This window comes from Coregonus lavaretus (assembly GCF_964263955.1).
Source record: "Coregonus lavaretus genome assembly, chromosome: 28".
NCBI lineage: Eukaryota > Metazoa > Chordata > Actinopteri > Salmoniformes > Salmonidae > Coregonus > Coregonus lavaretus.
Genome location: NC_140015.1, coordinates 38657354 through 38777353, shown reverse-complemented (window position 1 = coordinate 38777353; position 120000 = coordinate 38657354). Strand labels below are relative to the sequence as shown.

The following is a 120000-nucleotide window of genomic DNA, read 5'->3' as shown; positions in this document are numbered from 1 at the left end:
CAGTAAAGGTGAGGGGTTAGGGTGTAGAGTTCTGGTAACTCTACAGGTTGCTGTCTCTCTGTAGGTTTACAGTAAAGGTGAGGGGTTAGGGTGTAGAGTTCTGGTAACTCTACAGGTTGCTGTCTCTCTGTAGGTTTACAGTAAAGGTGAGGGGTTAGGGTGAAGAGTTCTGGTAACTCTACAGGATGCTGTCTCTCTGTAGGTTTACAGTAAAGGTGAGGGGTTAGGGTGAAGAGTTCTGGTAACTCTACAGGATGCTGTCTCTCTGTAGGTTTACAGTAAAGGTGAGGGGTTAGGGTGTAGAGTTCTGGTAACTCTACAGGTTGCTGTCTCTCTGTAGGTTTACAGTAAAGGTGAGGGGTTAGGGTGTAGAGTTCTGGTAACTCTACAGGATGCTGTCTCTCTGTAGGTTTACAGTAAAGGTGAGGGGTTAGGGTGTAGAGTTCTGGTAACTCTACAGGTTGCTGTCTCTCTGTAGGTTTACAGTAAAGGTGAGGGGTTAGGGTGTAGAGTTCTGGTAACTCTACAGGATGCTGTCTCTCTGTAGGCTTACAGTAAAGGTGAGGGGTTAGGGTGTAGAGTTCTGGTAACTCTACAGGATGCTGTCTCTCTGTAGGTTTACAGTAAAGGTGAGGGGTTAGGGTGTAGAGTTCTGGTAACTCTACATGATGCTGTCTCTCTGTAGGTTTACAGTAAAGGTGAGGGGTTAGGGTGTAGAGTTCTGGTAACTCTACATGATGCTGTCTCTCTGTAGGTTTACAGTAAAGGTGAGGGGTTAGGGTGTAGAGTTCTGGTAACTCTACATGATGCTGTCTCTCTGTAGGTTTACAGTAAAGGTGAGGGGTTAGGGTGTAGAGTTCTGGTAACTCTACAGGATGCTGTCTCTCTGTAGGTTTACAGTAAAGGTGAGGGGTTAGGGTGTAGAGTTCTGGTAACTCTACAGGTTGCTGTCTCTCTGTAGGTTTACAGTAAAGGTGAGGGGTTAGGGTGTAGAGTTCTGGTAACTCTACAGGTTGCTGTCTCTCTGTAGGTTTACAGTAAAGGTGAGGGGTTAGGGTGAAGAGTTCTGGTAACTCTACAGGTTGCTGTCTCTCTGTAGGTTTACAGTAAAGGTGAGGGGTTAGGGTGAAGAGTTCTGGTAACGCTGTGTTTGTCTCTTTCCGTGACCCAGCGACTGTGAGAACGGCCCAGGTTCAGATGTACCACACACACACACACACACACACACACACTGGACACAAACATGCATACACACACAAACACACACACACACACACACACACACTGGACACACACACACACACACTGGACACACACACCCTGGACACCCTGGACACACGGAGGGAGTAAGGGTGTTTCCTTGCAGGCTGTGTGTTTACAGTAAGGGTGAGAGGTTAGGTGAAGAGTTCTGGTAACACTGCGGATGCTGTCTCTGTTCAGGCCCTGTGTGTGTGTGTGTGTGTGTGTGTGTGTGTGCGCATACCCCCTGCAGGTGTGTGTGTCTGTGTGTGAGAGAGAGAACGGCCCAGGTTCAGACGCAGCTCGGTATGTGTGTGTTTGCGTGTGTGTGACTCAGCCTCTGTTTGTTATTACAGGGTGGTAGCTCAGGGCCAGACGGGACAGACAGGACCAGTAGTCCATTGTTCTGGTGGCCCAGTGTTTATTTATCCATCTTTCACCCTGACCCTCCCTCTCTCCCATTCCTCCTCTTTATATCACCCTGACCCTCCCTCTCTCCCATTCCTCCTCTTTATATCACCCTCCCTCTCTCTCTCCCATTCCTCCTCTTTATTTCACCCTGACCCTCCCTCTCTCCCATTCCTCCTCTTTATATCACCCTCCCTCTCTCTCTCCCATTCCTCCTCTTTATATCACCCTCCCTCCCTCTCTCCCATTCCTCCTCTTTATATCACCCTGACCCTCCCTCTCTCCCATTCCTCCTCTTTATATCACCCTCCCTCCCTCTCTCCCATTCCTCCTCTTTATATCACCCTCCCTCCCTCTCTCCCATTCCTCCTCTTTATATCACCCTGACCCTCCCTCTCTCCCATTCCTCCTCTTTATATCACCCTGACCCTCCCTCTCTCCCATTCCTCCCCTTTATATCACCCTCCCTCCCTCTCTCCCATTCCTCCTCTTTATATCACCCTCCCCCCCTCTCTCCCATTCCTCCTCTTTATATCACCCTGACCCTCCCTCTCTCCCATTCCTCCTCTTTATATCACCCTCCCTCCCTCTCTCCCATTCCTCCTCTTTATATCACCCTGACCCTCCCTCTCTCCCATTCCTCCTCTTTATATCACCCTCCCTCCCTCCCTCTCTCCCATTCCTCCTCTTTATATCACCCTGACCCTCCCTCTCTCCCATTCCTCCTCTTTATATCACCCTCCCTCCCTCTCTCCCATTCCTCCTCTTTATATCACCCTCCCTCCCTCTCTCCCATTCCTCCTCTTTATATCACCCTCCCTCCCTCTCTCCCATTCCTCCTCTTTATATCACCCTCCCTCCCTCTCTCCCATTCCTCCTCTTTATATCACCCTGACCCTCCCTCTCTCCCATTCCTCCTCTTTATATCACCCTCCCTCCCTCCCTCTCTCCCATTCCTCCTCTTTATATCACCCTGACCCTCCCTCTCTCCCATTCCTCCTCTTTATATCACCCTGACCCTCCCTCTCTCCCATTCCTCCCCTTTATATCACCCTCCCTCCCTCTCTCCCATTCCTCCCCTTTATATCACCCTCCCTCCCTCTCTCCCATTCCTCCTCTTTATATCACCCTGACCCTCCCTCTCTCCCATTCCTCCTCTTTATATCACCCTCCCTCCCTCCCTCTCTCCCATTCCTCCTCTTTATATCACCCTCCCTCCCTCTCTCCCATTCCTCCTCTTTATATCACCCTGACCCTCCCTCTCTCCCATTCCTCCTCTTTATATCACCCTGACCCTCCCTCTCTCCCATTCCTCCTCTTTATATCACCCTCCCTCCCTCTCTCCCATTCCTCCTCTTTATATCACCCTCCCTCCCTCCCTCTCTCCCATTCCTCCTCTTTATATCACCCTGACCCTCCCTCTCTCCCATTCCTCCTCTTTATATCACCCTCCCTCCCTCCCTCTCTCCCATTCCTCCTCTTTATATCACCCTGACCCTCCCTCTCTCCCATTCCTCCTCTTTATATCACCCTCCCTCCCTCTCTCCCATTCCTCCTCTTTATATCACCCTGACCCTCCCTCTCTCCCATTCCTCCTCTTTATATCACCCTGACCCTCCCTCTCTCCCATTCCTCCTCTTTATATCACCCTCCCTCCCTCTCTCCCATTCCTCCTCTTTATATCACCCTCCCTCCCTCCCTCTCTCCCATTCCTCCTCTTTATATCACCCTGACCCTCCCTCTCTCCCATTCCTCCTCTTTATATCACCCTGACCCTCCCTCTCTCCCATTCCTCCTCTTTATATCACCCTCCCTCCCTCTCTCCCATTCCTCCTCTTTATATCACCCTCCCTCCCTCCCTCTCTCCCATTCCTCCTCTTTATATCACCCTGACCCTCCCTCTCTCCCATTCCTCCTCTTTATATCACCCTCCCTCCCTCTCTCCCATTCCTCCTCTTTATATCACCCTGACCCTCCCTCTCTCCCATTCCTCCTCTTTATATCACCCTCCCTCCCTCCCTCTCTCCCATTCCTCCTCTTTAAATCACCCTGACCCTCCCTCTCTCCCATTCCTCCTCTTTATATCACCCTGACCCTCCCTCTCTCCCATTCCTCCTCTTTATATCACCCTCCCTCCCTCTCTCCCATTCCTCCTCTTTATATCACCCTCCCTCTCTCCCATTCCTCCTCTTTATATCACCCTGACCCTCCCTCTCTCCCATTCCTCCTCTTTATATCACCCTGACCCTCCCTCTCTCCCATTCCTCCTCTTTATATCACCCTCCCTCCCTCCCTCTCTCCCATTCCTCCTCTTTATATCACCCTGACCCTCCCTCTCTCCCATTCCTCCTCTTGATATCTCCCTCCCTCCCCCCCTCCCTCTCTCTTTCTCTTTCTACTGAGGAGAACTAAAGCCAAGAGGAACATTAACTGGTGATTCGCTGAAGTGGAATGATAGTGTGAACCACAGCATCCTTCCTTATTTACAGTAAGCCTTTTACTCCTTCTGGACCGTAGACCATCGGTATTAGATCTCCAGTTGATCCATCGATATTAGATCTCCAGTTGATCCATCGGTATTAGATCTCCAGTTGATCCATCGATATTAGATCTCCAGTTGATCCATCGATATTAGATCTCCAGTTGATCCATCGATATTAGATCTCCAGTTGATCCATCGATATTAGATCTCCAGTTGATCCATCGATATTAGATCTCCAGTTGATCCATCGGTATTAGATCTCCAGTTGATCCATCTATATTAGAGTTGATCCAGTGTCATCACTGTAAATTATGAATTCATGTAATTATTGTTGCGTGACGTCAGTGTTCTTCATTTCTAGATGTCAAAGGTCAAACATGTGTGGCTCAGTTGGTAGAGCATGGTGCTTGCAACGCCAGCGTTGTGGGTTTGATTCCCACGGGAGACAAGTAGAAAACGTATGCACTCACTACTGTAAGTTGCTCTGGATAAGAGAGTCTGCTAAATGACTCAAATGTAAGTATGTGTTCTAGCAGTGCTTTTAGTTATCAACTGATGGGAACAAGCATCATGTATCATATTGGGTTAATGACTGCAGTGCCTGTGTGTCAGACTGGTGCTTTTTTCAATGGACCGAGATATTGGGATATTCAAAGCTGCAAGGATTTTACAGTGGACAGGGTTGGTTTTAACCAGATGAATCTGGAGGAGACAGAGGGAGAGATGGAGGGAGGGACGGGACGGGGGGGGAGGGACAGGGGGGGAGGGGGGGAGGGAGGGAGGGAGGGACAGTGGGAAGGAGGGAGGGACAGGGTGATGGAGGGATGGTTGTAGGGACAGATGAAGAGATGGAGGAAGAGATGGAGAGATGGAGGGTGGATGGAGGTAGGGATGGAGGACATTACCGTTACAGAGATCTGACTACACCATATGACTTAAGCAGACATTATCATGACAGAGATCTGACTAGACCACATGACTGGAGCAGACATTATCATGACACAGAGCACAGATGAGACCACATGACTGGAGCAGACATTATCATGACACAGAGCACAGATGAGACAGCTCAAAGAATGGACTCATTATTCCCACATCAAAGACAGTACCAAGAGTTCTCAGTACTCTGAATTTCATGTTCATTTCAATCAATTAGCCTGATAGGTACTCCTGTAAGCTTAGGCCTGTCTTGGATAGTTGGATTTAAGAGCTGGAAGATGATCAGTCAGATAATTTGTATCTGAGCACATTATTGTAAGAGCCTGCAGACATAGCCACCCGTCACAGTGTGGGTAACCTCGTGACCTTTTCCCAGGCTAATTGCGCTTAGCGTTTATACATAAGCCTAGAACACCAACTAACAAGTCTGGCCGACGGGGGAGTGAACTGATTTTTATTTTAAAGCTTTGGTCCACCAGACGTTCCCAGCATTGGGAGGAAGTGTCTGCTGAATGACTTTACAGAGTGGGTTTCAGCAGCTGTGTTTTAGTGGAAATGAACGGCTTCCTGTCCTCTTTTTGCAGACTATTGTTCCATGTTCAGTGATAATGCATTGATGATGCTAGTTAGGGTGATCTGATATGCTAATCAGTACATTGTATGTTTTTGGTGAGTGTGTGGTGCGTGAGTGTGTGTGTGTGTGTGAGTGTGTGTGTGTGTGTGTGTGAGTGTGAGTGTGTGTGTGAGTTTGTGTGTGTATGTGTGTGTGAGTGTGTGTGAGTGTGAGTGTGAGTGTGTGAGTGAGTGTGAGTGAGTGTGAGTGTGAGTGTGTGAGTGTGTGTGTGTGTGTGTGAGTGTGAGTGTGTGTGATTGATTGTGTGTGTGTGAGTGTGTGAGTGTGAGTGTGTGTGAGTGTGAGTGTGTGTGTGTGTGTGAGTGTGTGTGAGTGTGTGTGAGTGTGTGTGTGTGTGTGAGTGTGTGAGTGTGTGTGAGTGTGTGTGTGTGTGTGTGTGTGTGTGTGAGTGTGTGTGTGTGTGTGTGTGTGTGTGTGAGTGTGTGTGTGCGGCCCCTGTCTGTGTGTTGTTGTATTATGATTGAACATTGTTCTCCTCTCTCCAGGTCCACTATGCAGCGTGCTCGTGGAACGCTTTGGTTGCCGGGTAACGGTGATGGTGGGAGGGGTTCTGAGTGGACTAGGCATGGTGGTCAGCGCGCTGGCCAGAACCATCACAGAACTCTACATCACCAGCATCATCGCAGGTCAGAGGGAAAACACACACACACGGTCTTGTACAACTAACCTTGTGGGGACACACAATTCAGTCCCATTCAAAATCCTATTTTCCCTAACCTAACCTAACCTTCCCTAACCTAACCTCCTAGCTCCTAACCCTAAACCTAATTCTAACCCTAACACTAATTCTAACCTTAACCCTAAACCCCCTAGAAATAGCATTTGGCCTTGTGGGGACTAACAAAATGTCTCCAGTTGGTAACATTTTTGTTCGTTTACTATTCTTGTGGGGACTTCTGGTCCCCCTACTGGACTTCTGGTCCCCACAAGTATAGTTAAAGACACTCACACACACACACACACACACACACACACACACACTATAAACCCCCCAATATAAGACTTATCTTTCTATGAGGCATTATGAATCATCCTCATCAGTACCTCTGTCCTCTTCTCTCCTCCACATACAGGGTTGGGGTTCTGCCTGTCCTTCCAGCCCTCTGTGACCATGATGGGGCACTACTTTTTGAGGCGGCGGGCGTTCGCCAATGCCCTGTCGTCCACTGGCACGGCCCTGGGCCTCAGCACCTTACCCCTGCTGGCCAACTTCCTGCTGGGCCAGTTTGGCTGGAGAGGCAGCTTCCTGGTCCTGGGAGGGCTGCTGTTGAACTGCTGCGTGTGTGGGGCCGTCATGAGGCCCCTGGGGGACAAACACAGAGGGGCCCCGAGGACACTCACTAACAAGGCTGCCCAGGGGCTCAGCAAGCAACCAATCAAAGGTCCTCTCCAACAGGAGAAGGAGGGGCTTAAGGCAAGACTTAGGACAGCACTCAGTGACCTTGTGGTGTTCCTACGGAGACACATGGCCTTTGACCTGTTGGTCAGTAACCCTCGTTACCGTGCCTATGCCCTGGGGGTGACGTGGATGATGTTGGGGTTTGTAGTTCCCCTGGTCTACCTGGTGCCCTATGCTACAGCCCATGGTATGGAACCGGACCGAGCCGCGCTGCTGATGGCCACACTGGGCCTGGTCAACATTGCTGTGAGACCCGTGGCGGCTGTCTTCTTCGGCCTGCCGCGCTTCAGGTACTGTAGCCTGGATGTTAGAGGTTAGGCGTGGGTCAGCAACCGGACCAGAGGGTTGCTGGTTCGAATCCCAAGCAAGAAAACATTTAATAAAAATTAGGTGATCTAAAAAAAAATAAGGATAATAAATTGGTCTCCTCTTACTCTTCCTCATCTTCCTCCTCTTCCTCATCCTCCTCCTCCTCTTCCTCATCCTCCTCCTCCTCTGCCTCATCCTCCTCCTCTTCCTCCTCCTCTTCCTCCTCCTCTTCCTCTTCCTCCTCTTCCTCCTCCTCTTCCTCCTCCTCCTCCTCTTCCTCCTCCTCCTCTTCCTCTTCCTCCTCCTCCTCTTCCTCCTCCTCTTCCTCCTCCTCCTCTCAGGGGCAGTGGCTGTTTTGTGTATGTGTTTGCAGTAGCCCTCCTGGTCAACGGGCTGAGTAACAGTATCTGTGGTGCGGCCGCCACCTTCCCCGTGCTCCTGACCTACGTGGTGATCTTTGGTCTGTCCATGTCTGTGATTGGCTCTCTGCTCTTCACGGTACTGATGGAAACGGTGGAGATGAGCCGCTTCTCCTCTGCCCTGGGTCTCATCAGTATGTTAGAGAGTGGAACACTGCTGATTGGACCGCCGCTCGCAGGTACTGTGTATTGTGCGTGTCAGTGGTGTACTTCTACACATTTTGCAATGAGCCAAAGATAAACATTTGCAGTTTTACAGCGAATTTCCTTTAATTCAAAACATTTTTGCCATGGCTTTTATGACATGTTCATATGCTATCTGGGGAGTGGGGAGGGGGGCAATCCCAATTTGTATTTTTGGGGGGTTTGGGGCCCCCAGAGCGGGGTTCCGCGGGCTCTGCCACACTGCGGGAGCTGTGGGGATGTGTGGTACACCAGTGGTGAGTGTGTGTGTGCACGTATCTTTGTCCTTTTCACTGTATCTCAGTGTGAGAATTTCCCCATACAATATGTTTGGTACAGTATGGTCTTCTAGTCTATGGCATCTAATGTTCAAATCCTATGTGTGTATTCTTTGTCTGTTGTACAGAATCAATGACTTCCCCTACCGCATGTCAAGTTATTTACAGTCTAATTGTATCATTGTTGGTCAGTAGGTGGCCAGCATAACAACAGGTGGTGGTGTTGGACACAGTGACTCATATAGACATAGATGTTAAGGTTCTTGTCAAGTTATGGCCAGTATAAACGTGTTATGTTATGTGAGGACTGAGGAGGGTATGAGTTTTGTCACACGGGGAAATGGAATGTTCCGTCCGCTGGATTCCCATGTCATAGCTGGGGATGTGACTGGGTCATGTGCTCTGTTTTCCACTGTGTGTGTGTTTGTGTCTGTGTGTGTGCGCGTGCTTGTGTCAGGCGGGTAGCAATATCTGGGTCGACAGGGAATGGCTCTGTCCTGTTCCAGGAGTCACTGCCCAAAGACATAACCCTAGGCAGGAGAGAGAGAGAGAGAGTATGTATGCATGCAAGAATGTACTTGCGTGTGTGTTGGCATGTGTGTTCAGGGCAGAGGGCGGGGCAGGCTGACTGGAGGAGGGAGTGGCCTAGTGTACCCATGGTCTCTGGTTTCCAGCGCCATGGCAACTCAAATGTCAACGCCTGGTGGTAGCCTACTAGCCCAGTGGCAGAGCTGTGCTGAACTAGGATCCAGTTCAGATGAACGTGCTGTGAGGACACACACTGCCACGCTTAAATATAGCTGTTCTCTGGCTGTTATAGCATCACATGTGGTTGTTGATACAAGCCTTCTAGGAAATGCTTATGTACTGCTTATGAACTGTTTTGTGTGGGTTATGAACGTGTTATGACATCGTAACGTAGGTACCCTTCGAATAAAGTGTTACCCAAGTCTTTCCTAACGCTGTGCGTGTCTTCATGTGCCTCTCTTCCAGGCATGTTGGTGGACAACACAGGCCAGTACTCTTATGTGTTCTACGCCTGCAGTGTGACCGTCTCCTCCTCTGGCCTCTTCCTCATCGGAGCCTTCTACTATCTGGACAGACAGAAGGACAGAGAAGAGAAGAAGAAATCAGGTCCTCCTGCTGCTATCACCCTAGCCCCTGACTGCCAGTACCGCCATGTTCCTTCTACACAGGGAGGGAAAGCAGCAGACACTGTTTATGTCACCAACGTGTGACGTACTAATACGCACGTGTAACCCAGTGAGACAAACTGTGTACCTGCCTGCCATAGAATTACGTCTAGAATCAGAATGAAGTAAGGAGGTAGCCTTCCACGAGCCTTGGTCTGTAGGAGCCGCAACAAATCACAGGAACTGCTCACTATGATGAATCAATGAATGATAGGATCTCTGTGGTGCCTGCTGTCTGCTGTCTTCATAGGGAAGAACTGGGAGGTTACACACGCACTACTGTTATCATCAATGTGATGCCTATGTACGTACATACGTATCCAGGCATGCACAACACAACAGAGTTTGCACACAGATTTAGTCTGGATTTGGAAGTCACACTCTGTCACATGCTAGCTCTCCCTCCCCTCTCTCCCTCCCCCGCCTCTCTCTCTCTCCCCACTCTCCCTCCCCTCTCTCTCCCTCCCCACTCTCCATCCCCTCTCGCTCTCTCCCCTCTCTCCCTCCCTCCCCTCTCTCTCTCCCCACTCTCCATCCCCTCTCTCTCTCCCTCACCTCGCTCTCTCCCTCCCTCCCCTCCCCTCGCTCTCCCTCCCCACTCTCCATCCCCTCTCTCTCCCTCCCCTCTCTCTCTCCCTCCCTCCCCTCTCTCCCTCCCTCCTCTCCCTCCCCTCTCTCCCTCCCTCCTCTCCCTCCCCTCTCTCCCTCCTTCCTCTCCCTCCCCTCTCTCCCCTGTCTAACATACGGCCCACTGGTAGACGCTATAGTATCTCTGTCTAACATACGGCCCACTGGTAGACGCTACAGTATCTCTGTCTAACATACGGCCCACTGGTAGACGCTACAGTATCTCTGTCTAACATACGGCCCACTGGTAGACGCTACAGTATCTCTGTCTAACATACGGCCCACTGGTAGACGCTACAGTATCTCTGTCTAACGTACGGCCCACTGGTAGACGCTACAGTATCTCTGTCTAACATACGGCCCACTGGTAGACGCTACAGTATCTCTGTCTAACATACGGCCCACTGGTAGACGCTACAGTATCTCTGTCTAACGTACGGCCCACTGGTAGACGCTACAGTATCTCTGTCTAACGTACGGCCCACTGGTAGACGCTACAGTATCTCTGTCTAACGTACGGCCCACTGGTAGACGCTACAGTATCTCTGTCTAACGTACGGCCCACTGGTAGACGCTACAGTATCTCTGTCTAACGTACGGCCCACTGGTAGACGCTACAGTATCTCTGTCTAACGTACGGCCCACTGGTAGACGCTACAGTATCTCTGTCTAACGTACGGCCCACTGGTAGACGCTACAGTATCTCTGTCTAACAAACGGCCCACTGGTAGACGCTACATTATCTCTGTCTAACATACAGCCCACTGGTAGACGCTACAGTATCTCTGTCTAACATACGGCCCACTGGTAGACGCTACAGTATCTCTGTCTAACGTACGGCCCACTGGTAGACGCTACAGTATCTCTGTCTAACATACGGCCCACTGGTAGACGCTACAGTATCTCTGTCTAACGTACGGCCCACTGGTAGACGCAAATAAATATTTTTAAAAATGTTGGCCTAACAACGAACTCAATCGACATTTAAATGATTAAAACCAAATCATAACTATTTAGAAATTATAATGGACCTACATTTAGTCTCTTCACTCTGTCCAGCGTGCTAACAGTCATCAAAATGAAAGCTAGACAGTCAGGGAGCATAGAAATGTCAAAAACCGATGGATAGAGGACATTTTGCACCTTTTGACGGCAAGAAAATATATACCAATTTTAAGGGCGGCCCTCCGGACCTTGGTGAAGACTGAATGCGGCCAGCGGGGCAAAATGAGTTTGACACCCCGTGCTAGAGCGGCGTTGTACTGCCAATAAAATGGCCAACCTAACTTTTTAGTGCTTTAACTGTTTCACTGTAGGAGGAGATTATGGTTGGTTGTACACTGTCACCATGACAACACTGAGTATGGCTATGAATGTATTCCTGCACCTTTTTGAATATCCTCTGTGACTTCTCAGATGCCTTGATATAACTGAAGATGAAACAATGTCAAGGATATACATATATTTTGTATTTTATTCAACTTAATTCTGAAGATTTAATATTGAATGTTTACAGAATATTAAACCTTTTCTATGAAAGTAAGTTGATTTGTGTTCATGTGTCAAATTTGTTTGATGTTTTATTATCACTGTATAATAATAATCTGAATTTGAGGACAGACCGGATCGAATAGGCCTTCAATTTTAATGCAACAGCTCTGATGTCATTCACTTCCTGCTACTTTCTCTTTTCCTTCCACTCACCTTTACACTCAACTTTATCGCCACCTTGTGGAATGTGTGATGTGACATTGTTTTAATATTCTTCATGAAAAATTGCCTATAATGCCTATTTGTCAAATTTGGTGTACTATTAAAGATATTGTCCAGACTGTGCCACATATAAGACGTGCCTCCATTAGCGTGTCCAGTCAGTCACAACTCAGATTCTTATCATGTCTTATCTGAGTCTTTTTTAACCTGACCAGTTTTTCCCCCCAAACAATATTCTGGTAAACACATAATACTGAAGACTGTGTCCAGTAAAAGCCCTGATCAGTCAAATATCTGATCAATTAGTTGATAAATTATCTGATAAATTACCTAATCAATTATCTTATCAATTATCTGACCAATTACTTGATCAATTATCTGATCAATTATCGTCTTTGGCCTTTCAGTGACAGGCTCCTATGATGGATGGGGAAGTATGTTGGTAGCTTGAGGGTTGAAAGTAAATGGACTAATTCAACTTCATTTTTCACAGTTTCCTTCCCCCAACCTGGGCCAACCAGTGAAAGCCCTGACCAATCAATCATGTTGTCAATTATCTTTTTCAGTCTTTGGTGACAGTCTACCATGGAGGCCCTGTTCAGTCTGGTGACAGGTTACCATGGAGGCCCGTTCTCTTCCTTCTGTCAGTGTTGACAACAGTTAGTGTATGTGAAGCACTTTGGAAGCTTGATGGTTAAAAGTAAATGAACTTATTATTTTCGGTTTTTCACAGCTTGCTTCCTCCAACATGGCCCAACCTACATTTCCAAACACCCCACAATACAAGCCAGAAAAAATGAGAAAAATATCATATAAAAAAAATATATATTTTAAATCGCAAAATGAACATTTTGTGTGCTGACCACCCTCTTTTTTTCACCAAACAACCCACCCTGACATACCAAGCTAAAACCGTTGCCTTTACAGTGGGGGAAAAAAGTATTTAGTCAGCCACCAATTGTGCAAGTTCTCCCACTTAAAAAGATGAGAGAGGCCTGTCATTTTCAACATAGGTACATGTCAACTATGACAGACAAATTGAGAAAAAAAATCCAGAAAATCACATTGTAGGATTTTTTATGAATTTATTTGCAAATTATGGTGGAAAATTATTTGGTCACCTACAAACAAGCAAGATTTCTGGCTCTCACAGACCTGTAACTTCTTCTTTAAGAGGCTCCTCTGTCCTCCACTCGTTACCTGTATTAATGGCACCTGTTTGAACTTGTTATCAGTATAAAAGACACCTGTCCACAACCTCAAACAGTCACACTCCAAACTCCACTATGGCCAAGACCAAAGAGCTGTCAAAGGACACCAGAAACAAAATTGTAGACCTGCACCAGGCTGGGAAGACTGAATCTGCAATAGGTAAGCAGCTTGGTTTGAAGAAATCAACTGTGGGAGCAATTATTAGGAAATGGAAGACATACAAGACCACTGATAATCTCCCTCGATCTGGCAAGATCTCACCCCGTGGGGTCAAAATGATCACAAGAACGGTGAGCAAAAATCCCAGAACCACGCGGTGGGACCAAAGTAACAAAGCCTACCATCAGTAACACACTACGCCGCCAGGGACTCAAATCCTGCAGTGCCAGACGTGTCCCCCTGCTTAAGCCAGTACATGTCCAGGCCCGTCTGAAGTTTGCTAGAGTGCATTTGGATGATCCAGAAGAGGATTGGGAGAATGTCATATGGTCAGATGAAACCAAAATAGAACTTTTTGGTAAAAACTCAACTCGTCGTGTTTGGAGGACAAAGAATGCTGAGTTGCATCCAAAGAACACCATACCTACTGTGAAGCATGGGGTGGAAACATCATGCTTTGGGGCTGTTTTTCTGCAAAGGGACCAGGACGACTGATCCATGTAAAGGAAAGAATGAATGGGGCCATGTATCGTGAGATTTTGAGTGAAAACCTCCTTCCATCAGCAAGGGCATTGAAGATGAAACGTGGCTGGGTCTTTCAGCATGACAATGATCCCAAACACACCGCCCGGGCAACGAAGGAGTGGCTTCGTAAGAAGCATTTCAAGGTCCTGGAGTAGCCTAGCCAGTCTCCAGATCTCAACCCCATAGAAAATCTTTGGAGGGAGTTGAAAGTCCGTGTTGCCCAGCGACAGCCCCAAAACATCATTGCTCTAGAGGAGATCTGCATGGAGGAATGGGCCAAAATACCAGCAACAGTGTGTGAAAACCTTGTGAAGACTTACACAAAACGTTTGACCTGTGTCATTGCCAACAAAGGGTATATAACAAAGTATTGAGAAACTTTTGTTATTGACCAAATACTTATTTTCCACCATAATTTGCAAATAAATTCATTAAAAATCCTACAATGTGATTTTCTGGATTTTTTTCCCTAAATTTGTCTGTCATAGTTGACGTGTACCTATGATGAAAATTACAGGCCTCTCTCATCTTTTTAAGTGGGAGAACTTGCACAATTGGTGGCTGACTAAATACTTTTTTCCCCCCACTATACATGACTGTGCGCTATATAGCCTACGACCCATGTCATTACCTGTGACCTGTAAATACCCAATCAGACCAGTTTAGATAAGAGTTAAACATTTCACTACACGTTGTGATTCTCTCTCCTGAAGCCTTTGGTCAAAGGTCCCTCCAGTCGCCTCCTCTCTCCTGCTCTGTCCTTCTGGGACCTCAGACCAGGGCTCCTCACCTCCTCGGACAGCTCAGTGTGTTCTCTAGAAGGGCTTTGTTACAACCTCTACAGGTGGTCTCCTCTCTCCTGCTCTGTCCTTCTGGGACCTCAGACCAGGGCTCCTCACCTCCTCGGACAGCTCAGTGTGTTCTCTAGAAGGGCTTTGTTACAACCTCTACAGGTGGTCTCCTCTCTACAGAAGACATGGACACCTGGGAACCCAACCAGGCTCTGGTGTGGTAGGTAGGTTTACTCTCCCTTGTCATTGTCATACACACTACTCTCTTATCACAGCCTAGCTAATTTGGTGTTGGGTGCAAAGATTATCCACTGACAGTTAGACTAGTTGGATTATTTCTCTGGTGCTTGTAGTTTCTTCTCTTTATTAACCACATGTTTCATCTTTTTTCTTTACCAACTGTAGAGTACAAGCTTAATGACCTGTATGTAACTGGACCTATTTAGACTGAGGGTATGTCAATGCTTCCTTGTGAGATTTCCTTTTCAGAAACATGTTTTTAAATAATAAAATACGTTTTTACTTGGATTGTCCAGCACAGCTTCTGCTTTGTCTTGGCTGTAAGGAACGGGGTTCAGCGTGGTTGTCTTGGCACTGAACATGTTTTTTCACATATCCATTAAGTCCAGTTTCCCCTCTGAAAGACTTCACATGTCCTGTGACCTGATGGGAATAATATTGAGTGAGTGAGGTGGGGCATATTTGTTCTAACAGTGGTCTGCTGTTCATGTAGTCTCCCAACAGAACAGCCGAGAGAGGTCGAAAAACCACAGCCCACAGAACTGCACAGGAGGTCGGGTTAGGATCAGGGATGCAGGGGGTTCCACAGGAGGTCGGGTTAGGATCAGGGATGCAGGGGGTTCCACAGGAGGTCGGGTTAGGATCAGGGATGCAGGGGGTTCCACAGGAGGTCGGGTTAGGATCAGGGATGCAGGGGGTTCCACAGGAGGTCGGGTTAGGATCAGGGATGCAGGGGGTTCCACAGGAGGTCGGGTTAGGATCAGGGATGCAGGGGGTTCCACAGGAGGTCGGGTTAGGATCAGGGATGCAGGGGGTTCCTTTCTGTCGTTTGACTAACTCCAGTATTATATTGACATGTCATGGATACTGTTCACCAACCCATCCCAGTCGGTTTCCCCTGTGTGTCTCCCTCTGTATACACTGCCTTGCTAAAGTATTCACACCCCTTGGATTTCTTCACATTTTATTGTGTTACAAAGTGGGATTAAAATTGATTTAATTGTAATCTTTTGTCAACAATATACTCAGAATTCTCTGTAATGTCATAGTGGAACAATTATTATGACAAAAAATTAGATGACTAAAACATAGTAATTGCATAAGTGTTCAGCCCCTTTGTTCAGGCAAGCCTAAATTAGTTCAGGAGTAAACTTTCGTAAACAAATAACATAAGTTACATGAACTCACTCTGTGTGAAATAATAGGTGTTGACATGATTTTTAAATGACTAACCCTTCCTCTGTCCTCCATACATACAACATATGTAAGGTCCCTCAGCCAAGTATTGAATTTCAAGCACAGATTCAACTACAAAGACCAGGGAGCTTTTCGAAAGCCTCATAAAGAAGGGCAGTGATTGGTAGATGGGTAACAATAACAAATCAGACTTTGGATATCTCTTTTAGCATGGTTAAGTTAATAATTATTCTGTGGATTATGTATTAAACCACCCAGACACATCAAAGCTACTGAACTGAGCTGCAGGACAGGAATGAAATCCTTTCCACATTCATAACACATTTATAACCCAGGCATATCACATTTATAAGCAGTACACGTATGTGAGCTGTAGCTACGTCCACGGGACCTCCTCAGTGACCCTGCTGGGCCTTTATAACGTCTTCATCATAATGTCTTATAAAGGCTTATAATAAGTCATATCTCTCCCTCAGCAGGTCGCTCCATGTGGACAGTCCCCCCCTGGTCCCGGGGCAGAGCTTCAGCTACGTCCATGGTACCTCCTCAGTGTCCCTGCTGGGCCAGACGGTTGGTCAGAGTCTGCAGGCTGCAGCCGACCGCTGGCCCCACAGAGAGGCCCTGGTGTTCCTGCAGGATGGGGTCCGTAAGACCTTCTCCCAGTTTCAGGAGGATGTGAGTCTCCAGCGAACAGCTAGTCTCTTTCCACAGTGTGGGTGACACTAGGGAACTCCCATCCTATATATTCACATCTAATCTGTTACATCACATTTGGATGCCATGAGTCCATTCCCTCCTTACACCCTTCTCACCCAAGGAACATACATGTATGATCTGTCAGTGCATTTCTAATGGTCTTTTTAACTACACTGCTCAAAAAAATTAAGGGAACACTAAAATAACACATTTTCTAGATCTGAATGAATGAAATAATCTTATTAAATACTTTTTTCTTTACATAGTTGAATGTGCTGACAACAAAATCACACAAAAATTATCAATGGAAATCAAATTTATCAACCCATGGAGGTCTGGATTTGGAGTCACCCTCAAAATTAAAGTGGAAAACCACACTACAGGCTGATCCAACTTTGATGTAATGTCCTTAAAACAAGTCAAAATGAGGCTCAGTAGTGTATGTGGCCTCCACGTGCCTGTATGTCCTCCCTACAATGCCTGGGCATGCTCCTGATGAGGTGGCGGATGGTCTCCTGAAGGATCTCCTCCCAGACCTGGACTAAAGCATCCGCCAACTCCTGGACAGTCTGTGGTGCAACGTGGCGTTGGTGGATGGAGCGAGACATGATGTCCCAGATGTGCTCAATTGGATTCAGGTCTGGGGAACGGGCGGGCCAGTCCATAGCATCAATGCCTTCCTCTTGCAGGAACTGCTGACACACTCCAGCCACATGAGGTCTAGCATTGTCTTGCATTAGGAGGAACCCAGGGCCAACCGCACCAGCATATGGTCTGAGGATCTCATCTCGGTACCTAATGGCAGTCAGGCTACCTCTGGCGAGCACATGGAGGGCTGTGCAGCCCCCCAAAGAAATGCCACCCCACACCATGACTGACCCACCACCAAACCGGTCATGCTGGAGGATGTTGCAGGCAGCAGAACTTTCTCCACGGCATCTCCAGACTCTGTCACGTCTGTCACGTGCTCAGTGTGAACCTGTTTTCATCTGTGAAGAGCACAGGGCGCCAGTGGCGAATTTGCCAATCTTGGTGTTCTCTGGCAAATGCCAAACGTCCTGCCCGGTGTTGGGCTGTAAGCACAACCCCCACCTGTGGACGTCGGGCCCTCATACCACCCTCATGGAGTCTGTTTCTGACCGTTTGAGGAGACACATGCACATTTGTGGCCTGCAGGAGGTCATTTTGCAGGGCTCTGGCAGTGCTCCTCCTGCTCCTCCTTGCACAAAGGCGGAGGTAGCAGTCCTGCTGCTGGGTTGTTGCCCTCCTACGGCCTCCTCCACATCTCCTGATGTACTGGCCTGTCTCCTGGTAGCGCCTCCATGCTCTGGACACTACGCTGACAGACACAGCAAACCTTCTTGCCACAGCTCGCATTGATGTGCCATCCTGGATGAGCTGCACTACCTGAGCCACGTGTGGGTTGTAGACTCTGTCTCATGCTACCACTAGAGCGAAAGCACCGCCAGCATTCAAAAGTGACAAAAACATCAGCCAGGAAGCATAGGAACTGAGAAGTGGTCTGTGGTCACCACCTGCAAAACCAGTCCTTTATTGGGAGTGTCTTGCTAATTGCCTATAATTTCCACCTGTTGTCTATTCCATTTGCACAACAGCATGTGAAATTTATTGTCAATCAGTGTTGCTTCCTAAGTGGACAGTTTGATTTCACAGAAGTGTGATTGACTTGGAGTTACATTGTGTTGTTTAAGTGTTCCCTTAATTTTTTTGAGCAGTGTACATAGTGAAGTGTGGGACTGTAGAGGTTTAGGAGGGGTAACATAACAGGACTGTAGAGGTTTAGGAGGGGTAACATAACAGGACTGTAGAGGTTTAGGAGGGGTAACATAACAGGACTGTAGAGGTTTAGGAGGGGTAACATAACAGGACTGTAGAGGTTTAGGAGGGGTAACATAACAGGACTGTAGAGGTTTAGGAGGGGTAACATAACAGGACTGTAGAGGTTTAGCAGGGATAACATAACAACAGGCATTATGTTTTGTGTCTCGCTGGACTTTGAAACCTACAGTAATTCCAGTCAAAGTGTTGTCGTTGTCACGATTGTTTAAAGATTGGTCGAACCAAGGCGCAGCGTGATAAGCGTACATGTTTATTACAACTGTGCAAACACGACAAAACAACAAACAAACGATACGTGAAGTCTTAAGGTACACACAACAAACCTATACGGAACAAGATCCCACAACTAACAGGTGCCAAAAGGCTGCCTAAGTATGGTCCCCAATCAGAGACAACGAGCGACAGCTGCCTCTGATTGGGAACCACCCCGGCCAACATAGAAATAGACATACCAGATACTACACCATAGAAACAACACAACACGGAATATACACACCCTGACTCAACAAATAAACGTCCGTTGAGTCAGGGCGTGACAGTACCCCCCCCCCCCCCCAAAGGTGCGGACTCTGACCGCGCCACATAAACATAACAGGGTAGGGGCCGGGTGGGCATTCCGCCTCGGAGGCGGATCCGGCTCCGGGCGTGACCACCACTTTCTCTCCACCTCCCTGTTGCGCCCCTGGTTTGGTCTGGACCTCGGCACGCTGCTTCCCCTCTCCCCCCTCCCACGAATTACCAAGCCCTGTCTGGATCCTGGTGTGGGAGACCCCGAACCTGGAGAGGGGCTGACGTCTGGGTCTGGACTGGAACCGCTGACTGGAGCTGGACCCGACGACGGTGGATCGAACTGCACAGGCTCCGGACTGGAGCCGCTGACCGGAGCTGGACTAGGCACCGGTGGAGCGGATTGCTCTGGCTCCGGAGTGGAGCAGCTAACCAGAGCTGGATCAGGCACCGGTGGAGTGGACTGCTCTGGCTCCGGAGTGGAGCAGCTGACCAGGCTCCGGTGGGACAGGCACGGGCCGTGCCGGACTGGACACACGCACCACTGGCTTGGTGCGAGGAGCAGGAACAGGCCGGACCGGGCTGGCGACGCACACCACTGGCTTGGTGCGAGGGGCAGGAACAGGCCGGGCCGGGCTGGCGACGCGCACCACTGGCTTGGTGCGAGGGGCAGGAACAGGCCGGACCGGGCTGGCGACGCGCACCACTGGCTTGGTGCGAGGGACAGGAACAGGCCGGACCGGGCTGGAGACGCGCACCACTGGCTTGGTGCGGGGAGCAGGAACGGGCCGGGCCGGACTGGGAACATGCACCACTGGCTTGGTGCGGGGAGCAGGAACGGGCCGTACCGGACTGTGGAGGCGGACTGGAGGTCTGGAGCGGAGAGCTGACGCAACCCGTCCTGGCTGGATGCCTACTTCCACACAATATGTGTGAGGCATTAGCACAGGACGTGCGGGAGACCGGCGCAGGATATATGGGACCGAGGAGGCATACTGGAGACCACGAGCGTTGAGCCGGCACACCCCATCCTGGCTGAATGCCTATTTTCGCACGACACGTGCGTGGTGCCAGCACAGGACGTACAGGACTGTGCCGGAACACTCGCGGCACAGTACGTAGTTCCGCATAACACGGAGCCTGCCCAGTCACATGCTTCCTTGCATGAGTACGGGGAGTTGGCTCTGCTCTAACACTAGGCTCCGCCAACCACCCTTTTAGCCCCCCAAAAAATGTATCTTGGGGCTGTCTCTCGGGCTTCCTCCTCGGCCGGCACCTTCTGCGTTGCCGCTGCTCTGCTCTATAGCGCGCCTCCACTGTCTCCTCCCAAGGACGGCGATCCATTCCGGCCTGAATCTCTTCCCAAGTCCAGGATCCCTTCTCGTCCAGGATCTCCTCCCAGGTCCAGGCTGTCTGCTCCTGGACACGCTGCTTGGTCCTCATTTGGTGGGATCTTCTGTCAGGGTCGTTTACGGACGAGACGGACCAAGGCACAGCGTGATAAGCGTACATGTTTATTACAACTGTGCAAACACGACAAAACAACAAACAAACGATATGTGAAGTCTTAAGGTACACACAACAAACCTATACGGAACAAGGTCCCACAACTAACAGGTGCCAAAAGGCTGCCTAAGTATGGTACCCAATCAGAGACAACGAGCGACAGCTGCCTCTGATTGGGAACCACCCCAGCCAACATAGAAATAGACATACCAGATACTACACCATAGAAACAACAAAACACGGAATATACACACCCTGACTCAACAAATAAACGTCCCCTGAGTCAGGGCGTGACAGTTGTTGTTGGTGGTGGTTAAACATTGATATTGAAACATAAAAGGGTGGGGTAACCTGCCAACTAGAACATCCATTATGGAACACTAAATAAATCCAGAACAACGTTGATGTATTATCATCACAGTTCTAAGCATTTGATGACTGATGCTATGGCAAAGTCATATACGCAAACATCTGTCTTTGTGCATCTCTGGGCTTCTTTGAAAATAGGGATATCCTATATACTACCTGTGTCATGGTCTCCTTCCTCCCCCAGGTTGACCAGGCCGCTGCAGGTCTCCTGGCCCTGGGTCTGAAGAGAGGGGACAGACTAGAAGTCTGGGAGCCCAACACATACCACTGGATCCTGTTTCAGTTCGCCACAGCCAAGGCTGGCATCATACTGGTGAAGATGATCTATTAAATTAGATTCTAAAATGAAAATGTATTATCTGTTAGGATCTATTGTTCCTAATATTAAAGCATTGTTATTATCTCTACAGGTGTCAATAAACCCAGCCTATCAGCTGAAGGAGCTGGAGTACACCCTGAGGAAGGTATACCTTATCCAGTGTCATGTTGTTGTATATTTCCAGATTTGAATTTCAATACACTTCCTGGATTGACCGAATGAATAACTGAACAGATCCCGACCCTGGTGCTGTCTGTGTCCTTCCCAGTTTAAGACCCAGAGGTTCTGTTCTGTCTGTCTCTGTAGGTGCAGTGTAAAGCCGTGGTGTGTCCCACCCAGTTTAAGACCCAGAGGTTCTGTGACATGCTGAGACAGATCTGCCCAGAGATGGACACAGCAGAGTCAGGGGTCTTTAGGAGCTCCAGGTCTGTTAATATTGTACTATTGCACCATGAGTGAATCAACAGACCGGTATGTTAATGTTGTACTACTGCACCATGAGTGAATCAACAGACATATTGTATTACTGCACCATGAAGTAAACAAGTAACTAGCAGGATACTAATAATCATAGATACAGAACCCTGAACGTACAGTGCCTTCGGAAATTATTCAGACCCCTTGACTTTTTCCACATTTTGTTACATTACAGCCTTATTCTAAAATGGATTAAATAAATAAAAATCCTCATCAATCTACACACAATACCCCGTAATGACAAAGTGAAAACAGGTTTTTAGAAATGTATGCAAATGTTTTACAAATAAAAATCAGAAATACCTTATTTACATAAGTATTCAGACCCTTTGCTATAAGACTGAGGTCGAAGGAATTGTCCGTAGAGCTCCGAGACAGGATTGTGTCAAAGGGTACAGATCTGGGGAAGGGTACCAAAAAATTTCTGCAGCATTGAAGGTCCCCAAGAACACAGTGGCCTCTATCATTCTTACATTTACATTTTAGTCATTTAGCAGACGCTCTTATCCAGAGCGTCTTACAGGAGCAATTAGGGTTAAGTGCCTTGCTCAAGGGCACATCGACAGATTTTTCACCTAGTCGGCTTGGGGATTAGAACCAGCGACCTTTCAATTACTGGCACAACGCTCTTAACCATTAAGCTACCACATAGACTCTTCCCAGAGCTGGCCTCCCGGCCAAATTGAGGAATTGGTTGAGAAGGGCCTTGGTCAGGGAGGTGACCAAGAACCCGATCGTCACTCTGACAGAGCTCTAGAGTTCCTCTGTGGAGATGGGAGAACCTTCCAGAAGGACAACCATCTCTGCAGCACTCCAACAATCAGGCCATTATTGTAGACTGGCCAGTAAAAGGCACATGACAGCCCGCTTGGAGTTTGCCAAAATGCACCTAAAGACTCTCAGACCATGAGAAACAAGATTTTCTGGTCTGTTGAAACCAAGATTGAACTCTTTGGCCTGAATGCCAAGCGTCACATACAGAGAGATCCTTGATGAAAACCTGCTCCAGAGCGCTCAGGACCTCTGGGATGAAGGTTCACCTTCCAACAGGACAATGACCCTAAGCACAAAGCCAAGACAATGCAGGAGTGGCTTCAGGACAAGTCTCTGGATGTCCTTAAGTGGCCCAACCAGAGCCCGGACTTGAACCTGATCGAACATCTCTGATGACCTGAAAATAGCTGTGAAGCAACGCTCCCCATCTAACCTGACAGCGCTTGAGAGGATCTGCAGAGAAGAATGGGAAAAACTCCCCAAATACAGGTGTGCCAAGCTTATAGCGTCATGCCCAAGAAGACTCGAGGCTGTAATCGCTGCCAATGGCGTTTCAACAAAGTACTGAATAAAGGGTCTGAATACTTATGCACTGTATATGTGGTCTGTGGCTAACATACTTATAGCCATAGTAGAGATCCTATTAAATTACTGGAAGGGGTATGTCATGAACCCTCAAAGTTCCAGAATGGTATGATAATGGCAGCCATTTTGGTCAGGGATAAATCCAAGCCAGTCTAATTGGAACGAATGGCAGTAGAGGCATAGGGGATGCACTTCCTGCTTTTACTGATGCAGGGACATAAAAATAAGTCATGTGATACTGTATATCACAAATGGTGTAATATAATTATTGGCTCATGTAAAACAGAGTAAAAAGGGATACACTGGAATTATACTGAATTGACTCTGAATAAGAAATGTTACCACTGGTGGATGTCTATGTACCTGTAACTGTAAATGGAACCAACCTCATTGCCTGTGTATGGTGATGATGACAGACAGCAGACAGACAGGGACAGTAGAGGCCCTAATGAAGGTTGTTCCTGTAATATTACTGTAATGTAACTGTCATTGTGTTCCTGTAATATTAGCCTACTGTGTTCCTCCTGCCAGATTACCAGACCTGTGTATGGTGATAGTGTCAGACAGCAGACAGACAGGGACTGTACATGTAGAGGACGTGATGCAGGCTGGAAGCAGACAGCACCACCAGGAGCTGCAGGACCTGCAGACCAAACTGTCCTTCGACGATCCCATCAACATACAGTTCACGTCCGTAGGTATCCTGTTGAAAAGAAGAAGAATACTTTGGGCCTTGTTTCCTGGACACAGATTAAGACTAGTCTTGGACTAGGAAGCACTTTCCATAGTGATCTCCATTGAACATGATTGTTAGTCTAGGACTAGGCTTACTCTGTGTCTGGGAAACCAGCCCTTACACACCTCCACACACCCTGAGGGAATGGAAGAACAGGATAAGCTGCAGTGCAGCGCACCTGGAGCAGTAATACTGTACTACACAGTGCACACATCATATCAATACATGACTATCAACACAATATGTCATTACCCTAACCTAAACACAAAAACCATCAACAGGTATTCATTGTTTATGTCTGAGTATTAGCCTGTCTGATATCTACTGGTCTGTAGGGAACAACAGTATTAGTCTGTCTGATATCTACTGCTCTGTAGGGAACAACAGTATTAGTCTCTCTTATGTCTACTGGTCTGTAGGGAACAACAGTATTAGTCTGTCTCTCTGATGTCTACTGGTTTGTAGGGAACAACAGTATTAGTATATCTGATGTCTACTGGTCTGTAGGGAACAACAGTATTAGTCTGTCTGATGTCTACTGGTCTGTAGGGAACAACAGTATTAGTATATCTGATGTCTACTGGTCTGTAGGGAACAACAGTATTAGTCTCTCTGATATCTACTGGTCTGTAGGGAACAACAGTATTAGTCTGTCTGATATCTACTGGTCTGTAGGGAACAACAGTATTAGTCTGTCTGATATCTACTGGTCTGTAGGGAACAACAGTATTATTCTGTCTGATATCTACTGGTCTGTAGGGAACAACAGTATTAGTCTGTCTGATATCTACTGGTCTGTAGGGAACAACAGTATTATTCTGTCTGATATCTACTGGTCTGTAGGGAACAACAGTATTAGTCTGTCTGATATCTACTGGTCTGTAGGGAACAACAGTATTAGTCTGTGTGATATCTACTGGTCTGTAGGGAACGACAGTATTATTCTGTCTGATATCTACTGGTCTGTAGGGAACAACAGTATTAGTCTGTCTGATATCTACTGGTCTGTAGGGAACAACAGTATTAGTCTGTCTGATGTCTACTGGTCTGTAGGGAACAACAGTATTAGTCTGTCTGATGTCTACTGGTCTGTAGGGAACAACAGTATTAGTCTGTCTCTCTGATGTCTACTGGTCTGTAGGGAACAACAGTATTAGTATGTCTGATATCTACTGGTCTGTAGGGAACAACAGTATTAGTCTATCTGATGTCTACTGGTCCATAGGGAACAAAAGTATTAGCCTCTCTCTCTGATGTCTACTGTTGTTTAGGGAACAACAGGAAGTCCTAAAGGTGCCACCCTCTCCCACCATAACATCGTCAACAATGCCTATTTCGTAAGTCTACGGATGGGATTCAACTGGAGGGTCAGTGGATCCATGTAGTCTCTCTCTCTCTCTCTCTCTCTCTCTGTCAGTCTCTCTCTCCCTCTCTCTCTCTCTCACCATCTTTCTCTCTATCTCTCTCTCTCTCTCTCTGTCAGTCTCTCTCTCCCTCTCTCTCTCTCTCACCATCTTTCTCTCTATCTCTCTCTCTCTCTCTCTGTCAGTCTCTCTCTCCCTCTCTCTCTCTCACCATCTTTCTCTCTCTCTCTCGCTCTCTCTCTCGCTCTCTCTCTCGTTCTCTCTCTCTCTCTCTCTCTGTCTGTCGCTCTCGCGCTCTCTCTCTCTCTCTCTCTCTCTCTCTCTGTCTCTCTCTCTCTCTCGCTCATTTGCGCGCACACACACAGACATCTCTCTCTGTTAACCTCCGTATTACCTGCATCCCAATCAGACTATAAAAATGTGTGTTCCTGTACCTCTGTACCACTGCTTTGGCTCAGTGATAGGAGGGATGTGTATGGCACTGCATGGCATCACCCTGGTCTTCCCCTCTGCTGGGTACGACAGCCGTGCCAACCTGGAGGCCATCCAGAATGAAAGGTAGGTATTATGCCCTGAGACCAACCTAGAGGCTATTCAGAATGAAAGGTATGGTATATAGTAATGTCCACTAGGGGGCCCCATGACTCTTGACCAGGGGAGAACAATTGCCCCTCTCACTAAAGCCATGAAGTTCAAGGCTGACCGCGGTACTACAGGCATTGTTATAGTGAATAGGAAAATGTCAATCTTCGTGGTCAATCTTCGTGTAAATAGAAATCATGGTACCAATAATTGTTTCTATTAAACCATATTTATGTCCTTGAACCAATTATTTTAAAATCGTGCACACAGAAGTTATAAGGATTTAGTTGCTAATGGCAGCCTGTAGTACCCCGGTCGGCCTTCAACTTGAGAGACTCAATGAGAGGTGGCAGCACTGAGCTGGCCAGCAACGTCACCTCCTGGAGTAGCTCAAACTGTGCATGTTATGTATCCACGAGACACCATCTTAACCAACTTTATTTGGCTTCAGATGCGTTATTGAGTCTTCAAATAGGAATTAATGGTGTCACGTGATCGATGGCTTTGTCCATTCATATACAGTCATTGATCTTGATTCATACCAAAGGAACTCAGCATCAATAGTATGGGGATACCACTAAAGGAACTCAGCATCAATAGTATGGGGATACCACTAAAGAAACTCAGCATAAATGGTATGGAGATAGCACTAAAGAATCTCAGCATTAATGGTATGGAGATACCACTAAAGAAACTCAGCATTAATAGTATGGGGATACCACTAAAGAAACTCAACATTAATAGTATGTAGATACGACTAAAGGAACCAATGATGTGCAGTGCATTCGGAAGGTATTCAGACCCCTTGACTTTTTCCACATTTTGTTAAGTTACAGCTTTATTCTAAAATCGATTAAATAGTTAGTTTTTCTCATCAATCTACACATATTACCCCATAATGACAAAGCAAAAATAGGTTTTTAAAAATGTTTGCAAATGTATTAAAAATATCACATTCACATAAGTATTCAGACCCTTTACTCAGTACTTTGTTGAAGCACCTTTGGCAGCGATTACAGCCTCAAGTCTTCTTGGGAATGACGCGACAAGCTTGGCACTGTCACGGTTTCGGCCGAGGCTGCTCCTCCTCCTGGTTCGGGCAGGCTTCGGCGGTCGTCGTCCCCGGAGTACTAGCTGCCACCGATCTATGTTTCATGTTCGTTTGGTTTTGTCTTGATGTTGTACACCTGTGTCTTGTTAGTCCTCGTTAGTGTCCTATTTAGTTCTCGTTGTGTGTGTTTGTCTTTGTGTGTGATTGCTCTTCTGTTTTGTGTTGGAGCTACGTACTTCCCTCCAGTGTTTTGGAGAGGTTTTTCGCACATGTTAGTGCGCCGTTTGTTTGACGCCTGTGTGCGCCGTTATTTCGCCTTCGGGCTAATTGTGCTTATTTTCTACGTGAATATTGCACTAAAGTCTTTTGGACTGAGCTTCTGCGTCCTGCGCTTGATTCATGCACCACACCCACCTTCAGCACCCCTTGACAGGCACATTCAGAGACTTGTCCCAAAGCCACTCCTGCGTTGCCTTGGCTGTGTGCTTAGGGTCGTTGTCCGGTTGGATGGTGAACCTTTGCCCCAGTCTGAGGTCCTGAGCGCTCTGGAGCAGGTTTTCATCAAGGATCTCTCTGTACTTTGCTCCGTTCATCTTTCCCTCGATCCTGACTAGTCTCCCAGTCCCTGCCGCTGAAAAACATCCCCACAGCATGATGCTGCCACCCCCATGCTTCAACGAAGGGATGGTGCCAGGTTTCCTCCAGATGTGACACATGGCATTCAGGCCAATGAGTACAATCTTGGTTTCAACAGACCAGAGAATCTTGTTTCTCATGGTCTGAGAGTCCTTCAGGTGCCTTTTGGCAAACTCCAAGTGGGCTGTCATGTGCCTTTTACTGAGGAGTGGCTTCTGTCTGGCCACTCTACCATAAATGTCTTATTGGTGGAGTGCTGCAGAGATGGTTGTCCTTCTGGAAGATTCTCCCATCTCCACAGAGGAACTCTGAAGCTCTGTCAGAGTGACCATCGGGTTCTTGGTCACCTCCTTGACGAAGGCCCTTCTCCCCCGATTGCTCAGTTTTGCCGGGCAGCCAGCTCTGGGAAGAGTCTTGGTGGTTCCAAACTTCTTCCATTTAAGAATGGGGACCTTCAATGCTGCAGACATGTTTTGGTACCCTTCCCCAGATCTGTGCCTCGACACAATCCTGTCTCGGAGCTCTATGGACAATTCCTTCGACCTCATGGCTTGGATTTTGCTCTGACATGCACTGTCAACTGGGACCTTATACAGACAGGTGTGTGCCTTTCCAAATAATGTCCAATCAATTGAATTTACCACAGGTGGACTCCAATCAAGTTGTAGAAACATCTCAAGGATGATCAATGGAAACAGGATGCACCTGAGCTCAATTTCGAGTCTCATAGCAAAGGGTCTGAATATTTATGTAAATAAGGTATTTCTGTTTTTTATTTTTGAAAAAATTTCTAAAAACCTGTTTTCACTTTGTCATTACGGGGTATTGTGTGTAGATTGATGAGGAAAATAATTTATTTTATCAATTTTAGAATAAGGCTGTAACGTGATAAAATGTGGAAAAAGGGAAGGGGTCTGAATAATTTCCAAATGCACTGGACTGCTGATGCTATGTATTGGCCATTGAGAGGCATTGAAGCTACCGGTCGGCCATATTGGCACTCCACAGTAGGAGCAGTCCTCCATAGGAATTAATGGAATTCTACAGTATTTCAACTAAATGTTCCAAGGACAAAATTAAATGTATTTTTGTTGTAGTGGTGACAGTAACATTAGTATTAAAAAAGATGTATACTTCAAGGAAAATGTTTTTATATGTTAAAATAAAATGTTTAGCTCACATAATATCATTTTTTATTATCCTTTAAGGTGCCTGTAATAAAATAAATGTGGCTAAAAACCAATGTAGACATTAATCAATGCATTTCTTTAGTTTCCAATATATTTGTTTTCACTATGGTGAAAGACATTTCCAAGATGGAGGCATGGTGGCTTCAACACAGCGCCCCCTATTAGTAATCTAGTGTATATTTAAATAATTGAAAGGAACTCAGCATCAATAGTAAGTGGATACCACTAAAGGAACTCAGCATCAATAGTATGGGGATTCCACTAAAGGAACTCAGCATCAATAGTGTGGGGATACCACTAAAGGAACTCAGCATCAATAGGATGGTGATACCACTAAAGGAACAGCATCAATAGTATGGGGATACCACTAAAGGAACTCAGCATCAATAGTATGGGGATACCACTAAAGGAACTCAGCATCAATAGGATGGTGATACCACTAAAGGAACAGCATCAATAGTATGGGGATACCACTAAAGGAACTCAGCATCAATAGTATGGGGATACCACTAAAGGAACTCAGCATCAATAGTATGGGGATACCACTAAAGGAACTCAGCATCAATAGGATGTGGATACCACTAAAGGAACTCAGCATCAATAGTATGGGGATACCACTAAAGGAACTCAGCATCAATAGTATGGGGATACCACTAAAGGAACTCAGCATCAATAGTGTGGGGATACCACTAAAGGAACTCAGCATCAATAGGATGGTGATACCACTAAAGGAACAGCATCAATAGTATGGGGATACCACTAAAGGAACTCAGCATCAATAGTGTGGGGATACCACTAAAGGAACTCAGCATCAATAGTATGGTGATACCACTAAAGGAATTCAGCATTAATAGTATGGGGATACCACTAAAGGAACTCATTATCAATAGTATGGGGATACCACTAAAGGAACTCAGCATCAATAGTATGGGGATACCACTAAAGGAACTCAGCATCAATAGTATGGGGATACCACTAAAGGAACTCAGCATCAATAGTATGGGGATACCACTAAAGGAACTCAGCATCAATAGGATGGTGATACCACTAAAGGAACTCAGCATTAATAGTATGGGGATACCACTAAAGGAACTCAGCATCAATAGGATGGTGATACCACTAAAGGAACTCAGCATAAAAAATATGGAGATACCACTAAAGGAACTCTGTCTCCATGGTATGGGGATACCACTAAAGGAACTCTGTCTCCATGGTATTTATTATGACAACGATGTCTGTTTCAGGTGCAATTTCCTCTACAGCACTCCTACCATGTACATTGACATGCTTGGACAGCCTGACCTTCACAAGTACGACCTGTCATCAGTTGAAACTGGTGAGAGATTTGAAGATGAAGCAATGTTTATGTTTGTTTAAAATGTTGTTGGTTGTGAATTGGTATACTGAAGTTTAAGCCATTAGGGGCTGTAACTGTAAACACAACATGCAACAATTTCAAAGATTTTACAGTTCATATAAGGAAATCAGTCAATTGAAATAAATTCATTAGGCCCTAATCTATGGATTTCACATGACTGGGAAGGGCATAGCCATGGGTGGGCCTGGGAGGGCATAGGCCCCCCCCACTTGGGAGCCAGGCGCACCCACTGGGGAGCCAGGCCCAGCCAATCAGAATGAGTTTTCTCCACAAAAGGGCTTTATTACAGACAGAAATACTCCTCAGCCCAAAACTTGAGACTTCTGTGGCATTGTGTTGTGTGACAAAACTGCACATTTTAGAGTGGCCTTTTATTGTCCCCAGCACAAGGTGCACCTGTGTAATGATCATGCTGTTTAATCAGAAAATCACATTGTATGATTTTTAAGTAATTCATTTGCATTTTATTGCATGACATAAGTATTTGATCACCTACCAACCAGTAAGAATTCCGGCTCTCACAGACCTGTTAGTTTTTCTTTAAGAAGCCCTCATGTTCTCCACTCATTACCTGTATTAACTGAACCTGTTTGAACTCGTTACCTGTATAAAAGACACCTGTTCACACACTCAATCAAACAGACTCCAACCTCTCCACAATGGCCAAGACCAGAGAGCTGTGTAAGGACATCAGGAATAAAATTGTAGACCTGCACAAGGCTGGGATGGGCTACAGGACAATAGGCAAGCAGCTTGGTGAGAAGGCAACAAATGTTGGCGCAATTATTAGAAAATGGAAGAAGTTCAAGATGACGGTCAATCACCCTCGGTCTGGGGCTCCATGCAAGATCTCACCTCGTGGGGCATCAATGATCATGAGGAAGGTGAGGGATCAGCCCAGAACTACACGGCAGGACCTGGTCAATGACCTGAAGAGAGCTGGGAGCACAGTCTCAAAGAAAACCATTAGTAACACACTGCGCCGTCATGGATTAAAATCCTGCAGCACACGCAAGATCCCCCTGCTCAAGCCAGCGCATGTCCAGGCCCGTCTGAAGTTTGCCAATGACCATCTGGATGATCCAGAGGAGGAATGGGAGAAGGTAATGTGGTGATGAGACAAAAATAGAGCTTTTTGGTCTAAACTCCACTCGCCGTGTTTGGAGGAAGGAGAAGGATGAGTACAACCCCAAGAACACCATCTCAACCGTGAAGCATGGAGGTGAAAACATCATTCTTTGGGGATGCTTTTCTGCAAAGGGGACAGGACGACTGCACCGTATTGAGGGGAGGATGGATGGGGCCATGTATCGCGAGATCTTGGCCAACAACCTCCTTCCCTCAGTAAGAGCATTGAAGATGGGTCGTGGCTGGGTCTTCCAGTATGACAATGACCCGAAACACACAGCCAGGGCAACTAAGGAGTGGCTCCGTAAGAAGCATCTCAAGGTCCTGGAGTGGCCTAGCCAGTCTCCAGACCTGAACCCAATAGAAAATCTTTGGAGGGAGCTGAAAGTCTGTATTACCCAGCGACAGCCCCGAAACCTGAAGGATCTGGAGAAGGTCTGTATGGAGGAGTAGGCCAAAATCCCTGCTGCAGTGTGTGCAAACCTGGTCAAGACCTACAGGAAACGTATGATCTCTGTAATTGCAAACAAAGGTTTCTGTACGAAATATTAAGTTCTGCTTTTCTGATATATCAAATACTTATGTCATGCAATAAAATGCAAATGAATTACTTAAAAATCATACAATGTGATTTTCTGGATTTTTGTTCACTTCACAGTTGAAGTGTACCTTTGATAAAAATTACAGACCTCTACATGCTTTGTAAGTAGGAAAACCTGCAAAATCGGCAGTGTATCAAATACTCCCCACTGTATAGCTCATCTCTTGGCAGTAGTACCGTAGACTACTTTATCATTGACCTCAACCCAGAGTCTCTCAGAGCGTTCACAGTCAGCCCACTGACACCCCTGTCAGACCACAGCAAAATCACAGTCTACTTGAACAGAGCAATACTCAATCATGAGGCATCAAAGCCAAATGAACTGAATAATATTAAGAAATGCTATAGATGGAAGGAAAGTAGTGTCGAAACCTACCAAAAAACAATTAGGCAACAACAAATTCAATCCCTTTTAGACAACTTCCTGGACAAAACGTTCCACTGTAATAGTGAAGGTGTAAACTTGCCAGTAGAAAACCTAAACAGTATATTTGACCTCTCAGCTTCCCTATCAAATCTAGAAATCTCTAACAGAAAACCAAAGAAAAGTAACAACAATGACAAATGGTTTGATGAACAATGCAAAAACCTAAGAAGAAATTGAGAAACCGATCCAACCAAAAACATAGAGACCCAGAAAACCTGAGCCTACGCCTTCACTATGGTGAATTACTAAAATAATACAGAAATACACTATGGAAAAAGAAGGAACAGCATGAAATCAGCTCAATGTAAATAAAGAATCCATAGACTCTATCCACTTCTGGGAAAATTGGAAAACACTAAACAAACAAAAACACGAAGAGCTATCCATTCAAAACTGAGATGTTTGGGTAAACCACTTCTCCAATCTTTTTGCTCATATAACAAAGAACAAACAGCAAAAAAATATACATGATCAAATGCAAATCTTAGAATCAACTATTAAAGACTACCAGAACCCACTGGATTCTCCAATTACATTGAATGAACTACAGGACAAAATACAAACCCTCCAACCCAAAAAGGCCTGTGGTGTTGATGGTTAAATTATTTAAATTATATTTAATTATCAATTAAATTATCAAATATACAGACCACAAATTCCAGTTGGCTATACTTAAACTATTTAACATCATCCTTAGCTCTGGCATCTTCCCCAATATTTGGAACCAAGGACTGATCACCCCAATCCACAAAAGTGGAGACAAATTTGACCCCAATAACTACCGTGGGGTATGCATCAACAGCAACCTTGAGAAAAACCTCTGCATTATCATTAACAGCAGACTAGTTCATTTCCTCAGTGAAAACAATGTGCTGAGCAAATGTCAAATTGGCTTTTTACCAAATTACCGTTCAACAAACCACATATTCTCCCTGCACACCCTAATTGACAAACAAACAAAACAAAACAAAGGCAAAGTCTTCTCATGCTTTGTTGATTTCAAAAAAGCTTTTGACTCAATTTTGCATGAGGGTCTGCTATACAAATTGATGGAAAGTGGTGTTAGGGGAAAAACATACGACATCATAAAATCCATGTACACAAACAACAAGTGTGCGGTTAAAATTAGCAAAAAAAACACATTTCTTTCCACAGGGCCGTGGGGTGAGACAGGGATGCAGTTTAAGCCCCACTCTCTTCAACATATATATAAACGAATTGGCGAGGGCACTAGAACAGTCTGCAGCACCCGGCCTCACCCTACTTGCTGATGATCTGGTGCTTCTGTCACCAACCAAGGAGGGTTGGTGTATGTATTTCAAGGCCTACCTTCAAACTCAGTGCCTCTTTGCTTGACATCATGGGAAAATCAAAAGAAATCAGCCAATATCTCAGAAAAGAAATTGTAAACAATTCTGGTTCATCCTTGGGAGCAATTTCCAAATGCCTGAAGGTACCACGTTCATCTGTACAAACAATAGTACGCAAGTATAAACACCATGGGAACACGCAGCCGTCATACCACTCAGGAAGGAGACGCGTTCTGTCTCCTAGAGGTGAACGTACTTTGGTGCGAAAAGTGAAAATCAATCCTAGAACAACAGCAAAGGACCTTGTGAAGATGCTGGAGGAAACAGGTACAAAAGTATCTATATCCACAGTAAAACGAGTCCCATATCGACATAACCTGAAAGGCCGCTCAGCAAGGAAGAAGCCACTGCTCCAAAACCGCCATAAAAAAGCCAGACTACGGTTTGCAACTGCACATGGGGACAAAGATTGGACTTTTTGGAGAAATGTCCTCTGGTCTGATGAAACAAAAATAGAACTGTTTGGCCATAATGATCATTGTTACGTTTGGAGGAAAAAGGGGAACGCTTGCAAGCCGAAGAACACCATCCCAACCGTGAAGCACGGGGGTGGCAGCATCATGCTGAGGGGGTGCTTTGCTGCAGGAGGGACTGGTGCGCTTCACAAAATAGATGGCATCATGAGGAAGGAAAATGATGTGGATATATTGAAGCAACATCTCAAGACATCAGTCAGGAAGTTAAAGCTTGGTCGCAAATGGGTCTTCCAAATGGACAATGACCCCAAGCATACTTCCAAAGTTGTGGCAAAATGGCTTAAGGACAACACAGTCAAGGTATTGGAGTGGCCATCACAAAGCCCTGACCTCAATCCTATAGAAAATGTGTGGGCAGAACTGAAAAAGTGTGTGCGAGCAAGGAGGCCTACAAACCTGACTCAGTTACACCAGCTCTGTCAGGAGGAATGTGCCAAAATTCACCCAACTTATTGTGGGAAGCTTGTGGAAGGCTACCCGAAACGTTTGACCCAAGTTAAACAATTTAAAGGCAATGCTACCAAATACTAATTGAGTGTATGTAAACTTCTGACCCACTGGGAATGTAGTGAAAGAAATAAAAGCTGAAATAAATAATTCTCTCTACTATTATTCTGACATTTCACATTCTTAAAATAAAGTGGTGATCCTAACTGACCTAAGACAGGGAATTTTGACTAGGATTAAAAGTCAGGAATTGTGAAAAACTGAGTTTAAATGTGTTTGGCTAAGGTGTATGTAAACTTCCGACTTCAACTGTAGATCTTCTGCACAGATTCTGTCAGACCTGGGCCCTGACAGTAAATCTCAGTAAGACAAAAATAATAGTGTTCCAAAAAAGGTCCAGTTGCCAGGACCACAAATACAAATTCCATCTAGACACCGTTGGCCTAGAGCACACAAAAAACTATCCTTACCTTGGCTTAAACATAAGCGCCACAGGTAACTTCCACAAAGCTGTGAACGATCTGAGAGAAAAGGCATCAAATGCCATCAAAAGGAGCGCCACAGGTAACTTCCACAAAGCTGTGAACGATCTGAGAGACAAGGCAAGAAGGGCCTTCTATGCCATCAAAAGGAACATCAAATTCAACATACCAATTAGGATCTGGCAAAAAATACTTGAATCAGTTATAGAACCCATTGCCCTTTATGGTTGTGAGGTCTGGGGTCCGCTCACCAACCAAGAATTCACAAAATGGGACAAACACCAAATTGAGACTCTGCATGCAGAATTCTGCAAAAAATATCCTCTGTGTACAAAGAAAAATACAAAAAAATGCATGCAGAGCAGAATTAGGCAGATACCCGCTAATTACCCAAATCCAAAAAAAAAGAGCAGTTAAATTCTATAACCACTTAAAAGGAAGCGATTTCCAAACCTTCCATAACAAAGCCATCACCTACAGAGAGATGAACTTGGAGAAGAGTCCCCTAAGCAAGCTGGTCCTGGGGCTCTGTTCACAAACACAAACAGACCCCACAGAGCCCCAGGATAACAACACAATTAGACCCAACCAAATCATGAGAAAACAAAAAGAGAATGACTTGACACATTGGAAATAATTAACAAAAAAACAGAGCAAACTTGAATGCTATTTGGCCCTAAACAGGGAGTACACAGAGGCAGAATACCTGACCACTGTGACTGACCCAAACTTAAGGAAAGCTTTGACTATGTACAGACTCAGTGAGCATAGCCTTGCTATGGAGAAAGGCTGCCATAGGCAGACCTGGCTCTCAAGAGAATACAGGCTATATGCACACTGACCACAAAATGAGGTGGAAACTGAGCTGCACTTCCTAACCTCCTGCCAAATGTATGACCATGTTAGAGACACATATTTCCTTCAGATTACACAGATCCACAAAGAAAACAAACCCAATTTTGATAAACTCCCTTATCTACTGGGTGAAATACCACAGTGTGCCATCACAGCAGCAATATTTGTGACCTGTTGCCACAAGAAAAGGGCAACCAGTGAAGAACAAACACCATTGTAACTACAACCCACATTTATGTTTATTTATTTTCCCTTTTGTACTTTAACTATTTGCACATTGTTAAAACACTGTATATATACATAATATGACATTTGAAATGTCTTTATTATTTTTGCAACTTCTGAGTGTAATGTTTACTGTTAATATTTATTGTTTACTTCACTTTTATTGAATTGAGAGAGAGAGAGAGAGAGAGAGAGAGAGAGAGAGAGAGAGAGAGAGAGAGAGAGAGAGAGAGAGAGAGAGAGAGAGAGAGAGAGAGAGAGAGAGAGAGAGAGAGAGAGAGAGAGAGAGAGAGAGAGAGACAGAGAGAGAGACACAGAGAGAGAGACACAGAGAGAGAGAGACACAGAGAGAGACACAGAGAGAGACCTAGACAGCAACAGATAAAAAGTGAGACCGAACGTCAACTGTGAATGTCTCTCCACAGTGATATAGCCAGTCTGGACAGGTTTGGGTACTGCCGTATAGTGGGACGTATAAAGGACATGATCATACGTGGAGGAGAGAACATCTACCCTGCTGAGATAGAGCAGTTCCTTCACACCCATTCCAAAGTACAGGAGGCCCAGGTGAGAACCACACCCATCCCAAAGTACAGGAGGCCCAGGTGAGAACCACACCCATCCCAATGTACAGGAGGCCCAGGACTCAGCACCACTAGAGGGCAGCAGAGAAAATCTATCTAGGAAATGTTAGTACCAAACCCTTAGTTCTAGAACCTTTCATTTCCTGTCTTCATTTCTCAATACTCCTATCACCATATGATAGCCAACAGTAGGTATGATTGGAACAGTTTTCTGATTGTAGTATATCCAAATCCATACACAAAAAAAAACTGTATGCACGTATGACTGTAAGTCGCTTTGGATAAAAGCGTCTGCTAAATGGCATATTATTATTATTATTATTATTATTATTATTATTATTATTATTATTATTATTATTATATCCAAGTGTTTATTTTCTCTCCCTGTCCCGTCCACCTCTCTTTCTCCCCAGGTGATAGGTGTGAGAGATGAGAGGATGGGGGAACAGGTGTGTGCCTGTATCAGACTGAAGGAGGGGCAGGACTGTAGCAGAGAGGAGATCAGAGACTTCTGCAAGGGACAGGTGACACAGAGACAGGAAGTGACATGACCTGTGAATCGATCATTGTCAGGCTTAGAACTTCTCCTATGTCAACTGTTATATACTATGTTATATTGAGTTTATAGCTACATGCATCTGCTTCTACTGTTCCAGATTTCTCACTTCAAGATCCCACACTATGTGGTGTTTGTGGACAGCTATCCACTGACTGCCTCTGGAAAGGTAGGATAGCTTTATGACAGCGTGTTTTCTCTGTCTTAATTCAGATCATCAGTTGACCAATGTTCTGTATCATGATCACCTCTCTGCTTTCCCTTTCCTAGATCCAGGAGATCAAACTGAGGGAGGAGATGGAGAAGACCTGGGTCTTTGATGGACAGGGCTAATTGCAACCAACATGTCAACACGAGGTGATCTCTTGTTAAACCATCAATGTGCCTTAAAGATCACCCGCACAGTGAATCTGAACTGCAACCACTATTGGTCACCGTATTCCCGCTCCCTAAAGCTGATGTGGTGTTAACGTTTAGTCGTGGTTGCTGACAACATTTGTTTTAAACTATTTTGTCCTCTGGTAGGTATTATCTTCTGTATAAATTAAACCTACTATTTCAGCAGACTAAGCACACATTTAACTATTTGACAATCATTTTGTGCAACTGAAATGAGGTATTTCCTTGTTAAGGAAGGTCCCATGTAGCTCAGTTGGTAGAGCATGGTGCTAGCAACGCCAGGGTTGTGGGTTCGTTTCCCACGGGGGGCCAGTATAAAATAAAAATATATATATATTACGCACTCACTAACTAACTGTAAGTCACTCTGTATAAGAGTGTCTGCAAAATGACTAAAATGTAACACAGATAATCTACTGTGGCAATTTACACTACACATGTTATGAATGGAAAGGTCATGTTGGTGTACTTCCTTGTATGTCCAATGTACTGTATGTAATCCATTAATAACAACTTGTCTTTATACAGTGTGGTCCTTTCTTAATGAAATATCCCTGAACTGTCCACATCTAACATTGTTAACTAAATCAAGCCAATCATGATTGAGTTAATATAATCTATGTTTTCCTTAAGGCCTATGTAAAATGGCCGACTATGTGTCTTCTTTACATTTACATTTACATTTACGTCATTTAGCAGACGCTCTTATCCAGAGCGACTTACAAATAGGTGCATTCACCTTATAGCCAGTGGGATAACCACTTTACATTTTTTTTTTTTGGGGGGTGGAGGTAGAAGGATTACTTTATCCTATCCCAGGTATTCCTTAAAGAGGTGGGGTTTCAAATTTCTCCAGAAGGTGGTGAGTGACTCCGCTGTCCTGGCGTCGTGAGGGAGCTTGTTCCACCATTGGGGTGCCAGAGCTGCAAACAGTTTTGACTGGGCTGAGCGGGAACTATGCTTCCGCAGAGGTAGGGGAGCCAGCAGGCCAGAGGTGGATGAACGCAGTGCCCTCGTTTGGGTGTAGGGACTGATCAGAGCCTGAAGGTACGGAGGTGCCGTTCCCCTCACAGCTCCGTAGGCAAGCACCATGGACTTGTAGCAGATGCGAGCTTCAACTGGAAGCCAGTGGAGTGTGCGGAGGAGCGGGGTGACGTGAGAGAACTTGGGAAGGTTGAACACCAGACGGGCTGCGGCATTCTGGATGAGTTGTAGGGGTTTAATGGCACAGGCAGGGAGCCCAGCCAACAGCGAGTTGCAGTAATCCAGACGGGAGATGACAAGTGCCTGGATTAGGACCTGTGCCGCTTCCTGTGTAAGGCAGGGTCGTACTCTCCGAATGTTGTAGAGCATGAACCTACAGGATCGGGTCACCGCCTTGATGTTAGCGGAGAACGACAGGGTGTTGTCCAGGGTCACGCCAAGGCTCTTCGCACTCTGGGAGGAGGACACAACGGAGTTGTCAACCGTGATGGCGAGATCATGGAACGGGCAGTCCTTCCCCGGGAGGAAGAGCAGCTCCGTCTTGCCGAGGTTCAGCTTGAGGTGGTGATCCGTCATCCATACTGATATGTCTGCCAGACATGCATAGATGCGATTCGCCACCTGGTTATCAGAAGGGGGAAAGGAGAAGATTAGTTGTGTGTCGTCAGCGTAGCAATGATAGGAGAGGCCATGTGAGGATATGACAGAGCCAAGTGACTTGGTGTATAGCGAAAATAGGAGAGGGCCTAGAACTGAGCCCTGGGGGACACCAGTGGTGAGAGCACGTGGTGCGGAGACAGCTTCTCGTTACGTCACTTGGTAGGAGCGACCGGTCAGGTAGGACGCAATCCAAGAGTGAGCCGCGCCGGAGATGCCCAGCTCGGAGAGGGTGGAGAGGAGGATCTGATGGTTCACAGTATCAAAGGCAGCAGACAGGTCTAGAAGGACAAGAGCAGAGGATAGAGAGTTAGCTTTAGCAGTGCGGAGAGCCTCCGTGACACAGAGAAGAGCAGTCTCAGTTGAATGACCAGTCTTGAAACCTGACTGGTTTGGATCAAGAAGGTCATTCTGAGAGAGATAGCAAGAGAGTTGGCTAAAGACGGCACGCTCAATAGTTTTGGAGAGAAAAGAAAGAAGGGATACTGGTCTGTAGTTGTTGACATCAGAGGGATCGAGTGTTGGTTTTTTGAGAAGGGGTGCAACTCTCGCTCTCTTGAAGACGGAAGGGACATAGCCAGCGGTCAAGGATGAGTTGATCAGCGAGGTGAGGTAAGGGAGAAGGTCACCGGAGATGGTCTGGAGAAGAGAGGAGGGGATAGGGTCAAGCGGGCAGGTTGTTGGGCGGCCTGCCGTCACAAGTCGCAAGATTTTATCTGGAGAGAGAGGGGAGAAAGAAGTCAAAGCATAGGGTAGGGCAGTGTGAGCAGGACCAGCAGTGTCATTTGACTTAACAAACGAGGATCGGATGTCGTCAACCTTCTCTTCAAAATGGTTGACAAAGTCATCCACAGAGAGGGAGGAGGGGGGGGATTCAGCAGGGAGGAGAATGTGGCAAAGAGCTTCCTAGGGTTAGAGGCGGATGCTTGGAATGTAGAGTGGTAGAAAGTGGCCTTAGCAGCAGAAACAGATGAAGAAAATGTAGAGAGGAGGGAGTGAAAAGATGCCAGGTCTGCAGGGAGTCTAGTTTTCTTCCATTTCCGCTCAGCTGCCCGGAGCTCTGTTCTGTGAGCTCGCAATGAGTCATCAAGCCACGGAGCTGGAGGGGAGGACCGAGCCGGCCGGGAGGATAGGGGACATAGAGAGTCAAAGGATGCAGAAAGGGAGGAGAGGAGGGTTGAGGAGACAGAATCAGGAGATTGGAGGGAGAAGGTTTGAGCAGAGGGAAGAGATGATAGGATGGAAGAGGAGAGAGTAGCGGGAGAGAGAGAGCAAAGGTTGCGACGGCGCATTACCATCTGTGTAGGGGCAGAGTGAGTAGTGTTGGAGGAGAGGGAGAGAGAAAAGGATACAAAGTAGTGGTCGGAGACTTGGAGGGGAGTTGCAGTGAGATTAGTAGAAGAACAGCATCTAGTAAAGATGAGGTCAAGCGTATTGCCTGCCTTGTGAGTAGGGGGGGACGGTGAGAGGGTGAGGTCAAAAGAGGAGAGGAGTGGAAAGAAGGAGGTAGAGAGAAATGAGTCAAATGTAGACGTAGGGAGGTTGAAATCCACCAGAACTGTGAGGGGTGAGCCATCCTCAGGAAAGGAACTTTAAGGATGATTTAATATAATCTATGTTTTCAATAAGGCCTATGTAAAATGGCAGACTGTTTCTTCTTTAAGGATTACTTAATATAATCTAGGTTTTCATTAAGGCCTAAGTAAAATGGCAGACTGTGTCTTTAAGGTTTGAGTTCATATAATCTATGTTTTCATTAAGGCCTATGTAAAATGGCAGACTGTCTTCTTTAAGGTTTGAGTTAATACAATCTATGTTTTCATTAAGGCCTATGTAAAATGGCCGACTATGTGTCTTCTTTAAGGTTTGAGTTAATATAATCTATGTTTTCATTAAGTTCTATGTAAAATGGCAGACTGTGTGTCTTCCTTAAGGTTTAAGTTAATAATAATCTGTTTTCATTAAGGCCTATGTAAAATGGCAGACTGTCTTCTTTAAGGTTTGAGTTAATATAATCTATGTTTTCATTAAGTTCTATGTAAAATGGCAGACTGTGTCTTTAAGGTTTGAGTTAATACAATCTATGTTTTCATTAAGGCCTATGTAAATAGCAGACTGTGTGTCTTCTATAGTATCTGAAGATTATGCCTTTGTTAAATGTTTTTCATGAAGAAATGGAATGTTGGTTGTGTTAGTATCCAGAGGGAATGTTTTAGGTGTAACGCCACATCCAGCAGACCGGAAGTGTCTTGGAGACTGGGGATTGGCCAGAAGAGGTCAGCTTCGTTGTTTATAAATAGGGGGGTTAAACGAAGAAGACGTCAGAACGGCCATGGCAATCGGGGGAGCCGTTCTCCGGGTGTCATGTCACCTGTCATTTGTGCTGTAACCTCGTGATTTTATTAAAAGCCTCTAACACGATGCAGCATAAAACGGACTCTTTGTTGACAGCAATAATGACCACCATTCATCCGATACGACATAATGGCGCCCAACGTGGGGCTGGGTTTGCGTCTCTTCCTTGTTTCAGTCAACCGCCGGGCTAACCTGCTCTGAAGCATGGCCAAAAGGGTGAGTGTGTTCTTACCGCTTCGGAGTTTGTTAGATTGGATATGACTTGTGTACACTGGAGAGATGTTCCATATGACCTGGCCTCGGTGGCGTTATTGCGGTCGACTGGAGTCTGCTAAAATGTTATTTCATTGGTAACGGGTGACAATGAAGATTTAGAGCATTAAGATAGATTTCATTGGTAACGGGTGACAATGAGGATTTAGAGAAGGCCGATATGCGCATTCTTTAGGGCACCGTGAATCTGGTAAAGACCTCGAAGCGAGGCGATTCTTTATGAATGGGCCATAAAATCCTTGCAACGCGTTCGGTGTGGTGAGGTTAATTCTGGGAATTATAAGCTGGACGGATTATATGCATGTTATATACTCATCGTATGGTTGACGAACTATAATGCATGGGGTAACCTCTCTATGATTATCCAGAACTTACGGCAGCATAAAGTTAGGCAGAGATATTGATAATAATGGACAATGATTTGGCCACGGTGCAGGATATTTATTTGCGTAGTAGGCCGCAGTTAGCTAGAGGCTAAGGCTAATGTCAAGGCTAAATGGGAGTGTGTTTCATGCTACATGGTACATCGTGGCTAGAGGCTAATGCTAATTGTGTTGTGTGCTACATGCTAACGTATCCTTAGAGATTCCATTGCGATGGATTAAAGTCTCTTAAATTTGTCTCTGTGTGTAAGTCAGGTTATATGTTTTGTGAGCGCTGTTAAATGTTGTTTGACTATAAGGGGGAAACGGGAGTTACAGCTGGAGTGTTATTCTGTCTGTTTGGGGAGAGAGAGTAGAGAATCTTCATTCCACGGTGAAAAGGGATTTTTGAATGGCTGTGCGCATGCGTTTAATTTTGCGATACTACACTACAGAAAGGGGGAGTTTATGACACGAGATTAGGACACGTGTTGATTTTACGGGGCTAAAAACTACGACATGAGGTTGGGCTAAGCCTACAAAACAAAATGGTGGGTTAAGGTCATAGGTCCCATTTGGCGTTACCCTGCAAGGGGGAAATGGACACAGACAAAAGAGGATAGATTTTAGCACGATGATTCTAGTTTAAACTGCGATTGGTTAAAGATGAAACTTGTTTTGTAACCTATTGAATTTATAAATTAGATATATGGTAGCGGATTATAATAAATTGAATTAAATAATTAAAAGACGATTAAAATTAAATAAAAATGTTTTTGAGCGATCTATTTAGTTCTGAGTTTAGTCTTAGAGTGAATAATGTAGAACGAATGAATATTGAATGGTTGGAAATACTCAGTGATGGCATTAACTACCAAAAGCTGTTTCTGTGTCTTTGTCCCTTGTCATGAGAGACAGGAGAGAGGGGGAGCGAGGAGATACAGGAAGTGATCACGTGACGCGGCAGAGGATCAAGTAAAAAAATAAGGTTTTGAGACTGTTACAAGATATGTGATGTTATGACAATTTTACATAGGCTTGGCAAATACTATTTCATTAAAAATTGCATTTTGGAAGCTCTGTATCACTGGGGTTTGATTACAGATGTGTTGGGAATCAAGGATGGATTGAGGATTGTTCTGTAAATTTAAGATAATCAGAGCTGATAGAGCAAGGGGTTTATGGGAATTGGAGTAATGATAGGGTTAGAGGCTTTGTTTTTGGGGGATTGCTTTGAAGTTGACTAACTACATTTACTTGCATTTGATGGGTTGTGGTAAGATAGCTAACACTAATTGATAAATTGGTGACATAGGAATAAAAATTGGTTTTAATTATTCATGATTTTTAATTGATTTATTTGGAGTTTATTTGGATTTATTTGGAGTTGTTTAGGGTTATATTAATAATTTAAGGGGGGAAGCCTTAGGCTATACAGTCTAAAATAAGATAGTTCACAATAAAGGAATATAAAAGGCTTGATATAGGGGAAAATTGAGTAAAATAGTAATCCTTTAATTAAAGTAGGGTTAGAAAGTAGGGTTAGAAAAACTAATGGCAGAAGTTAGTACACCTTTCTCACATACGGATTCAGCAAAAAGACACCCACCTTACGAGAAGAAAAAGTACAGCTTAGGGATGTTTATCCTCAGCTTTCAGTGATCATCCAGCAGGGTGATTGTTGATTCAGAGATGAAGACGAATAATAGATAGAGGACAAGCAGAAACGACGATGAAGATGAATCCAAAACTCCAGAAGGAAGAAAATTAGATGTCTGGAAGAGAAGAGTGAACTTAAAGAAGACGAGGAGGATGAAAATGAGAGTGATGATGAAGAGGTCATGCATGTATGGATATGACTCTGTGATCAGAAGGAAGTTGGCAAGAGGAAAAAGAAGGATACACGAGATTTGATCTCTGATGGAAGTTGAAGATGAAGAAATCGATGAAGATTTTGAGATTAAAGGTGCTTTATGTTCGAGGATTTTATCCTACAATGACTGGCAAAGAAGAAATAGGAGATATAGACCGAGGCGTATCAGGCCTGGAGGAAGCGACGACTTTGGGAGAGGTAAGAGAGCTAGAGGAACAGCTCGAGACGCTGAAGTTACAGAAGAGGAGAAACTGCTGAGAGGATCCCAAGAATTGGAGAAGAACAAAGAAGAAATAGGAGGAAGATTTCAGCTACACTTCCAGCAACTTTCAGAAGACTGTTATAATTGTGGACAGATTGGTTACTTTACCTGGGATGGAAATGCATCAGGAGAAAACAACAGAGGAAGATGAAGGAGCAAGTGAAGATCACCTGTTAGTGCCTAGGAGATCCGGAAGGGGGGTGCATTGCTGAGAGCATCGATTAGAGAAGAAGACAAAATAGCTAACAGTTGAAACAACCGACCATTAGAAGGGATAGTGAATAGGGGAAAACTTATCTGGGTTCAGCCTAAAGAGGTTAAACATCTCACTAATTGCTAACTAATTAGGATAGGGATTTGAGGTAGTAAAACAGTTAATCAAAATAGACATACTAATATTAGAAGATACTGTTATGGCAGTGTTGGGAAGAGATGCATTGTTTAAATTGAATTGTACAATAAGATGTACACTAGACGACTGGGTTTTTGGGAATCATGTGCTTAAAAAAGATAATATCATAGGAAGGATGATAATCTATTGTTCTGTCTATTAGACAATCTGTCTACAAAGTTAAAAGGGGTGACTGTTTATTCTGGGTTACATTCTTACACTAAGAGATTTCAGGCTAGGCTAAAATGTGTTTAGTCGTTTGCCAAGTGTGTGTAAAAAGTCAAAGGCAGTTGGGAACTTTCCCAATCACATATTCTAACATTTGGTGGTAAAGGGATTTTGTAAATATATCAGTGGAAAAAGGTTTAAAAGTTATGAGAGAAAAGATTGGATTAAAATAAATTAGGAGTAGATTAGGGTTGAAGGAACTCTAAGACAGTAAGCTAAATTTCAAAGTTAGTAGTAAGAGAGAGAGAGAACAGTGATGAAGGACATTTTAAAGTTTAGTGGGAAGATATGGTAGGAGTTTAGATCTGTTAGGAGCCGATGCATTGATAAGAGAAGCTTGAGGGTGATTGAGTATCTATAGTTACAGTTCCCAGCAGGAAGATCAAGGTAATTATAGGTGTATTTTGTGTAATCAAAAGTTTGAAAGTCAGGGATTTAGAGAAAGGACTGAGATTTGGGGAAAAAGTGACACTAGTGGTGATAGAGGGAAGTACAAGTAAAGAGTTCAAAGTCTTAGGGGAAAACTGGGGAAATTAGGAGTAACTAAGGACATTAACACTTCAGTCTATTATAACAACAGTGAGAAGCAATTTAACTCTTTCAACATTGATAGTTATTAAAGCCATAAATATATCGCATTTGATTATAAGGGAACCAATACAGCACCAGTGTTAGGGAAAAATACTTATTAGGGTTAGGATGGGGACGTTCCTCCCATATGGAGAGATAATTATGGAGAATAAGTATTGTTATCAGGACCAGGAGTAGAAGCTGTTGCACCTAGTCAAAGGAGGGATAGGTTGTACAACGATATGAAGTGGAAGAGGTTAGGAGTGACTGTTCACTTATGTTGCGTAATGTTACAGAGAAAGGTCAGAGAGAATATATGTGTACTTATCTAGGGCAAGCATTAGAAGTTGTTCCGGTTAAGAATTATGGGTTAAAGGGCTATGTAATTCGTAAAGTGATGCCTATAATGGAAGATTTGAAATCTGTTGAAGCTTCCGCAGTCACCGAAGGAGTTCAGGAAGAGTAGATTACAGTAGTCACTCCAACAGTAGATAATACACAGAGGATAATGGGAACTGTTGCACTAGAAGTAATTAGGGTTGATACAGCAATTAAGTCCACTACTTTAATGGTAACTTTGGAAGGGATTAGTGATATGATGGCAATAGCAAATGTAGGGAGACATCGACAACAACTTTTCTTAAATTAAATGGGGAATTTTAGACTCATGGGTTATGTTACGGATGGAGAGTGCTGTCAAGGATAGTACGAATAGGGTTAAAATAGGAGAGCAGATAATAGTAGAGAGAATATAGATTCATCATGGAGATACAGGATGAGGTCTTTGATTTTAATGACAGACAGGGAGAGGTATCTGATCAGTACCGCTCGTTCTTCTGTTGTGGAAATTAGAGATAGATTAACTCATTCTGTAAGATCAGTGAGGAATCTTGAGGGTCCATGTCTGTTGAGAATTCCAGCACCAAACATGTTAGACGGTCGCGCGGCCTCTATGAGGTATGGGTCAGTCTTATGCTTTGTCATGACTGTGGTATCAGCAACAGTCATTGACAGATAAAATAATGTCGTTGTCAGAACAGTGGTTTAAGCCTAGGGGTAGGTGGAATTGGGTTAAGTGAATTAATTTGGGTGCATTTGTTAGATGGAAAGGAAATCAGGTAACAACGGAATCCTGAAGTATTCAGGTGAAACATTGAGGGCTAAAGGTTGTTTTTGTTCTAATGAAACATGTGAGGTAGGGGGTGTGTTTATGGGAAGATCAGATTGGGATGTTATATGATAACTTTGGATAAGCATGACCTTAAGGGTAGTAATGAGAAATATGTTACTTTTTAGGTACCAGGTAGTAAGAAGAGCAGGACGTTGATGGTTAAACGATTAGCTTTTGACTGACAATGTGACTATGGAGAATTTTAGAGATATTTGGTGGGTTTGTGATGATAAAATATATATTCTTACATTATGAATGGACAGGATTTGGTTACATGTCAACGTTGAAGCTTCCATATGAGGCTTTTACTATTAAAAGAGGAGTAGCACCGAACACAGATCAATTTGAAACTAGAGTTCAAAATAGGATGAAAAGGGACATGTCATAGGCTTCAAGCCTATCATTGAAGGATAAGTCTAAGGGAGAAGGGGGGACTTTATTCATGGTATGGTGTAACATTTGGGAAGATCATAGTGATAAATATTAGTTATACTTTCAGATAATATCACTGGGGTTAAATAAGGGATGCATTTGGAAGACTTGGTTGCAAGATCAGTTAGGCCAGTAGGGGCAGTGATGGGTCAGATTTTAGTTTCAGCTTTGATAACACTGTGTGATGTTTGTAATTTGTTACTGACCTTTGAGAAAGCTATGATATTGAGATAGGTTGGAGAGTGATTCCTGGAGACAACACTCAGATGCCGGTGTTGACTGTTCCTGATCTGGAGGAAGATGGATGGACTACTGATGGATAAATATCATTTTTTATGAGTTGATTATTTTTCAAAAAAAAAATTCAATATTGGGGTGATGTTGGTATGATTTATGAATCAAAGGGGGGAATAGGTTTATGTGATTCATGCATCATTTATATATCAGTTTATATTCTTAGTGGATATTGATGTTTAATTTGAAAGGGTTGTTTTGCAAAAGATACTGTTTGGTCGTTTCTTTTCTTTTCATTCCAGAAGCATTTGGGAGAACATGTGGAGATTGAAATACTCAAACAAAGACAATATGAAGGGACAATATGACTGGAGGAGATGAAACAAGGAGGGTGTGGCTGATTTCATCATCAACAATCCATTCATCCAAGTCAAGACTACAGGGAGATGAAGTGTAGTGGACTACATTCCAGTGTCTGCAATGAAATATAGACATGTGTAATACATAATTGTGTAATAGTCTCAGGTATTAATTTTTGTAGAATGATGTTTGATGTTATTGAATACATGTGAGGATCTTAGATGTTTGTGTTTATTTCGTGAATGTTTAGGGACAGAGAGGCTAGGAAGGGAGAGATTCATTGTACGATCCGATGGGTTGACCAGCCGTACAGTGGATGTTTTTGGATAGGATTTTGTTTGCAGGGGCTTACATGTGTATTTAATTGCATCATAGTTTCAAAATGCATTTACATGGTTTATGAGGTTATCTGGAGTACCGACGGTGGTTGCCTGGGGCAGAGGGACCGTGAGAGAATTTTACTGTCTTGATTGATGGATGGATATCTGAAAAGATGGCTGCCGGACAGTTTTTCGCTCTTACACTCCATAGAGATTTCTTCATATTTCATAGTAATGTATTCACACTTCATAAACGGTTATTGCATAGAAAGGTATTTACACTCTAGAGAAGAATGTTTTTGGTTTAATGTTAAAGATACTCAATAAGATAAATTGTTACTAGTCATAATCCTATTCTGTTTGTTTTCGAGACGTTTAGTTCGTCTCGAAGGGGGGAATATAGTATCTGAAGATTATGCCTTTGTTAAATGTTTTTCATGAAGAAATGGAATGTTGGTTGTGTTAGTATCCAGAGGGAATGTTTTAGGTGTAACGCCACATCCAGCAGACCGGAAGTGTCTTGGAGACTGGGGATTGGCCAGAAGAGGTCAGCTTCGTTGTTTATAAATAGGGGGGTTAAACGAAGAAGACGTCAGAACGGCCATGGCAATCGGGGGAGCCGTTCTCCGGGTGTCATGTCACCTGTCATTTGTGCTGTAACCTCGTGATTTTATTAAAAGCCTCTAACACGATGCAGCATAAAACGGACTCTTTGTTGACAGCAATAATGACCACCATTCATCCGATACGACACTTCCTTAAGGTTTAAATTAATATAATCTGTTTTCATTAAGGCCTATGTAAAATGGCAGACTGTGTCTTCTTTAAGGTTTGAGTTAATATAATCTTTGTTTTCATTAAGGCCTATGTAAAATGGCAGACTGTGTGTCTTCCTTAAGGTTTAAGTTAATATAATCTGTTTTCATTAAGGCCTATGTAAAATGGCAGACAGTGTCTTCTTTAAGGTTTGAGTTAATATAATCTATGTTTTCATTAAGGCCTATGTAAATAGCAGACTGTGTGTCTTCCTTAAGGTTTAAATTAATATAATCTGTTTTCATTAAGGCCTATGTAAAATGGCAGACTGTGTCTTCCTTAAGGTTTAAGTTAATATAATCTGTTTTCATTAAGTTCTATGTAAAATGGCAGACTGTGTGTCTTCCTTAAGGATGACAATATAATTCCCACGGGGGGCCAGTATGAAAAATGTATGCACTCACTAACTGTAAATCGCTCTGGATAAGAGTGTCTACTAAATGACTAAAATGTAAATGTAAATATAATCTGTTTTCATGAAGGCCTAAGTAAAATGGCAGACTGTGTTTTTAAGGTTTGAGTTCATATAATCTATGTTTTCATGAAGGCCTATGTAAAATGGCCGACTATGTTTCTTCTATAGAACCACTTTGTGTAATGTTTTCTGCTTATTGCTTTTAGTCCAGCCCTTCCCCAACACACATGATTCAAAATAATCAATTGATGACTATACTTTTCAGTCTCAGCCATGTTTAGCTGAATCAGGTTAAAGAGGCTAGCCTGGATCTTAAAAACTGCCTGTATTTTTCAACGTTCTGTTTTGAACTAAGACATGGATAATAAACCATCTGTGATGTTGTTCTGACGGAGAAAGCCACGGAATCCTGACATTCACTGCTTGACCTAGGCTTAATCTGAGTCCGGGAAACTGGCCCTAAAACTATCCCACCTCTTCCAGCTTCTAGAACTATCATTTGGAGCTCTTTCTCACTCCCATCGTCTATGATGTCACCCACCTTTACCACATCATGAGCTCTATATAGACCTGTTGCTATGTCCCCATGTATACAGGTTTGTAACTAAGCATTGTAACTTTGCCTAACAACACATTTGTACATAGCAACGTTTAGTTTTATTTATTTCAGATTTCTTTATGGCATGTGTTTAAATTAATAACTTTTTTTTTTACTATTGTACATCAGTCCAAGATCATATATCATGATGATGTTCAATTGGTTGTCCAATCTGGTCGATTAAATAAAATGAAATAAAGATATTGAAAAATAAGTACTGAAATAGTTTATTTGTGTTGCACATCACTCATGAACCGTAACATAAAAGAGCTTAGATGTTATTTTTTGGTCTTAGTTTTATTGAAATACAAAATCTATTGCTGTAACAGACACAGACCCTTTGCAACCAATCTCTCTCCAGTTGGACATCAACACAGTCTGTCTAGGTCCCTCTGTCCATCACAGGCCACAGTCTGTCTAGGTCCCTCTGTCCATCACAGGCCCAGCTTCTTCTCCATCACCTCCCTCAGTTTGATCTTCTGGATCTAGGAAAGGAAAAGCACAGAGGTGATCACCACAGTAGTCTGTGCTGGTGTTAATATCAATAACCTGGATAACCTGATTTTTTATGCTGTCATAAAGCCATCCTACCTTTCCAGAGGCAGTCAGTGGATAGCTGTCCACAAACACAACATAGTGTGGGATCTTGAAGTGAGAAATCTGGAAAAAGTATAAACAGTTACTCTTCTCGTTCACATAAGACATATTGCCGATGCTTGGCAATGATGGACTGACCTAAAGTCTAGTTAAAACAACTTCAACTCAGTGGGATAACCATCTAGTTAAAACAACTTCAACTCAGTGGGATAACCATCTTCTGGCTTGCAGGAGATCCGTGTTCAATCCCCAGGTGATCTGTTTCTTTCTGTGTCACCTGTCCCTTGCAGAAGTCTCTGATCTCCTCTCTGCTACAGTCCTGCCCCTCCTTCAGTCTGATACAGGCACACACCTGTTCCCCCATCCTCTCATCTCTCACACCTATCACCTGGGCAGAAAGAGAGGTGGACGGGACAGGGAGAGAAAATAAACACTTGGATATAATAATAATAATAATAATAATAATAATAATAATAATAATATGCCATTTAGCAGACGCTTTTATCCAAAGCGACATACAGTCATGCGTGCATAATTATTATTTTTTGTGTATGGGTGGTCCCGGGGATCGAACCCACTACCTTGGCGTTACAAGCGCCGTGCTCTACCAGCTGAGCTACAGAGGACCACATATGCCATTTAGCAGATGCTTTTATCCAAAGCGACTTACAGTCATGCGTGCATACAGTTTTTTTTTTTTGTGTATGGATTTGGATATACTACAATCAGAAAACTGTTCCAATCATACCTACTGTTGGCTATCATATGGTGATAGGAGTATTGAGAAATGAAGACATGAAATGAAAGGTTCTAGAACTAAGGGTTTGGTACTAACATTTCCTAGATAGATTTGTGTAACTTGGTTGTATGGTGTTACTGTGGTGTTGTCCTATTCTCTGCTGCCCTCTAGTGGTGCTGAGTCCTGGGCCTCCTGTACTTTGAGATGGGTGTGGATCTCACCTGGGCCTCCTGTACTTTGGGATGGGTGTGAAGGAACTGCTCTATCTCAGCAGGGTAGATGTTCTCTCCTCCACGTATGATCATGTCCTTTATACGTCCCACTATACGGCAGTACCCAAACCTGTCCAGACTGGCTATATCACTGTGGAGAGACATTCACAGTTGACGTTCGGTCTCACTTTTTATCTTGTGGCCATCTCTGTCCGGGGTCTGGGTCTCTGTCTGGGGTCTGGGTCTCTGTCTGGGGTTCCCTGTCAGGTGTCTCTGTCTTCCCTGTCAGGTGTCTCTGTCTGGGTCTCTGTCTGGGGTTCCCTGTCAGGTGTCTCTGTCTGGGTCTCTGTCTGGGGTTCCCTGTCAGGTGTCTCTGTCTGGGTCTCTGTCCGGGGTCTGGGTCTCTGTCTGGGGTTCCCTGTCAGGTGTCTCTGTCTGGGGTCCCTGTCAGGTGTCTCTGTCTGGGTCTCTGTCTGGGGTTCCCTGTCAGGTGTCTCTGTCTGGGTCTCTGTCTGGGGTTCCCTGTCAGGTGTCTCTGTCTGGGTCTCTGTCTGGGGTTCCCTGTCAGGTGTCTCTGTCTGGGTCTCTGTCCGGGGTCTGGGTCTCTGTCTGGGGTTCCCTGTCAGGTGTCTCTGTCTGGGGTCCCTGTCAGGTGTCTCTGTCTGGGGTTCCATGTCAGGTGTCTCTGTCTGGGTCTCTGTCTGGGGTTCCCTGTCAGGTGTCTCTGTCTGGGTCTCTGTCTGGGGTTCCCTGTCAGGTGTCTCTGTCTGGGTCTCTGTCTGGGGTTCCGTCAGGTGTCTCTGTCTGGGTCTCTGTCTGGGGTTCCCTGTCTGGGTCTCTGTCTGGGGTTCCGTCAGGTGTCTCTGTCTGGGTCTCTGTCTGGGGTTCCCTGTCAGGTGTCTCTGTCTGGGTCTATGCCTGGGGTTCCCTGTCAGGTGTCTCTGTCTGGGTCTCTCTCTAGGTCCCTGAATCTCTCATCTCTTACCCGGTCCTGTACCAGCGGTCCTTGGTGATCGCCTCCCTGGTCTTGTCTGGGTCGTCCCAGTACTCCAGCATGACAGAGTAAGCTCTGATCAGCAGCTCTCCTGTCTCCCCCAGAGGAACCAGCTCTCCAGAGGACACATCCACCACCTTCGCCTGGCCAGCAGAAGACACAGGTAGGGTTTCATATATGTTTGAAATCATAATAAATATAAACGTTATTCATATGTTGATAAATTAGGTCCCTGACATTAGACACATGACTCTCTCTGTCTCTCTCTCTCTCACTTGTTCTCACACACACACATTAGGTACATGTCTGGTGTCAGTGAAAGGGTTGACACCTCAGTGTGGTTCAGGATACATCCTACTGTCTCTGTCTTCAGTTCCTCGTTGTCTCGCGGGAAACCAAGGAACGCCGCAGGGCTGTTCTCTGTGGTCCCATAGCCTATCTGATGTTAACAAGGGAACAGTGTGTTACCCCATACAGATTATAAAGTATATTGTGTACACACACACACACACACACAGAGAAAGAGATGGGAAGAACTTACTATCATATCCTTGACATTCATATCAGTTTTTAGCTTCCTCATGACTTCAGGAGGACAAAGAGACCCACCCGTAAACCCTGGAACAGAAATCACCATCATCCTTCCTGGGAACAAATACTATTTCTTTACTACTATACTAATACTTTATACTACTATTAAAGGGGCAATCTGCAGTTGAAAAATAACATAATGGACACCCCGCCACTGTTTTGGTAAAAAGCTGAGGGATGGGGGCGGAGACATGTAACCACTCTCAAATTCATAGAAAGAGCTCTGGATGCAAGGATGACAATCCATTATATCAAAATGATTGTTTTAACAGGGCTTTTGCAACCCTTTGATTTGGCTGTGCAAAAACGGTTGCATCAGTGCCAGCTGCAAATTCTAGCTGGTCAGCTCACTCAAAATGTCTTATTCTTTGGGGCAGCTAAAACCATGATTTGGTCAAGCAGTACACCTAAAGTAAAGTGCATTGATTCCTGCCATGAAAATGCCCGCCAATGACAGTGCCTGTTTTGCCAGGAACAACTGCTGTGATGAGCCAGCCACTCTCTCTCCTTCCAACTGTGCGCTCTATTTAGAGGGAGAGAAAAATTGCGGGAAAAACACAGTTTTTAAAACATGCTGTTGTTAGTTGAAGACGGGAAGGGTCTCAGCTTTCTGGGGGTATGAAAACTATTTCTAAATTCTCAATATTGAGCGATAGGCACTGTTTAAAAAAACAATGTTTCTGATATGTCTTTGAGATGCAGAGCGCGCGAGGTGCACGTTGGCGCTGAGTCCTAGTAGACTACCACTGGAATGTTTTAGGGCATTCAATTTACTTCGATTAATCAATTACGCGGCTAACCATCAGCAATATTTACAGTTAGCGATCTAGCTAATGTGTTTTGAGTTTTCATTTTGTCAGGTGGTGAATTAGCCCCAAATGAATTAGCCTATTGGCTAGTGCACACAAACATGTAGGACAATGGCTCTCTATTGAGCAAAACAAATAGGAACATTCCAGAGCCCTATTTTGACAGTAGAAAACTATATATCAACAATAAGCTAATTGACCCTTCGTTAAGCCTCGCCCAAGAATTGACCCTTCGTTAAGCCTCGCCCAAGGGGGACGAGGCTTGTTATCCCAAATTTCATGACAATCACTGGTTTAGGTTGCAGATCAAAATTACTTGAATCATGCATTTCTGCTTGGACATGTTTGATGAAAAAAATATGTTTCTTTAATCATACCAACACCGTAAAGCACTGAATGACTTTATAAGATGATTATAAAATTGTTCTATTGCGTGACAAAATGTTGGTGCAACCAAATCATGGACTGGTGCCACCAACTGAAAATGTTAGTCTGGAGCCCCTCAAAAGGCTATACATTATAGCCTCAAAACATGGTTAAAACAGGGCCCCAGACTAACATTTTCCCCTGGTGCTACTAACTTTTTCAGTGTCTACATGTACATTGTTTACAAACATTGTAGTAAAACAAGCTTGTATTTGGGTTCTGATGGGGTACAACAGTTGAACTAAGCTCAAGAGGCATTTATAAGTTATATTCTTCAAGAATCAATGGCTTCATTTCATTAATTTATAAGTCCAAAAATGGATGTAGCAACTGCTTTAAGCTTTAACTTTACCAGAGCAATGAAGTTCATTTCCAGCCAGCCAACTAACAACATTCTACACAAACATAAACTTTCAAATCTCTCACCAGATTCAACTGATGACAGGTCGTACTTGTGAAGGTCAGGCTGTCCAAGCATGTCAATGTACATGGTAGGAGTGCCGTAGAGGAAATTGCACCTGAAACAGAGAACATAGAATGAGGTATTTAGTGTACTATAGAGGTTCATTCTCAATGTGCTCAGTGGCAGCTATTTCAATTCTTCTTATTACAACAGACTGACATGAAGTATCTCTATTGTAAGTCTCCAAGATGTGTACGTCACCTAAGGAAGGGGTTCATAAACTGTTTCACTCTTGCCCCCCTTCCAGCATTGATGACTATGTCATCAGTGTGTGATGACATAGTGCACACAACATTTACTTTGTCATGTTCCAAATCTAAATCTATAGTTCAATGCCTTTCCATCGCATTTTCAACTCTACCGATAGTGGGAGGCACACCACTGGTGGGAAAATACGCATAATTTCTTTATGCAGATTTGTGAATATTTGCATGAAAATCTACGGCCAATTGGATGGAAACTAATGACTGTCATGATAAGAGGATAACTGATGATGCATTACCCAATTTAGAAATGTCACCTTGTGCATTCTATTATTACAACTTTCAGGAGTAAGTTGAAAGCTGCTGACCACTCGCGCCCCCCCCAGTTTGGGAACCACTGACCTAAGGGTTGGGCCTTAGGGTATAAGACCTACCTTTCATTCTAAATAGCCTCTAGGCTGGTCTCAGGGTATAAGACCTACCTTTCATTCTAAATAGCCTCGAGGCTGGTCTCAGGGTATAAGACCTACCTTTCATTCTAAATAGCCTCGAGGCTGGTCTCAGGGTATAAGACCTACCTTTCATTCTAAATAGCCTCTAGGCTGGTCTCAGGGTATAAGACCTACCTTTCATTCTAAATAGCCTCTAGGCTGGTCTCAGGGTATAAGACCTACCTTTCATTCTAAATAGCCTCTAGGCTGGTCTCAGGGTATAAGACCTACCTTTCATTCTAAATAGCCTCTAGGCTGGTCTCAGGGTATAAGACCTACTTTTCATTCTGAATAGCCTCTAGGCTGGTCTCAGGGTATAAGACCTACCTTTCATTCTGAATGGCCTCCAGGTTGGCACGGCTGTCGTACCCAGCAGAGGGGAAGATCAGGGTGATGCCATGCAGTGCCATACACATCCCTCCTATCACTGAGCCTATGCAGTGGTACAGAGGTACAGGAACACATGCTCTTATAGGCTGGGGGGGGAGCAGACAGAGCAGAAGTTAAACAAGGAACAGAGAGAAAGAGTGAGAGAGAGAGAGAGAGAGAGAGAGAGAGAGAGAGAGAAAGAGAGAGAGAGAGAGAGAGAGAGAGAGAGAGAGAGAGAGAGAGAGAGAGAGAGAGAGAGAGAGAGAGAGAGAGAGAAAGACAGAGACACAGAGAGAGAGATAAAGACAGAGAGAGAGAGAGACACACACAGAGAGAGAGAGAGAGAGAGAGAGAGACAGAGAGAGAGAGAGAGAGAGAGAGCCAGAGAGAGAGAGACAGAGAGACAGAGACAGAGAGAGCCAGAGAGAGAGAGATAGAGACAGAGAGAGCCAGAGAGAGAAAGATAGAGACAGAGAGAGACAGAGAGAGAAAGACAGAGACAGAGAGAGCCAGAGAGAGAGAGATAGAGACAGAGAGAGCCAGAGAGAAAGATAGAGACAGAGAGAGCCAGAGAGAATAATATTATTATGTCTCCACTGACCCTCCAGTTATATCCCAGACGTAGACCCACAAAATAGGCGTTGTTGACGATGTTGTGGTGGGAAAGGGTGGCACCTTTAGGACTTCCTGTTGTTCCCTAGGGACAAACATACAGACATCAGTGAGACCAGGAAGAAACAATGAATACCTGTTGATGGTTTCTGTGTGTAGGTATATAGGGTAATTCCAGTCTGTGGTCTGTGTCTATGTAGATGGTTGAAACAATGTTTGCAGTATTACTGCTCCAGGGGCGTTGCACTGCAACCAACCTCTTGGTGTGTGTGTGCGTGTGTCTCTCTGAGTTTTGGGTTCAAAGACAAAAGACACATTTCCATTCTCTGCAAATAAATTGACAATATTCTTCTTCTTTTCAACAGGATACCTACGGACGTGAACTGTATGTTGATGGGATCGTCGAAGGACAGTTTGGTCTGCAGGTCCTGCAGCTCCTGGTGGTGCTGTCTGCTTCCAGCCTGCATCACGTCCTCTACATGTACAGTCCCTGTCTGTCTGCTGTCTGACACTATCACCATACACAGGTCTGGTAGCCTGGCAGGAGGATCACAGTAGGCTAACATTACAGGAACACAATGACAGTTACATTACAGTAATATTACAGGAACAACCTTCATTAGGGCCTCTACTGTCCCTGTCTGTCTGCTGTCTGTCATCATCACCATACACAGGCAATGAGGTTGGTTCCATTTACAGTTACAGGTACATAGACATCCACCAGTGGTAACATTTCTTATTCAGAGTCAATTCAGTATAATTCCAGTGTATACCTTTTACTGTGTTTTACATGAGCCAATAATTATATTACACCATTTGTGATATACAGTATCACATGACTTATTTTTATGTCCCTGCATCAGTAAAAGCAGGAAGTGCATCCCCTATGCCTCTACTGCCATTCATTCCAATTAGACTGGCTTGGATTTATCCCTGACCAAAATGGCTGCCATTATCATACCATTCTGGAACTTTGAGGGTTCATGACATACCCCTTCCAGTAATTTAATAGGATCTCTACTATGGCTATAAGTATGTTAGCCACAGACCACATATACGTTCAGGGTTCTGTATCTATGATTATTAGTATCCTGCTAGTTACTTGTTTACTTCATGGTGCAGTAATACAATATGTCTGTTGATTCACTCATGGTGCAGTAGTACAACATTAACATACCGGTCTGTTGATTCACTCATGGTGCAGTAGTACAACATTAACATACCGGTCTGTTGATTCACTCATGGTGCAATAGTACAATATTAACAGACCTGGAGCTCCTAAAGACCCCTGACTCTGCTGTGTCCATCTCTGGGCAGATCTGTCTCAGCATGTCACAGAACCTCTGGGTCTTAAACTGGGTGGGACACACCACGGCTTTACACTGCACCTACAGAGACAGACAGAACAGAACCTCTGGGTCTTAAACTGGGTGGGACACACCACGGCTTTACACTGCACCTACAGAGACAGACAGAACAGAACCTCTGGGTCTTAAACTGGGTGAGACACACCACGGCTTTACACTGCACCTACAGAGACAGACAGAACAGAACCTCTGGGTCTTAAACTGGGAAGGACACAGACAGCACCAGGGTCGGGATCTGTTCAGTTATTCATTCGGTCAATCCAGGAAGTGTATTGAAATTCAAATCTGAAAATGTAAAACAACACGGTACTGGATAAGAACAAACTGGAAACCACATATCCTGAGGCTGCATTTATTGTAGCCGGGGATTTTAACAAAGCAAATTTGAGTACTAGGCTGCCGAAGTTCTATCAACATATCGACTGCTGTACTCGTGCTGCCAAAATCCTTGACCATTGCTATTCGAACTTCCGGGATGGTTATAAGGCCCTCCCCCGCCCTCCTTTCAGGCAAATCTGACCACAACTCAATTTTGCTCCTCCCTTCCTATAGGCAGAACTCAAACAGGAAATACCCGTGCTAAAGACTATTCAACGCTGGTCTGACCAATCGGAATCCATGCTTCAAGATTGTTCTGATCACGCGGACTGGGATATGTTCTGGGTAGCTTCCGAAAATAATTTAGACGAATACACTGAAACGGTGACTGAGTTTATCAGGAAATGTATAGGTGATGTTGTGCCCACTGTGACTATTAAAACCTACACTAACCAGAAACTGTGGATAGATTGAAGCATTCGCGCCAATCTGAAAGCGCGAACCACCGCATTCAACCATGGCAAGGTGACTGGGAATATGGCAGAATACAAACAGTGTAGCTACTCACTCCGCAAGGCAATTAAACTGGCAAAACATCAGTATAGAGACAAAGTGGAGTCGCAATTCAACGGCTCAGACACGAGACGTATGTGGCAGGGTCTACAGACAATCACGGACTACAAAAAGAAAACCAGCCACGTCGCCGACACCGACGTCTCGCTTCCAGACAAGCTAAACACCTTCTTCGCCCGCTTTGAGGATAACACAGTGCCACTGACGAGGCCCACTACCAAGGACTGTGGCCTCTCCTTCTCCGTGGCCGACGTGATTTAGACATTTAAGCATGTTAACCCCCGCAAGGCTGCCGGCCCAGACGGCATCCATAGCTGCGTCCTCATAGCATGCGCAGACCAGCTGGCTGGTGTGTTTATGGACATATTCACTCTCTCCCTTTCTCAGTCTGCTGTTCCCACATGCTTCAAGATGGCCACCATTGTTCCTGTACCCAAGAAAGCAAAGGTAACTGAACTAAATGACTATCGCCCTGTAGCACTCATCTCTGTCATTATGAAGTGCTTTGAGAGACTAATCAAGGATCATATCACCTCTTCCTTACCTGTCACCCTAGACCCACTTCAATTTGCTTACCGCCCCAATAGATCCACAGACGATGCAATCGCCATCACACTGCCCTATCCCATCTGGACAAGAGGAATACCTATGTAAGAATGCTGTTAATTGACTATAGCTCAGCATTCAACACCATAGTACCCTCCAAGCTCATCATTAAGCTCGGGGCCCTGGGTCTGAACCCCGCCCTGTGCAACTGGGTCCTGGACTTCCTGACGGGCCGCCCCCAGGTGGTGAAGGTAGGAAACAACATCTCCACTTCGCTGATCCTCAACACTGGGGCCCCACAAGGGTGCGTGTTCAGCCCCCTCCTGTACTCCCTGTTCACACATGACTGCGTGGCCAAGCATGCCTCCAACTCAATCATCAAGTTTGCAGACGACACAACAGTAGTAGGCTTGATTCCCAAACAATGACGAGACCGCCTACAGGGAGGAGGTGAGGGCTCTGGGAGTGTGGTGCCAGGAAAATAACCTCACACTCAACGTCAACAAAACAAAGGAGATGATCGTGGACTTCAGGAAACAGTAGAGGGTGCACCCCCCTATCCACATCGACGGGATCGCAGTGGAGAAGGTGGAAACCTTAAAGTTCCTTGGCGTACACATCACCGACAAACTGAAATGGTCCACCCACGCAGACAGTGTTGTGAAGAAGGCACAACAGAGCCTCTTCAACCTCAGGAGGCTGAAGAAATTTGGCTTGGCACCTAAAACCCTCACAAACTTTTACAGATGCACAGTTGAGAGCATCCTGTCGGGCTGTATCACCACCTGGTATGGCAACTGCACCGCCCGCAACCGCAGGGTTCTCCAGAGGGTGGTGTGGTCTGCCGAACGCATTATCGTGGGCAAACTACCCGCCCTCCAAGACACATACAGTACCCGATGTCACAGGAAGGCCAAAAAGATCATAAAGGACATCAACCACCTGAGCCACTGCCTGTTCACCCCACTATCATCTAGAAGGCGAGGTCAGTACAGGTGCATCAAAGCTGGGACCGAGAGAATGAAAAACAGCTTCTATCTCAAGGCCATCAGAATGTTAAATAGCCATCACTAGCACATTAGAGGCTGCTGCTGCTGCCTATTGAAATCACTGGCCACTTTAAGAAATGGAACACTAGTCACTTTAATAATGTTTACAGTCACTTTAATAATGTTTAGATATCTTGCACTACTCATCTCATATGTATATACTGCATTCTATTCTATAATATTCTACTGTATCTTAGTCCATGCCGCTCGGTCATTGCTTGTCCATTTATGTATATTTTTTACAATTCCATTCCTTACTAGTTTTGTGTGTATTGGGTATATGTTGTGAAATTGTTAGATATTACTTGTTAGATATTACTGCACTGTCGGAGCTAGAAGCACAAGCATTTCGCTACACCCGCAATAACATCTGCTAAACACGTGTATGTGACAAATACAATTTGATTTGAACATACCTTCCTCAGGGTGTACTCCAGCTCCTTCAGCTGATAGGCTGGGTTTATTGACACCTGTAGAGATAATAACAATGCTTTAATATTAGGAACAATAGATCCTAACAGATAATACATATTCATTTTAGAATCTAATTTAATAGATCATCTTCACCAGTATGATGCCAGCCTTGGCTGTGGCGAACTGAAACAGGATCCAGTGGTATGTGTTGGGCCCCCAGACTCCTAGTCTGTCCCCTCTCTTCAGACCCAGGGCCAGGAGACCTGCAGCGGCCTGGTCAACCTGGGGGAGGAGGGAGACCATGACCCAGGTAGTAATATATAGGATGATATCCCTATATGCAAAGGCATTCTGTAGTTTGTGTTTATGAGTATGTGTATAAATGTAATGTAATACATTGTTACAAAGCTGTTTATGTTTGCGTTGTTTCATCATGGATGACCTAGTTAGCAGGCCTCAGGGTGTTGCAGCAGCATGGATGACCTAGTTGGCAGGCCTCAGGACAGATTCACCCGGTTTCCTCCCTGTTACTGTACATCTGCTTAGATGTTTAACCAGTGGTAATCAATAGTTTCCCAACAATATACTGACTTAAGACGTTTCACCAGTGATAATCAATAGTTTCCTAAAAATATACTGACACATAATACTTGCTACGTAATTCCACAATGTCAGGTTTTACTATTTGGTAAAACACCAAACAAATGCACTGACAGATAGGCCTACTGTGTGTGCTTTGAGTGGGAACAAGAGGTAATGGCCTAACAGTAATGGCCTCTAGATATGATGCAACAGATTAGAAGAGAGGGTGGATGAAAGACCTACGTCCTCCTGAAACTGGGAGAAGGTCTTACGGACTCCATCCTGCAGGAACACCAGGGCCTCTCTGTGGGGCCAGCGGTCGGCTGCAGCCTGCAGACTCTGACCAACCGTCTGGCCCAGCAGGGACACTGAGGACGCCCCATGGACGTAGCTGCAGCTCTGCCCCGGGACCAGGGGGGGACTGTCCACATGGAGGAATCTGTTGAGGGACAGAGATAAACAATATACAGAGCAACTACAGTACATTTACGTCATTTAGCAGACGCTCTTATCCAGAGCGACTTACAGTTAGTGCATACATTATTATTATTATTTTTTTTATACTGGCACCCCATGGGAATCAAACCCACAACCCTGGCGTTGCAAACGCCATGCTCTACCAACTGAGCTACCTCCCTACCGGCCATTCCCTCCCCTACCCTAGACGACACTGGGCCAATTGTGTGCCGCCCCATTGGTCTCCCGGTTGCGGCCGGCTACGACAATCAACACCAGGATCTCTAGTGGCACAGCTAGCACTGCGATGCAGTGCCTTAGACCACTGCGCCACTCGGGAGACATAGAATCAAACACCAAATCAATTAGAATCAGCTCAAGTATTTTACATATGTACAGTGAGGGAAATAAGTATTTGATCCCCTGCTGATTTTGTACGTTTGCCCACTGACAAAGACATGATCAGTCTATAATTTTAATGGTAGGTTTATTTGAACAGTGAGAGACAGAATAACAACAACAAAATCCAGAAAAACGCATGTCAAAAATGTTATAAATTGATTTGCATTTTAATGAGGGAAATAAGTATTTGACCCCTCTGCAAAACATGACTTAGTACTTGGTGGCAAAACCCTTGTTGGCAATTACAGAGGTCAGACATTTCTTGTAGTTGGCCACCAGGTTTGCACACATCTCAGGAGGGATTTTGTCCCACTCCTCTTTGCAGATCTTCTCCAAGTCAATAAGGTTTCGAGGCTGACATTTGGCAACTCGAACCTTCAGCTCCCTCCACAGATTTTCTATGGGATTAAGGTCTGGAGACTGGCTAGGCCACTCCAGGACCTTAATGTGCTTCTTCTTGAGCCACTCCTTTGTTGCCTTGGCTGTGTGTTTTGGGTCATTGTCATGCTGGAATACCCATCCACGACCCATTTTCAATGCCCTGGCTGAGGGAAGGAGGTTCTCACCCAAGATTTGACAGTACATGGCCCCGTCCATCATCCCTTTGATGCGGTGAAGTTGTCCTGTCCCCTTAGCAGAAAAACACCCCCAAAGCATAATGTTTCCACCTCCATGTTTGACGGTGGGGATGGTGTTCTTGGGGTCATAGGCAGCATTCCTCCTCCTCCAAACACGGCGAGTTGAGTTGATGCCAAAGAGCTCGATTTTGGTCTCATCTGACCACAACACTTTCACCCAGTTCTCCTCTGAATCATTCAGATGTTCATTGGCAAACTTCAGACGGGCCTGTATATGTGCTTTCTTGAGCAGGGGGACCTTGCAGGCACTGCAGGATTTCAGTCCTTCACGGCGTAGTGTGTTACCAATTGTTTTCTTGGTGACTATGGTCCCAGCTGCCTTGAGATCAATGACAAGATCCTCCCTTGTAGTTCTGGGCTGATTCCTCACCGTTCTCATGATCATTGCAACTCCACGAGGTGAGAACTTGCATGGAGCCCCAGGCCGAGGGAGATTGACAGTTCTTTTGTGTTTCTTCCATTTGCGAATAATCGCACCAACTGTTGTCACCTTCTCACCAAGCTGCTTGGCGATGGTCTTGTAGCCCATTCCAGCCTTGTACAATCTTGTCCCTGACATCCTTGGAGAGCTCTTTGGTCTTGGCCATGGTGGAGAGTTTGGAATCTGATTGATTGATTGCTTCTGTGGACAGGTGTCTTTTATACAGGTAACAAGCTGAGATTAGGAGCACTCCCTTTAAGAGTGTGGTCCTAATCTCAGCTCGTTACCTGTATAAAAGACACCTGGGAGCCATAAATCTTTCTGATAGAGATCGGGTCAAATACTTATTTCCCTCATTAAAATGCAAATCAATTTATAACATTTTTGACATGCGTTTTTTCTGGATTTTTTTGTTGTTATTCTGTCTCTCACTGTTCAAATAAACATTCCATTAAAATTATAGACTGATCATTTCTTTGTCAGTGGGCAAACGTACAAAATCAGCAAGGGATCAAATACTTTTTTCAGAGAGAGATACACAGAGGGATGGGTTGGTACAGAGAGAGGGAGTAGAAACAGAGGGATGGGTTGGTACAGAGAGAGGGAGTAGAAACAGAGGGATGGGTTGGTACAGAGAGAGGGAGTAGAAACAGAGGGATGGGTTGGTACAGAGAGAGGGAGTAGAAACAGAGGGATGGGTTGGTACAGAGAGAGGGAGTAGAAACAGAGGGATGGGTTTGGTTTACAGACAGTAGAGTTGACTGTGACGGTGTTCTTTATCAATGACAGCGGTCTCTTTTGAAACACAGGAAGGTTCTGATTGGAATCCCCCTTCATCTTAGACCCAACCTATTGTAGTGTTCTCTGACTGTGGTTTCATAGTGGACTCCTCTTCACTGTTCTCTTGGGAGCCGTTGGGAAACGGCACAAATATGTTTCCCCTCACTCACTCCCTATTCTCCTATCAGGTCACAGGTCACGGGACGTCTTTCAGAGGGGAAACCAGAGATAATGGATATGTGAAAAACAACCACGCTGAGCCCCGTTCCTTACAGCCAAGACAAAGCAGAAACTTAGTTGGACAATCCAAGTAAAAACATATTTTAAAAACATGTTTCTGAAAAGGAAATCTCACAAGCATTGTTTCTATAGTATGCAGTGACTTGAGCAGGGCTCAGCAGGCATTGAAAGACATTACCCTCAGTCTGAATACTAGTCAAGTCACATACAGGCCATCAAGACCATACTCTACAGTTGACAGATCATAGCGATCATTGCAACTATAATTGACTAAATTGAAATGGAATTGACCTCAACTAGTGGTGTGCTCCATAGGTCTGAATGACTAAATGTAATCTACAATCTATGTCAAAGGTCAGAGGTAGTCTTTAGAAAGGAAACAACTTGCAAAGGTCAGACAGAGAAATAATCGAACTAGTCTGTTTATGTATGACAATGACAAGAGAGTAAACCTACCGACAGCACCAGAGCCTGGTTGGGTTCCCAGGTGTCCATGTCTTCTGTAGAGAGGAGACCACCTGTAGAGGTTGTAACAAAGCCCTTCTAGAGAACACACTGAGCTGTCCGAGGTGAGGAGCCCTGGACCTCAGTAGCGAGGAGCTGATCCGCACCGCTGACATGGTCTCAGTCAGCTCTGAAAATATTTATTATGTTCTGAATCAATTTAGACCCTTGTTAAAAATGTTGGCTTAAAATCTTCCTAGAAGTCAGAAAAACATGAGAAGGGACATGTAAAAAATGCAGATTTTTGGCACTTTAGAAAGTCTTTATTCATATTATAAATCAGATTTGTTGAATTTTTCCATGTTGTCTCTATTAAAAGAGGCACTTTTTTTAAAATAACAGTTGTTTTTTTATTCAATATTGGTGCACAATTTCTATGTAAAATATCAAAGGAACGCAAAAGGCACTATTAGTGAAATGACCCATCAATCATTTTTGATTTCTTACCATTATATATCGATGGCAATTGAAGTGCATTGGATTTTATGCTAATATTGTTGCAGTACAAAAGTATGAATAGTATCAAACAGGAACATGAAGGTCTGTCTGCATATTCTAAAGTTGGATAACTTTTGATAACGTAAGTGCTTTCAGCAAGCACATTAATAAGAAGTCGGATTTCTAAAGTTGTTCTAAAGTTGTTCTGTTCTTCACATCTATCGAACATCATTTTGCGGCTCAATCGCATACTCAGTGTAACACATTTACTTCAGAATAACATGTAATTACAAGAGAGATTACTCGCACTTTTTCTTATTTTGGCTTGGTAGTGGGTAGGCTATAGCTAGGTCGTTACACAGAACTTCCATGCTGGTTTGAAAACTCTGTTAGACTGCAGAATAGACAACAAACAAATACTTTTCACTAGTCAAAATTAAGGTGTCACTGGGGAATACTCATCAGGTAATCATAATTGAGTGTTTGTTATTTTAGCCATCTGGCTGCAGGCCTGACCGTTGGCTCGACATCTTACTGTAACATTAAGAGTTAATATACAGTACTTGCACTGGTTTATATTATTATTCGATTAACGCTCTCAAATAGATTATGTTACATCAAATCTCTGTTAGGGTACATCATCATGTCCCATCACGAAGGATTAAAAAACCGAAACAAAGGATTGATCGTCTGACCGACCTGAATATAGGCCTCAATAAATCAATCACTCTTGGAAATCTAGATATTGGAATAATACCGGTCTGCGCCCTATAATCTCTGCATGATAAACCATTGTAACTTTTCTGAACATATCCTTACAGTAAATGACAAAAGAATGTGCACTAACTTCAGAAATATTTTCTCCGATCTTTTCAGGTATAGCATACGCCCAGTAAATTTCCCTACCAGAAAACAGTCGATATCGTAAAGTGTTGTGTATTGGCGCAACCCAATTCAGGAGGAAACTGAAGAACAGTTGGCTTGACAGTGTTTTGCGAGTGTCGGCTCACTTGCTTTCCTGGTACAACCTGTTGCGAAACACGTCATGCGCAATCTACTTGGGCATGTCCTGATTGCGCATGTCCAACAACGAAGCCCAGCTGTCATGGCGGCGGGTAAGTTAAAATGTCTTTATTTTCTGGCTAGGTAGCAAGCTTTTTTCTTCTTTGTAATACGTTTTTGGAAGCTATTGTCCAAATCACTGTTATTAAGAGTTTGCTACAACTCTAACGTTGTAGTCTGATGCTATCTACCGAAATCGATTATGCAAAGTTATTTTACAAGCTTTTTTTAAAGTTAGCTAGCTCGATTCTTCTGTATGGAGCCATAGCTAGCTAGCATAATCATTAGAAAATGAATCATTCACCTGCTAAGACCTAGCAACTGACATAAATCCAATGATTTATTGATCACCCAGTTAGATCTTGTATTTTAGTAGAAGCACGACTGAAGGTAGAACATAATTTATTTAGCTTTTACATTGGCTGCATTCTGTGAATCTGTACTGCAATTTGATTAAAGTAAAGCCCTGTCTAAACCATTTACAATTATTGTCTAGCCCCACTCTCCAGGCTGCCATCCACTCCGTTAGACGGGGTACCTACGAGCGTCATTCAGCTCCACAATGCCCTGGGGGACGTAAAGTAGTGACGTTACGTTTGATACCGGAGCTAACAGTGGTTATGATATTAATGTATTGTTTCCATTGGGGGTTTAGAAGTTTACTGGTAACTATGGCATAATAAGACCTAGTACAAAGCGATAGTCCTTGTGATACTGGAGTCCTGATTTGAGTGGACTGGGTCAGGGTCAGAGGTGACACATTCCCAGTGTCCACTCACACTTCTCTGTCCATGATGCTGTAACACACATATACACACACTCACTTTGTTTGCCACTTTTTACTTTTGTATGAATTGGTTTTAATAAAATATTTTTATGTAGTTCATTATCATGTATTCATTATCTTTAACTGGTTAAATGTTTGAAGTTTGCATGTTTCAGTAATGATTAACATGGTTAAATAGTCGTAAATCTCAGCTTGATTTTGCTTTCGGTATATTTGCCATTTTTATACATATTCTGTTTTTCCACGGAAGAAAGCAATAATTAATCAACACACAATTACTGTAAATAAATGGACACTACCTGTTGTAAAACGGAAATTGCTCTCCGTAAATATAAATGGTGAGAAGTGCTCAGTCTGATATAACTTCTGAGTGATAGGAAGCATGCGCACCACCACCAATCAGGCTACACCACTACACACACACACACACACACACACCCGTTGTTACTATGGCAACTAGATTGGCCACATCAACTAATGACTGCTGTCTGAACACAGATAAATCCGATTTGGTCACTTGTAACATGCTGTTTGGACAGTCAATATTCCAAAACGGATTTGAAAAACAAAACTGATTTGAGCATTAAGGCCTGCAGTGTGAACATCCTTTAGTTTTGCATTTTGTTGTTTAAAGGTACACTATGCTGAAATCTACACCATTTCCTGGTTGCTAAAATTCTAAATAGTTTGCCTAATTTCAGTTTATGTGACAAAACAAGCAAGTATAGTGTAGAGAATCATTGTACCACCATTGGGGCGGCGCACAATTGGCCAAGCGTCGTCCAGGGTAGGGGAGGGAATGGCCGGCAGGGATGTAGCTCAGTTGGTAGAGCATGGCGTTTGCAACGCCAGGGTTGTGGGTTCGTTTCCCACGGGGGGCCAGTATGAAAAAAATAATGTATGCACTCACTAACTGTAAGTCGCTCTGGATAAGCGCGTCTGCTAAATGACTAAAATGTAAATGTAAACTGCTGTGAAATGTATTTTCCATACACTCACTAACTGTAAGTCGCTCTGGATAAGAGCATCTGCTAAATGACTAAAATGTAAATGTAAACTGCTGTGAAATGTATTTTCCATAACCAAAAAGGTTGAATTTTCAGCTGTTTGAAGCTTGTGTACAAAACCGAAAGTAAAAGACGCAAAACCGAAAGTTTAAAACGGGAAGCATAGAAATAGCGCACATAGAACAGATCTACCGGTTCTTAGACTTGTTTTCAATGGGAATGACAGATCTATAACTCACATTTCTATGTGAATTTGGTCAGGTCTCCCAAAAAGTTACATATTGCAGCTTTAAAGAAATTCAACCTGATGCGACAGGATACTGTATCGCTATGATACCTATAAGACTATGGCTGGGACGGTGGTCTAGATGTACCCATCTTGATCAGCCTCTGGCTCCGTATCTTTCTGCCCGTCCTTATCCGTCTGCAAAGCCTCACACAGCCAGTCTGTAATGTTGGAGTGCGGAAGGGTGAGAAAGTGTAAACTGGTCTATCTGCACAACTCAACCTGGTTTGTCTTTAAAGAGTTTCTCCTGTACTTTTGTATACTTTTTACCCAGTAATTCTGAAAGTAGCACCCACAAGCCAAAAGTGGTCCCCGAAAATGTAGTACTACTTCACGTATGCGCAGATATGTGCACCACATCATTGCTCTCACCCTCGCTCCGCTGTGTGTGCATCTTGCTAGCTGTCACTCAAATGGTGAGGGGCTAAAGCTCATTGGCTAGATCTCCAATTGCTAGGGGGCTGGCCCCACGTGGGGGAAAATGGTGCAGCACAGCTTCCAGAAAAACAGTCGCTTTCAAACTAGGGATTTTGTGGATAATTGAGGTAAGACAGTAATTCTGCATGTATGAACAACCCATTGACACATCCAGCCCAAAGCGGGAGGTAAAAAAAGTAATACTTAGTGGTCGCCAAAGACATGTCTTTAATAACTATAATAATAATAGCTCTGGGTGACCCATCACCTCCACACTGGAACACATGATCTCAGTGGTATATATATACACATGAGAGAACCACATATGTGCTGTAGTGTACCGTGGACATTCACACATACAGCAATGCACACAGACAAACAACAATCCCTGAATCCAAATTTTACACACAAACACCCATACTCTCACAAACAGTTTCAAGCTCAGACACATGCGTTCAATAGGTGATGTCAGCCGCTCTGAAACCTAGAAGTAGTTGTTTCCCTAGCTCTGAAAGGGCCAGCACTTTTGTGGAGCATTAGATAACGATGCTTAGTGGGTAATTGTTCTGAATGTGTTCAGAGTGTCTCTGGTTCCAGCGCAAGTTGGGGGAAGGAGACGGACAGAAGCAATACAGAAACACACCCATTCACAGAAAATCTGAGATAATATCTATCATTTATCAGTGGGTCCCAATGCAGGCAGAACAAACAAGATATTTCTGAGCTGGCACTTACGACAGCGACCATATTTACTTTCCAACCTATGATGATAGAAAGGTAGCTATGATTGGACGGGTGCCCAGACATCACTGATGCTACATGAGTCACAGAGAGGGCAGTACAGGCTTACTTTTGCAAGTATTAATTGAGGACCAAGGTGAGGAGGATCACAATCTTGTTGGCCGTCAGGTCCTCTGCAGCACCCTCACGGACACAGTGTTGTGGTAGAGCTTGAAGAACCTGTCAAGGTGTTGTGGTAGAGCTTGAAGAACCTGTCAAGGTGTTGTAATGTGGGGAGTGGAAGCACTGCACCAGCGTCACCAGCCACATCTTGCCAGACTTGCGTGTCACCGACTGGGTGCACTCGATCGCATGCTCACTGTGGCGTCCAGCCTTGCCGATGGCGCACTGCAGCACTATCCACAGCTGCTTGGCTAGGTTGTCCTACAGGCCCTGCACCTTGCCAAAGTAGTTTGGAATGAGGATCATGTTGTGTGTGTTCTTGCTGCCCATGTGGTGGCCCTCCAGCAGCTCGGCTTGCTCCATCATTAACTGAGTGTATGCCACTATATCAGGCACTGCACAGGAAGGGAGGAGGAATATCAATACACAAATACATTGGAACTGTACAGTGTCACATCAAATGCAATGCAAGCTAACAATAATAGTTCCCAAACAAGCGGCATCTTATGGTGCAGGTGAGCATGCCTGAAGAGATACTCTTCAGGTTCTCCATGGCTCAAGCAAGCTGACTGTGTGGTATCCCAGCATATTTGACATCAGGTTCTCAATGGTGTTGATCAATCAATAAATCTAATTTGATTTATAAAGCCCTTTTTACATCAGCAGATGTCACAAAGTGCTATACAGAAACCCAGCCTAAAACCCCAAACAGCAAGCAATGCAGATGTAGAAGCACGGTGGCTAGGAAAAACTCCCTAGAAAGGCAGGAACCTAGGAAGAAACCTAGAGAGGAACCAGGCTCTGAGGGGTGGCCAGTCCCCTTCTGGCTGTGCCGGGTGGAGATTATAACAGTACATGGCCATTAAGGCCAGATTTTTCTCCAAGATGTTCAAACGTTCATAGATGACCAGCAGGGTCAAATAATAATCACAGTGGTTGTAGAGGTTGCAACAGGTCAGTACATCAGGAGTAAATGTCACATGGCCTTTCATAGCAGGGCATTTAGAGGTTGAAATCGATCAAATAAATCTCACGTAGCAAATAAACCATTCCATTTTATGTTGACCAAATTCGACAGTCTCATTTACCTCCATACAAAATCTCATCGCTTGGTGAGAGAAAGAAACGTAACAACGCCACCTGCTGGAGAAGACAGATGTTTGGCCCAGTTATCCCTCTTGCTTCCCCTCTTCGGTTATGTCTCAATCTTTTAACTGCGTCGCTCCTCTGCTTGTAAAAATGTTTTACATAATTTCACCAGAGTACAAATTTCAACATGACAGCAAGAGGAGCCTACAGCAACCTGAGAGAGAGCGAGACAATAACGTTTTATTTGATAACTGTGCCGACAGTATTCTCGACATTTCAATTTATATATATTTTTGACAATTGTCCCACTGTGTTTAGCTGATCTGTACAGTATGTGTGTTGGGGGTGTGTCCATCTGGAAAGAGAGCAGCCCAATGGTCTGGGTCAGACAGCAAGTGTGTCTGTAGCCAATAACAGTGAGGCTAAAGCCAATAATATGGGCCTTTCTGTCCTCTATGAATGAACTCCTCAATGTTACTGTATCTTAACCAAGAAGTCAGAAAAACATTCCCGTTCCACCAATAGCTTTAGGTTTTAACTTTTTCATAAGACTTAAGCTGCATCATGAGATGTGCAACACAAATAAAGTTGATATTTCAATAGTTATTTTTCAATATCTTTATTTTGATTTTATTTAATCGAATAGATTGGACAACCGATTGAACATCATAATCCGATTGAACATCATCATGATATATGATCTTGGACTGATGTACAATAGTAAAACTCAGGTTCTTCATTTTAAACACATGCCATAAAGAAATCTGAAATAAATACAACTAATAATGCCAAACGTTGCTATGTACAAATGTGTTGTTAGGCAAAGTTACAATGCTTAGTTACAAACCTGTATACATGGGGACATAGCAACAGGTCTATATAGAGCTCATGATGTGGTAAAGGTGAGTGACATCATAGACGATGGGAGTAAGCAAGTGCTCCAAATGATAGTTCTAGAATCTGGAAGAGGTGGGATAGTTTTAGGGCCAGTTTCCCGGACACAGATTAGGCCTAGTCCTGGATTCAAAATCATTCTCAATGGAGAATCTCCATTGAAAGTGTTTTTTTTAGTCCAGGACTAGGCTTAAGATGCACTATGCAGAAATCGCTCCGCCATTTCCTGGTTGCTAAAATTAAAATAGTTAGCCTAATTTCAGTTTATATGACAAAACAAGCAAGTATAGTGTAGAGAATCATTGTAGCATCTAAACCGCTGTGAAATATATTTTCCATAACCCAAACTATTGTATTTTCAGGTGTTTGAAGCTGGTGAACAAAACCAGTAGTAAAAGACCCAAAAACAAAACTATAAAAACGGGAAGCATAGAAAAATAACCTTCTTAGACTTTCAATGGAAATAACAGATCTATAACATTTCTATGTGAATTTGGTCAAATCACCCAAAAAGCTACATATTGCAGCTTTAATCTGTGTCTGGGAAACTGGCCTTAAGGCTTTTCATTTAAGGCTGTGATAGGAGGGAGCACTATTAACCCCAGATGAAGACAGGCAGACACAGACAGACAGACAGAATGGGGATGTAAAATAAATCAAAACAGTGAATATCAACAACAGAACCAGGAAGAGGCATGTCATTCTGAGATGAGGAGGTTCACACACTATTACAAACGTTTCATTGACAGGTCAGGAGCCAACGTGACAAAATGGTCACAATTAGTGCACCAATAGCAATTTATATAATCAGTCAAAAAATGAGCATTTATAGCCTGGTTAACACTAGACTGAGCGCTCCCCCCATGGTGAACACAGCATTCAGTCTGGTTTAACCAGGCTAGTATCTAGTCTAGAAAAAGGGATGAGCGTGACCCACTGTTAGATAGCTCCAGGGTGAGGTTTCCCCTAGGTACAGATCTAAGTTCAGCTTCCCCTCCCCAATCCTAACCTTAACCATTAGTGGGGTAAATGAAAAACTGACCCAGAGTCAGCATCTAAGGCAGTTAGATGCTTGGACTGCTGGGTTACTGTTGCTGGATATTCTGTTCTGCAGGTTATGGTAGACAGGATGTTAGCTGGATAAGACTCGACCACAGTACAGTTTATATATCAATGTGAATAAGTAACGCTTTTGTCTGACGCACTGCTGTGCTCAGGGTTGACTTCTTTGTTTCTATAAGCAACAGTTGTCTGATTCTAGTTATGCATCAGAATAGGGGAAGGGGATGCATGTAATATAACATGGTACCAACCACATGTAAATATAGCTCAGCTGGTAGAGCATGGCGCTTGTAACGCCAGGGTAGTGGGTTCGATCCCCGGGACCAGCCCAAACCCAGGACAATAGGGACGTGGGGGTGCATCTCAATACTATAAAGTCATTGTCTCTCCTTTCTCTCATCTGCACTGATGGGAAGGAAATTGAACAGGTGAAAGCTAATTTCTGGTAGAGATAGAGATCATCCATATTGCTTTCACCGGTCCTGTTCTCTCATTCTCTCCTATTCTAACTGGACTATTGAGATGAGGAGAGGATGCTACTAACTGGACTATTGAGATGCAGCCCGATAAGAGAACATGGTTCTGATCACAGCCTGAACACAGTAAACATTAATTCAGTCATTCTTCTGGATATGGGGGTTAAGGGTCATCAACTCCATCTGACCCCATAACATAAACACAAACAAACAGGAAATATAGCATCTTAAAGCACACATACAGTAATTATGAAATAATTTAACTTTGCAAAAAGTCCCTTTTCATTTTTAAATACAACATTCTAAATATAAATTATTTGTAATTGTGCAATTCATTCAGACAAGAAAATAAAGGTTAAGAGGAATGAAGCTGCGGTCCGTTGGGGACCTTGTCAGGTACAGTTGCTGTTATATAGCTGTTATAGAGTGAAACTGAGAAACTGATGGAGCCACTCCAGAGCATAGAGGTCACCAACACATGAGCAAAGACCAGCTCAGGCAGAGGCATGTGACTGTGTGTGTTAAATACAGACACACTCAGCATCCAACCCTACCCATAGGTGAGTGGGGCCTTTTCAATCATTCAGTCAAGTGTCTCTCCTACACACACTCAGAAATCAACTCTTAAAACACATACGCACTTTCGAACACACACACACACACACACACACACACACACAAACGGTTCTTCAAGTGTTCTCTCCTCTCATTGTTCTGTGGGGCGCACAGGAGCTTGGGCAGAGATTGGGGTGAGGGATGAGGGGTACCCTTGTTCTGTGGTGAGCTTGTCCAGAGGTTGGGGTGAGGTTGGGGGTGGTGCCACGCTAAACGGTGAGAGGCAGCATGCCAGGAGGGGAGACAGTCCGGGGCGACGCCAGGGCAGTCAGGGTGCTGTGGTCCAGTCCATTCACAGCCCTGTGGGCGACAACACCAACACCAGACATATGAACACCACAGACATGGAACACAGACACAGAGAAACCAAGAGGACAGAGGTTAGTTCATTCACAATATCAAATAGAAAGCTATTTGGGTATTCTCTACATACTCTGTTTAGACCAACTCTGGTTAAAAATGATATAGAGCTAGAGTCTATTCAGCCTCTCACTTCTTATACTGTCTCTGAGTGAGTCACACTAACACTGCAGACAGGAAGTCAAGCAGAGAGATCGATGGAACAGTGGGAATACTCCTGAGAGAGAGAACAACTCCGAGATAGATGGAACAGTGGGAATACTCCTGAGAGAGAGAGAGAGCAACTCCGAGAGATCGATGGAACAGTGGGAATACTCCTGAGAGAGAGAGAGCAACTCCGAGAGATCGATGGAACAGTGGGAATACTCCTGAGAGAGAGAGCAACTCCGAGAGATCGATGGAACAGTGGGAATACTCCTACGAGAGAGAACAACTCCGAGATAGATGGAACAGTGGGAATACTCCTGAGAGAGCAACTCCGAGAGATCGATGGAACAGTGGGAATACTCCTACGAGAGAGAACAACTCAGAGATAGACGGAACAGTGGGAATACTCCTGAGAGAGAGAGCAACTCCGAGAGATAGATGGAACAGTCGGAATACTCCTGAGAGAGAGCAACTCCGAGAGAGATGGAACAGTGGGAATACTCCTGAGAGAGAGAGCAACTCCGAGAGATAGATGGAACAGTGGGAATACTCCTGAGAGAGGGAACTCACGTTTTGTCGTAGTAGGTGGTGTGTAGTGAGTGGGAGAACTTGGTGGCGTTGCTGTTGATGAGGTTTCCTTTCCCAGTGATCATGTTGGTGGATGACGTGGAGTAGGTTTTCCTCACTGCCTGGTCCTTGGCAAAGTTCCTACATGCAGCTAGCTTGGACTCCAGCGCCTAACGACAGACAAACATGGCCTACATTAGACTAATCACAAGCTGAGGATTCTGTTGTAACCTTTAACCTTTAATTCAGGATATATTTCAAATATACTCTGCTGTCAAGTCAAGAGAAGAGATGGAAGCCAAACTGTCGGGTTCACTCAAGAAGAGTGTTAATGTTTTGTTGCCAACATTAGCTTCATAGAGGATGGATGCATAACAATGGCATTGGAAAACATTGCTACAAGAAACAAAGGTCTGATATTTACCCCCACTTTTCTAAGTAGGTCCCCAACGATATTAAGAGCAGAGATTCTTGCTGATGGGGTCAGAGGTGAGCTACCATGCCCACAGCCATTTGTTAACACTGTAGAGAGATAGAGAGAGAGAGAGGGGGGGGGAGAGACAGTATTTAGCATATGACAGAGACATAGAAACTGTTTCACATGGAGGTAAAGACCTGGGTTCAAAGAGACAGTATTTAGCATGACAGAGACATAGAAACTGTTTCACATGGAGGTAAAGACCTGGGTTCAAAGAGACAGTATTTAGCATGACAGAGACATAGAAACTGTTTCACATGGAGGTACAGCTCCAAAAGTTAAGGAACTAAAAAACAGACCTGGGTTCAAATAGTATTTATATACTTTCAAAACACTTTGAGCATTTAATTGAGACTGCCTGGAGTGACTTTTGAGACTCTTCCATTGGTTCCATTGCACCCGGCAAGCTCAATAAAGCTTGCCGGGTGCAGGTAGCTTAGTGGTTAAGAGCGTTGTGCCAGTAACCGAAAAGTTGCTGGTTCTAATTCCCGAGCCGACTAGGTGAAAAATCTGTCGATGTGCCCTTGAGCAAGGCACTTAACCCTAATTGCTCCTGTAAGTCGCTCTGGATAAGAGCGTCTGCTAAATGCCTAACATGTAAATGTAAAGCACATGTAAAGTATTTGAAAGAAAACTAATACTATTTCCACCCAGGTCTGTTAGAAGACATGGCTGTTGACCTACCTGATGATTTAGGGTTGAGGAAGGGGTGTTCCATTCCCTTCCCTACAGGGGTGGCAGGCAGGGACAGGGAGGCCTGGACAGCAGAGTCCAACTTGTCGATGTCCAGGGTAGGAGAGCTGGGGGCTGACAACCTGTCTGTAGTCCTCTCCCTCACTGCCATCTCCTGTCTCAGGTCTGGGGGGGGACAGATAGACAGAAATGAGATACAAGCACCAATACTGACATGATTACAGACATGACATTCTGTCTGGAGTCCTCTGTCTCAGGGCTGGGGCATCAGACACACCAATACAGACAGGATTCAACCAAATGGATAGGGCAGTGTTTCCCAACCCTCTCCTCAAGTACCAGCCAGCAGTTCCACTTATTTCATATATATCAGTACATCGGATTCAACTAATCATCAAGCCCTTGATTAGTAGGGGACAGGGAGTTAGGGGAAGGTAGGGTACAGTTAGGGGTTGTCCCCGTCCGTACCTCTGGCTTCATCCTTCAGTCTCTGAACTGACTCCAGTAGGTTCTCCTTCTCGTCCAGTTCACCCTCCAGGAAGGCATTCCTCTCTATGGCCTGGTTCAGACGACCCTCAAAGTCCTCCAGAGATACAATGGTCGCCCTGAGGGAGGGAGGAGAGGGGGAGGGAGGAGAGGAGAGGAGGAGGAGAGGAGAGGAGGAGAGGGGTTGGGGTGGACAACTGTTAGTAGCAGAAGCAGCTAAAAAAGTACAGTATCTGTGTGGGTTGGATAACTGGGTTAACACTAAGTGGAGACACTCTCTGAATACTGAGACACAGCTACCAGTCAACATGCTTTCATTTAGTTAACAACACAAAGTTAAATCCACTTAGCCTACAACCTAGGCTTGAAGTCAAGTAAAACATTTGAATGGCTGCGTTAGTAAGGTTAGTTTAGTTCTACTATGGTATATAGTGACCTCTTGGCTCTCTCCAGGTCATCGTTGGCCTGCTCCAGTTCTCTGACGTATTTATGAAGGTGCTCCTTGATTCCTCTGGTCTGTCCCAGGTCATCCTCTAACATGGAGACCTGCTTATAACTCTGAGCATACTGCTGCTCCAATTTCTCCTACGGGGGGAGAGAGAGGGGGAGAGAGAATGAGTGCGTGTGGAGATGGTTGCATTAAAGACTGAGGTGACAGGAAGGGAGAGCGTTGACATGCCAACTTTCTTAATGCTAACACAAACAGACTGCTAGTTAACATTCTTTCTCATAGTGTTCATAGATTCTAGAACTCCAACTCCTTTGTTCTCTGGCGAGGGGTGAAGTATGGCTCATAGGTGTCAGAATCAGGCCAGCCTGAGGTCTGGGTCAAGGGTCAACAGCACAGCTGGCCTAGCTACATGCCTCAGCTCAAGACAGGCCCATCATTCAGGAGAACAAGCTACAGCCCCCTCACATGAATCCCACAGTCCTCCCAGGCCCATTCATAGAACTTTAGCTCTAGGACATTAGCTTCTCTACAGTCGTGGTCAAAAGTTTTGAGAATGACACAAGTATTAGTCTTCGCAAAGTTCGCTGCTTCAGTGTTATGCGATATTTTTTGTCAGATGTTACTATGGTATATACTGAAGTATAATTACAAGCATTCCATAAGTGTCAAAGGCTTTTATTGACAATTACATTAAGTTTATGCAAAGAGTAAATATTTGCAGTGTTGACCCTTCTTTTTCAAGACCTCTGCAATCCGCCCTGGCATGCTGTCAATTAACTTCTGGGCCACATCCATCAAAACTGAGGCAGCAGACTGTGAAAATTAGTATTTGTGTCATTCTCAAAACTTTTGCCCATGACTGTAGTCTACAGCCCCCTCGCATGAATCCCAGTCCTCCCAGGCCCATTCATAGAACTTTAGCTCTAGGACATTAGCTTCTCTAGTCTACTGCACATTCACATGTTGCTGCCATATGTAGTCTAACACAACGGCTGTCTGTCTACCACACATGAATATGGTTATCCCACGGACAGAAGAAAATGGTCATGAAAGACAGCACCTCGTCATAAAGAAGCATGTGTTCTATTATCTCAGTGATATACATCCTGGTTAGCATCATGTTCCATTATCTCAGTGATATACATCCTGGTTAGCATCATGTTCCATTATCTCAGTGATATACATCCTGGTTAGCATCATGTTCCATTATCTCAGTGATATACATCCTGGTTAGCATCATGTTCTATTAACTCAGTGATATACATCCTGGTTAGCATCATGTTAACCATAGCTCTGTGTTCTTTTATCTCAGCGATATACATCCTGGTCAGTGATATACCTGGCTAGCACTAGTGATATAAGCAGTGATATACCTGGCTAGCACTAGTGATATAAGCAGTGATATACCTGGCTAGCATTAGTGATATAAGCAGTGATATACCTGGCTAGCACTAGTGATATAAGCAGTGATATATACCTGGCTAGCACTAGTGATATAAGCAGTAATATACCTGGCTAGCACTAGTGATATAAGCAGTGATATACCTGGCTAGCACTAGTGATATAAGCAGTAATATACCTGGCTAGCACTAGTGATATAAGCAGTGATATACCTGGCTAGCACTAGTGATATAAGCAGCGATATACCTGGCTAGCACTAGTGATATAAGCAGTGATATACCTGGCTAGCACTAGTGATATAAGCAGTGATATACCTGGCTAGCACTAGTGATATAAGCAGTGATATACCTGGCTAGCACTAGTGATATAAGCAGTGATATACCTGGCTAGCACTAGTGATATAAGCAGTAATATACCTGGCTAGCACTAGTGATATAAGCAGTAATATACCTGGCTAGCACTAGTGATATAAGCAGTGATATACCTGGCTAGCACTAGTGATATAAGCAGTAATATACCTGGCTAGCACTAGTGATATAAGCAGTAATATACCTGGCTAGCACTAGTGATATAAGCAGTGATATACCTGGCTAGCACTAGTGATATAAGCAGTAATATACCTGGCTAGCACTAGTGATATAAGCAGTAATATACCTGGCTAGCACTAGTGATATAAGCAGTAATATACCTGGCTAGCACTAGTGATATAAGCAGTGATATACCTGGCTAGCACTAGTGATATAAGCAGTAATATACCTGGCTAGCACTAGTGATATAAGCAGTAATATACCTGGCTAGCACTAGTGATATAAGCAGTAATATACCTGGCTAGCACTAGTGATATAAGCAGTGATATACCTGGCTAGCACTAGTGATATAAGCAGTAATATACCTGGCTAGCACTAGTGATATAAGTAGTAATATACCTGGCTAGCACTAGTGATATAAGCAGTAATATACCTGGCTAGCACTAGTGATATAAGCAGTAATATACCTGGCTAGCACTAGTGATATAAGCAGTGATATACCTGGCTAGCACTAGTGATATAAGCAGTAATATACCTGGCTAGCACTAGTGATATAAGCAGTAATATACCTGGCTAGCACTAGTGATATAAGCAGTGATATACCTGGCTAGCACTAGTGATATAAGTAGTAATATACCTGGCTAGCACTAGTGATATAAGCAGTAATATACCTGGCTAGCACTAGTGATATAAGCAGTAATATACCTGGCTAGCACTAGTGATATAAGCAGTGATATACCTGGCTAGCACTAGTGATATAAGCAGTAATATACCTGGCTAGCACTAGTGATATAAGCAGTGATATACCTGGCTAGCACTAGTGATATAAGTAGTAATATACCTGGCTAGCACTAGTGATATAAGCAGTAATATACCTGGCTAGCACTAGTGATATAAGCAGTAATATACCTGGCTAGCACTAGTGATATAAGCAGTGATATACCTGGCTAGCACTAGTGATATAAGCAGTGATATACCTGGCTAGCACTAGTGATATAAGCAGTAATATACCTGGCTAGCACTAGTGATATAAGCAGTAATATACCTGGCTAGCACTAGTGATATAAGCAGTAATATACCTGGCTAGCACTAGTGATATAAGCAGTAATATACCTGGCTAGCACTAGTGATATAAGCAGTAATATACCTGGCTAGCACTAGTGATATAAGCAGTGATATACCTGGCTAGCACTAGTGATATAAGCAGTAATATACCTGGCTAGCACTAGTGATATAAGCAGTGATATACCTGGCTAGCACTAGTGATATAAGCAGTAATATACCTGGCTAGCACTAGTGATATAAGCAGTGATATACCTGGCTAGCACTAGTGATATAAGCAGTGATATACCTGGCTAGCACTAGTGATATAAGCAGTAATATACCTGGCTAGCACTAGTGATATAAGCAGTAATATACCTGGCTAGCACTAGTGATATAAGCAGTAATATACCTGGCTAGCACTAGTGATATAAGCAGTAATATACCTGGCTAGCACTAGTGATATAAGCAGTAATATACCTGGCTAGCACTAGTGATATAAGCAGTGATATACCTGGCTAGCACTAGTGATATAAGCAGTAATATACCTGGCTAGCACTAGTGATATAAGCAGTGATATACCTGGCTAGCACTAGTGATATAAGCAGTAATATACCTGGCTAGCACTAGTGATATAAGCAGTGATATACCTGGCTAGCACTAGTGATATAAGCAGTGATATACCTGGCTAGCACTAGTGATATAAGCAGTAATATACCTGGCTAGCACTAGTGATATAAGCAGTAATATACCTGGCTAGCACTAGTGATATAAGCAGTGATATACCTGGCTAGCACTAGTGATATAAGCAGTAATATACCTGGCTAGCACTAGTGATATAAGCAGTAATATACCTGGCTAGCACTAGTGATATAAGCAGTAATATACCTGGCTAGCACTAGTGATATAAGCAGTGATATACCTGGCTAGCACTAGTGATATAAGCAGTAATATACCTGGCTAGCACTAGTGATATAAGCAGTGATATACCTGGCTAGCACTAGTGATATAAGCAGTGATATACCTGGCTAGCATTAGCAGTGTGGGTTAAACATCCCTCTAGTTGTCATCCTATTACAGTGTACTGCTGAACGGCCTGGGGATTAGGCCAAGGCATGGAACTGCTGGACAGCCAACTATATATATATACAGTGGTGTGAAAAAGTGTTTGCCCCCTTCCTGATTTGTTATTTGTTTGCATGTTTGTCACACTTCAATGTTTCAGATCAAACAAATGTAAATATTAGTCAAAGATAACACAAGTAAACACAAAATGCAGTTTTGAAATGAAGGTTGTTATTATTAAGGGAAAACAAAATCCAAACCTACATGGCCCTGTGTGAAAAAGTGTTTGCCCCCCTGTTATAACACAACTCAACTGTGGTTTATCACACCTGAGTTCAATTCCTCTAGCCACACCCAGGCCTGATTACTGCCACACCTGTTCTCAATCAAGGAATCACTTAAATAGGACCTGCCTGACAAAGTGAAGTAGACCAAAAGATCCTCAAAAGCTAGACATCATGCCGAGATCCAAAGAAATTCAGGAACAAATGAGAAAGAAAGTAATTGAGATCCATCAGTCTGGAAAAGGTTATAAAGCCATTTCTAAAGCTTTGGGACTCCAGCGAACCACAGTGAGAGCCATTATCCACAAATGGCAAAAACATGGAACAGTGGTGAACCTTCCCAGGAGTGGCCGGCCGACCAAAATTACCCCAAGAGCGCAGCGACGACTCATCCAAGAGGTCACAAAAGACCCCACAACAACATCCAAAGAGCTGCAGCCCTCACTTGCCTCAGTTAAGGTCAGTGTTCATGACTCCACCATAAGAAAGAGACTGGGCAAAAATGGCCTGCATGGCAGAGTTCCAAGACGAAAACCACTGCTGAGCAAAAATAACATTAAGGCTCGTCTCATTTTTGCCAGAAAACATCTTGATGATCCCCAAGACCTTTGGGGAAAATACTCTGTGGACTGACGAGACAAAAGTTGAACTTTTTGGAAGGTGTGTGTCCCATTACATCTGGCGTAAAAGTAACACTGCATTTCAGAAAAACAACATCATACCAACAGTAAAACATGGTGGTGGTAGTGTGATGGTCTGGGCCTGTTTTGCTGCTTCAGGACCTGGAAGACTTGCTGTGATAAATGGAACCATGAATTCTGCTGTACCAAAAAATCCTGAAGGAGAATGTCCGGCTATCTGTTCGTGACCTCAAGCTGAAGAGAACTTGGGTTCTGCAGCAGGACAATGATCCAAAACACACCAGCAAGTCCACCTCTGAATGGCTGAAGAAAAACTAAATGAAGACTTTGGAGTGGCCTAGTCAAAGTCCTGACCTGAATCCTATTGAGATGCTGTGGCATGACCTTAAAAAGGCAGTTCATGCTCGAAAACCCTCCAATGTGGCTGAATTACAACAATTCTGCAAAGATGAGTGGGCCAAAATTCCTCCACAGCGCTGTAAAAGACTCATTGCAAGTTATCGCAAACGCTTGATTGCAGTTGTTGCTGCTAAGGGTGGCCCAACCAGTTATTAGGTTGTAGGGGGCAATCACTTTTTCACACAGGGCCATGTGGGTTTGGATTTTGTTTTCCCTTAATAATAATAACAACCTTAATTTCAAAACTGCATTTTGTGTTTACTTGTGTTATCTTTGACTAATATTTAAATTTGTTTGATGATCTGAAACATTTAAGTGTGACAAACATGCAAATAAATAAGAAATCAGGCAAACACTTTTTCACACCACTGTGTGTGTGTGTGTGTGTGTGTGTGTGTGTGTGTGTGTGTATGTATGTATGTACAGTGGGGAAAAAAAGTATTTAGTCAGCCACCAATTGTGCAAGTTCTCCCACTTAAAAAGATGAGAGAGGCCTGTAATTTTCATCATAGGTACATGTCAACTATGACAGACAAATTGAGGAAAAAAAATCCAGAAAATCACATTGTAGGATTTTTAATGAATTTATTTGCAAATGATGGTGGAAAATAAGTATTTTGTCACCTACAAACAAGCAAGATTTCTGGCTCTCACAGACCTGTAACTTCTTTTTTAAGAGGCTTCTCTGTCCTCCAATCGTTACCTGTATTAATGGCACCTGTTTGAACTTGTTATCAGTATAAAAGACACATGTCCACAACCTCAAACAGTCACACTCCAAACTCCACTATGGCCAAGACGAAAGAGCTGTCAAAGGACACCAGAAACTAAATTGTAGACCTGCACCAGGCTGGGAAGACTGAATCTGCAATAGGTAAGCAGCTTGGTTTGAAGAAATCAACTGTGGGAGCAATTATTAGGAAATGGAAGACATACAAGACCACTGATAATCTCCCTCGATCTGGGGCTCCACGCAAGATCTCACCCCGTGGGGTCAAAATGATCACAAGAACGGTGAGCAAAAATCCCAGAACCACACGGGGGGACCTAGTGAATGACCTGCAGAAAGCTGGGACCAAAGTAACAAAGCCTACCATCAGTAACACACTACGCCGCCAGGGACTCAAATCATGCAGTGCCAGACGTGTTCCCCTGCTTAAGCCAGTACATGTCCAAGCCCGTCTGAAGTTTGCTAGAGTGCATTTGGATGATCCAAAAGAGGATTGGGAGAATGTCATATGGTCAGATGAAACCAAAATATAACTTTTTGGTAAAAACCCAACTCGTCGTGTTTGGAGGGCAAAGAATGCTGAGTTGCATCCAAAGAACACCATACCTACTGTGAAGCATGGGGGTGGAAACATCATGCTTTGGGACTGTTTTTCTGCAAAGGGACCAGGACGACTGATCCGTGTAAAGGAAAGAATGAATGGGGCCATGTATCGTGAGATTTTGAGTGAAAACCTCCTTCCATCAGCAAGGGCATTGAAGATGAAATGTGGCTGGGTCTTTCAGCATGACAATGATCCCAAACACACCGCTCGGGCAACGAAGGAGTGGCTTCGTAAGAAGCATTTCAAGGTCCTGGAGTGGCCTAGCCAGTCTCCAGATCTCAACCCCATAGAAAATCATTGGAGGGAGTTGAAAGTCCATGTTGCCCAGCGACAAACCCAAAACATCACTGCTCTAGAGGAGATCTGCATGGAGGAATGGGCCATAATACCAGCAACAGTGTGTGAAAACCTTGTGAAGACTTACAGAAAACGTTTGACCTGTGTCATTGCCAACAAAGGGTATATAACAAAGTATTGAGAAACTTTCGTTATTGACCAAATACTTATTTTCCACCATAATTTGCAAATAAATTCATAAAAAATCCTACAATGTGATTTTCTGGATTTTTTTTCCTCATTTTGTCTGTCATAGTTGACGTGTACCTATGATGAAAATTACAGGCCTCTCTCATCTTTTTAAGTGGGAGAACTTGCAGAATTGATGGCTGACTAAATACATTTTTTCCCCACTGTATGTATGTATGTATGTATGTATGTGTGTATATATATATATATATATATATATATATATATATATATATATATATATATATATATATATATATATATATATATATATATATCTATATATATCTATATATATATATATATCACTCACTCATCCAGATGTGGTTGTTGAGCCCTGTTTCCAGTCCCTGGTGAATGGGTGACATTAACTGATATTCCGTTCCTGTAATCCAGTGTTTGCCAAACCAAATCCTCAGGAACAGTGTTTACCAAACCAAATCCACAGGAACAGTGTTTACCAAACCGAATCCACAGGAACAGTGTTTACCAAACCGAATCCACAGGAACAGTGTTTGCTGAACTGAATCCCCAACCGTTTCACATATTTGTTCAATTCCAACACCAAGAGGTACAACATTTACCTTGAGGTTGTCCAGCTCGCACTTCAGTGTTTGGTTCTAACCCCTCTGTGTGTGTGTGTGTGTGTGTGTGTGTGTCCGTTCTTGCGTATGTTACCTTGAGGTTGTCCAACTCGCTCTTCAGTCTTTGGTTCTCTGTGTGCAGGTCTCTGAGGCGGTGTTCAGCCTGTCCTAGCTGAGCCTCTAACTCTGCCTCCAGCTCTCTGCTCCCTTCCTGGAACTCCAGCAACTCCTCCTGGGCCTCATGGTAACTGGGAAACACATGGGAGAGAGAGGACTGTTACACACAGCCACACGGTCTCTCCTGCAACTCCACCAGCTCCTCATGGTAGCTGGAGGACACACGGGAGAGACTGTTGTTTTATGATCAATTGTGGTACTAATGTCTGGGAGTAACATCACCTGGACATTCAGACCTAGGCCTATCCTGTGTGGTCAGTGGAACATGTCTGAACCCACCTAGTCTCTTAACTCATAATATCCTGTCACCAGACCCCTTGACCTCTCACCCGTCTCAGAACACATGGAACAGCAGCAGGCCTTTAGGAGCCTTCTGTATCCTCTAATGACAAACATCTGCTGAGGTCATAAAACTATCAGACCTGCTGAGGTCATAAAGCTTTATCAGACATGAGGTACTGTCTCTGTCAAAAAGCTCTATCAGACCTGCTGAGGTCATAAAGCTTTATCAGACATGAGGTACTGTCTCTGTCTTAAAACTATATCAGACCTCAGTCCAGTCTGTATTCAGTCTATATTCAGACTCACTGGACTGTGTCCAGACTTGCTGACCCACACTATGTGCTAGATACAACCTAGTAATACAGTCCAGTAATATCTACAGATAGGCCTAGCTGAAAGGTCTGGACTCCTGGATTGTAGCATAGCACTTTCTCTTGTCCCATGTGGCTGTTTATCAGTCTATTAACTGTTTGGCCATAGACGTAAAGCAACTAGAACTTACTGTCTGACCATAGACATAAAACAGAACTTACTGTCTGTCTGGTCATAGCTGTAATGGAACTAGAATGGTCCTGCATGGCCCCTGACTCATCCGTCATGACAAAGGCCAATGCCATGCTAGAGCTGAATGAATGCAGACTTTCCATGCCATTCATTCAGTCAGGTGGCTCCATTGAATTGAATTAGAAGGGTTGGTTCATGTGCATGAGCATAGGGCATGGTATACTAATTTGACAGCCAGATATGTTAGCCTGGTCCAAGATCTGTTAGTGCTATAAAATAATTTAATAACATACTCCATTTAGCAGACCCTGAGTGCATATACAGCGCCTTGCAAAAGTATTCATCCCCCTTGGCGCTTTTCCTATTTTGTTGCATTACAACCTGTAATTTAAATGGATTTTAAATTTGGATTTCATGTAATGGACATACACAAAATAGTCAAAATTGGTGAAGTGAAATTAAAAAGATTCCTTGTTAAAAAAAATACACAATGTCTTTTTACAGAAAAGTGGTGCATGGATATGTATTCACCCCCTTTGCTATGAAGACCCTAAATAAGATCTGGTGCAACCAATTACCTTCAGAAGTCACATCATTAGTTAGATTGCACACAGGTGACTTTATTTAAGTGTCACATGATCTGTCACATGATCTCAGTATATATACACCTGTTCTGAAAGGCCCCAGAGTCTGCAACACCACTAAGCAAGGGGCACCACCAAGCAAGCGGCACCATGAAGACCAAGGTGCTCTCCAAACAGGTCAGGGACAAAGTTCTGGAGAAGTACAGATCAGGGTTGGGTTATAAAAAAATATCCGAAACTTTGAACATCCGACGGAGCACCATTAAATCCATTATTAAAAAATGGAAAGAATATGGCACCACAACAAACCTGCCAAGAGAGGGCCGCCCACCAAAACTCACGGACCAGGCAAGGAGGGCATTAATCAGAGAGGCAACAAAGAGACCAAAGATAACCCTGAAGGAGCTGCAAAGCTCCACAGCGGAGATTGGAGTATCTGTCCATAGGACCACTTTAAGCCATACACTCCACAGAGCTGGGCTTTACGGAAGGGTGGCCAGAAAAAATCCACTTCTTAAAGAAAAAAATAAGCAAAACGTTTGGTGTTCGCCAAAAGGCATGTGGGAGACTCCCCAAACATATGGAAGAAGGTACTCTGGTCAGATGACACTCAAATTGAGCTTTTTGACCATCAAGGTAAACGCTATGTCTGGCGCAAACCCAACACCTCTCATCACACCCAGAACTCCATCCCCACAGTGAAGCATGGTGGTGGCAGCATCATGCTGTGGGGATGTTTTTCATCGGCAGGGACTGGGAAACTGGTCAGAATTGAAGGAATGATGGATGGCGCTAAATACGGGGAAATTCTTGAGGGAAACCTGTTTCAGTCTTCCAGAGATTTGAGACTGGGACGGAGGTTCACCTTCCAGCAGGACAATAACCCTAAGCATACTGCTAAAGCAACACTTGAGTGGTTTAAGGGGAAACATTTAAATGTCTTGGAATGGCCTGGTCAAAGCCCAGACCTCAATCCAATTGAGAATCTGTGGTATGACTTAAAGATTGCTGTACACCAGCGGAACCAATCCAACTTGAAGGAGCAGTTTTGCCTTGAAGAATGGGCAAAAATCCCAGTGGCTAGATGTGCCAAGCTTATAGAGAAATACCCGAGACTTGCAGTTGTAATTGCTGCAAATGGTGGCTCTACAAAGTATTGACTTTGGGGGGGGGTAAATAGTTATGCACGCTCAAGTTCTGTTTTTTTTGTCTTATTTCTTGTTTGTTTCACAATAAAAAATATTTTGCAAGCCACTGTATTTTACATATGGGTGGTCCCAGGAATCGAACCCACTACCCTGGCATTGCCATGCTCTATCAACTGAGCTACAAAGGACCACTGTTTGGTATGTCTGATCAAAAGTAGTGCACTATATAGGGAATAGGGTGTCATTTGGGACTTACTCATAAACAAACACTAGGCCTATACTCAAGAATGTGGTGTCAACACTGACAGGGTCAGGCTGTACAGAGCCTGGGAAAACGTAACCACCTAAACATGTGGGGTATTTTATCCATCCATGAGTTGTTTTTTCCCCCTCTCCTCTCCTGGGCAAATTCTTAAAAAACCTCCTGGTTTGAACCCCCTCAGTACAGTACAGTGTCCTAGCTACCACAGCTCTGAGACTGAAACCCCATCCAAAACACAAACCTCTAGGCTTTACCCAGGGTACTGGTGAGGATCTGTGAGGACAAGAATGCTATAGTTAAACCTTAGCAATATGGCTAACATTCCATCTAACCTATCAGAGGAAAAAGTGGAGTTACTGCCATATTGCGTCCATATAGCTTACTTTTCTAACTAATTCAGATCTGGGGGATAGGGGCTGTTTCTGGACAGGGCCTGAGACTGAGCAGAGACTGCAGGCTGTAGTTCCATGGGTATGGGAGAGATACCACCTGTACCAACAGACACAGGGATGACTGCATGTTAGCAGTATTAATACCAACAGACAGGGAGACTCAGCATGTTAGCAGTATTAATACCAACAGACAGGGAGACTCAGCATGTTAGCAGTATTAATACCAACAGGCAGGGAGACTCAGCATGTTAGCAGTATTAATACCAACAGACAGGGTGCTCAGCATGTTAGCAGTATTAATACCAACAGACAGGGAGACTCAGCATGTTAGCAGTATTAATACCAACAGACAGGGAGACTCAGCATGTTAGCAGTATTAATACCAACAGACAGGGAGACTCAGCATGTTAGCAGTATTAATACCAACAGACAGGGAGACTCAGCATGTTAGCAGTATTAATACCAACAGACAGGGAGACTCAGCATGTTAGCAGTATTAATACCAACAGACAGGGTGCTCAGCATGTTAGCAGTATTAATACCAACAGACAGGGTGCTCAGCATGTTAGCAGTATTAATACCAACAGACAGGGAGACTCAGCATGTTAGCAGTATTAATACCAACAGACAGGGAGACTCAGCATGTTAGCAGTATTAATACCAACAGACAGGGTGCTCAGCATGTTAGCAGTATTAATACCAACAGACAGGGAGACTCAGCATGTTAGCAGTATTAATACCAACAGACAGGGTGCTCAGCATGTTAGCAGTATTAATACCAACAGACAGGGAGACTCAGCATGTTAGCAGTATTAATACCAACAGACAGGGTGCTCAGCATGTTAGCAGTATTAATACCAACAGACAGGGTGCTCAGCATGTTAGCAGTATTAATACCAACAGGCAGGGAGACTCAGCATGTTAGCAGTATTAATACCAACAGGCAGGGAGACTCAGCATGTTAGCAGTATTAATACCAACAGACAGGGAGACTCAGCATGTTAGCAGTATTAATACCAACAGGCAGGGAGACTCAGCATGTTAGCAGTATTAATACCAACAGACAGGGAGACTCAGCATGTTAGCAGTATTAATACCAACAGACCGGGAGACTCAGCATGTTAGCAGTATTAATACCAACAGACAGGGAGACTCAGCATGTTAGCAGTATTAATACCAACAGACAGGGAGACTCAGCATGTTAGCAGTATTAATACCAACAGACAGGGAGACTCAGCATGTTAGCAGTATTAATACCAACAGGCAGGGAGACTCAGAATGTTAGCAGTATTAATACCAACAGACAGGGAGACTCAGCATGTTAGCAGTATTAATACCAACAGGCAGGGAGACTCAGCATGTTAGCAGTATTAATACCAACAGACAGGGAGACTCAGCATGTTAGCAGTATTAATACCAACAGGCAGGGAGACTCAGCATGTTAGCAGTATTAATACCAACAGGCAGGGAGACTCAGCATGTTAGCAGTATTAATACCAACAGACAGGGAGACTCAGCATGTTAGCAGTATTAATACCAACAGACAGGGAGACTCAGCATGTTAGCAGTATTAATACCAACAGACAGGGAGACTCAGCATGTTAGCAGTATTAATACCAACAGACAGGGTGCTCAGCATGTTAGCAGTATTAATACCAACAGACAGGGTGCTCAGCATGTTAGCAGTATTAATACCAACAGACAGGGAGACTCAGCATGTTAGCAGTATTAATACCAACAGACAGGGAGACTCAGCATGTTAGCAGTATTAATACCAACAGACAGGGAGACTCAGCATGTTAGCAGTATTAATACCAACAGACAGGGTGCTCAGCATGTTAGCAGTATTAATACCAACAGACAGGGAGACTCAGCATGTTAGCAGTATTAATACCAACAGACAGGGTGCTCAGTATGTTAGCAGTATTAATACCAACAGACAGGGAGACTCAGCATGTTAGCAGTATTAATACCAACAGACAGGGTGCTCAGCATGTTAGCAGTATTAATACCATATGGTCAAGTGTACCTAAACAGAAGCCTAATAAGACAGATGGCTATTTCTGAATAGACTAGGTCTAAGTCTTGGAGGTTTACACATAGCCTGAACCTGTTTTGCTGTAAAATGGCTATGATATACTCAAATAATTACTGCAATCTTGATTAAATTATTTCATCTACTATTACTTTTCTTTTGGGGATCCAAGTATTCTACAATGTCATTGAAAATGTAATAATTAATTAACATGATTAACTAGGCAAACTCAGGAGAGGAAATGTAGTCTAATCTACACTAATGAAATCATGATTCTATATTGCTGTTGTCAAGTTGTTTACACTGTAGTCCTATATCATGCTGAACTAGTAACAGAGTTTACACTGTAGTCCTATATATCATGCTGAACTAGTAGCAGAGTTTACACTGTAGTCCTATATATCATGCTGAACTAGTAACATAATTTACACTATAGTCCTATATCATGCTGAACTAGTAACAGAATTTACACTGTAGTCCTATATCGTGCTGAACTAGTAGCAGAGTTTACACTGTAGTCCTCTATATCGTGCTGAACTAGTAGCAGAGTTTACACTGTAGTCCTATATATTGTGCTGAACTAGTAGCAGAGTTTACACCGTAGTCCTCTATATTGTGCTGAACTAGTAGCAGAGTTTACACTGTAGTCCTATATCATGCTGAACTAGTAACAGAGTTTACACTGTAGTCCTATATCATGCTGAACTAGTAGCAGAGTTTACACTGTAGTCCTCTATATCGTGCTGAACTAGTAGCAGAGTTTACACTGTAGTCCTCTATATCGTGCTGAACTAGTAGCAGAGTTTACACCGTAGTCCTCTATATTGTGCTGAACTAGTAGCAGAGTTTACACCGTAGTCCTCTATATTGTGCTGAACTAGTAGCAGAGTTTACACTGTAGTCCTATATATTGTGCTGAACTAGTAACAGAGTTTACACTGTAGTCCTATATATCGTGCTGAACTAGTAGCAGAGTTTACACCGTAGTCCTCTATATTGTGCTGAACTAGTAGCAGAGTTTACACTGTAGTGTTATATCATGCTGAACTAGTAGCAGAGTTTACACCGTAGTCCTCTATATTGTGCTGAACTAGTAGCAGAGTTTACACTGTAGTGTTATATCATGCTGAACTAGTAGCAGAGTGTAATGATGAAATGTCATAGTATTGTGAGGACAGAGGTAGACTTGCTAGATAATTAGTTTGGGGCCATGAAGTCTACATTCCTTGTGTTGAAGTAGATTAGTGATGGTTAGGGTAGTGTGAGTGATGGACAGGATGTAGTGACCTGGGGGCAAAGGTTCATAATAACAGAGTCAGGGAGGCCTATGATGGTTTCCAGATGTATGTGAAAGGAAGATGACCAAGGGTGTATAAGGTAGAGTGTTTCCTTTGTTAGTGAGTTGGAAACGTCAAAAGGCAAAGCTCTCCCCTTTGGTGTCTCTAACCCGGTACAGATCATTAAACATTTGCATTAACTGTCTACAAAGTGTCTAAGTATATCCTTACATTCGTAATCACTTGATACCTAGAAACTCATCATAACACAGAGTTTACACTGTTGTCCTCTATATTGTGCTGAACTAGTAGCAGAGTTTACACTGTAGTCCTCTATATCGTGCTGAACTAGTAGCAGAGTTTACACTGTAGTCCTATATATCGTGCTGAACTAGTAGCAGTTTACACTGTAGTCCTATATCATGCTGAACTAGTAGCAGAGTTTACACTGTAGTCCTATATCATGCTGAACTAGTAGCAGAGTTTACACCGTAGTCCTCTATATTGTGCTGAACTAGTAGCAGAGTTTACACTGTAGTCCTATATATCATGCTGAACTAGTAGCAGAGTTTACACTGTAGTCCTATATATCGTGCTGAACTAGTAGCAGAGTTTACACTGTAGTCCTATATATCGTGCTGAACTAGTAGCAGAGTTTACACTGTAGTCCTATATATCATGCTGAACTAGTAGCAGAGTTTACACTGTAGTCCTATATATCGTGCTGAACTAGTAGCAGAGTTTACACTGTAGTCCTATATATCGTGCTGAACTAGTAGCAGAGTTTACACTGTAGTCCTATATATCGTGCTGAACTAGTAGCAGAGTTTACACTGTAGTGTTATATCGTGCTGAACTAGTAACAGAGTTTACACTGTAGTCCTATATATCATGCTGAACTAGTAGCAGAGTTTACACTGTAGTCCTATATATCATGCTGAACTAGTAGCAGAGTTTACACTGTAGTCCTATATATCATGCTGAACTAGTAACAGAGTTTACACTGTTTTATTTATTTATTTTTATTTTATTTAACCTTTATTTAACCAGGTAAGCCAGTTGAGAACAAGTTCTCATTTACAACTGCGACCTGGCCAAGATAAAGCAAAGCAGTGCGATAAAAACAACAACACAGAGTTACATATGGGGTAAAAAAACAAAGTAAAAAAAAATACAACAGAAAATATATATACAGTGTGTGCAAATGTAGCAAGTTATGGAGGTAAGGCAATAAAAAGGCTATAGTGCAAAATAATTACAATTAGTATTAACACTGGAATGCTAGATGTGCAAGAGATTATGTGCAAATAGAGATACTGGGGTGCAACAGAGCAAAATAAATAACAATATAGGGATGAGGTAGTTGGGTGGGCTAATTTCAGATGGGCTGTGTACAGGTGCAGTGATCGGTAAGGTGCTCTGACAACTGATGCTTAAAGTTAGTGAGGGAGATAAGAGTCTCCAGCTTCAGAGATTTTTGCAATTCGTTCCAGTCATTGCCAGCAGAGAACTGGAAGGAATGGCGGCCAAAGGTGGTGTTGTCTTTGGGGATGACCAGTGAGATATACCTGCTGGAGCGCAGACTACGGGTGGGTGCTGCTATGGTGACCAATGAGCTAAGATAAGGTGGGGATTTGCCTATCAGTGATTTATAGATGGCCTGGAGCCAGTGGGTTTGACGACGAACATGTAGTGAGGACCAGCCAACAAGAGCGTACAGGTCACAGTGGTGGGTAGCGTTTGGGGCTTTGGAGACAAAACGGATGGCACCGTGATAGACTACATCCAATTTGCTGAGTAGAGTGTTGGAGGCTATTTTGTAAATGACATCGCCGAAGTCAAGGATCGGTAGGATAGTCAGTTTTACGAGGGCATGTTTGGCAGCATGAGTGAAGGAGGCTTTGTTGCGAAATAGGAAGCCGATTCTACATTTAACTTTGGATTGGAGATTCTTAATGTGAGTCTGGAAGGAGAGTTTACAGTCTAACCAGACACCTAGGTATTTGTAGTTGTCCACATACTCTAGGTCAGACCCGTCGAGAGTAGTGATTCTAGTCGGGTGGGCGGGTGCCAGCAGCGTTCGATTGAAGAGCATGCATTTAGTTTTACTAGTGTTTAAGAGCAGTTGGAGGCTACTGAAGGAGTTTTGTATGGCATTGAAGCTCGTTTGGAGGTTTGTTAACACAGTGTCCAATGAAGGGCCAGATGTATACAAAATGGTGTCGTCTGCGTAGAGGTGGATCTGAGAGTCACCAGCAGCAAGAGCGACATCATTGATATACACTGAGAAAAGAGTCGGCCCAAGAATTGAACCCTGTGGCACCCCCATAGAGACTGCCATAGGTCCAGACAACAGGCCCTCCGATTTGACACATTGAACTCTATCTGAGAAGTAGTTGGTGAACCAGGCGAGGCAGTCATTTGAGAAACCAAGGCTAGATATAGAGATGTAGTCCTATATCATGCTGAACTAGTAGCAGAGTTTACACTGTAGGTCTATATCATGCTGAACTAGTAACAGAGTTTACACTGTAGTTCTATATCATGCTGAACTAGTAGCAGAGTTTACACTGTAGTCCTATATCGTGCTGAACTAGTAGCAGAGTTTACACTGTAGTCCTATATCATGCTGAACTAGTAGCAGAGTTTACACTGTAGTTCTATATCATGCTGAACTAGTAGCAGAGTTTACACTGTAGTCCTATATCGTGCTGAACTAGTAACAGAGTTTACACTGTAGTCCTATATCATGCTGAACTAGTAGCAGAGTTTACACTGTAGTCCTATATCATGCTGAACTAGTAGCAGAGTTTACACTGTAGTCCTATATCATGCTGAACTAGTAGCAGAGTTTACAATGTAGTCCTATATCATGCTGAACTAGTAGCAGAGTTTACACTGTGGTCCTATATCATGCTGAACTAGTAGCAGAGTTTACACTGTAGTCCTATATCATGCTGAACTAGTAGCAGAGTTTACACTGTGGTCCTATATCATGCTGAACTAGTAGCAGAGTTTACACTGTGGTCCTATATCATGCTGAACTAGTAGCAGAGTTTACACTGTAGTCCTATATCGTGTGAGTAACAGAGTTTGAGCAACTTGGCAGTGTGTGTCTTGCCATTATGTAACAGAGGATCTAAACTTGTTTGATGCAAAGCTGAGTGATTGCAGTCAGTACAATGCTGTTTGTAAGTAGTGTGTGTGTCCATTCCACTGATCTTAGCGGTCTCATCTATGACAAAGATTTTACTCTAGTCTGTTCAATGCCTATGGGAAGGAAGGAAGGGTAGTAGTCTATAGGTCTGACTGTGACAAAAAGAAAGGTTCATTCTTCTAGAACACCCTGCTGGATATAGGATATCTGTAAAAGTGACACCAGAGACGTATTCAGTAGTAACCAAACAGAAGAAAGCGCACTGAAACGAGGAGGTAGGCTACTATCTGAACCAGTACAATAAGAAACGCAAATCTTCCTTGCAAAATGTTTTCCATTACAACACGTTTTACTATGTGTAAATGTAAGACTACGGTGTGCACTAATGATTACTACCCAGCACTAAGAACAACTAGGCCTAAACAAACTAGGCCTGATCTAGGCCAATGAATCCACTGCTTTCTGTGTCGATGGTAACGTTAACCACCAAGGCCTATAGAGGAACAGGTCATGTGTCAGATGATCACATGACCGTTATGACATAACCTTGTTATTAATCTTCCAGCGTTAAGAGCAAACATAAAAGCTTTGCTTTATGTAAGAGCCGAGAGCAAGCCATGTGGTTTTCTGTGCATGGATAATGATATTACTGAGAGGACGCATCAAAGTGAGAGTGAAACTCAAGCTAGGCACAATCTGGAAAATGTATGTGGAGGAGAGTAGTTCAACAGATACAATGACAAACCGTTGAATATGATCTTCTGAAATTCAATGTTTGACCACATATAATAAATAATTTGTTAATCAAGGATTTTGTTAAATGAGCTATGATTAGCCTAGCCCAGTTGACATGAACATACCTTTTCTTATACGTGAGGGATAAGGCCTTCCAGTAGTCAATCTCCTCGTCTTTTGAAGTAAATTTTGGTATCATCTCTGTGTCCATGGTAGAACAACCTGAATAGGAGGTAGAGGACAACAACATGATCATCTGGTATCATCTCTGTGTCCATGGTAGAACAACCTGAAGAGGAGGTAGAGGACAACAACATGATCATCTGGTATCATCTCTGTGTCCATGGTAGAACAACCTGAAGAGGAGGTAGAGGACAACAACATGATCATCTGGTATCATCTCTGTGTCCATGGTAGAACAACCTGAAGAGGAGGTAGAGGACAACAACATGATCATCTGGTATCATCTCTGTGTCCATGGTAGAACAACCTGAAGAGGAGGTAGAGGACAACAACATGATCATCTGGTATCATCTCTGTGTCCATGGTAGAACAACCTGAAGAGGAGGTAGAGGACAACAACATGATCATCTGGTATCATCTCTGTGTCCATGGTAGAACAACCTGAAGAGGAGAACAACATGATCCTCTGAAGCTAGTTAATGACAGACATATCCTGAAATGGATCTAACTAATATTCTGGAATGGATCTAACCAAGACACCGACTGTCTGCAACCAAAGTATTCTTGGCAATTTAACTACTGAAATTTGAATGGATCATAAAGTGCGCAGAGGCTTCTTTCTTCAACAGCCAATCATTTCCCTTGGCAATGCCCTGAGGCTCCACCCCACCCACCCCCCCCCCCACCAACCCTGTGTCCCCCTGGGCAAGGTAACAGGGTTGCCATGTTCGCAGTTTCCCTGTAAATTTGGCTACTTTGAAAATTATGTTGCGGGTGAAAATGTATTGGTTGAGGGTTGCAGGTTTCTAGGCTACTTTTAAATTGCACCGCGGCAATTTCTTAAAAATATACACTACCGTTTAAAAGTTTGGGGTCACTTAGAAATGTCTTTGCTTATGAAAGAAAAGCAATTTTTTTGTCCATTAAAATAACATCAAATTGATCAGAAATACAGTGTAGACATTGTTAATGTTGTAAATGGCTATTGTAGCTGGAAACGGCTGATTTTTTATGGAATATCTACATAGGCGTACAGAGGTCCATTATCAGCAACCATCAGTCCTGTGTTCCAATGGAACGTTGTGTTTGCTAATCCAAGTTTATCGTTTTAAAAAGGCTAATTGACCATTTGAAAACCCTTTTGCAATTATGTTAGCACAGCTGAAAACTGTTGTGCTGATTAAAGAAGCAATAAAACTGGCCTTCTTGAGACTAGTTGAGTATCTGGAGTATCAGCAATTGTGGGTTTGATTACAGGCTCAAAATGGCCAGAAACAAATAACTTTCTTCTGAAACTCATCAGTCTATTCTTGTTCTGAGAAATTATGGCTATTCCATGCGAGAAATTGCCAAGAAACTGAAGATCTTGTACAACGCTGTGTACTACTCCCTTCACAGAACAGCGCAAACTGTCTCTAACCAGAATAGAAAGAGGAGTGGGAGGCCCCGGTGCACAACTGAGCAAGAGGACAAATACATTAGTGTCTAGTTTGAGAAACAGGTCCTCAACTGGCAGCTTCATTAAATAGTACCCGCAAAACACCAGTCTCAACGTCAACAGTGAAGAGGCGACTCCAGGATGCTGACCGTCTAGGCAGAGTTGCAAAGAAAAAGTCATATCTCAGACTGACCAATAAAAATAAAAGATTAAGATGGGCAAAAGAACACAGACACTGGACAGAGGAAGATTGGAAAAAAGTGTTATGGACAGACGAATCGAAGTTTGAGGTGTTCAGATCACAATGAAGAACATTTGTGAGACGTAGACCAAATGAAAAGATGCTGGAGGAGTGCTTGATGCCATCTGTCAAGCATGGTGGAGGCAATGTGATGGTCTGGGGGTGCTTTGGTGGTGGTAAAGTGGGAGATTTGTACAGGGTAAAAGGGATCTTGAAGAAAGAAGGCTATCACTCCATTTTGCAACGCCATGCCATACCCTGTGGACAGAGCTTGATTGGAGCCAATTTCCCCTACAACAGGACAATGACCCAAAGCACAGCTCCAAACTATGCAATAACTATTTAGGGAAGAAGCAGTCAGCTGGTATTCTGTCTATAATGGAGTGGCCAGCACAGTCACCGGATCTCAACCCTATTGAGCTGTTGTGGGAGCAGCTTGACCGTATGGTACGTAAGAAGTGCCCATCAAGCCAATTCAACTTGTGGGAGGTGCTTCAGGAAGCATGGGGTGAAATCTCTTCAGATTACCTCAACAAATTGACAACTAGAATGCCAAAGGTCTGCAAGGCTGTAATTGCTGCAAATGGAGGATTCTTTGACGAAAGCAAAGTTTGAAGGACACAATTATTATTTCTATTAAAAATCATTATTTCTAACCTTGTCAATGACTACATTTCCTATGCATTTTGCTATATTTCCTATTCAAACTCATGTCAAGGACATATCTAAGTGACCCCAAACTTTTGAACGTTAGGGTATATTGTGACCTGCTGCTGCTGACTATCAGGCAGTGAGGCAGCCTGTTTCTGAGTGAGTGCGTGAGTAACTAAGTGAGAGAGTGAGTGTCCAATAGGGAGGGGGGGGTGTGTTGAGACTGAGCGCTGCAGCAGGCAGCTGAGTCAGGTGATTGGTGGGGAGGGGGAGGGGTGTGTGTTGAGACTGAGCGCTGCAGCAGGCAGCAGAGTCAGGTGATTGGTGGGGAGGGGGAGGGGTGTGTGTTGAGACTGAGCGCTGCAGCAGGCAGCAGAGTCAGGTGATTGGTGGGGAGGGGGAGGGGTGTGTGTTGAGACTGAGCGCTGCAGCAGGCGAGTGAAAGGAGCAGCGTGTGTACGTCTGACAACTTGACACCAGTTGTAGGTAGGCTATCTAGATTGTCATTATGGAGACACCTATTTTCCATAAAACATATTAACACTGTAGAACTGATGCGGATCAAGAAATAAGGCGACAAAGCACAGGAAAACTACTTGAGGCGCTCTAGAGCGCGTTAGATAAATTCACTCGGAGGTGGTTTAAACTGCATTCTAATGTCGACTTTGCTTATGGAAAACCATATCATGCGAAGGTTTTTACGCATGCTCAGTTCTTGGGTCTCGAGCGCTGTGCGAGTGGACATTTTAAATGGAAGTTATGGAACTCCCTCGCGTGCTTCTGTTCTGGGGGAAACTCCACAATGAAACTGACATTAAATGTGGAGAATGATACATTTGCATCTGTTTGCCATCAAGTAGCCTATTAATGTATATGCCTATGTAGGCTACTGTAGCCAATAAATATGTTGAAATGACCATATCACTGGAGTCATTGCAAATCAATTTGTGAAACTTGTGTAGCCAACCTGGAGCTGGTAAATTGATTTAATAAAACAGCCTATAACTTCAGTTTGTTGTTGTACCCTTGTGTTATTATGCAATTATTAATGGCCATGTTTAGTTAATTCAATTGGAAGTTATCAATTGTGATCATGGTCACAGCTCTATCGCAATTGCTGATCAGATGTTGTTAGAATGCATTAGATTGAAGGTAAAACACTGGCTGTTGTTGACAAGCATAGGCCTATTCAGTTCACATCCATATTATTAATATTCAGTGATTGAAATTACGACACCATCCTCAGTAGCCTATTCCAGCAGGCTAGAATTGGGTCACGGAAGCACTTCTCACCTCGCTATTCATGTTGAATAAATTAGTCTGTCAATTTGAACTAAGCAAGCTGCTAAAATCGTTCATCTTACATCTTGGCTAGGCTACTTAAGGCTATCTACAATTAGATGTAGGCCTATCAGGGGCAATAGGCTACCTGCATCTAGTTAACCAAACCTTGGTAAAGTTGAATTACAGTCATAAAGCCAGATTTTAGTCAGTAGACCTAGCCTATTGAAATGACAAGTCAATCTCCCAAATAGGCCATTTATAACGCTTTGCATTCTTCATTATCATCTGGCACAATTGCCAGAAAAAAAGTTTAATAAGGGTGAATTATCTTGTGACATATTCAAATTCCTTTATTAGTCACGTTAGCTCGCAAGAATTATCCTATTATTTTGATGGAAAACTGAATTTTGCTTCTAAGATCGTTAGAAGTTAAACCAATATTCCTTCTTAATTCGCTTGATAACGTTATGGGAAAATTGTTTATTGGCTAAAATGTGGCAACTCCTCTCTTGCTGCGGACAAAAACTATGTGCCTACTTTTCAGGCCTTGTGGGTGGGTTTTGAGTAGTCATTGGGCTATAAATGTTTGCTAGACCTGGCAACACAGAGGGGACACAAAGCCAGAATAGATCTGACCAGTAATGAGAGGGTTAACTAACTGCCCAACTGTGGTCATCCTGTCATCACAGTTACTCAAGACCCACTGACTTCAGTTCAGCCTCCCTCCACCTCCACCTCTTCTCTAACAACAAGGGCCTGATCCACTGACCCAGCAGCAACACAGTAAGGAGATGTAGGATGCCCCTAGTCGGCCCCACAGAGCCCCTTCATACAGACCACTGCCTCCTCATTAAAACGTCTAACCCTTTTTGTTTGGCCACAGCGGACGGGACATGTTTTCAAAAAGCTTAATTAACTTCTATTCATGGCCATTTTGTGTGTTGAATGCCAATCATAATCACATGGAACAGAAGTAGTGTGGAAATCCTGAGCGGAAGTGTTGTGGTTGGGCCAAAGCCACTTCAGAGGGTGGATGTCTAACCTGTGATTAAACCCACACACATCTGTTTGGTCCAATGTGTGTGTGTGCTGTGTGAGGTTGAACAGCAGGGAGTCCCCATCCCTCCCAGTGGCTCCAGGAATAGGCAAGGCTACTATTGATCATCTCTGGTTTAGAGGGATTTCCAGCATGCATGGGTCAGTCACCTCAACCCGTCCCAACAGCAGCACTTTAAAGCTGCACTACGCAGAAATCGCTGCACCATTTCCTGGTTGCCAAAATTCTAATTGTTCGCCTAATTTCAGTTTGTGACACAAAACAAGCAGTCATTGTGTAGAGAATCATTGTAGCATCTAAACCACTGAAATATATTTTCCATAACCCAATCTATTCTATTTTTAGCTGACTGAAGCTGGTGTACAAAACTGAAAGCAAAAGACGCAGAAAGAAAAATTCAGAACGGTAAGCGTAGAAATAGCGCACACAGAACAGACTTACCGCTTCTTAGACTTGCTTTCAACGGGAATGACGTCTATAACTCACATTTCTATGTGAATTTGGTCAGGTCGCCCAAAAAGTGTTGTAGCTTGGGTGGGTTAGCGGTCCAGTCAGCCACCCCAACACCAGCACCGTCCTCTACACTGCACTCTGGTTAACACCAGGACGGACAATCAGGTTGCGTCCCAAATGGCACCATATTCCCTTATAGTGCACTACTTTTGACCAGGGCCTATACAGTCTATAGCCTACCAGTCAGAATATAGCCTAGTAAATAAGCAGTTCCAATGTAGGCCCTACATGCAGAACTATGTGCTACCAAAAACAATTAAAGTATTCAACAAGACAGAAAGTCAAATGGCTTTTAATTCAGTTTGACTAGGTGAAAAATCTGTCGATGTGCCCTTGAGCAAGGCACTTAACCCTAATTGCTCCTGTAAGTCGCTCTGGATAAGAGCGTCTGCTAAATGACTAAAATGTAAATGTAAACAAGGGAGAGTCATCTGTCAGTTAGACAGGTCCCAGGGGTCATGTGGTCAAAGGGAGAACAGCTGTTCTCTCTCACATTCCTCTAGGTGTATGGTATGGTGTGGTATGGTGTGGTATGGTGTGGTGTGGTATGGTGTGGAGTGGAGTGGAGTGGAGTGGAGTGGAGTGGAGTGGAGTGGAGTGGTGTGGTGTGGTGTGGTGTGGTGTGGGGTGGTGTGGGGTGGTGTGGTATGGTATGGTATGCAGAGCGTGAGTGTGTGTGTGAGTTATGCAGCTCAGGAAACTGTGGCATTACACCCCTATCTTACTGCTGGGACTGAGGGGGTCTGAGGAGAGAGTCAACAACACCAGGGTGGAGATTGATGCCTGGTGATGTAATTTAGTGGCAAATAACTGGATTGTTTATTGAAGAGTGGTTTTGATACTGTCAACATAGCCTAGTCTTAGCTGAACTAGGCTAATGATAGTATAGCCAACATAATGATCTTAGCTGAACTAGGCTAATGATAGTATAGCCAACATAATGATCTTAGCTGAACTAGGCTAATGATAGTATAGCCAACATAATGATCTTAGCTGAACTAGGCTAATGATAGTATAGCCAACATAATGATCTTAGCTGAACTAGGCTAATGATAGCATAGCCAACATAATGATATTAGCTGAACTAGGCTAATGATAGTATAGCCAACATAATGATCTTAGCTGAACTAGGCTAATGATAGCATAGCCAACATAATGATCTTAGCTGAACTAGGCTAATGATAGTATAGCCAACATAATGATCTTAGCTGAACTAGGCTAATGATAGTATAGCCAACATAATGATCTTAGCTGAACTAGGCTAATGATAGCATAGCCAACATAATGATCTTAGCTGAACTAGGCTAATGATAGTATAGCCAACATAATGATCTTAGCTGAACTAGGCTAATGATAGCATAGCCAACATAATGATCTTAGCTGAACTAGGCTAATGATAGCATAGCCAACATAATGATCTTAGCTGAACTAGGCTAATGATAGCATAGCCAACATGGTGATCTTAGCTGAACTAGGCTAATGATAGTATAGCCAACATGGTGATCTTAGCTGAACTAGGCTAATGATAGTATAGCCAACATGGTGATCTTAGCTGAACTAGGCTAATGATAGTATAGCTAACATGATTTAATGTTATTAGGCTACCATGTGAACTACACATCCATTGAGGTGAAATAGCAGTCAGAGCGATGAGAGCTGTGAGAGAGGAAGGTTTGAAAACTTAAGTCCATCTATTCATCACAGAGAAGCAAAAGACATGAATGTGAGTCTCAATAACAGACTAGCTGTTGTTGCCATGGTGATAAATAAGACTAATCTTTAGGCTACACTCAGCTGGCAGTAGTGTGTTGTGTTCATTTACAAACAGCTAGCTAGGATATGAAAGACAAAACCAGGTTCACTCACTGTCAGTGATTTTCAGCACAGAAGTCTCAGCTTCAGGAAAAGGTAGACAGATTTTTTTATCTGTTTTTGAACCCATTCCAGTGCAGGCATGTTGGGTGGCATCCTGGTGTGCAGAACACATGGGCTTGTGTCCCAAATGGCACCCTATTCACTATTAAATGCATTACTTTTGACCAGAGCAGTGGGCCCTGGTCAAAAGAAGTGCACTATATTGGGAATAGGGTACCATTTGGGCTGCAGTATGGAGACTCTACTACCAAGCCAACAGCAGAGGAACCATCTGGTTATATTTACCCATGGTTTAGAGCAGGGTATGTTAACTAGCGAACAGAGGAAGCTAGTGGAGTCTGTTTTTTTTCTGTCTGTCTCCACTCTCCTTTTGGCTTCATCTTTTCCTCTGATGTGGATGACATCTCTCTGTCTGGCTGCTTACTCTAAGTGAGAGTGGGTGAAGCACTACATGGGCTCACACCAAATTCTCTGTGAGTTACGTTATTTCCAGGAAACTAAAATCCTCCCACTTCCACCAGAGGTCTGGGCTGGGATAGGCTAGTTGAGGGTTCAGGGCTGGGATGTGTGTAAGTGTGTAGGCAGGTTGTGCAGCAGACCACCAGACATACTGGGGAATGCCCTATTTGGTAGAGATCTTAGACCGTTTTTACACTAGGTAGCTACATGTGGCTACCGGTTAGCACCATTACATTGGCTTTCACAGGAGCAGGTTAGGCTCCACAGAACAAAGCTGTAGCTACAGTTGAGGTGAAATTCTTACTGTATGAAGAATTAAGACACATCCACCCCTAGCGTTATGATGATAATTACAACATTTGCATTACCTGAATATCAGGTGGCGAGAAACATTCTAGGCTAAAGGCCACATTATTACATCAGATCAACTGTATTTAGTGTACAGTAGTTGGCTGACCATGTACAGTCAGTGAAGGACAAGGTGAGGCAGAATAAATAGGACGAGGTATCCACAGGCAACGAGGCCGGTAATCACGCAGTCCTAACGTTAGTCACCTCTAGCTGGTTCCATGGCTGAGACCGACTAATAGTAACAACCGGCTTTTTTGCTTGTCATACGAAACCACCAACAACAGACAACACAAAATGTCAAAACTGTCTGATACTGACTGTTTGTTTCCACACAGTAAAACATGTGTAATTAGTAAACAAGAAAATGAAACCATTAGTTCGTCAATATCACAGTGTCGCTAAATCAAATACATAATTATTAGCTAGCCATGGCACCAAACCGCACGTTCAACAACCTATTTTCAGCTGTCACCGTTTGGTCGTTCAAAGCTTGCTTGCTAAAGTCGAAAACACAGGTTAACTAGCTAGCTAGCTTTCGGTAAAGTAACCAACGTAAATATGTCAATCACTGTCCTTACCTGGGCATGTCCAATCCGTGTGTCTGTCTCCAGATTCAGTTACAGTCACCACATCTTCTGTCCTGGACTGTCTTCATCGAAATGTCTGTCTGTCTGTGTTTAGAAAACGCCAACGCGACTCTCGGAAGTAACGTAGCATCCGAGGCGGTGGCACGCGATGAAATCATACGTACGTCAAATGTGACGCTCCAGGGTTGGACCTTTGATTTGCCTTGTCCTGACCACAAGGCGGCGCTATTATGCTGATAAATGAGTGATGCGGTGCAGTCAGATGATGTGTAGGCAGTAGCCTCCATAGAGGCCGCATAGTGGCCTAACAAATCCACATTCACAGGCAGCCTAGAGATTATTATATTAGGCTAATAATTGTAGCAACACTGCACTTCCCATAGTAGCCCATTGCGAGTATTTCGTATATGACTGAATTTAGCCAACATTTTATTATGTGATGTATTCAGTGGGCTAGTGTTTCTTCTATGTTTAGCTTATAGGCTATGCCCTTACCAAAAAATATTTCAGTTTTGAAACTGCAGTAAAAGTGTAGTTGACTCTGGTATTTTGGATGCAGTAATTGCAGAATAACTGCAGTGAGTTATACTGCACTGTAACTAACTGCAGTTACACTGCAAAATTACTGCAGTAGAAAAACTGTGTTATTTTGGACACAGTATTTGCAGCATGCTGCAGTTATACTCACTCTAACCGCAGTTATACTGCAGTGTACTGCAGTTATACTGCACATGGACTGCAATCTTTTGCATAAGGGTGCTCACCAATATCAAAATAAATACAAAATAATGACATGGCATTTCTATGAAGTCAACCTCAATAACGCATAGTTTATCTGTTCTGTGGGTTAGACTGCATGGTTTGGAGAATAGTGGGACATGACTGTCACTGGAATTAAATATGCAGTGTTCTTTCTCAAACATTCCAAATCCTGTTTGGCTGCTTTTCCAAACTGTGTGCACCAGAAGAGCAGCGAGTCATACAGGTGTAGCCTATGGGTATAGCTGACAGCTGTCCCTGAGAGGGAGACACTGCCCTGTAGGGGAGGAGTGGCACGTGTTTTGGTTTCACTCAGTCAGTGCAACAGACCTTCAGGCAGGTAGGTTCGGGATCCTAGCCTACTGAAATCAGCTTTATTCTCGCTGTTGGAACTATAGTCAAATCCCGAGGTGTCGCTAACAGCTGTTATTAGGATTATTGGTGAATCCATGGAGCACCACTGGTGTGGATAGCACTGCCAGGCTGCGCGTAGAGGGTCGAGCATGGCACCATTCGACGGACACCAAACGGAGGAAGGGGACTCGCAGAGCCTGGAGGACTCAGAGTGTCCCGTGTGTTATGATAGTCTCTCCGGCACGGAGAGGACCCTGAGCTGCGGACACGTTTTCTGCCACGACTGTCTGGTCAAAACCTTGGTCAGTATCAACAGGGACGGCGTCATCAGAGACACCATCATCTGTCCCGTCTGCCGACACCTGACTTTCATCAAGAAGCAACAGGAGGTCGGGGTTCCTCTCGCCCCGGGGAAAGAGGCAGAGGAAGTAGGCGGGCAGACCTTGAAGGTCCCTGTTCCTGTCCCTCCACCAGTACCTAGTAACCCACCACATCACCATGGCGCACGACGCGCGTCAGGGCAAAGTAGCTCACCGTCTGATTCAAGTGGACTAAACTGGATTGTGCGACGCTTTAGGTGGATTTCAGAGAGATGCAGGAGTCAACAGACGCTATCACTGATCAGTCCCGACCACAGAAACTGTCAGATTTTCATAATCAGTGCCCAGGGCCGACCCATGGCTGATGAAGATGCGGTTAGCATGGACACTATGCCTGTTGTCCCCCAACCCAACCGCAGGACACGGCGCATCAGGATTTGCACAACGGCACGTTGCTTGGTCATTCTGCTTGTGATATTCACATTGATGGCAATGGTAGTTGCCACACTTCCTTGGATTCTATTGGCATAGCCCACTAAGCCCAGAGCCATATGGCTCTAGCATAGCTATGCGTGGTGCGTCATTACGCACTACCTGATAGATTACCTATGGCTTGTTATTGCATGGTCTACTTTTCTCTTCACTCATGCTCTCATAAAGACAATTTATTGCACTTAATGAATTGAACCATGTCACGTTGTCCATTCTGTCATTATCTATGGTAGTGCCATATAGTCTGAACTGGTACGGTGCCTTCCTTTTATGCCTGTTTGTCCTCAATGCCCTGGACAGGATCTAATAAAGTCACTGAACGAAACAGGCCTGGTTCATGCACTCTGCAATAAAGTGGTAGTTTATGGAATGACTTAGAGGAAAAGGCATTGTCTTATTTCCTCAATTCGTACACTTTTTGATGGTGATTTGGTTAATAATGGTAAAAATATTTGTACTAAGATTAAAAGAAAAGGAGGTACCTGTGAACATGCCTCCATAGTCACCCATTAACATAGGTCTATAACTGCCCCTGTTCACAGTATAACTGCCCCTGTTCACTGTATAACTGCCCCTGTTCACTGTATAACTGCCCCTGTTCACTGTATAACTGCCCCTGTTCACAGTATAACTGCCCCTGTTCACTGTATAACTGCCCCTGTTCACAGTATAACTGCCCCTGTTCACAGTATAACTGCCCCTGTTCACTGTATAACTGCCCCTGTTCGCAGTATAACTGCCCCTGTTCACTGTATAACTGCCCCTGTTCACTGTATAACTGCCCCTGTTCACAGTATAACTGCCCCCTCTGTTGTTAGCAACAAGTCCTCATTAAAGAACGGTGTGGGTTGCAATTCCAGCACCTCTCATGGAGACCATTGTTGTGTATTTCTGGTTGTAAGATGTTTTACCTGTTTAATGAGAACTACAGTGAGATTTACAAGCACATGTATTATTCACAGGCTACAGTTACTTTATTAGAATGAATAGATAACCACGCAGTGTGTGTCAAAGTAGTTCTATGACCTACCGGCACATGGTATATTCTTACAATGTAAACAGAGAAAGGGAGACAGAAACAGAGAGTGACACTGAGACACATGAGAGACACCGAGACAGAAAAGAGACATTGAGACGCAGAGAGAAAGTGAATTCTCAAAGACCTTCAGTATCCTCGGCAAATAATTGATGTGAGTCCCTGGCAGGTTGAAGGAGCAAGATCGACTTGCAGGTAAAGATGAGCAGGAGGGGGGGATTGATTGCTGTAAAGAGAGACTTGGGGCATGGGAACACTGAGGTGTAGTGTTACCACTGACACTACGTAGAGGCTCTGCCATTCGGACACCAGGGAGAGTTAGCTCTACTTTCTGTATTGTGAAGGGAACAATGTGTACAGTTTATAATGGACAAGGAATGTACATTATTGGAGGATCTGATATAGGGCCTACATAGTTGTGTAGGCTACATGGTGAACATGAGAGGTGTTGCATGGTCATATTTTTTTATTTTGTTATTTCACCTTTATTTAACCAGGTAAGCCAGTCGAGAACAAGTTCTCATTTACAACTGCGACCTGGCCAAGATAAAGCAAAGCAGTGCGATAAAAACAACAACACAGAGTTACATATGGGGTAAAAAAACATAAAGTAAAAAAATACAACAGAAAATATATATACAGTGTGTGCAAATGTAGCAAGTTATGGAGGTAAGGCAATAAATAGGCTGTAGTGCAAAATAATTACAATTAGTATTAACACTGGAATGCTAGATGTGCAAGAGATTATGTGCAAATAGAGATACTGGGGTGCAAAAGAGCAAAATAAATAACAATATAGGGATGAGGTAGTTGGGTGGGCTAATTTCAGATGGGCTGTGTACAGGTGCAGTGATCGGTAAGGTGCTCTGACAACTGATGCTTAAAGTTAGTGAGGGAGATAAGAGTCTCCAGCTTCAGAGATTTTTGCAATTCGTTCCAGTCATTGGCAGCAGAGAACTGGAAGGAATGGCGGCCAAAGGAGGTGTTGGCTTTGGGGATGACCAGTGAGATATACCTGCTGGAGCGCAGACTACGGGTGGGTGCTGCTATGGTGACCAATGAGCTAAGATAAGGCGGGGATTTGCCTAGCAGTGATTTATAGATGGCCTGGAGCCAGTGGGTTTGACGACGAACATGTAGTGAGGACCAGCCAACAAGAGCGTACAGGTCACAGTGGTGGGTAGTGTACGGGGCTTTGGAGACAAAACGGATGGCACTGTGATAGACTACATCCAATTTGCTGAGTAGAGTGTTGGAGGCTATTTTGTAAATGACATCGCCGAAGTCAAGGATCGGTAGGATAGTCCGTTTTACGAGGGCATGTTTGGCAGCATGTGAAGGAGGCTTTGTTGCGAAATAGGAAGAATTGAACCCTGTGGCACCCCATAGAGACTGCCATAGGTCCAGACAACAGGCCCTCCGATTTGACACATATATAACCTGTATATATATATATATATATATATATACAGTCATGGCCAAAATTGTTGGCACCCCTGAAATTTTTCCAGAAAATGAAGTATTTCTCACAGAAAAGTATTGAAATTACACATGTTTTGCTATGCACATGTTTATTTCCTTTGTGTGTATTGGAATAACACAAAAAAAACAGGAAAAAAGCAAATTTGACATAATTTCACACAAAACTCAAAAAATGGGCCGGACAAAATGATTGGCACCCTTAACTTAATATTTAGTTGCACACCCTTTGGAAAAAATAACTGAAATCAGTCGCTTCCTATAACCATCAATAAGCTTCTTACACCTCTCACCCGGAATTTTGGACCACTCTTCTTTTGCAAACTGCTCCAGGTCTCTCATATTGGATGGGTGCCTTTTCCCAACAGCAATTTTAAGATCTCTCCACAGGTGTTCAATGGGATTAAGATCTGGACTCATTGCTGGCCACTTCAGAACTCTCCAGCGCTTTGTTGCCATCCATTTCTGGGTGCTTTTTGAAGTATGTTTGGGGTCATTGTCCTGCTGGAAGACCCATGATCTCGGACGCAAACCCAGCTTTCTGACACTGGGCCCTACATTGCGACCCAAAATCCTTTGGTAATCCTCAGATTTCATGATGCCTTGCACACAGTCAAGGCACCCAGTGCCAGAGGCAGCAAAACAACCCCAAAACATCTTTGAACCTCCACCATATTTGACTGTAGGTACTGTGTTCTTTTCTTTGAAGGCTTCATTACATTTTCGGTAAACAGTAGAACGATGTGCTTTACCAAAAAGCTCTATCTTGGTCTCATCTGTCCATAAGACGTTCTCCCAGAAGGAATTTGGCTTACTCATGTACATTTTGGCAAACTGTAGTCTTGCTTTTTTATGTCTCTGTGTCAGCAGTGGGGTCCTCCTGGGTCTCCTGCCATAGCGTTTCATTTCATTCAAATTTCGACGTATAGTTCGCGCTGACACTGATGCACCCTGAGCCTGCAGGACAGCTTGAATTTCTTTGGAACTTGTTTGGGGCTGCTTATCCACCATCCGGACTATCCTGCGTTGCAACCTTTCATCAATTTTTCTCTTCCGTCCACGTCCAGGGAGATTAGCTACAGTGCCATGGGTTGCAAACTTCTTGATCATGTTGCGCACTGTGGACAAAGGAACATCTAGATCTCTGGAGATGGACTTGTAACCTTGAGATTGTTGATATTTTTCCACAATTTTGGTTCTCAAGTCCTCAGACAGTTCTCTTTTCCTCTTTCTGTTCTCCATGCTTAGTGTGGCACACACAGAAACACAATGCAAAGACTGAGTCAACTTCTCTCCTTTTTATCTGCTTTCAGGTGTGATTTTTAGATTGCCCACACCTGTTACTTGCCCCAGGTGAGTTTAAAGGAGCATCACATGCTTGGAACAAACTTATTTATCCACAATTTTGAAAGGGTGCCAATAACTTTGTCCGGCCCATTTTTTTAGTTTTGTGTGAAATTATGTCAAATTTGCTTTTTTCCTGTTTTTTTTTGTGTTATTCCAATACACACAAAGGAAATAAACATGTGCATAGCAAAACATGTGTAATTTCAATACTTTTCTGTGAGAAATACTTCATTTTCTGGAAAAATTTCAGGGGTGCCAACAATTTTGGCCATGACTGTATATATATATATATATATATATATATATATATATATATATATGTTCATGTTCTGTTTCTAGAGTTCTAGTGTGTATACTGGGTCACTAAGTGAATGTATGTGAGTACATGGGTTGTAGTTATTACTAGTTTACTAGTAACTAGTAACTAACTTACTGTAAAATGTTACAGAGCAACTTAATGGAAATTGTTACAGAGCAACTTAATGGAAAGTGTTACAGAGCAACTGAATGGAAAATGTTACAGAGCAACTTAATGGAAAATGTTACAGAGCAACTTAATGGAAAATGTTACAGAGCAACTTAATGGAAATTGTTACAGAGCAACTTAATGGAAAGTGTTACAGAGCAACTTAATGGAAAATGTTACAGAGCAACTTATTGGAAAATGTTACAGAGCAACTTAATGGAAAGTGTTACAGAGCAATTTACTGTAAAGTGTTACCTAGTTTATTATGTAAGGCGGAAGGTTTCTGGAATGTGCTTTATCAACGTCTCCATCCTCCATGTGTACTCTCATGGTTTCCTCTGCTTATCTAGTTGTTCCTGTTTTACTGGTTGGTTAGCAGCTCCCAGTCCCAACCCAACCAACCAACCGCCTCAGCTGTTCTGGTTCCTCCCTCCCTTTTTTCTTCCCAGTGAGAGGGAGGGGGGAGGGAGGGAGGGGGTGAGAGAGGGAGGTGGTGGGGGAGGGAGGGAGGGAGGGAGGGGGTGAGAGAGGGAGGTGGTGGGGGAGGGAGGGGAGGGAGGGGGTGGGAGGGTGGTGAAGTGTAATAATGAATTTCAGTTAATGACTCAGCTTAATTGAGTAATAAAACCTACTCTTACTGTGAGAGTGGATGGGTGACATTCTATTACAGATACTTCATTCATGTTCTTGTGTGAGAAATTAAATTATGTGGCATATCAAAACCAACTCTCAAAGTTCTACATTAAATCTACAATGAATTAATGAGCACAGAACTATAAAACATATTTTCAAAGTTTTGAAGATGGAAAATAAGTTATATTAAATATATGTTGTTGTTTGTGTGTTGTTGGTGAGATCAACAGTGTTCCTCGAATGATAACATCAGATAGGGAGCAGCCTACCATATTTGAATAACTACTCAAGGTCATTACCGAATACCTATTTGGGTTTCATTAATAAACAATGCCTCAGCCTGGCACTTTTTATTTGGGGTCAAACGTTCCAGTGTAGTATAAGCTTTATGAACAGCATGACACCGATACAAATGGTTATACTGGTGGAAAGTCTCTCTCAGTATTTCCTCAGGCACCGCCTCTTGAGAAACTGGTTACCTGTAATCTCATTCACCAGCCGGCTCTTTATCTTGAGGTTACCTGTGACGTTACCAGAACGTAGCCTAAACAGTGCCCCTCAATGAAGAGACTAGTTGGTTACACACGTGTAAATCCTCTGAATAAGATCAGGGCACTTTTCCATATAGCATCTCGGAGTGTTGATCTAGGATCCGTTTTGCTTTATATCATAATTCATAATATTACATGGACAGGCAGGGCCTGATCCTAGATCCACACCTACTCTAAGTACAGATCCTGGAAACAGTTGTTAGGAAGAAAAGTTGTACTGGCACATAGAAACCACATGGTGGTAGTGTAAGCTGGATAACATCCTAATTCAGTTGCTTGTCATGCCTGGCAACAAGAATAGCACCTTTCAGTAGTCCAAGTTTGACACAAACAGCAGTAAGACACTTTGTATCAGGGCTTTACTGTTACATGTTGGCTATTGATTTTTGCCCCCCTTGATGTAGGCTACAAATTGGAAAAGTTGGCCCTATGACATTTATCATAACCTACCAACCCATGTCCTATCTACAATATAACTGTAAACATGTCATTTATTGATAATTCAATTGTAAACATTATCAATACCCTTGGTGATCCATAATAATTGATGCTGAGTGGGATGTGTTGGAACAGTTCACGATTTACTACACTTCCCACAGTGCCTTGACTGCGCAGCGGCTACTTGTCATGATGCTCTCTGCTGCCCATAGCGGCGAATTGCTTAAGCATCTCTGAACTGGGTGTATAGGGCGAATAGAGATGGGAAAATGCAGTGAAAATATGTAATTCAGCGCATTTTCAATGTTTTAACAATTGCGATGAGGGAAAGAAAGTGTGAGAGGGTGGATTTTCTCTTGTACTGCTGCGGAGTACGGGCGGTTATTTTGAGAGAAATGCGGAGTCTTTTCCCCCATAGGTGTTAACGCAGAAAATACAAGATGAAGAAGCAGTTCAATCGAATGCGACAGCTCGCCAACCAAACGGTGGGCAGGTAAGCGAAACGGGAAACCGGTTTACAGACTCCTTTTCCATACCTTGTTATGCAAGTGAGAGTGAGTGAGAGTTTGCAGGAAACGTAGCCTAGCCTGCAAATCTGCTTGAGCAGCGCTTGGTCCCATTCCAATGGGAAGGGATAAGGCAACGGGACCAAGCAGATAATATTCATAATCATATAGGGATTATTATCCTACATATTCACCGCAACGAATTGATATAGCCAATAGGGATAATGCATAGGATGCATTTATTTCACATTGCCGGTGGTCTCCCTTTGCGTAATGGCCATTTGGAATACCGCAGAGCGTGTAGTCGCATTGCCCCTATCCCAGCCCACTGGATATAATAATATTTATACCTCAGCTCAACAGCGTCACAATATAGGGGGTAATTATTGGGCAGAGGAGGAAGGGGGCATATAAATTGGGGCGAAACGCTGGCATTTCATATCAGTGGCTACATACTGCTGCTGATGCAGACGGATGTCTCTGCGACGCGAGGGGAAAGGGAAAGGTGCAGTTATCTGAGCTGTGGTTCCTGTCAGAAATGAGAAACATTGCATGTGCACCATCACGATCGTCTCCTATGCACTGGGAAAGGTCGTTTATCACTGCATTAGGTACATTCAATCCTATGGATGTAGCCTGTGCCATATTCCTCCACAATCCACATAGCTTACCTAGCAACTACACCTTGCCCCACTCAAGTAGCAAAGGAGTTCAGGATCTTGTGTCACAGGAATGTGTTTATTATCACCTATGGAAAGCTTTTTAATTTGGGAATTATTCATATTGATATGCCTGAACAACAGATTCCCTTATTACTCCCATGCAGGGACACCTGTAATCAAATCAAATCAAATGTCAGGTACATAATGTTGTTTATTACCTGGCCTATCCACCTGTAATGTCAGGTACATAATGTTGTTTATTACCTGGCCTATCCACCTGTAATGTCAGGTACATCATGTTGTTTAAACACCTGTAATGTCAGGTACATAATGTTGTTTATCCACCTGTAATGTCAGGTACATAATGTTGTTTATCCACCTGTAATGTCAGGTACATAATGTTGTTTATCCACCTGTAATGTCAGGTACATAATGTTGTTTATCCACCTGTAATGTCAGGTACATAATGTTGTTTAAACACCTGTAATGTCAGGTACATAATGTTGTTTATTACATGGCCTATCCATCTCTCTCTCTCTCTCTCTCTCTCTCTCTCCTCTCTTGCTCTCTCTCTCTCTCTTGCTCTCTCTCTCTCTTTCTCTCTCTCTCTCTCTCTCTCTCTCTCTCTCTCTCTCTCTCTCTCTCTCTCGCTCTCTCTCTCTCTCTCTCTCTCTCTCTCTCTCTCTCTCTCTCTCTCTCTCTCTCTCTCTCTCTCTCTCTCTCTCTCTCTCACCCTGTTTTCATCCCCTCCTCCTGTGGAGAGCAGAGCAGAGCAGAGCAGCTTGTCTTGCAGAAGGCATCGCAACAGTCGGGCCAGAAGGTGCTCTTCGCTGCTCCTCCTCCTCCTCCTCCTCCTCCTCCTCCTCCTCCTCCTCCCAGCTCCATGCTGGTCCTTACTGGGGGATTATAACACAGGGTAGTGGTCATCATATCACGTCCTATGCTGTTCAGCCACTGAGGGGTAGCCTACATTACCTTACAGACACTGTTGTTATCACCCTCTGCTTGGTGGCCAGCGTTAGTGCAGTATCTGAAAAGGTGTCAATTGAGGTGGATCTCTCTCTGTGTGTGTGTGTGTTTACTACTCTGGTATTCTCTTCACAGTGCGCTGCTGTTCAGAGAGAGGCTGGGCAGGGAGCGGTGGCAGCAGCCTGCTGTGTCTCTCTCTGTTCTGTCCGCTGCACCACAGTCATAATGAGCTACAACATGTTTCCTAAACAGCCCAGTGGTCTGGTCATTAATAATACTACAGGACAAGGGCTGAATGTCAAACCCAACACTTGGCCCCTAAGCCCTTTATCAAGTGGCCACTTGCTGTTATGTTCGATAGTGATCACTTGAGTCTGCTAGTGTTTTGGCCAAAATGAGCATTGAGACGATGTGCATTCGACGTCCCAACTGCCACTTATCAATATTCCAAAATTCTAAATCCATTCGCGAGCATTGTCTCCCGTGACCTGTCTTGTAGCATGACTCACTTGCTATGAAACACAGGTACTGGGGACCTGGGGCAGACACAGATGCATACTCCAATAGACAGTGAGAAAGTTGTAAAAACAAAATGACATCTAACGTTACTCCTGCACAAAATATGTGCAAGTATATCGGTCACAAGTGATTCCATCAGCTGGTTTTAGCTTGTTGTAGCCTGCCTGCTGCTAGCTAGCTTCACTGACAAACACAGGAATGTAATGTTAGCTAGCTAACTAGCTACTGTAGTAAACATTTTTTATCACAATGAACGTGTTCTAATGATGCAGCAACTGCCTGTTCTACCCCGAGTCAGTACAGTATTGAGTCAGCTGCTGCTGCCCCAACGTTACAAAGTAGCGATTGGTGCTTTGGAAACATGCTGAAGTACGGACTGACTGCTGGGAACATGTCTACAACTTCATCAGCAAGCTGTCAAACTTGTCCCGTGTAGCTCAGTTGGTAGAGCATGGCGCTTGCAACGCTAGGGTTGTGGGTTTGTTAACTTTAAGTCACTCTGGATAAGAGCATCTGCTAAATGACTAAAATGTAAATATCCTAAATAAATAAGTGGCAAGCTACATGCTAACTAGCTAGCTTGCTTATGGAAGGAGCATTGCATTTAGTGTTGCACTAGCTGGTTGTTTAGCTTCTCTTTCGTTGCATATGAAGTGACAGGCTCAGTCTTAGCTAGCAAGTTAATAATGGACAGTTTTCGTGTACATGATCAAACTTCAGAAATACACTAAACTCCTTAGCTAGATGTAAAATTGCGCGACTAAGACCTCCTTTTAATTAAACTTCTAAATGAATGACAGATTTCTTGATATGTCTTGATTTATTCAGACTTTTTTTTAGGGCGATGTAGTAGGGACTGTTGTTGCTAGGTAACATGATAAGATTCATCAGAAGAAGTTGTTGCCAAGGGCGCCGAGTCGGCATAGGATGCCCAGTCAATAAAGAGGCTTCCGAAGGGTCGACAGCTAGCCTTTGAGATTGACTCAATTGACTTGTGAACGCGTATATAGAGTGATCGAGTGCTCGAAGTGTTCGGTTAGAGATTCAGCCAAGGTCTATAGGCCAGGGGACAGAGGGCAGACTCTGGTACTGTCTACAGGACAAGGTCTATAGGCCAGGGGACAGAAGGCAGACTCTGGTACTGTCTACAGGACAAGGTCTATAGGCCAGGGGACAGAAGGCAGACTCTGGTACTGTCTACAGGACAAGGTCTATAGGTCAGGGGACAGAAGGCAGACTCTGGTACTGTCTACAGGACAAGGTCTATAGGCCAGGGGACAGAAGGCAGACTCTGGTACTGTCTACAGGACAAGGTCTATAGGCCAGGGGACAGAGGGCAGACTCTGGTACTGTCTACAGGACAAGGTCTATAGGCCAGGGGACAGAAGGCAGACTCTGGTACTGTCTACAGGACAAGGTCTATAGGCCAGGGGACAGAAGGCAGACTCTGGTACTGTCTACAGGACAAGGTCTATAGGCCAGGGGACAGAGGGCAGACTCTGACTGGCACTCCTGCCTGGGAGTTGAAGGTGTGGGATAGGGGTGGGACATACATGGGGGACAGGAGTGGGACATACAGGGGGTTACATACAGGGATGGACCAGGGAGGGACAGGGGTCAGACAGGGATGGAACAGGGAGGAACAGGGGTCAGACAGGGAAGGGACAGGGAGGGGACAGGGAAGGGACAGGGGTGGAATAGGGGTCAGACAGGGACGGAACAGGGAGGAACAGGGGTCAGACAGGGAAGGGACAGGGAGGGGACAGGGAAGGGACAGCCAGCGGTGGGGGTATTTCCCTATCGAGTGTTGGATCATCACTCTGATCACTTGATCATCCTTGTTAGTGTCCTATTGAGTGGAGGTCTCTGGTAGTAGGGTCCTATTGAGTGGAGAGAGGGAGAGAGCAGAGGTCAAAGTGCTGTCACACTGTCACAGGCCTTCTAATCCTCTATTGACACTACACGTTTCTCGCACAATCGCCTAATGATTATTGAGTGGGATTAGAAGGAGACACACTCCTGAACTTCATTCAGACTAGGACCAGGTAGTATAATAATAATCATTTGGGGGTGCGTATATTTGTCCTGTTGGGACTCCTGAGTGGCGCAGCGTTCTAAGGCACTGCATCGCAGTGCTTGAGGCGTCACTACAGACCCAGGTTGGAGCCCAGGCTGTGTCGCAGCCGGCTGCAACCGGGAATCCCATGAGGCGGTGCACAATTGGCCCAGCGTCGTCCGGGTTAGGGGAGGGTTTGGCCAGCCGGGATGTCCTTATTCCAATCGCGCTCTAGCAACTCCTGTGGCGGGCCTGGCGAATGCACGCTGACACGGTCGCCAGTTGTACGGTGTTTCCTTCCGACACATTGGTGCGGCTGGCTTTCGGGTTAAGCAAGCAGTGTGTAAAGAAGCAGTGCGGCTTGGCAGGGTCGCGTTTCGGAGGATGCATGGCTCTCGACCTTTGCCTCTCCTGAGTCCATACGGGAGTTGCAGCGATGGGACAAGACTGTAACTACCAATTGGATATTGCGGGTAAAAAAAAAAAAAAAAAGGATATATATAAATATTTGTCTGTAATGGAATTGTGTTTTTTTGCATATCCCAACTCCACCTGAGACACCTGCAGGGAGTGGAGTCACAGCCATGATCCCCATTGGAGAAATGTGGGTTAAGTGCCTTGCTCAAGGGCACAGCAACAGATTTGTTCACCTTTTCGGCTCCGGTATTCAAACCAGCAACCTTTCAGTTACTGGCCCAACTCTCTAACCTCGAGGCTACCTGCCGCCCCAGTACTACGCATCTATTCACAACACACTTCATTCAGACTAGGGCCAGGTAGTACTGTCCATGGCTAGTGTTTATTAGTGTAAAATAGGTACCTTGTACATTCTGCTTTTGTTAGTTTACTGATGATCATATGATGTTTCCTATTGTAAGCTAGGCTAGGCTAGGCTAAGCTAATCAAAGCATAAAATGACACTGACTTATTCTATTTTTGGTTATTTTTTCTTACCTATTTTTATTATGAAACTCTGACTGTAGCCATTACACTATAATCTCAGCCCACTGTCTGTGTGTGTGTCTGTGTGTCTGTGTGTGTGTCTGTGTGTCTGTGTGTGTGTCTGTGTGTGTCTGTGTGTGTGTGTGTGTCTGTGTGTCTGTGTGTGTGTGTGTCTGTGTGTCTGTGTGTGTGTCTGTGTGTGTCTGTGTGTGTGTGTGTGTGTGTGTGTGTCTGTGTGTGTGTGTGTGTGTGTCTGTGTGTGTGTGTGTGTCCGTCTGTTCCCCACTGTCTGCTGGGATGTCACCTCCTCTATATGTACAGGCCTTCTGTCGCTCAGTCATATTTAGGTGGAGGTGTTATTATGGAGAGGCTTGTGTGTTTTTCTTAGTGTGACTCTCTCTCTCTTTCTTTCTCTCTCTCTCTATCTCTCTCTCTCTCTCTCTCTCTTTCTCCCCCCCCCCCCCTCCTCTCTCTCTCTCTCTCTCTCTCTCTCTCTCTCTCTCTCTCTCTCTCTCTCTCTCTCTCTCTCTCTCTCTCTCTCTCTCTCTCTCTCTCTCCTCTCTCTCTGCTTCTCTTCACAGAACAGTAGACACTAGACATTGTGTGTTGTATGCCCCAGGGAATAGAGAATAGCATAACAGTGGTTTAATGGTTGTTTAACATCCAGAGAGGTTATTGGATGAACAGCTGCACAGCTGGATGCTGTGTTAAGAAGTTATGTTTCAGAAGATATGTTTCTAGATGATTATAATGTACACCGCCTACAGCTTGAAATCTACTATTGCCTTTTAGTTTTCTCCCACATGGTGTGTCAACATCACTGTAGAATCCCCTCGTCCTCACTCAGTGTTACTGCAGCAGGCACTCTAAACTGCAATCATGAGCAGCGGCATCTGATATGTTATTTAACCTTTATTTTGACAGGGAGTCATGCTGAGACCAAGGTCTCTTTCTCAGATGAGCTCTGCATACACATAAATACACATCAATATACACTGTACACATCAATACTACACATCAATACTACACATAACTACACTAAAAGCAAAACACAACCATAGACACATGTTGTTGTCATGGAGGGGATCTGAACGTGGAGACTGGGGTTCAGGTCCCGCCCATGACAGTGGCACTATGGCCTATGATGTTTCCTCCCAGGCTGTATTCCTGCACTGTTGTTGACAGCGTTTTGGCCGAGCTGAATCAGCCTTCTTTAGGTTCTGACTTTTCTTTTTTTTATCGGCAGTCTTTTTTGGCCCTCCTCCTAACGGTGGAGACATTTAGAAATGCATGTGAGCTACTACACCTTCCACTGATATCCATCCAGTTAGCTGACTACAGACAGGTCAGTCCTTAGAGGATATGGGTTTCTCTGTTTGTTTTAGCGCTTGACCTCTTCGGCCCCTGATCTCTTGACCCCTGCACCTCCTACACTCTGCTGCCTCCAGGGAGTCATTAGAACTGCCCGTTGGTTAGTCATTTACATCCAGTTAATTTCAGAGGCGGACTGTTTAGCCTGGAATCCACACTGAATATGACCGTTTCCCTGTTGTTTCACTTCACTGATTCAATGAAGGAATATTGAAACAGAGCGATATTCTGTTTGGATTCCAGGCTATAGCATGCTGCTATCTGTGGTTTGGTCCTGATCTGATTCAGCCAGCAGCTTCCAGGTGTTAAGTACTGTAAGTTGTAGGCTAATGTAATTACACACATTTCATTTTCAGTAATCATTTCCAGTCATTCTATTTTCAGTAATCATTCTCAGTCATTGTTTTTTCAGTAGTAATTCTCAGTCATTGTATTTTCAGTAGTAATTCTCAGTCATTGTATTTTCAGTAATCATTCTCAGTCATTGTATTTTCAGTAGTAATTCTCAGTCATTGTATTTTCAGTAATCATTCTCAGTCATTGTTTTTTCAGTAGTAATTCTCAGTCATTGTATTTTCAGTAGTAATTCTCAGTCATTGTATTTTCAGTAGGAATTCTCATTCATTGTTTTTTCAGTAGGAATTCTCATTCATTGTATTTTCAGTAGGAATTCTCATTCATTGTTTTTTCAGGAGGAATTCTCATTCATTGTTTTTTCAGGAGTAAACATTCTCCATCATTGTGTTTTCAGTAGTAATTCTTAGTCATTCTATTTACAGTAGTAATCATTCTCAATCATTGTATTTTCAGTAGTAATTGCTCTCCTCCCCTCTCTCTCCCCCCTCCTTCCTCTCACTCTCCACTGCAGTGACAGCCTCCTACTGCTTAATGGAAGGAGAGGGGGAGGAAGGAGAGGAGGAGAGGGAGGAGGAGGGGAAGGAAGGAAAGGAGGAGAGGGAGGAGGAGGGGGAGGAAGGTCCTGTCTCAGTAGTGGGGGAGTGGGGCTGGTCCGGGTGTGCTGTGTCAGCACTTCTCTAGATCACTGGAGTAGGCCTGTCCTATGCTGACTGGCGGGCTGACTGGGTGACTAGCTGGCTGGCTGGCTGGTTGGCTGACTGGGTGACTGACTGGCTGGCTGGTTGGTTGGCTGTCTGGTTGCTTTGCTGACTGGCTGGCTGGCTGGCTGGTTGGTTGGTTGGCTGACTGGTTGGTTGGCTGACTGACTGACTGGCTGACTGGTTGGTTGGTTGGTTGGTTGGTTGGTT

At 44.0% G+C, this 120000-nt stretch overlaps 6 protein-coding genes across 9 annotated transcripts in view; 4 read left to right on the top strand and 2 right to left on the bottom strand.

Moving 5' to 3' along the window:
* Positions 1 to 4953: 4953 nt before the first annotated feature.
* Positions 4954 to 9528, top strand: LOC311103262 (monocarboxylate transporter 6-like; the record flags this gene model as incomplete). Its single annotated transcript, XM_084144796.1, has 5 exons — positions 4954 to 5014; positions 6188 to 6328; positions 6776 to 7391; positions 7752 to 8008; positions 9284 to 9528. 5 exons carry the CDS (start codon positions 4954 to 4956, stop codon positions 9526 to 9528), a joined length of 1320 nt encoding a protein of 439 aa, XP_084000922.1.
* A 5167-nt stretch (positions 9529 to 14695) lies between these two features.
* LOC311103261 (medium-chain acyl-CoA ligase ACSF2, mitochondrial-like) lies at positions 14696 to 37461 on the top strand (the record flags this gene model as incomplete). The annotated part of the gene is made up of 13 exons (XM_084144795.1): positions 14696 to 14730; positions 16427 to 16622; positions 21070 to 21198; positions 21296 to 21349; positions 21511 to 21629; positions 23572 to 23734; positions 25048 to 25113; positions 25550 to 25698; positions 29844 to 29935; positions 36401 to 36555; positions 36986 to 37096; positions 37229 to 37297; positions 37399 to 37461. 13 exons carry the CDS (start codon positions 14696 to 14698, stop codon positions 37459 to 37461), a joined length of 1401 nt encoding a protein of 466 aa, XP_084000921.1.
* A 12578-nt stretch (positions 37462 to 50039) lies between these two features.
* Positions 50040 to 66087, bottom strand: LOC311103764 (medium-chain acyl-CoA ligase ACSF2, mitochondrial-like). 4 transcript variants are annotated; one of them, XM_084145414.1, is made up of 17 exons: positions 65969 to 66087; positions 64577 to 64754; positions 61427 to 61622; positions 60755 to 60883; positions 60604 to 60657; positions 57604 to 57722; positions 56709 to 56871; positions 56324 to 56419; positions 55681 to 55829; positions 54623 to 54714; positions 52912 to 52988; positions 52702 to 52809; positions 52362 to 52513; positions 51386 to 51527; positions 50703 to 50813; positions 50420 to 50488; positions 50040 to 50313 (listed from the first exon to the last, which is right to left on the bottom strand). In XM_084145414.1, exons 2-17 carry the CDS (start codon positions 64738 to 64740, stop codon positions 50263 to 50265), a joined length of 1872 nt encoding a protein of 623 aa, XP_084001540.1. In that variant the 5' UTR covers positions 64741 to 64754; positions 65969 to 66087; the 3' UTR covers positions 50040 to 50262. The 4 variants fall into 4 exon arrangements, with proteins under 4 accessions (XP_084001540.1, XP_084001538.1, XP_084001539.1 ...); XM_084145412.1 differs by having other exon boundaries at positions 52912 to 53015; positions 65910 to 66000; XM_084145413.1 differs by having other exon boundaries at positions 65910 to 66000.
* A 7690-nt stretch (positions 66088 to 73777) lies between these two features.
* On the bottom strand, positions 73778 to 103899 carry LOC311104401 (nuclear distribution protein nudE-like 1-B). The gene is made up of 9 exons (XM_084146219.1): positions 103827 to 103899; positions 95322 to 95418; positions 84738 to 84891; positions 76828 to 76976; positions 76374 to 76510; positions 75897 to 76070; positions 75159 to 75256; positions 74738 to 74904; positions 73778 to 73960 (listed from the first exon to the last, which is right to left on the bottom strand). The coding sequence occupies exons 2-9, from the start codon at positions 95405 to 95407 to the stop codon at positions 73870 to 73872; spliced, it is 1056 nt and encodes a 351-aa protein (XP_084002345.1). The 5' UTR covers positions 95408 to 95418; positions 103827 to 103899; the 3' UTR covers positions 73778 to 73869.
* Positions 103900 to 105097: 1198 nt separating this feature from the next.
* LOC311103260 (RING finger protein 222-like) lies at positions 105098 to 105799 on the top strand (the record flags this gene model as incomplete). Its single annotated transcript, XM_084144794.1, has 1 exon — positions 105098 to 105799. One exon carries the CDS (start codon positions 105098 to 105100, stop codon positions 105797 to 105799), a length of 702 nt encoding a protein of 233 aa, XP_084000920.1.
* Positions 105800 to 112150: 6351 nt separating this feature from the next.
* LOC311104505 (rho GTPase-activating protein 44-like) overlaps positions 112151 to 120000 on the top strand; it is a gene marked incomplete at both ends in the record, with an annotated part of 63756 nt that continues 55906 nt past the window's right edge. The window contains one exon of the mRNA XM_084146362.1: positions 112151 to 112203. Within this exon, the coding sequence (XP_084002488.1) occupies positions 112151 to 112203 (53 nt within the window). The remainder of the gene's footprint in view (positions 112204 to 120000) is intronic.

Bases quoted from the DNA above. Each gene is read 5' to 3' on its own strand.
- LOC311103764 (XM_084145412.1), bottom strand. From the start codon at position 64,740: ATGTCAGCGGTGCGGATCAGCTCCTCGCTACTGAGGTCCAGGGCTCCT. The intron at 56,872-57,603 runs GTCTGTTAATAT...TCCTCCTGCCAG, and splicing joins GGGGTCTTTAGGAGCTCCAG to GCTACCAGACCTGTGTATGG. The intron at 54,715-55,680 runs GTAGGTCTTATA...TCTCTGTTTCAG, and splicing joins GAGGCCATTCAGAATGAAAG to GTGCAATTTCCTCTACGGCA.
- LOC311104401 (XM_084146219.1), bottom strand. From the start codon at position 95,407: ATGGACACAGAGATGATACCAAAATTTACTTCAAAAGACGAGGAGATT. The intron at 84,892-95,321 runs GTATGTTCATGT...TGTGTTTCCCAG, and splicing joins TCCCTCACGTATAAGAAAAG to TTACCATGAGGCCCAGGAGG. The intron at 76,511-76,827 runs GTCACTATATAC...TCCCTCCCTCAG, and splicing joins GACCTGGAGAGAGCCAAGAG to GGCGACCATTGTATCTCTGG.